Here is a 104,572-nt window from a genome sequence, read left to right on the forward strand (position 1 = left end):
GAGTGCTCTTGAGCCTGAATGACAGAAAATCCATCCCTGTATGGAGGGGCTCCGTGTGTTTCTGGAACAGGACACCGTGGAATAACAATTGCCTTAAACCCACTGCGTGCAGGGAGACTCGTGGAAAAGTAGGTGCCACCACCAGGTGGTGCGAGAGCCGTCTGTCTATTCGGGATAGTTGCTGCCACGTGACCCAGGGGAGCACAACCGCGAGCTCTGGCACGTGCCCTTGGGAGCCCTGCGGCACCACACGCAGATTGGTCCCGATGGAATGGCAACAAGACCCAATTCCCACTTGGGACTCGGGGGTACATCAACCTGATAGAGTTATCCGGGCTGGTCTAAGCTCTCCAAGAGCCTTTCTCTTACTCAGGCAATGGAAACAAGCAGTTTCCATGGAAACCGCGGTGGGGCCTTTGCCCCCAGGAGTAACCTGGCTGCAGAGACTGCCAGACAAGGGGAACGCGAGGCCAAGGGTGAGTTACCATTTGGGAGAGTTCTTGCTTCGGCAGCCGAGTTGCCCTACAAACCCGGAGAAGCCATTCAGGAACGTGCTTTGCCATCTCCCCTACTGTGTGGGTCATTGTGATTAGCCCGCCCTCTCCAACATGTACGCCCTCTCATTGGCTCAATCTCCGGAGCTTCTTGCAAGTGGGCCTCTCGAGAGCCATTTCTGATTGGTTAAATCAGGCTGATTCGTACTCTGGACAAACCGGATCCTGAAGGGGCGTACAAGAATAAGAATAGGGCCGCCGAGGCAGCTCAAGGGTAAAGGGGTCTGCTCCCAAGATTGGCTACTTAAGTTCGATTCCTAGGCGCCACATGTTGAAAGAAGAGACCAAAATCCTGAAAATTGTCCTCTGACCTACACACATGCACCATGGCGTGCACGCATGCACGCACACACGCGCGCGAGCACACATACATACATACATACACAAAATGTTAATTTTCAAAAAAAAAAAAAGATGAAGTTAGGCTAGGTAAGTTAGTAAATTAGACTCTGGCTGCTTTCAGCAGCGCTCTCCCACCTCGTCAGACCGCTGTCTGTGGTGCTGAAGCCTGGCGCAAGCCCCCATCCAGCAAAAGTTCTAAACATTAAAGGAAGTGTCACTCCAATCTGGGGGGGGGGGGGGGACGTGCTTTCACAGGACAACCAATCACACGCCCAGAAAGCCAAACATTAACCAGTAGACTCCCAAGTCCTGTTTATCTAAGTTTGGAGACCTATTTATTCTGACTCTAATGGGGATCAATCGCAAAAAAATCTTTAGCAAAATCTCTTCACATGCTTCAGAGTAGCCTGGTGTCCCCCTGACAGCGAGGGTGCCAGCACCCACATTCTGAACTCTAGAGTACTTGGCACACTTAAAACCAACACGGTGTAGTTTCCTTCCAAGGATGATAAAGTAAGACCACCCTAAATGCTCAATCACTTCCTCGCTGCCACTTTTCCTTACTTTCTTTTTTCTGTTGCTTTTCTTGTTTGGTTTTTGTTGTTCATTTTGCTACAAGGTCTATGTAGCTAAGGCTGACCTGGAATTCACTATATAACTGAGGATGACCTTGAACTTCTGACCCTTTTGCTTCAGCATCCCTAGTGCTGTAATTACAGCCTAGCAGCACCATACAAAGTTTATGTGGTGCTAGGGATCGAACCTGGGGCTTCATGTGTGCTAGTAACTGAACCAATCCTCAGCCTATTTTTTTAAAGTTATTATTACTATTTGTGTGTGTGTGTGTGTGTGTGTGTGTACCTCAGGTGTGTGTGAAAATTAGAGGACAATTATGTGGAGCTGGCTTTCTCCTTCCACCTTTACATGGATTGCAGGGACCACACTCAGTTGCCACCTAGCGTGGAGATACATATCTTTCATTCCAACACTTGGAAGAGGCAGATGGATACCTGAGTTGGAGGCCACCCTGGTCTAAACAAGAAAGTTCCATGGGCTGGAGAGATGGAGAGAAAGTCTAGGCTCACAACCAAAAATATAAGAAAGTTCCAGGACAGCCAGTGCTACACAGAGAAACTTTGTCTATAAAACAAAACAAACAAACAAACAAACAAAAAACTCAGATTTCCAGGCCTGAGTAGCAAGAACCTTTTCCTGCTGTGCTATGTTTTGTTTCGTTTTATTTTATTTTTGAGAAAGGGTCTTATGTAGTCCAGGCTGGCTTTGAACTTTCAATCATCCTGACTATCTTCTAAAATTGACCTTTCATCGTGCTCACCTTACTTTTGGTTTTTGTTTGTCTGTTTGTTTGTTTGGTTGATTGGTTTGGTTTGGGTTTTTAGTTTGGTTGGGTTTTCTTTTCTTTGTTCTTTACTTTTTTAAAAAAAGACGGGGTCTCCTAAGCAGCACACAACAGTCTGAGGTTTGCTATGTAGCCCAGGTCAGCTTAAAGTGCTATGTAGCCCATGCTAGACTCAAACTACCAATGACCTTCCTGGCTCCCACACCTAATATTATTTCTTATATCACCAGAGGTCATGTGGAGACAAAAACTATTCACCTCAGATCTAGCAGCACAGGTCTGGGTCTTTGCACCTTCCCAGAGCCACCCCCTCCTCCACCCCACCTCCACCCTCCACCCGCGGTTGTGTTTGGGTCACTGAAGGCTGGCTGTCTTTTACCCTTTTAGAGTTAGGTGCTGGACTGAAGAGGGAACTCAATTTGTCTGCAAAGCTAAAGTAATACTCAAAAAGGGTGTCAAGACTGGACTCAGGATCCGCAGGCAAGAGACAGGGCCAAGATCCTATTCTCTCTCGGCACCCAGAGTCCAGGCCTGTGCGCACTCGCTTCCACCTGCCGCGCCGTCGGGAGCCGGGAGGAGGCGGGGACCCGCTGTCCCAGCCAATGAGCGACGCCGGCGCTGCCAGCTGCCGCTATAAAGGGCTGGGGGCGGCGGCAGAGCGACCCAGAGCGCAGAGCGCGCAGCGCGGGCCGGTGGGAGGGAGGGAGGGCGGGCGAGAGGAGAAGACCCATTACCCGGCACGGGACAGGCCGGACAGAGGGCCGGCCGCAGAAGGCAAAGCTGCGGAGATCTCAGTCCAAAAGAGCGAAGAGCGACTTCTTCGGCCCCACGGGGCCGCGCTCCGGGCACCCTCCACTGCGCGCCCGCTCCCTCCATCCACCTGCCGCCGGGGTCTAGCCATCGAAGCGCGCATCCCCAGGCTCGGGTCAGTTCCCGGCCTTCGAGGTCGCCGCCGCCTCCATCTCCGCCTCTGCAGCGTCCGCAGCAGCAGACGCCCGGGCGGGACCCCGGCGTGAGCACCAGGCGCCCCCCTAGGAGTGCACGACCCCCGGAGCCGCCCTCGATACGGACCGCGCCCGCCGGGCACACAAGAATGGTCACTGTAGGTACTCCCTTGTCGCCTCGAGACGAACACGGGAGGGAGGGGCGGAGGCTGACTCCACGGAAACGCGGGGGGGGGGGTAGGACCAGGCCTAGCTAGGCCTGGGTGGGGGGGTAGGACCGCGCCTCGGGCCTGAGAGTGGCCAGAGCCGCATCCAGAGTTCTGGGGAGTGGAGCCTAGTCCAAGAGGCTTTGGAGAGCCAGGCTGTGTACAGGGTGCCCTCGGCCACCTGGTGGTCCTTGTGGCTCCTTACTGGAAGGCTGTGGGGGAGGGGCCAAGGCGGCGGAGGATGCTTCCAGCATCCCAGGCCCAGACCCACAGGCCGCCCAGGAGGACGAGGGCCACGATCGCCTACTGTTGGTCCGGGTAACGCCACACGGCATTCTCTGAGAGCTTTTTGGGGGGAGGGGGGATGGAGAGGCGGGGTGGCGTCGGATCGCGCTGCTCTAGGCCCCGGCCGCACCCGAGAGGCGGGCATCTTCGTCCTAGAGCCCCGTCGACCTTGCGGCAAGCGGGGAGGGGAAGAGGAGGGGGCGCCCTGAGGCCTGGCGGCTGCTGCCGTGGTCCCTTTGTCTCTCCACTGGGCCGTAGCCTCGCGCGGGGCCTTGGGGCTGCGGGTGGGGGGGTAGTGTGGGAGGGGGCTCCCCGTTCCCCTGCTGCTGCCTCCGGGTGAGGGCGTCCGGGGCTGCAGCAACACTCCATAGGGCCTCCTGCACGCGCCCTCCCCCGACCTGGGCTCCGGGCTGCGGGGTGACCTTGAACGCGCCCGCAACCCGGGCCTCCTGGCCGGCGCACGGTTGCTTTCAGCAGCCTCGGAGCTGGTCAGCTCCCGAACTCACGGCCCCGCCCGACATGCCACGCCCTGTCGTGCCACGCCCATCCAGGCCCCGCCCCTAGGCCCCCTGGACCTGGCCTCGAGCGAGCCCTCGGACCTCCACCCGGCAGCCCGGGCGTGTCCCGGGGCGGGGCTGGCCAGTGCTCACCGCACCCTGGCTCCACCCCCGCCTCCCTGAGCGACTAGCTCCCCGCGCCGCCGAGCGTCCTTTGTCTGGTCCCCGCGCCCAGCCTACCTTTTCCGCTCTTCGGAGATCTCTTCCTGTGTGTCTCTGAACACCTAGTGTTGTTCCGTCCTCTTTTTCCGAGTCGTGGTTTGCACAGTGGGGGTCGGGAAGCTCAGTAGTCCATCTTGGGTCTCCTCTCTCCTGGGTCCGGGCACCAGGCCACCTGGCTTTAAGAAAGGACCACCTCTTCCCCGTGCCTTTCCAAGGGCTCAGGCTCAGCTTGCTGTGTGACCTCAGGCTGTTTCCTTACCATCTCTGGGCCTCAAGGTGCTCATCCAGGTCTGAGAGCAAGAGTGTAGACTCCTGGAGACACTCAGAACCCCTACAACAATATTATACTTCCAAGACTTCCGTCATCTGTTGTTCTGTTTGAAAATAATTCGCAAAAGAGAAGAGGGTGTGGTCAGAGGTTACAGCAGGGCCTGGAGACCCTTGGAGGCCTGGAATTTCCACTAGTGGTGGTGGGGACACTCAAATAGAGATGCCTTGAGGATAGACCAGGAGGAAGTGAGGGGATGATGGATTCAGTGGGGGCCCCTCATAGAAGTAGAAGGAAAGGGGCTCAGAAATACGAGGCTCAGTCTGCACCACGTGGTGGCCCTGACTTGCTGTGCTTAGATAGCCACTCAAAGCCCTATTGTCACCAGTATCCCGGCATCTGTCATTGTGACTGGAGGCCAGAGGCCCAGCTGGAGGCCAAGGGGGTCTGAGGAGCAAGTAGCTTTAGGTGTGTTGTTGACAAATTCCTACCTCGGGTCTGTGTGATTGGGGGTAAAGGCAGTTACAAAGAGGGAGTCTACAGGGACGGGGTGCATGGGGGAGCAGCAGAAAAGAGAGAATGAGGAGGGACTTTAAAGCTAGAGTGAGAAACAGGCCCACAGGAGGAGAGGGAGGGGGAGAAGGTCCTCAGCAGTCAGCCTTGCCTTTCAGACTCCCCTCTTTTCTGCCCTGAACCAATTCTCAAGGTCCTTCTCTGATGCTTCAGTGCCTCCAACCCAGGCCACACAGTTACCGGAGGACCAGGGCACTGACGGGTGTGGCTTCTGCCAATCCGATCCGATCCCCATTATCGGCTTAGGCGGCTCAGTTGGTTCAGCTGTGAAATGACCAGGCCTTGCCCAGCTAAGCTCGAGCAGAAGCAGTGAGAGGAGCAGGCTGGGCCACAAACCCCTCGGAACTAACACATCCCGGTACCCCCCAGTGTCCTTAAAGTTGTGGGCATGATGGCTGCCAGGTGACTCCATAGACTCGGGTCAAGTCAGGTGTCCTGCTGACTCAAAGCTGACAGTATGGCTCAGCAGATGCGTGCAGCCAACTGGGCCAACCTGAGTTTCATCCCTGGAACACACAAGATGGAAGGAAAGAACCAACACCCCAAAGTTGTTCTTACGTCTCCACACAGGTGCAGGAACACACACATGCACACACAGGCCTGTCTGTATAGGCTCCAGAGCAAGCACTAAATTCCTTACTAAGAAACAGAGCAAATGGTCTCTATTTTTCTGTACAGTACTGAAAGTCTAAAAACACGTAGCTGGCAGTGGTGGCACATGGCCTTTGATCCCAGCACTTGGGAGGCAGAGGCAGGTGGATCTCTGTTACTTCAAGGCCAGCCTGGTCTATTTAGTGAGTTCCAAGACAGCCAGGGCTACATAATGAGACCCTGTCTCAAAATAAAACAAAAATCCAAACTCCACGTGCTCAGAGCCCGACACACCTACTGTGGTTTCAAAAACCAGGGTGTAAAGCTTCACTTCCGGAAGTGAGGCCTCGCATGTGCAATGTCTTATGTTCAACTCCCAGTGTCCTCCGCACAGCCAGCAATGCTGGGAGCCCAGTGAACAGCAGCTACACAGTACTACTTTGCTCTCCTGGGATGTCTGCCTATCTTCTTATTCAGTTTTGTTTGGAAGACAGATATTACTCGTTAGATCCCCAGGTCCTGGGAGTTACAGACAAGGACTACCATGCCAGTCTTGGTTTGCTGTTTTTTGTTGTTTTGTGGTGGTTTCCGTTTGTTTTGTAAACCCGGGGCTCCGTACGTGCTACGCCAGTGTTCTACCGCAGCTACGCCTCTGTGCCTGTTGTCACTGTTATTGGTCTTTTCTTTCTTTAATCCTAGATTTTTAACTTTTATTACACTTGTAAATTAGTTTATTTATGTGTGAAGATCAGAGGACGACTTGCAGGACTTGGCGCTCTCCTGGGTGGATTCCAGGTGTTGAACTCAAGTCCTCGGTGGCATGCAACTTTATCTGATGAGCCGTGGGTCTGAGTTTCTGCTCTGCCTCTTCACCCGGTGCAGTCCCTGTGTGTTCACTGGAGAAAAGGTTCTCATAATGTTTCGTGTTAGGAGGATTTCTGGAAGTTTCTCATGAAAAAAGCTGGGCGGAGGGCTCAGTGGTGGAGTGTTTGTCTGGTATGAGTGAAGCCTCAGGTTCAATTCCTGGTACTAAAGGAAACAATCAGACAAACAGAACAAATAGCAGACTCTCAGAACTCTCCTGTGGTAGCGATCTAATATTACCATCAGGGAAGCTGACTGCAGACTTTGCAGTGTTCACTGTCTGACAGCTATGCCTATGGCAGACATTACTAATAAGCCCCGGATTGAATCAATTCAGAACATGTTCCTTTAGAGACTGGAGGTGGCTTTTTGTATTTCTCTGAGAGGATCACAGTAGGCAGCCTCTCTCTGCTGACTTAGAGGTCAGAGTTGACTCCTGTGCCTTCACCCTGTTATACCCAGATGCCCAGGGCCTTGCATATGTGAGACAAGGGCTCCCACCACTGAACTACACCCAGCCTGTGTCAGCCTCTCTAGAAGACAGAAAGGCAGCTGGGCCTTACGGTGCACAACTATCACAACAGCTACATGAGAGGTTGACAGAAGACCCTTTTTAAAAGTGATTCATTAATTTATTTACATCCCAAGGGCCGCCCCTCTCCCTTCCAGGTCCAGACCTTTTAAGCCAAGAACCCAGGAGCCACCACAAGGGCAGGGTATGCAGCTCGGCTGGGAGACTGCTTCTTGGCCTATCACAAAGCCTGGAATGGATTCTCTGCTCCATTCAAACTAGGCATGCCTGTAAATCCCAGCTTGTGGAGGATGGAGAGAGGAGACTTAGAAATTCAAGGTCAGGGACCAGGAGAAGGCTCAGCAAGTAAAGGCTCTTGCCACCAAGCCTGACAAGCTGAATTCAGTACCAAGGCTTAGGAGAGAGTCAGCCCTCTTGAGTTGTATTGGAATCTGTGCTCACTGAGGCAGGGCGTTCTAAATCACACTTTGCTGAGTAAAGCAGAGGCTAAGAACCTTAGAAACCTGCTCACACTTCCACAGCTGAGCCCACAGCAGAGACTGCTGACTGCACTCAATGCTTTCCAGCTGCCCTAACTTGGGGCGCTAGACTCTTCCCCAGGCTGCTGCACCCCGTGATCTGAGCTTCGGCAGTGCGGATGAGAGAGTCTCAGAAACTTTAGGCGGCATCTGAGATGCACAGATGGGCAGTGTGAGCTAGTGCCAGTCCTGCATGGTTGGCAAGGATTAAGCAAATTATTTTATTAGTGTGTATGTGAATGTGATGGGTGTGTGTGTGTGTGTGTGTGTCTGTGTGCTATAGGAACCGTGTGAAGGTCAGAGCACGGTGGTCTGTTCTGTCCATCCCCCTTTACACAATGCCAAGGTGAAACTTGTCCTAAGACAAATGCCTTTACCCACTGAGCCATCTCACCGCCCCATCAAACATTTGTTTTCAAAGATTTATTTATAGCATGTGTGTGTGTGTGTTGACTGTATGCATGTTTATGTACACATATGTGCCTGGTGGTAGTACAGAGACTAGAAAAAGGCAGTGAGAACACTAAACTGGGGATACAGTTATGAGCTGTCTGGTGGAACAGAACCAAGCACTATTAACTGCTCTGCAGCCCATCAGCCCGCATTTCTGTGCTGCATGATAGGGGCTTTGTTTTTGGAGACGTGGTTTCATTTCATAGTTTTGCCTGGAATTTGGCGTGTAGACCAGGAAGGCTTCAAGCTCACAGAGATTCACTTGCTTCTGCCTGCCTAGTTGTAGAGTTAAAAGTATGTGCCACCATGCCCAGCACACTTTTTTTTTTCTTTTTGTGGAGTGGTAAGGTCTTGGTATGTCTACTGTGCTGGCTTTGAGTCAGACTTCCCATACTCCTGCCCCAGCTTCTCAAGCGCAAGGACTACGTGCTTGGGCAAACTTATTTCATTTCTATTTTTATCTATTGACTGTGAGGGGAGTTGGGGAATGTTTGCATGCACACCTAGGTAGGTACTTGCCACAGTATGTATGTGGAATTCAGAGAAGAGCTTGAAGCAGCTGGATCTTCCTCTATGTAGGTCCCAGGATCGGAACTCAGGTCTTCAGGCTCCATGGTAGGTGCCCTGACCTCAAACAAAAAGGAATCTCCAGTTTCCTCTATAACCTGATCATACTGGTGTGAGTAGCAAGTGTAGATGACACCAGGGACTGGATCTCTGCAGATTTGCCCATCTGGGACCAGCCTAAGCCCTGATGCCATTTCACAGGACTCTTGGGGATCGATGCTCTGGGGTGTCTTGTTGGTCCCGTTTTGTTTTTGTTTGCCTAGACCTTGCTATGTAGACCAGGTTGTCCTCTAACTCACAGAGATCTGCCTGTCTCTGCCTCCTGGGTGCTCGGATTAAAGGTACACACCACCACACCTGGCTCATTTTATTTTTTGAGACATACTCTCTTGAAGTCCAGGCTAGCCTTGAACTGGTAGATGCTGCTAAAAAACGACCTTGAACTTGTGACCATCCTGCCTCCAGCTGCCTAGTGCTATGGTAAGAGGCATGTGCCACCACCCTCCACTGGTTTTTGATACACAGCTCACTGTAACCCAGGCTGGCCTTGCGCTGTAGTAGTGATCTTCCTGAAAATCCTGTAGACCAGGCTGGCCTCAAACTCAGGAGTTCTGAACTCAGGCAGTTTCTGCTGCCTCTGCCTTATGAGTGCTGGGGTTAAAGACATAGAACGCCCTGCCTGCCACAGACCTTTCATCCTACTGCTTGGGAGACAGAGGCAGATGGAGCTCTGTGAGTCTGAGGCCAGCCTGGTCTACACAGTTACAAAATGATCCCTGATCAGGGATACACAGAGAGACCCTGTCTGGAAAAGAGACAGACAGACAGACAGACACACAGAGAGGTGAGGTGCCTGACTGGTGGCTTAGAAATGAAAAGCACATACTGCTCTTGCAGGGAACCCAAGTTCCCAGCACCCATGTCTCACACCTGCCTCTAACTCCAGCTCAGGGGATCTCTGACCTCGGCTGGCATCTGCACTCACACACCCACACACAAACATAATTTAAAAGAATAAAAATAAATCTAAACAGAATAAAAATAAATGTGTTAGCCCCATGCCTTTTAGGGCTACATAGTAAAGCCCTGTCTGAAAAAGCCACCTTCCCCCCCAAAATTACTTCATTAGATACAGAAAATGATTCAATAAAATGCAATGTGAGTCTTCAAAAACTTGGCAGAACAGGCACTGTAAATCATAGTTTCGATCCCAGCTACTTAGGAGTTTTGAGGTTTGCAAGTTTGAGGACAACCCAGACAGCTTAACAAGATCCATATCAGAACCTGGGGGAAGGCTGGGACCCAGCTCAGTTGATAGAGTGTTGGCCTAGTGTGCTGTGGTGGTGTCTGCCCCAAATCCCAACACTCAGGTTCAGGAGTTCAAGGTCAGCAAGGGCTACTTTGGAGTATAAGAGGCATTGGCTCAAAAAGAACATAAAATAGCCAGAGAAATAAGACTGTGCTGCTCTCATCCGGCATGTATGGGCGCTCAGACTCAAGCCCCGATGAAAGGGGAAATCTAGGGAAAACATTTCTTTGTTTTTAACTGCAAGGGCTCAAACAGAGCCTTGCTCATACTGGACAAGCACACTGCTCCCAAGTTACAGCTCCAGCCCCAGCAGAAAGTATTTCTTTTCTTTGTTTAAAACTTATTATTATTATTATTATTATTATTATTATTATTATTATTATTGTGTGTGTGTGTGTGTGTGTGTAAGGTATAGAGTGAAAGAGGGTCGTAGGACAACTTCAGAACCTGAGTCTCTCCCTCCAGTGTGGGACCTGGACCTGGGGAATCAAACTCAAAGCTGTCAGGTTTCTGAGGCAAGTGCCTTTACCCACTGAGACATCCTGCTGGCCCATTTTATATTCTCCCCCCCCCCCCTTTAGGGGAGGATTATACTGAACCTCTGGCCTGTGCCCCTCAAGTGATTTGGGGCTGTGTGTGCCACCACCACACCACCTCCAACTTAGAACCTTAACTGGGTAAAGCTCATCTCAGAAAAAAAAAATCTCTTAACTGCAATTTAAAATTGTTTAGTATTTATTCACTGCATGTGTGAGCGTGTTCGTTCCACGGCATGTCTGTGGAGGTAAGAAGACAGTGGCAAGAATGGATTCTCTCTTTCCACCGTGTGGGTCTGGCGGGGATCGAACTCAGGCTGCCAGGCTTGACGCCAGGCACATGTATCTGCTGAGCCATCATCAGCTGTCCCTCGGTGAAGAGTATCTGTAGCTAAGCTGATTATGGACTGTGAAATATCGGAAGCATTTATTTGTCTCTTTGTTTGTACTTTTTTTTTTTTTTTTTTTTTGGTTTTTCGAGACAGGGTTTCTCTGTGTAGCCTTGGAACTCACTCTGTAGACCAGGAACTCAGCCTGTAGACCAGGCTGGCCTCGAACTCAGAAATCCGCCTGCCTCTGCCTCCCAAGTGCTGGGATAAAAGGCGTGCGCCACCACTGCCCGGCGTATTTTGTAGTTATGTGTGTGTACTTATGTGAGTTTATGTGCACCCAAATGTGCGGGAGCCCACAGAAGCCAAAAGAGGGTGTCAGATTCCTTGGAGCCGCAGTTGCAAATGGCTGGAAGCAGGTGCTGAAAATTAGACCCAGGTCTCTGCAGAGCAACCACCACTCTCAACCCCTGAACCGTCCATCCCTCCAGCTTCCTATTTTGGGCTTTTGGATACATGGTCTGACTGTGTAGTTCCAACTGGCCTTGAACTCATGGGTCCTTTTGCCTCAGTCTCTTAAGTGCTGGAATCACACATACGTAAATGCCAGCATTCCCAGCTGTCTCCTCTTTTCCTTTTGGAACCAGAGTCTCACTATTTACCCCTGGCATCCAGAATGGCATTGAACTCACAGAGATCCACCACCTCTGCCTTCCTAGTGCTGGGATTAAAGGTCACCACCAAGCCAGGCGGTGATCTGAGGCCAGCCTGATCTACAGAGTGAGTTTTGGGACAGCCAGGCTACACAGAGAGACCCTGTCTGGAAAAAAAAACAAAACAAAAGGTGTGCACCACCACACCCCAGACAGCTTTTTGTTTTAAGCATTTCTTTAACACCAGGAATAAGATCCCTTGCAATGAGCACCCCATCTCCACAAAAAAGTGACAGATATAGTCTAGAAACTAAGAAATAAAACTGTTATTCTATGTAGGTGCTTTATGTTTTACAAAAAAAAAAAAAAGAAAGAAATTCAAACCAAAATCATGGGAAAATTGTAGAAGCAAAGAGTAGGAAAATTATGCAGGAAGGAATAATATTGACACACTCGAGATGGGAATTACCTCTAGTGAGAAAAGAAAAATAAATTACATTAGAGAAAGGCTTGGCTGTGGCGTTATCGCTACTGAAATTCTTCTCTCATTCTCTTTAAAACAGGGTCTCACTGTGTAGCTCTGGTTAACCTGGAAGTTGATATATAGACCAGGCTAACCTCCCAAGTGCTGGCATTAAAAGTGTGCCCCACCAGATAGGCTGTGATTACTTTTTGTGAAGAGAAGTGTTCCTTTATTATCTGAAAAGTCCCAGGCTGATTTTAGGAACTTGCTTGTGCAGGTAAAACACCAATGCACATAAAATAAGAAGAAAGGAAGGGAGGAAGGAAGGAAAGAAGGAAAGAAGGGAAACAGGGACTGTGAGTTGGTTTAGCAGGTAAAGGTGCTTGCTGCCAAGCATGACAACCTGGGTTGAGAAGAGAGAACACTCTCACAGGTTGTCTTCTGATCTCCAGATATGTGTCAGGGCACATACACAGTGCATACCATACAATAAACAAGCAAACAAATTTAAAGTCTTAAAACTTTAAAAGAGCCAGGCAGTGGTGGTGCATGCTTTTAATCCCAGCACTTGGGAGGCAGAGGCAGGTAGATTTCTGAGTTCGAGTCCAGCTTGGTCTACAGAGTGAGTTCCAGGACAGCCAGGGCTACACAGAGAAACCCTGCCTCAAAAAAAAAGAAAGAAAAAAAAAAAGAAAGAAAGAAAGAAAGAAAGAGGGATTTGGGGTGTTTGCTTCTGTTAGGGTTCACTGTGCAGTCTAGGCTAGCCCCAGAGCTGCTACAATGGTCCTGCCTCGGCTTCCCCAGGGCTAGAATTACAGACATGTGCTACTGTGTCAGGCAACAAAAACAGATTCTATTACCTTGGCTTTAGAGATTGAAAGTCCAAAAGCAGGTGAGCCTATGTGGTCATCCTCTGGAAAGCTTCTGGTTAGGTCACAATGTGGCAGAGAGGTAGGAAAGGAGACACGAGGGTTTCTCCCCTGGTCCAGGAGGCCACCATGCCATCCCTGGAAGCATGTGCTAACCCCCTACTCTGAAGCTTAGGAAAGCAAAGAAGGAAAAGAAACTGCTGAGTTCAAAAGGGCCAGATGGTCTATTCTGCACAAAACCTAAAAGGGGCTTGCAGCTTAGAGAGATGCTGTTCCAGCTCACCCAGCACTCTCTCCTCTGAAAGAACCTAGTCTTAGTCTCAGTCTCTCTTTCTCTCTCTTCCCCTCTATCCCTCCCTTTCTCGCTCTCTCTCCCCCCTTTCTCTAAGATTTTTTTTTTTTTTTTTTTTTTTTGGTTTTTTCAAGACAGGGTTTCTCTGTGTAGCCCTGGCTGTCCTGGAACTCACTCTGTAGACCAGGCTGGCCTCGAACTCAGAAATCTGCCTGCCTCTGCCTCCCAAGTGCTGGGATGAAAGGCGTGCGCCACCACTGCCCGGCTAAGATTTTTTAATTTATGTGTATGCACGTAAGAGTGCAGTACCTCTGGAGGCCAGAGGAGGGCATTAGATTCCCCTGAAGCTAGAGTTAGGTGGCTGTGAGGTGCCTGACAGAGTCTGGTTCTTCACAATACCTCAAACTCCCTTAACTGCCGCTTGATTCTCCACCCTCAAACAACCCACTCTTGAGAACTGGCCAGGGTCCCTGAAGGACATCAATCCCTTCCAAGGTAAACACTCCCTGCCAGTGACCTAATTACTTCCCACTAGATCCCATTTCTTAAAGGTTTTACGACCCAGCCACACTAGGCCCAGCACACACACTCCAGCTGAGCCAGACCATAGCTTACGATGTCTGTGGGCTAAGGAGCAGAATCCAGTCCTCACCCATCTTAGGCAACAGTCCTAGGCTGAGTCATAGCCTGTCCTTATATCATATTTTGGTTAGGTTTTGAGACAAGGTCTGAGGGCTGGTGGCATTACTCCTACATCCCAGCACCTGCATGGTACAAGCAGGAAAATCAAGAGTTCAAAGTTGACCTTGGTGACACAGCAATTTTTGAGACTTGCCTGGGTTACATAAAACCCTGCCCTCCACCCCCAAAAAAGGGACAAGGTCTCACTGGATACTTAGCCTTGTTTTTTTTTTTGTTTTGTTTTGTTTTTTTGTTGTTTTTTTTTGTTTTTTTTTTTGTTTTTTCGAGACAGGGTTTCTCTGTGTAGTCCTGGCTGTCCTGGAACTCACTTTGTAGACCAGGCTGGCCTCGAACTCAGAAATCCGCCTGCCTCTGCCTCCCAAGTGCTGGGATTAAAGGCTGTGCCACCACCACCCGGCTGATACTTAGCCTTATAAAGCATTTTTTTTTTTTAATGAAAAAATGTATTGCCTTTTAATTTTGTTTTGTGTACATGTGTGGTACACTTGTATCACGGTCTTCTTGTGGGGGATCATAGGACACTGTATGTAGTAGGTCAGCTCTCTTCCCCCCATTCTGGGTTATAGAGACAGAACTTGGGTCTTTAGGCTTGCATGAAACACCTTTACTCCTGAGCTGTCTCTCCAGCTCCATTAATAATTACAATAAAAGAAGACGAATATAAGCAGGCATGGTGGCATGCCTATAATCCTGGAACTTAGGAAGCAGAGGCAGGTAGATTTCTGTGAGTTTAAGCCCAGCCTGGGCTACCTCCAGTCAGAGCGGCAAGCAAACAAAACCTTGTGGAAACTATTAGCCCACCCCCATTGATTAAATTCATATTAGACATTTCTAATCCGTCTCCCACCCGGCTTTCCTGCTAGCCCAGTGATGGGGACTGGGCGGTGAGCGGGTACGACCTGTTTTCTCCAGCAGATACTGGGGGCCATGGAGTCTCAGGTTGGGGGGGGGCCGGCCGGCCCGGCCCTGCCCAACGGGCCACTCCTTGGAACAAACGGAGCCACTGATGACAGCAAGACCAACCTCATCGTCAACTACCTACCCCAGAACATGACACAGGATGAGTTCAAGAGTCTCTTCGGCAGCATTGGGGACATCGAATCCTGCAAGTTGGTTCGGGATAAGATAACAGGTGTGGCTCTTTCAGTGTGTGGCCCCAGGTAGGAAGCAGGGAGGGAGTGTGACCTGGGTGGAGTACCTCAAGATGAATGGAGCCAGGCAGCTCTCTGGGGAACACATTATCATTGGGAAGATAAATAAGAGTGGGACACTGTCCAGTGGCAGGGTTTGCTGGGGACACTGGGCAGACTAGGGAAGTCACTCTTCTGATCCTCCCACAGGGCAGAGCCTGGGCTATGGGTTTGTGAACTACTCTGACCCCAATGATGCAGACAAAGCCATCAATACCCTCAATGGCCTCAAACTGCAGACCAAGACCATCAAGGTGAGTGTCCCCACTCTCTATGACACCTGCCCCGCACTGCTGTCCCTGTCTTTCCCATCATCCCCCTCTGCTCTTGAAGCTTCAGCTCTCTCCTTCTTGTCAGTTGCCTGGCTTTATCTCTTGGAGCTGTCTCCTTACTTATTTATTTTTAATATTCTGTGTATGTGTGTGCATGGTCACACATGTGCCAATGTATGAGTGGAGATTAAAGCAAACTTGTCAGAACTGGTTTTCTCCTTTCACCATGTGGGTCCCAGGGATCAAAATCAGATGGTCACATTGGCACCAGTGCTTTTACCTGCTGAGCCATTCCCTCACTATCAACAGAATATCACACTTTCTTTGGAAGATAGGGAATCCGCCAGGCCCAGGAGGTAGGACAGAGTGACCAGGGCTCCATGGACAGACCCCTGCCCTGTCTTTGTCCTGGAAAAGGGGGTATGGCCCATCTGCCATCTGGAATCTAATCCGGGACTGGGGAAGGGGCAGGCTAGGATGGCCCCTCCCCCACCTTTGTGCAATGCCCCTCCCCCGTGGCCTCCCTTCTCAGCAGCAGCTGCAGCTGGGACCATGTAAGCCCAAGATCCCTTGGGAGAGATCACCATGGAAACCCCCCTCTCTAACTTGGCCTGGGGGTGTTTGGGCTCCTCCCTTTAAATCTGCTCCAGGACCCCTGGGGAGGCCAGGCGGAGGGTGCCCATCTGGCCCCCAATTTATCATGGGAACAGAAGTATAGGAATCTTTTCCTCTCCCGAATGTGAGAGGAGGAAGATGGTACCACTGGATGAGCCTTTCCGTGGGTCAGCTTGACCCAGAAGCCCTGGGGACAGAGGGTGGGTGGACCCTAGTGCCTGAAAGTGAATCCTCAGGTGTGCCTAAGAGTGGATCATGACTCTGGTTGTGGAACACAGTGTGTATGCAAGTGACTGTTGTCGGACAGATCTGAATAATTACGGTTTGGAGTAGATGGCAGGGAGTGTGGCTCATGGTAAAATGCTTATTACCCAGCCTGGAGAGGCTCTGACTTCCATCTACAACACAGAAATGAACAAATGAATGACTCTGGGTAGAGCCTGGGAGAGAACTCAGTTGTTTGGATTGCTTTGAAGACCTGAGTTTGATTTCCAGAACCCTAGTCAACAAACCAGATGTGTAAAGCCAGGCATAATGGCACGTAATCATAATGGCACAGAAACACAGGACTTAGGATGCAGAGGCAGGCAGATCTCTGTGAGGTGGGGCTACCCTGGTCTACATAGCAATCTCCAGGGCAGCCAGAGCTGTATGAAACTCTGTCAAAAAAAAAAAAAAAAAAAAAAAAAAAAGATTTGGCATCCTTTGCTTCTATCTTAGTACTGAAGGTGAAGCAGGTGGATCCCTGGCATTCTATCTCAAAGGTGGGAGCTCCTAGGCTCTTAAAGCCAACACAGGTACACATCCTCATACACAAGATTTGAGGACAGGGGCTCAGTTTCAGCACGTAACACTGACCTAGCATGCACAAAGCTCTGGGCTGGCTCTCTAGCACCACAAACCCTGGGCACAAGCCTGCGGTTCCAGCATTCTAGAAGCGGCAGCCAGAGCATCAGAAGTTTGAGAACACCTTTGGTCTCATAGCAAGTTTGAAGCCAACCTGGGCTACTGAGACCCTGCCTCAAAAGACAAAGAGCAACAATGACAGACAAAGTAACTTATGAGTGTGCAGACCCTGATGTTAATGTGACACTAAAATTCCTGTTGTGGCTTCCAGGATGTGCCAGGGGATGTGTCTGTTGGAATAAGGTATTTGTGTGGCTTGGCGTGGTTGTGTGTGTCTCCTGTGCTGGGTTTGTGGGCCCTGCGTGCTGTAGGGTCGGTGCAGGATAGCACTGATTGCTTTCTTACTGTAATTCTGGAGAACCAATATTACAAGCATGGCAGTGACTTTATGACATCCTCGAGCTAGTTTTCTCACCAAAGCTGGGCAGCGGCTGGGTTTGTGTCCAGTGACCTTGTCGATCAAGTCAAATTGTGCCCTGGAACAAAACAAGCCAAGTAATGGCTGAGGTGTTGTAGATGAAACTTTCCCTGGGGAGAAGAAGCATACACATCTACTCACCCCCAATAGAGATCCCACGACAGACAAAAGTACAGTACCACCAAAGTCCAACATGGTAAACCATGAGTTCTGTTGGGGTTCCTTACAGGAATATGGGGCAAAAGTGACTCAAAGACAGCTGCATCACCAAGGCCCACCCCAGCATGGGAACCTGGAGCACACTGCTTAGCTTATCTGAGTCTTCTTTACAGCTCTGTTCTGTTGCTCCCAGGGACTCTCAGCTTTTTCTGCTTACTCTGGCAGAAGACGCCTAGTGAATTTGATCAGTTTCAGGGACTTCCTTTTGAGTTGTTTACCTTCCTGCCTAGGATGGAATGTTTCACTGTTTGGCAGTACCCCCCACCACTTCCTCCCTGTCTTACATTCTTCCTGCCCCCTTTCCTTCAATGATCCCTGAACCTATAGTTCAGGTGACTATAGCTGTCCACCTGTGGCTGAAAACTAGGCCACCATGCCAGAGCATCTGTCACTTGTTCTCAGGAGCTCACCAGCCTTTGAGTTGAGGCTGGAGGTGATCCATGGGTGTAAACACAGGCTTAGAAAGCAGTTTGACAAGAACAGTGGTTCTTGACCTTCCTAACAAGTTTTAATACATTTCATGTTGTGGTGACCTCCAACCATATCATTATTTCCTTGCTATTCATAACTGTAACTTTACCAGTGAGTTGTAGTGTAAATATCTGATATGCAGGATATCTGATATTCAACCCCCAAAGAGGTCACAACCTACAGGTCAAGAAGCACTGATCTAGAAAAACCATACAAGTTGCTTCCCCAAAGGGACCTATGACCTCCTCAGCCACAGGTTTTTGCCCTTGCTTCTAGTATCTGTTAGGAACTCTCTTTTGGAGTGGGGTTCCTTAGTCCAATTGGAAGGCTGTTGGTTGGTCTCACCCTGGCAAAGCCAGGGCCACACAAGTGGACACAAGGAGGTGCTGTCAGTATTTGAGCGTCCACAGCCGTGCGGGAATGTCGGTGGCAGTTTTCACCACCAGCCTGCCTGTGGCTCCTTCTGGCACTACCAAAGCCAGGCAGCAGACAGGTGTTCCCATTCAGGCTCAGCTTCACTTTCCTGCGTCCTGCAGTCAAAGCACACACACGTGCGCACATGCACACGTGCACACGCGCACACTCGCACATGCGCTGTCCTCAGTAAGAGGGTGTGATCTTCAGGTTCAGGACTACAGCCAACAGCAGTATCATCATTTTATGTTTGTGGGGCCGCAGGGGGCTTCCCTGGCCAACAACTCACAGGAAGGTAGCCCACCCTGGCACTGGGGTTTTCATTCAATAAACTTAAGGCCTCTAAGAGTATTCTTTTTCACCCACGTAGTGTGCCTTTTGTTTTTTCTTTTTCCCTTTCAATGAACCCAGCTCCAGCCCTGGCTTTCTCTCTGACTTTTCTTATTTGGTTTTTTTTTTTTTTTTTCCAAGTTTTTTGTTTTTTGAGACAGGGTTTCTCTGTGTAACCTTGGCTATCCTAGAACTCACTCTGTAGACCAGGCTGCCCTTGAACTCACAGAGATCCTCTTGCCTCTGCCTCCTGAGTGCCAGGATTAAAAGTGTGCACCAGCACCTGACTATGATGGTTTTCTAAATCTGCAAAACACTCGGAGGTTGGCTTTATGTCATTTGTTTAATAAAACCTTTTTTCAGAGACTGGGCAGGAGGACAAGGTGACATCTCGAACCACTGTCCCATAACAAACGGTGGGTTACAAAGGTGACCTTGGGGAAGCTCTCTGAAAGTCTGCTGTTACTTGTGCTCGTCAAGTGTCAGGTGATACCAGAGGCTCACAACTAAGAAGATACTAAAGTCAAACGTAAGCAGGCTCTAGTACAGCACGGACCCTCCATCCATTTGTATCAGGTGCCCAGTGCACAGATCAAGGTCGGGTACAAAGGATGGACAGGAGGCGCTAACTTAATGACCTCCTGTAACTCACAGTCATTCTCTCTGAGACATTACCTTTCCATATCCCGGGGGTCTCCCCTGGAGCCTCCCCACATTTCTACTCCCCTGATAAGTGAGTCTGACCTGATCTCTGCAGCCCTACTCAGGGACAGAAGTGAATGTGGCCTGCCTTCACCCCTGTGCTCCCACTGGCTCCTGGTGTCAGACAGGCCCTGGGTTGGCACTATGGCTGTAGCCTCTCCACTCACACGCCTGGCTGTTCGGGGAGTTTGTGACTAGACACACCACCTCCACCTCTAACACAACCCTTGCTGGAGAAAAATGGACCCTCCTTGGTCTGGGGGATAATTACCAGCCCTGGGACAGGCTTGATCGGCTTCACTGTATCGTGCTAGCCCAGGTCTTCTGGGAACGGCTCAGGACTGGGTCCTCAGCACCCAGTCTGTCTCCTGTCAGGTTTCTTTAGGAGCTGTAGCTGGACACAAATCTGGAAACCTTTGTCTGGGAGGAACTGGAACAGACCTGCCTCACCTTTTACTGTCTTCAGGCTGTTCTTTCCCTTTATATGCAGGTCTAAGTCACTGAAACCTGCCAAAAACGTTCCTACTTTATGACACCAAAGGGCTCAGTGAAGCCACTAAAGCTCTGTATCAGCCTCAAGGTCCCTGCCAGATCCACTTTTTCTTTGAGTTTTTTAAGATTTACTTATTTTATATATAAGGTTTTATTTTATGTATTCCAGTGCTCTTAACCGCTAAGCCATCTCTCCAGCCTGATCCACTTTTTCTTAAGCCCTCCTCCATGAACATGGGTCTATCTGGCTCAGTGAGCAGGGTTCAAACACAGCTTTCCTTATTCCTAGAACCCACAAGAGTGCCTTTTTCCCCACTACCGCCCTCCATTCCCAGACATTTATTGGGACCTCAGGAGGAGATAACCATCTGCTCCTAGAGGTGCTGATGAGCCGGTCCGATCCAGTCTGATCCGGTCCGGTCCGGTCCAGTCCATCAAGGCTGATTACGCTCACTATCTCGGGTCCATGCTGCCTTGGCCTGAAGGAGGGATGGGAAGTTACACTTCTCGGTTTTCTGCCTCCACAGCAGTCATCATCGCATTTGTTCCCAAGTCCCACAGCCTCACACACCAGGCTGACACAGGCTCTTTCACTGCATGCTTAAGAGTTCTTCCCTAACCTCAGACTATTTCCTGGTCACTTTGTAAAGGGTCGGTCTGTATGTAGGTCACAGATTCCCCCCCACATACACTATTTTTCATACTAAAGGTCAGCCTTAAACGGTGTCTTCTATCGCTCTGGCCACCCCCTCGCGTTTTCTCCTTCATCTGACTTCCTGAATCCGAGGCTAACACAGAGGATGTCTCATCTTGCCTTTCTTGTTGCAATTGTTCCTTTATACAAACAATCTTCTTGGGGACCGTCTTACCTGCGGATGCATTTCTGATTACACACACAGTGGCCAGGCCACCTCTGCTGCACTAATCTTAAAGACTGCAAAATCTTTAAACTTTCTACTGTTTTCTGGGCATCTCTGTCTTCATGTGGTGCCCCCCACCTTTTCAAGCAGGCGCCACCTCATATCACATAGGCAAAGACTGCCATGCTAAGATTCCTCCCACAGATATCCCTCATCTCGATGGCTCAGCCTTGGTGGCATGTCTGCCACCCATGGCAAGAAGCACGCAACTGCTGTCACAGCACAGCAGCGGCACGCTACCACACGCCACGCAGGAAAAGACAGCTCCCAAGGACTTTCCTCCTCAGTTGCCCTTCTCAGCCTCCGCTGCACGCCATGCTCTCCCTCCTCCCCAACTCATCTCTGGTTCTGTGGAGTCCCCGATCAGGAGACAAATATATTATGTGACAAAACTTTTCTAGGGTGATGCGATATACACATCTACTAACTCCACATCAGGTCCCCACAACAGCCTAGAGTGTGGACGCCACCATAGTACAGCTTGTTGAGCCAATGCCTTTTATTGGGGTTACTTACAGGAGTTGCAGGAGCAGAAAAGACTCAGCTGCATCACCAAAGACTACTTCAGCATAGAGACAGCTCACAAAAGCTGGGAGCCTGGAGCACACTGCATAGCCTGTAGGGGCCCAACAGAGCAGAGATCGGCCTTTCCAGGTGCCTTGGGTGGCCTAAACCTCTTGCAAGCAGCTCAGCTGGTTTCTCCTCCTTCCAGTCCTTTGTAGCTTGGGCTTAGAGTCTTTGCAGCCGTTCTGCTAGTCTCAGAGGGACTCTTGGCTTTTACTGCTTACGTTTGTGAAAAGAGGCCTAGTGAATCTGGTCAGTTTCAGGGACTTCCTGAAGTTCTTTTGAGTTGTTTACCTTCCTGCTTAAGGAGCTTCCCTGCAGGATGCAATGTTTCCGTTTTGGAGGAACTGTGTAAGGTGCTTGCTGCAAAAGCCTGAGGACCTAAGTTCAAATCCCCAAGGACTCAGGCACAGACGGTCAGGGCTGTGGGCATCTGTAGTCTCCTGCAGGGAGACAGGAAATGGAAACAAGAGACTCTGGAAGCCTACAGGACAGGTGTGTGGGTGTCCACAGCAGCAAACAAGACCAAGGCGGGGAAGTGAGGGCTAACACTTGAAGCTGTCCTCTCTCACTCTCATTCTGTGGGACTGTGTACCTATCTCTATACAGACATGAGGTGATAGATTCAATGCCTCCCCTAGTTGCACTTGCCCATAATTTCATCATTCAAAGCTGCAGTTCTTCCAGGTTACATAGTGAGACCAAAACTCAGCATTCCAATCCAGGCGTGGTGGCACACACCTCTGATCCCAGAACTCTGGAGAAGGAGCAGGTGGATCTCTGAGATGGATGTCGGTCTGGTCTACACACTGTGCTCCAGATCACTGGAGGTTATATAGTGAGACCCTGTCTCAACAACAACAAAAACAATCAAAGCCTGCACAGTCCCGTGGTGGAGTTAGAAAACTCAAACACTGGGCTATAATATTTACTTAAGTATTTCTGTAAAAAGAAATTTTGTTTTGAGACGGGCTCTCCCCTGGCAGCCTGGAGCATGCTGTGTAGACCAAACAGGTCTGAAACTCACATGAGGATGTGTCTGCCTCCACCACCAGAGTAGAGACTCTAGATGGAGTCTGCCTCCATCATCACACTCGGCCTTTCTGGGGAAGATGGAGATGACTTCTCTCTTGCCAGTTGAGTCCTAACTAGTTTTAGCCCGAGTCCTAACTAGTTTTTTGGTTTTTATTCTTAATTTCAGTTTTATAACATTTACGCACGATGTGGGGGTGGGGGCGAGGGGAACTAGAGGACAGTTTTAGAGTCAGTTCTCTCCCACCCTGTGAGTCTGAAAGATCAAACCCAGGTCACCAGGCTTGGTGGCAAGCCCCTTTACCAGCTGCTGAGCCAACTCAGCAGCCCCTAATTAGTTACTTGTAACGAAGCAGTGCAGCCCCACAATGCCCCTCCCCAAACAAACGCCAGACCATAACAATGGTTCCTATCTACCCCAGGTTCAGAGGTTTGAATAGAAGCAGCAGAAAGCAGACTTCAGCAGAAAGGAGGGGGAGGGGCGCTCAGGACCCTCCCACCCCACAGCCGGTCACCCCATTGACACTTGTAGGCGGGGCCCCTGCACCGAGTCTCCAGGACATTGATAAAGACACAATGAGCTGGGGTTCCACAATACTCTGTAAACAGACTTTTCTTTTCCCCACTTCACAATACTCCCAGTGTCTCGTGCTGTGAATGTCTGAGCTGGCCGACTTGTGAGCAGCTGCGGGATTGGTGAGACGTGGCTTTAGTGATGGCACAAATGGAATGGCCGTATTGAAACGTACAGAGCTCACAAGCCAGAGAAATCACCTTGACGTAAGGTCAGCGGGGGCCAGTGAGACGGTCCAGTAGGTTGACGAGAGCTTGCTGCCCAACCTAATGACTTGATGTGATCACATGGATCCACATGATACAAGGGCAGAAGCGACACCCCAAGTTGTCCTGTGACCGCTACACGTAGGCCTTGGATAGCATACACATTCACACACATTAGAAATAACGTAAAAAAAACAAAGCTGAGAATCGGAGGGGGTGGGAAGGACATTTCAGATTGTGGACTGGGAAAAAATGAGGAAAGAGTGTCTCCATGGGGTAGGGTAGAGACAGGGCCTCTGACTCACTCTGCAGACCAGGCAAGGATTCCATCCAGTCCTGTGGAGTGTTAGTATTACAGACAGGAGGCTGGCACAAAGAGACTTTTAAGCATCAAAAACATCAAGTACAAAGGTCCTGAGGCTGGACTGCCTGGTCTATCTGGGGTAAAAGAAAAGAAGCAAGGTGGGGGCGGAGGATGAAAGCTGAGAGGTGACCTTACTGCATGCAAGCCTTGTGGACAGAGAGTTCAGAGGTTGGAGCTGTAGTGAACTGGTAGAGCGGTTTTCAAGCATGCAAGTCCCTGGGGTCGGGAGAGGGCGGTCCTCAAACTGCATACACACACGAACAGAAGCGTGTGGGCTCAGGGGAGGTGCCCACTGCCTAGCATGAAATCTGAGTTCAATTCCTGGGACCCATATGGTGGAACTGGAGAACCACCTTCCAAAGTTGTTCTCTGACTCTACAGTTAAGCATGGTGCGTGCACAGACTAAAATGTAATTTAAAGTTGATTTCATTTTGGGGGTGGGGGACACAGCTAGAGATATGGCTTAGCAGTTAAGAGCACTGGCTGCTCTGGCAGGAAACCCAGGTTCAATTCCCAGCACTCACAGAGCAGGTCACAATTGTCTATAACCAGTCCCAGGGAAACCGGTGCCCTCTTCTGGCCCCTGTGGATACTGTGTGAACACAGTGAACAAGCATACCTGAAGGCAAAACACTCATAAAACAAAACACATAAAACAAAAATAGAGTAAGACTTTTTATAAAAGTTAACATTTTTGAGCTGAGCACTGGTGATGTACACTTTTAATCCCAGCACTCAGGAAGCAGAAGCAGGCAGGTCTGTGAGTTGGAGGCCAGCCTGGTCTACATAGCAAGACTCTGTCTCAAACAAACAAACAAACAAATAAACAGCTTAACATGTTGGACAAGGCCTTTATGTAGCCCAAGCTGTCCTGGACTTACACAGGTCTGTCAGATCTGACTCTCACCCCGCTGCCACAGGCACAACCTTGTGTCTATAGCTGTTGCAAACAATTCTGTGTTCTAGGCTCCCGTCACACACGGGTCTTGAGCAGACACGGGTCATCCACTTCTTCAGAAAGGTCCTCTTCCTGCTGAGCTCTTGCCGTCCCAGACTTTCCTTGTTGGTTTAGGGTTGTGTTTTTGTGTTTGAGGCAAAGTCTCAACTATACCACCCTGGCTGTCCTGGAACTCACTAGATAGACAAAGCCGGTCTCATGCCCATAGAAGTTAGCTTGCCTCTGCCTCCCCAGAGCCAGAATTAAAGGTGTGTGACACCCTCCTGGCTCTCCAAACTTTTCCTTTTCTTGAGACAAACTCTCACCCAGAACTGTGCATGACCCACAAGTCACCGCTGGATGCCAGTGAAGCCAGGGACACCCGGTGTGCACAGGGACACCCACCAGTGTGCACAGGGACATCCACAGTGTGCACAGGGACACCCAGTGTGCACAGGGACATTTAGCTTTTTTTTTTTTTTTTAAGATAAAAAAAATTATTGGGCATGCTGGCACACACCTTTGATCCCAGCATTTGGGAGGCAGAGGCAGGCGGATTTCTGAGTTCAAGTGAAGTCAGCCTGGTCTACAGAGTGAGTTCTAGGACAGCCAGGCTATACAGAGAAACCCTGTCTCCAAAAAACAAAAAAAGAGGAAAAAAATCATTATTATTAATGTGTGTGTGTGTGTGTGTGTGTGTGTGTGTGTGTGTGTGTGTGTGTTTAGGTCAGTATGGCCTTTGGGAGCATGGTTTTCTCCTTCCACCATTGGTTCTGGGAAACAAACCCAGGCTGTCAGAGTTTCCTGTAGCACCATCTCCCCAAGCTCCTGCTTTGCCCTTTGAAACAGTAACATGTGGCCCAGGCCACACTTGAACTTAACATATAGTAGAGATGCCTTTTACTTTCTGATCCTCTTGCCTCTGTCTGCCTGGCACTGGAGTGATGGTGCGTATCACCCTGTTTCTGTGGTGCTGAGGATGGAGCCAGCCTGTCAGTAGACAAGCCATCCATTCACTGAGCCCCGGCACCAGCCCTAGGCCACTTGTTAAGAGAACTGGTGTGTGGGGGCGGGGGGGTGCGTTTCTGAGGCTTGTCGGTTTCTTTGCATCCCCACTGTCAGTTTCTATGACCCTCACTGTCCTTTGACCTTCGCCCAGGTGTCCTATGCACGCCCCAGTTCTGCCTCAATCCGGGATGCCAACCTGTACGTCAGTGGCCTCCCCAAAACCATGAGCCAGAAGGAGATGGAGCAGCTCTTCTCCCAGTATGGCCGGATCATCACTTCCAGGATCCTGCTGGACCAGGCCACGGGTCAGAATGCAGGAAGGGAGGGTGCACTGGGCAAGGGTGTGCCAGGGAGGGAGAGCCATATGAGAAGGTACAGAGTGCCTGAGACTGATGCCTTCACACCCCTGGCAGGTGTCTCTCGGGGTGTGGGATTCATCCGCTTTGACAAGAGGATCGAGGCAGAGGAGGCCATCAAGGGACTGAATGGGCAGAAACCACTGGGTGCTGCTGAGCCGATCACGGTGAAGTTTGCAAACAACCCAAGTCAGAAGACAGGCCAGGCCCTGCTCACCCACCTGTATCAGTCCTCTGCCAGGCGCTACGCTGGTCCCCTGCATCATCAGACACAGCGCTTCCGGTGAGCCAGAGTCCTCAGACCCCAGGCCAGGTGCCCCAAGCCTGCAGCTGCTCTCCCTGAGCCTGTTTCCTGCAGAGAGTGGGGACCCAGGGACACCCCACAGTCAGGAACATGGCCTAGTACATAGAGCAAAAGTTCAGTGTGTGCTGGCCGCTATGGTTGGCAACAAATTGAGGGCCAGCTGTGGCTTTCTGTCTCTGTCTGTCTGTCTGTCTGTCTCCCCCATCCCCACGCCAGCCCCCATGTCTTGGTTGTGGTTTATATTGCCGTGATAAAACACATCTGAAAGCAATATGAGGATAAAAAAGTCTATTTCATCTTAAAGCAAACAGTCCACCATGAGGGGCAATCAGGGCAGGAACCTGGAGGTGGTGGCTGAAGCAGAAACCATGGAACACTGCTTACTGACCTACTGTCCGTGCCTTGCTCAGCCCAGGCCCAGCTGCACAGAGGCAGCACAGCCCACAATGGGCTGGGACGTCCCACATTAATCAAGAAAAATGCCCTCAGACTTGCGCACAGGCCAATCTGATGGAGGCATCTTCTTGATTGAGGTTCATCAGCCTAGATGACCCTAGTTTGTGTCAAACTGACAAAAAACAAGACAGCAAAAACCTGAGAAAACAGCCTGGGTGCCCTGTGTCTCCTGTTCTCTCTCTCTCTCTCTCTCTCTCTTTCTCTCTCTTTCTCTCTTTCACTCATTCTCTCTCTGTCTTGTCCTTTTTCCTCTGTCTTTCTCTGTGTGCATCTGTCTTTTTAAGCACCTGTGTGTCTGTCTCTCCAGTTCTGCTTCTCTTTTGGTCTCTCTGCACCTGTTTCTTTCTCTCCATGTCTCTGTCTCTCTTTGCCTGTGTATTTATTTATTTATTTATTTGTCTCTCTTTTTCTCGTCTCTGTCTCTGCCTGCCCACTGCCATACATGGGTCCAGCTGTGCCTCGACCTCCTCATGGATAATGCCACCATCAAACCCGTCAAATGTTCCCTCTCATTGAGTCCCGGCCATGGTCAGATTCTCTGCATGGTAGTCAAGTAGAACGGCTTGTGCTGGGCCATTTTACTGAGAATTCTTCACCCCAGATAGAGACTGTACAAACCCAAAAGAAGACTTGAACCCAGGATCCAGACTAGTCATTCTCAGGCACTCCCAAGTAGGAGATGAATGGGAGGTACTGGTGGACCTGGGATGGCCCAAGCTGCCCATTCTCCTGTGGGTGCAGGAAATACCCCTGCCACCTTGTAAGCCCTTCTCTTAGCCCCTTCATCCTCCGGGCAGGACCTGAGGGGTAGCTTGACGTTCAGGACAAGGACATCCAGCCTGGTGGCAGCAGGGACACTGAGAAGCAGTCCCAAATGAGCGAGGTTCCGTGCCAGGCGGTGTCCAGCCGGGCTGGGAGCAGGCAGCGGGGGCAGGGCCCTGCTGAAGGCTGTGGGGGTGGGGAGGACTGGCTGTCACATCACAGGGGGTGGGTCACAGGCCACTCTGACAGCTGCTTCTGCCTCCACAGGCTGGACAATTTGCTCAACATGGCCTACGGAGTCAAGAGGTAACAGTGCCCTGCCGTACTGTCTCCATCCCTCAGAGCCCCCTTCCCTTGATGACCCTCCTCTAACCCCTGCATGTACCTTGTCTCTGGGACAGCTGGGCAGCCATTTCTGCCTGTGTCTAGATGATAGCTCCAAGACTATTAGCAGAGCAAATGTCCAGAGAGAGCAGCTACAGGAGGATTATTGAGGACTGTTTGTTACTTTCCACGTTTCTTTTTTTTTTTTTTTAAATAGTATTTTTTGAGTTTTTTTTTTAAACTTGTTTATTTTTTTATTTCCTATGCAATGATGTTTTGCCTGCATGTATGTCTGTGTAAGGTGTCAGAATCCCTGGAACGGGAGTTAAAGACAGGTGCTAGCTGTCATGGGAGGGCTGGGAATTGAACCCATGCCCTTTGGAAGAACAGCCAGTGTTCTTGATGGGCGGAGCCATCTCTCCAGCCCCTCACACATCTCTTTTTATCATCTCAACACAAGTAGGCATTTGTATCCCCTAGTTCCCACATTAACCCTCTGAGAGCCCCTGGCAACTAATTGTTTTTGGTGTTAGGAACAGGACCATGGGACTTCTGCATACTAGGCCTGCACTGAGCCATGGCCCCTGCCCCTCACTGGGGGATTCTAAGCAGGGGCTCCATAGCCATTTTCTGAGTCCCACACATCAGCTACCATTGCTAGTTTTCTCATTCCATGCAAGGCTCCCCGGCCTCCCCACAGTTGCTGTGAACCTTGAGCTTTTCCTGGCTTTGCCCACAGCCCTACTCTTTGAAAGGTTCGTGCTGACGCGTCACACGCTGCTGGGGACATGTTGGATATCAAAAGCTGGGCTTTAAGCCAAGGGTGGAGCACGGTCCAGGCAGATATGATCCGTCGTGAACATGAATTGAGACAGAACACAGTGCTTGGCACGTGATAAAAGATGGCCACACATCCTGCCGCTGAGGGAGTGGTGCTAAGGGCAGTGCAGGGGCAGCGTAAGGGATGACGGTGACCCAGGAGAGGCCTGGAGGTCACCTAGCAGCAGGAGAGGCTAAGTCCCCTGTGGTCAGGTCATGTGGGCTCCAGACTTTCAGAGTCATCTCCCCATGCTGAGTGACTTAGTTCTGAGGGTGAGGGAGTCGGGGGTGTAGCTTTCCACCCTTTAATTGAGTTAGACACAACTAACTAAGCGTTACCTGACATGGGACATGGGACAGCCAAGAGAACAGTGTCAGGGACATGTGGTGACGTGAACAGTTGTCCTCCTTACCCATCAGGGACACATCCCCAAGACTCCTTGTGGACACCTGACACAGAGCTTGGCATGGAAACCTGTATATGTCTTATTTACTTACATTTCTACTTGTTTGTTTATACAATTGTTTATGAGACAGGGTTTTACTGTGTAGCCTGGTGTCTTGGAACTCACTCCATAGACCAGGCTCTTTGTTTCCCAACACAGGGCCTCACATAGTGTGGCAGGCCAGCAGCCCTGAGCTGGGCATGTCCCTGAGCCCTGCTCCCTCTGCCTCTGCCTCCTGAACGTGAGGTTGCAGGTATGTTCAGTTTATCTTTTTACTTTGTATTTTGAGCTTGTGATTCTCCTGCCTCAGCCTTCTAATGACAGGCCTCTACCACCAGACCAGTTTCTTCTTCATGACGTCACAGACAGATGTGACCTTTCCTTAGGTATTAGTGACCTCAGCATATGATCTATTGTCACCTTTTTCCTTAAAGGAAACATTTTACTAATTTCCTCTAGGCATCTCTAAATCATCAGTATTAACCATTAACTAATTAAAGTAAGGATTTCTTAGCATAGAAACTATGATTTTAGACAGTCTGACAGTCAAATAACTAAGTGCTAATGGGAAGGTAGCATATACTGTATGAATACACTGCAGACAATGTGACTGAAACACTGAAACAATGTTTCATCACGCCACTAAAACAGTCCACTGTCTTCTCTCTGGTTCTTCTGAATTATCCTCTTTATTTTTCTTCCACTTCCTCCTCTTCCCTCTCTTCCCCTTCCCCTCCTTCCCTTCTTTTAGACAGTCTTACTGTGCAGCTCTGGCTGGACTTGAACTCACAGAAAACCCTGTCTCTGCCTCCTGAATGCTGGATGAAAGGCATGTGCTACCATACAAAGCCTTTTGTTACTGCTGCTTCTGCTTCTTCCTCTCCTCCTCCTCCTCTTCCTCCTCTTCTTTTTCTTCTTCTTGTTTGAGGTTTATTTTAATATGGGGTCTCATATATCCTGGGCTGACTTCAAACTTGAGGTATAGATGAAGATGAAATTGAACTCCTTATCCTCCTGTCTCTGCCTGCCAAGCACTAGAACGACACACATGAGCCATCCATCACCATGCTTGGCTTTCTGTGAAGTAGAGGCATGGACAGGGCTGGGGAGATGGCTCAGTGTGACACAAGAAGATCTCCAGCACCTGTACAAAACTCAGGATTGGTATCGAATTGCAGAGATAGGCAGATCAGAGAGCCAGAGACACAGACACAAAGACACAGACAGAGAGACAGACACAGAGAGACACAGAGACAGAGAGAAGAAGCTGGGACAAATCCAAGGGTTGAAAGTGTTCGTTTTGTAACTCGGCCTTCCAAGAGCTGGGATTATAATCCTGAGCCATGCCACCACATTCAGTATACAACTTTAAACTTATGAAAGGGGACCAGCAAGATGGCTCAGAGAGTAAAGGGCTTGCCACACAAACCTGGCCGCCTGAGTTCAATCCCTAGAAGCCACATAATCATGGAAGGAGAAAACCAACTCTACAGACTGTCCTCTGAGCTCCACATGTTTCAGGGTATGTGTACTCCCTCCCCAGCACACACACATTAATAATTACAACAAATTATATTATAAATCCCTGATGGCTGTATACCTTCTGATCTTCATAACTCCAAAGGCAGATTCAGGAAGGTCACAAGTTGGAGGCTATCCTAAGCTGTGTGGTGAGAGCCAATTTCAAAAAAGCCAAAACGTGAGCTGGAGAGATGGCTCAGAGGTTAGCCCTGGTTAGCCCTGGCTGCTCTTTCAGAGGATCCAGGTTCAGTTCCTAGCACCCCCCATGGTGACTCACGGCCATCTAACTTTAGTCCCAAGGGTCCTGCCACTGTCCTTTAGCCTCTGTAGACATCAAATGTGCATGTGTTTCACATACATACATGCAAGCAAGCACATAAAAATAATAAATCCAAACTGGGCATCCCACTCACATTTAATCTCAGTACTAGGGAGGATCTCAGAGTTCAAGGCCAGCCTGGTCTACATAGTCCCAGGACAGGCAGGGATACACAAAGGAGTATTGTCTGGAATAACCAAAATAAAAAATCCAAAAAATAATTTTTACAAAGCTTAAACAAGCAAACAAAACCAATTTGTGAACTGTTTATCTTTGGAAAATTTCATTTAATATGTTCAAACCATAGGCAACCCCAGGTAATTGAAACAGGAGAAAGAAAAGCTTTGAGTCAGGAGGGGCTTCTGTTTATGATCTGGATAGAAAAGACCAAAAAGGCAGACAGATAAGGAGGCCATTTTCTAGTATCAAAGCTGGACTGGCTGGACTCATGGAGGACGGACACCCTGCTCTGCTCTTGTAGGGCCAGTTTCTACTCACACGGGGTGTGTCAAAATGGAGTCAGAGTTGTCAGGGCAGGACTAGCATGTGCTAGGCTCCTTCCCCAGGACCACACCATGGAGGCTGTGGCAAGAACTGCAATTGAGTTTGAGGCCAGCATGTGTGACAGATTTAGACTCTCTGTCTCTCTCTCTCATCTCTGTTTCTCTCTCTCTCTCTCTCATCTCTGTCTGTCTTCTCTGTCCCCCCCCCCCCCACACACACACCATTGGTTTTGAAGGGGTGAGACTGGGGATGTAGCTCAATCAGAAGAGCATTTGCCTGGTATGCACAAAACTTTGGGTTTTATCCCAACACTGCATAAGCCAGGTATGCAGCGTCTTAGGCCAGGTGTGCAGTGTCTTAGGCCAGGTGTGCAGCATCTTAGGCCAGGTGTGCAGCGTCTTAGGCCGGGTGTGCAGCGTCTTAGGCCGGGTGTTCAGCGTCTTAGGCTGGGTGTGCAGTGTCAGCTTGTGAGAGGTATCATTAAGAGAAGCACAAGTTCAAGATCAGCAGGAAGAAAGAAAAAAACAAAACCAAGAAGCCATCCGTGGCTACATGGCAAGCAGCCCATACACACACACAGACACAGACACACACACACACACACACACACACACACACACACCTGTATATCTATCCAACTTGGCTATACAAAAAAGCTGAGTGAAAAGGTGTCCTTAGGGAAGGATCAAAGGTCATGAGATCAGGATAAAGATGGCACTTAAGATCATGGAGGATATTTGGAGAGCTTTGGAGGTTAAGAATGTTTGCAGGTCAGGGGCTGGTGTGTCAAAGACAGGTAACAGGCTCACAACCAGGGTAAGATGCTACAAGGATCTTACATATGTAGTACACAGGGTTGGGGTTCTCCCAGTGGGGAAGTCGGAAGCATGCTGGGGATCAGGGCAGAGCCCACGTGACCCCCAAAGTAGTCCCCTCTCGCTCATCGCCAGGTTCTCCCCAATCGCCATCGATGGCATGAGTGGCCTGGCAGGTGTGGGCTTGTCTGGAGGAGCTGCAGGCGCTGGCTGGTGCATCTTCGTGTACAACCTGTCCCCAGAAGCTGATGAGAGCGTGCTGTGGCAGCTTTTCGGACCCTTTGGGGCAGTCACCAATGTCAAGGTCATCCGAGATTTCACCACCAACAAGTGCAAGGGCTTCGGCTTTGTCACCATGACCAACTACGACGAGGCCGCCATGGCCATCGCCAGCCTCAACGGCTATCGCCTGGGCGAGCGTGTGCTGCAGGTGTCCTTCAAGACCAGCAAGCAGCACAAGGCCTGAGCACTTAACGCCCTCCCTCCCCGGGCAGCAGAGAGAGAGAGAGAGACAGAGAGAGAGAGAGAGAGAGAGAGAGAGAGAGAGAGAGAGAGAGAACGAACAATCGCAAGAGCAGGCAGACCCACACACCTGCAAAAACACCACAGGGTGAGCATCCGGACGGGATGGGTCTGCAGGGAGTTGAGGGGAGGGTGTCCCCCACCCTGTTCTCCTGGCTTTCCCCAACCCAGGCTGGGGCTTGCTCACTCTCTCGTCTTGGTTTGGTTCATGGTGATGGCTTTTGTTTCTTTTTTCGGCTAAAAACAAAAAGAAGAAAGCAGAGAAGAGACCCCCACCCCACCTCACCCTCACCACCCTGCACGGGATGGCTTAGGGGACACAGCGGTGCCCCACCCAGGCCTCCCTTGCCCACCAAGGCCTGTCCTAGACCGAGAAAAAGGGGAGGGAACAGGTTTAAAAATCCCCAAAACAGCAAAAAACATGAAAGAGGGGTGTGGGCATCCCCATCCCTGCCCCAGTCCCTGGGCAGAAAACAGGGAGCAGAGCTGGGGCCAAGCAGGAAGCAGAAAAAAAAAAAAGGGTGGGGTGGGGTGGGAGGGGAAGAAAAACTCTATTTTTGTAAAAAGGGAAAAAGACCTCGTGGAGAATTTTTACTGGGGATTCTTGAACTTGAAAAAAAATCACAAAAAAAAAAAAAAAAAAAAAAAAAAAAGAAAACTATTTTGGCAAGTTATGTTTACCAACTACTGGGGCAGGGGTGCAGGGAGCAGGGCTGAGGGCTGAGAGTCCATAGGGCCCGCAGCGCATGTACACACACACACACACACACACTGGCAAGCACACACGCACATAAGCAAACATGGCCACAAGACAGGAAGGAAGTACACTTGGACCGTGGGGACACAGATAAAGAATACATAGATACAGAAACATTTCAGGATACATTCAGGAAGGTTGACTACACCAGAGGACGAAGACACACAGAACATTGGCGCTGCATAAACATAAACACACTGGCTGCTTGTCCACAAAACCATGTGATGTGTGAGATCCACTGTGACAGATCCATTTGGATGTAAGAGTCTGGACTGCAGTGCCCAGTGAGAGCTGGGGATACAGCTCAGTTGGTAGAGCACCTGTATAGCTTTCATGAAACCTGGGTTCTTCCCCAGCACTGCATAAACCTGGTGTGGCACACAGACCTCATTCATTCTAGTGCTCAAAAGGTAGAGTTAGATTAAGACTAGCCTTGGCTACACAGTGAGTTTAAGGTCAGCCTGGGCTACATAAAGACCCTGTCTCAAAATGCAAAACCAAATAGGTCACCTAGAAACATACAACACCCAGGGACACACACCCATGTCCACAGCATCCTAAAGGCCCAGACAAGGCTTTCCTCCTACTTAAGACCCTGACCCAGTTACTTCCTCCAGCCAGGCTGGTCCAGCCACTTCTCCCTGGGCCCCCAACAAGCCCCAGCCCCAGTTCTCTGCACAGACTCCTTAGTCCACCAGGGGCCTCCCTGCTGCCCAACACACAGGGGTACACACATGGCGTCCATACATCCAAACACACGATACCTCGTTCTACTTTGGCATCATCGTGGGCTGGAGGGGGCTGTCACTCCCCACAACACTGAGGCCAAAGGACCCCTGTCCCTGGGGCTCAGCCTCCCTGGGTCCAGGGGGAGGTCTGTAGTCTCCTCCCTCAAGTAGGGCCAGAGTGCTCCCTACCCGCAAACAAGCACCCAGCACACTCCAGCAGACCCAGGGGTGGATGGGCCCAAAGTGTCCCCCCATCCCTTCCATTTGTCACCCTCTTTTGATTGTTGGTTTTTTTTTTTTTTTTTTTTTTTTTTTTTTGTCTTTTCTGGATTGTGAGGGAACCCTGGATGCAGCCTTCATAAGCCCCAGCCAGCCCTGGCTTCTGAATGGATTTTGCAGCCATACCCTCCCACACACCCTGACTTTTCATTCTTTTATGCAAGTTCCAACAGAAGCCACAGGCTGGAGCCCTGGGAGCCCCAAACCTTCATCCTACCCCACAGTGGGCCCAGTCACAACCAAGAATCGTGAAGCCCGCCCCCCTCCCCCCGCCCCCAGGTTCTAGTTGCTTTCTTCCGGTGTCCTCTGCGTTTGGTGTCTGGCCACGGCCCCATTTGAGCGTCCAACTCTCTCTCCCCACCCCTCCTGGTGTTGTTATTAACCGTCTGTGGAGTTTCTGCTGCAAGGAACAAAAATAAAAAAAAAAAAAAATTAAAAAAAGACCAAAAATTAAAAAATAAAAAAAAAAAAGAAGTGAGAAAACTCAAACAGAAGATGATATAGCAAAAGGAAAGAAAAAAAAGAGAAAAAAAAAAAAACACACAAAGACGATTTAAAAAAAAAAAAGGAAAAAAAAAACTGTCACCAGTTAACTTTCTTGTACTTTTTTGCTGAATTTAGCTTCATGTAGTTTTAACTTATTGCTATGTTAACTATTTATTATCCTTGTTGGCCTGTGAAGACCTTTGTGTATATTTCTGTTCCTTCATGAGTTTGCAAGTCGAAGGGAGCTGTTCCTTTTCTTTCAGTTTTGCTGAGATGTGGTTATGCCTAATTTATTTATACAAAGGGGAAGTGGAGTCATTAAAGTAATAATTATTAATAACAGTAATGGTAGCGGAGTGCCCCCCGGGGGTGCCGTGGGCTCCAAGGGGTGGGGTGGGGTCCCCACAGCTGGCGGTGCCCGGGGCTCTCAACGGGATTGTTTTGCTATTGTCTTGAGAAGTTTTTCTGTCTATTTAGCTGGTGAACTCTAGCTTGCTCACGATACACCGAACCTATTTATTCTGGTGGTTTCTAAGTCTGCCCTTACCCTCCCAACTCCCTCCCAGCAGGACAGGGACTCCTCACCTCCAGGAGGGTCCAACCCCTTCTTTCCCTGTTGTTTCTGGGGTCTCCCCTGCCCTCCGCACATGCTGGAGGCATCCGAGCAATAAGGGCTGGGTTTGTCCCCCACCCTGGGGGGAGGATGGGCTCTGAAGAGGGGGCACCTCCCCCCACCCCTCCCACCAAGGCCTAGGTCCCTGCTGCCTCCAAAACTGGGAGGAGGGAACTTTTTTTTCTAGGACACAAAGCTTAGCCCAGCCAGGCCCCCTCCCTGGAGGCCAGTACCCCAAGAGGGCCAGGCCAGGGGCTCCCAGGGAGAGGGGCCCTTGGGTCTTCCAAAGTCCCTGGGGGCTAGGGGCAGGGCCAGTGGGAAGAGGGCTCAGCCCCTCCAACCCTTCCTTCATCCTGTTTATTGGGAAAGCTTCAAACCATGACAGAGTCTATGTTGGTGATATAAAGAACTGTAGAAAAAAAAAAAAAAAAAAAAAAAAAAAAATAAAACAAAAACCAAACCACAACCCAAACCCAAGAACACATAAATTTGCGTTAGACATTTCTTACCGAGCCCCCAGGCCTGGCCGCGGTAACTGACTTTTACATGGGATTCTTTAACTATTTGTACTTTTCATGCCAGAAAATAAAAAGTTCAGAATCTTAAGCCTCAGGTGCTCTGTGTGCCACTGTGGGCAGGGTGGTGGGTCTGAGTGCTGGGACACCAGGGAAGGGTGCCATCTTTCCCTACGCCTCTAATAGTGGTCTCCACTCAGAAAGGGAGGTTAACAGGAGTCTACTGTCTACCATCAGTGGGTAGTGGGCATCCTCACTGCCAGCTGGCCTGCGTGCTCCAGCAGGATCTAAACACGGCTGCTTCCCAAGTGTTCATTTTGTAGATATGACAGAACAGATTTGGGCCTGACACAGTTCAAGAGTCCATCCATCTGGCAGGAGCCTGAGGCTGCGGCCACACTGCATCTGCAGTCGGAAGCAGGGATAGCTAGGGTTAGAGTGCTCACACCAAGCCTGACCTCAGCTTCATCCCTGAAATACAGCCAGAGGCTTGTCTCCTAGGCAACTGTAGATCCTGTCAGGCGAACAGCAGTAACCACAGCACTCCCCATCTGCTGTCTGCTCACTTGTCCAGTTCTCAGCCCCAGATGAAGGCAGGTCTAGCCTGGCTTACTAGCTCATGCCTTGGGAGACTAGAGCAGGAGACAATCTAAGGCTAGCCTGGACTACATAGTGAAATCAACAGAAAAAATGAAATTAAAAACGGCGACACAATGTGGACGAGTCGAGTCACATTTATTGTTTTGAGGTCACAGGTTAAGTCACCCACCAGCTGGGGAGACAGGGGTGAGGTGGGGTGTGGGGACTAATTCCCCCTCAGGAATCCAAGGTAGGTGAGCTCACTATCCATCTCTGGAGGCTGTTGGGGCCTCAGGAACATGGCGTGGCTAGCCTGGGCCAGAAGTGGAGCTTGGAGCCCCTTAGGGTTCCTGCTACCTGGAGGACTGTGGGGAACTCCAGGGTGGGCAGGCCGTGGTCCGTAGACTTCAAGATCAGTAGACTGGTTGCAAGCCTCGAGGTCCTAGGAGTGAAGACAGAGATCGGGGCTGGGATGGAGTGACTGCAAGAGCCTGAAGGAAGCCCCAGAGTCCCCCACAAAACTGGAAAACTACGGGGCTCGCTCAGCTGGCAGGCACACTGCCTAGCAGGCAAACAGGCCTGGGTTCAGAATCACGAACCTTGGGCATGATGCTACAGTAGAAGAAGGACAGACAACTGCAAGGCAAGCCTGGACTATGTAACAAAACTGTCTTAAGAAGCACTTAGAAGGGCTGGAGAGATGGCTTAGTGGTTAAGAGTACTGACTGCTCTTCCAGAGGTTTTGAGTCCAATTCTCAGCAACCACATGGTGGGTCACAACCATGTGTAATGGGATCCGACACCCTCTTCTGGTGTGTCTGAAGACAGCTACAGTGTGTGTGTGTGTGTTTCTGTTTGTTTAAAAAAGCAAGCAAGCCAAGCATGAGCTTGCCAAGATGACTCAGTGGGTAATGCAGAAGAGACCCATCAGGCACATGCCTTTTATCCTAGCACACAGGAGGCAGAGGCAGGTGGATATCTGGGAGTTTGAGGCCAGCCTGGTCTACATGACAAGAACCAGGGCAGCCCGGGCTACACAATAAGACCCTGTCTAAAATATAAATAAACAGTAAGACATAAGGTCAGGCCATGGTCAAGAGAGTAGCAACATCTGGACACTGGAGCGAGCAGAGGCCTGGCCTCCTCACCAAGCTACAGCTCATCATGGTCTCCTTCACTGGGTGTTTCTGGTGGTGGCTCTGGGCAAGCTGCTGGTGTCATTAGTTCCATGAGGTACTCGCAGCGACTGGGCTCTGTGGTACTGGTCACCACCGTCTCTTTGCCACACAGTAGGCGCACCTGGGGATCAGAACAGAGCAGAAGGCATGCTGGGCTGGGCTGGTCCAGGCCTGGATCCCCACAGCCCCAGCGCAGGTCGGCACTCACTGTAGTGGAGCGGTTGGGGCCCTGCCAGCAGCCCGTGCCCTGCTCGTACTTCATCGCACTGAACTTGTCATGCTCAGGGCCAGCCCAGGAGCCCCACGTGCTGCAGGAGAGAGCACCAGTGCTCAGTGCCCGCCGGCCAGTGGGTGGTTGGAGACAGAAGGGCAGTGTGTCTCAAGCCACTCACCCCAGGCTGGTCGGGGAGCCCCCATGTTTGGGTTTCTGGGAGACCAGTTTGAAGGGGCAAAGCCGGTAGACGTACCTAAGGGCAGGGAGGAGAGGGTGAGTGTCGGGTCAGGGCCCCTGCACCCCGCCTTGCAGCCCTTCTCTGCCTCCAAGTCCATGGGCACGTTAATGCCCACTGACCCTGGACTCTTCCTGTGTCCCCTTTTTGAGACAGAGTTCCATGTAGCCTAGGCTAGCCTCAAATATGCTGAAGTGTCTGAGATTGGCCTTGAACTTATCACCCTCCTTGTACCCACCTTATGTACGCACACTGTGCCCAGTTTAAAGAGGGGCTAGGGATGGAGCCCTCCTGCCTCTGCCCTTCAGTGATGAGACCACAGATAGAAGCCCAGTGGCCTCCCCTGCATATTCCTCCCTGCCTCCACCCCACCCCTCCAGTGCCAGGATGTACTCATTGGTGGTGAGCTCGTAGCACTGGCTGTAGAGGTATGCAAACTCTCCAGAGGGACCGAAATCAAAGGAGATCTCTTGTTCCAAACTCCTAGAAAAAGCAGGTCAAGTGGAGAGGACATCAGAGCCCAACACAGAAGGGCCCAGGTGAAGGGGAGTGGTGGGGAGGGCCCAACACAGAAGGGCCCAGGTGAAGGGGAGTGGTGGGGAGGGCCCAACTGCATGGTGAGCAGACAAGGTTGGGCTTTAGGCCCTGCAAGATCCAGGCTGGCTCCTCCTCCAAGGAGCTGGTGATAGACTATAACTGGGCAGGAGACAGCCTCAGTGCCCATACCTGATGGACTCTTCCATCTCTTTCAAGGACCGTTCAACTTCCTCAAACTTATTCCTGGCCTCCTGTGCAGCTGAGGGAAAGGATAGCAGAGTGGGCCCCAGTTCCAAGAGAGAAGAGACAAAATGGGGCCCCACAGAGATTGTGACAGCTGCCTCATACACCTGGGTTTGTCCCCAACAAGAAGGACCCTCTGGGCCCGGCCAGCTGCAGAGTGGGCCTCCTCTGCTCTCCGTCTCAGAGTACAGGCCAGGGCTCCTGGGGCCCAGCTGACTCCTGGTCTGTTATGGGTGTTACAAACAAGTGCAGCCCATGAGGAAGGAGGACTCTTGGGGATGGGAACCAGGGCATTGCAGGGGTCAGGGAGTGCACCCTTACGTACTGACAGACCTGCTTATGTTAGGAGGGACTGACTGCTGATTGGGAGACTGGATCCCTTCCCATCCAGATCCTCACTCACCATCGATGACAGCCTGTGTCTCCTCATCATAGGGTGGCATCTTTTCATCCTCAGTGGGGCTGGGAGGCTGTGGGGGCTGCAGTGGGGATGGGGCCTCCTGGGGAGGGGCAAGGCCCAGTCAGCAAGCAGCCCCACTTAGTCATCTGCCCACCATTCTCCCAACACACACCTTGGGCTGCTCCCCCTGCACCTCCTCTTCCTCCTCTTCCTCTTCCTCTTCTGGCTCCTCATCCTCCTCTTCCTCCTCCTCTGTGGGTGGCAACACTGGTGGCTTTTCCTCTTTGGGCTCAGTCACCTCCGGAACAGGTATGTCAGTGGGTGGGACCTGGCAGACCCAGGAGTGTGAAGACCAATGTTGAGGGCTTGAGGAACAAACTTATCTCAAGGATGGGGGACACTGGTTCATACATCTGGAAGAGGTGGCCTCCAGAGGGGACTGGGTACCACCACCAAAGGTGGTATTTTTGCAAGGGGATGGGGGCAGGACCACTTCCCCTCCCCTCTCCACAAACCTCAGAGCGGTACTTGTCCCTGATGGCAGCCCAGACACGGTCATAGAAGGAGGTAGTGTCAGTCTGTGTGTCTCCACTGAGAAGGGCCTGTATGTGTTGGGGTGAGGTCAGGGTCAGCACCTCCAGACACCTGTACACTCTGCCCCAGGCACCCACAAGGAGGGACCAGGCCACAGTAGAGGGGCCAGGTACTCTGACCAAGAAGGAGAGCACAGCCCTGAAGAAAGGAGGTATCAGGGGCTGGGAAGTACGGGGATATCAGGACAAGATACAGGCATATAGACACTGTGCACAAGTGCCCTAAGGTAAGGTCCAGAAGGGGCAGGGATGGGGAGAGGGGCAGAGCCAGGGACAGTAGCAGAGAGAAGACAGAGCTAGAGCCTAGGGACAGCAGGTATGGGACTCCCACTCTGAGGCACCACCCAGAAGGGCAGTGGGGAGGCCACGAACGGGAACAGGCTCCACACTGCCCTGGTACTGCTCCAGGGTCCCACCCACGGCCAGCCATCGTATGGTCTCACACTGATGTGAAGAGCGTCACTTCAGGACAGCAGGAGCTCTTCATCAACGCTGCCTGCCCTGGCCCCGCTCACCCTGAGTTCACTCTAGGCTAATGGTCTCTTAAGTCCCAGGACAAGGATAGGCTGGGTACCTGGGCCTCCTCCTCGGACAGCCCTCCATCTCCATCTGTGTCCAGCTCCGGGTGAGTCTGTAACTCAGCCAGCGAGACCCTGAATACAGACAAGGAAGCGTGAGGCTCCTCTGGGACCTCTACATGTGAGAGTGGGGGCTGCGCCAAGAGAGGCAGGGCCCAACCCCTCCCCACTCTCCCTCAGAAGAGACCTAACTCAAGGCAGACTTGGAGTGGCCTTGAAGACATCTAGACCCTGTATTCCTGAACCTACTCTTCCTGACCCACCCACTTCCACCTGCATCAACACCTCAAAATCACCCAGTGCTGACTGGCAGTGACAGATCTCACTTGCAGTCAGAGGCTCTGGAGACCAGGCAGGAATTCTGTAACTTGAGACCAGCCTGGCTACACGATGAGGTGGAGGCCAAGTTGGTTAGACCTCTGGCCCACCCTGGTTGGCGTGAGGAGCCCCACTGGGCAGTGCAGTCACACTTACAGCCCATCCATGTTGTCGTCCAGTTCCTGAAAGGCACTGGCTGCCAGCTCCTGTTCACGCCGGGCCTTGGCAGCAGCTTGCTGCTCTGTGGAGGGGTACTCTGTCACATGTGCCGCGTAAGCCACACCTCTCACCTCCAAACCCTGCCCTCATCAAACACAGAGCCCTGCCATGACACCAGCCTACTGGAGTGCTGGAACACAGCTCTGGATTTAACAAAGGTCTGTGCCCTCTGGGAGGAAGGATGGATTTAGGAACAAGATAAATAGTTGAAGGCCACTGAAATGGTTCAGCAGGTAGAGAAGCTTGCTGCCAAGCATGACAACCTGAGCTCAGTCCCTGAGCCCCACATGTGGAAGGCAGGCAGACTCCTGCACGTTGTCCTGACTTGTCCATGTGCATTGTGGCGCACACCTTCCCACCCTACCTACCCACAGACAGACAGATGTCAAACGAGGAGTGGGTAAAGCCTGGGAGGTGAGGAGCTATGAGCAGGCCTGGGCTGGGAAAGCTGAGGCAGCCGACGGATGTGTGTCAGCGACAGCGACACACACCTGGAAAAGCTCTATGCAGCTGACAGAACAGCAGTGTGTTTTGCCTCATAGTGGCCAGAGCACATCAGGGACATCTGAACCAGTACAGCCGCTCACTGCTCAGAGTTCGCAAGGCTCTGAGTGATTTGTCCCAGAAGGAGCCCGGCCCCAGCAGGAGTCTAGCCTCACCTTCCCTTCTGAACACCCCACCTAGGTACCTGGTCTTTTCAGGTTTGACTCAGGGTCTAATGTACCCCAGGCTAGTGCAGCAGAGGCTGGCTATGATTTTTTTTTTTCCATTTTTCATAGTGTCTCACTATGTAGCTCTGGCTGTCCTAGACTCTGTAGACCAGGCTGGCCTCGAACTCACAGTGCTGAATGTTGAGATTAAAGATGTGGGCCACTATACCTGGCTGACTCTGAATTCTTAATCCATCACGTAAGGGCTGGAACTGCAGTCCCCAAGGCCTGGCTCTCTCTATTTTGTTAGAGATAGGGTCTCGCTATGTAGGCCAAGTCAGTCTGGTATTTATAATCCTCCTGCCTTAACCTTTCCAGGAGCTGAAATGACAGATGCTGTGCCTGCTGGGATCAGCAGAACCAGAATCAAAGTTAGGGTGGGGGTACCAACAGGAGAGCCTCTAATCTCAGGAGCACAGCATCTCCTCAGACAGGCTAGATCAGAAAAACAAGCATATATCTACACTCATCCTCTGTGCAGGATGAAGGCTTAATGCAGTGATAGAACCCCCACCTAGAATCCCTCAGTGAGGGTGGGCGACACCTCAGGAGCATGGGCTGGCTGAGCATGGGGAAGACACTAGATTCACTCGCTGCAGACTGCTTGAGAGGGCAAAGATCTCAAACCCTCAACTTGTGCTTAGGATCCCCAAAGGGGAAGGTCCCCGGCACCAGACAGAAGGAAAACAATCTCTAGAAAAAGACCTGGCACCCATGGTCACAAGCACTTCCTATGGTCTCCACATCAGATGACCAACACAGAGAGAACTAGGCACACAGAGATGAGCCATGAGGACAATTAAAAAAAAAAAAAAAAAACAAAACAAAACTAACCGAACAAAAAACCAAAAACATCCCGCAGGATCAGAGTTCAAGGTCTTCCTCATCTGGATAGTACACTGAAGGCCAGCCTGGGCTACACAAGACCCTGCCTAAGGAAGTAAGCTGGAATGCAAGGGAACCTGGCTAGCTCCCACAGACAGGACCTGTCAGGGACAATGACTCAGGTCCCAGCCCTGAGCCTCCCCACAGCATACCTTCCCACAACTTCCGGTGCTGATCCTTGGCCTCCTTCTCCGGCCTCTCTGCTTCTTCTTTCGCTGTCCGCAGTGTTTCTACCTGGTCTTCCAGAGACTTCTTTCCAGCCTGAAGCTCAAGAAGCTTACTCTGCAGAAAAAGTGGCAGGCAAGATGTCAGCGCTACTTCTGCTCAGTCCTCTCTTCCAGCCCAGAGATCTTCTCAGACCGTCCGCATCCCAGGGTGATGCTCTGGTTCCCGGTGGCTCTCTGAAGAGCCCAGGCCACGAGGCAGGCTATGCCGCCTTGTGTGGTCAGGCCCACCTGCCCCATCCCCATCATTTAAACTTCACTTTCTTCCACAAGTCACTTTTTTTTTGAGGACAGACATTGTGACAGTCAGAGGACAGTGCATAGGACTCAATTCTTTCCTGTCCTGGGAATCAAACTGTCACTGGGCCCGCTGGCAAATGATTTTACCCTTGAGCCACCTCACACATCCCACTGCCCTTTCCTACCCTAAAACTCGAGGATGACATTCAGGCCCCTCCCCTCCCTCCTGTTTTCAGTCCTTCACCTGTGTCACTCTTTCCATCTGGAACACTTTCCATGGCCGACTTAAATTACCCTACAGATTTTAGCTAAGATAGCCCCTACTCCAGGAAATCTTTATTTCCTGTCTCCAAGATGGGTGAGGGTGACCCTGCAAGAAAGCTCTTGATACCCTACGGTTCCTGAGCTCCCCTCTCCGACACGGGATGTGACTTCCTAACCTGCATGGCAGCTGTCTTCCCACTACATCTGTATAAAACTGGGCTGTATGAGAGGCAGCCAGAGTGAGGAGTTGGGAGGAAAGGAAGAGGAGCGAGGAGGAAGGAGAGATGCAGGAGCCACGGAGAACCACGCAGAACCACGCAGGGGTCCAGGACGGTCCTGGGTAACGATTTATATCATAAGTTTACATATTGGGAAACAACTCAATTTTTGTGGGCAAATTGTTAATTGAGCATTTCTAAATATATAAAGCCTTTGGATAATAATTAAGCTTTAGAGTTTCATTTCTACTGGGTACCACATGGATGGCGAGATGCTCTGGGCTCAGCCAAGCATTGTGGAGACTGCATGGTAGATTGGCAAAGCCATCTCCCACGCTGGCATCTCATGGGTGCCAGGGCCGGTGCTTCTGGCCAACTTGAACCACAGCAACTGCAAGAACACGCCACTGCTCGTGGCCTCAGGCTTTGCCTAGTCGGGAACATGGCGCCCCCCCTAACAACAAGCCAGTTTGGGTGTCTCTGTTTTAGATTTTAGCTGTAACAGGTACCCAGTACACCTGGGTGTCTACTTACGTTCTGAGAAGCAACACGGCTGGGGGTTGAGAGCAGGGGTGGAGCACCTGCCTAGAACCCCAGAGTGCAGGCTAAGGTATAGCTCAGTGGGAGAGCCCAACCTAGAATTCTTCAGTGAGGGCTAGGGTGTGGCTCAGCAGTGACAGACTTTCTTTAACAGGCTGGGGTTGTTACTTACTACGCGAGTGCCTGCCTACCCTGTACAAAGACCTGGGTTCCATCTTTAACACAAAAATAAGAGAGTGATGTGGGCACAGTGGCGAAAGCTTTCAACCCAGAATCTAGGAGGCAGAGGCAGGACAATCTCTGTGAATTTGAGGCCAGCCAGAGCCACACAGAGACTATGTCTCAAAATAAGTAAATTTAAAAGGGGGGTGGGGCAGTAACAACAAAAAGTAGCCCAGGCAAGCTCTGGTCTAGGGATAAAGGTGGGCTACCACAAGGTGTGAGGTCTTAGCTGTCGCAACCCTTGTGTGATGCTATCCTGCCAGGATCTGTCAGAACCAGGACCTTCTCATCTCCCCTGGAAGATAAAGGTGACATGCAACTAACCTCATCAATAGGCTTCCCCAGATCCCCAGAATTTGAAAGGGCAATCACTGCCCACTTAACAGGGGCCTTCCAGCCTCCTCAATTCAGAGACAGTTTCCAACCACAGGGATGGGAGAGAAGAGCCTGCAATCTCTTTTGGACAGACACAGAGCTGGAGTCTGGTCTTAGCGCATTGGGCTTGCTACCACACTGAGTCAACGTAGCATTCTCTACTGAAATTAAGCCTGAGAGCTTTCCCCAGAACTCGAATATTGACAACTACCAGCCCAGATCACAGACAGTGGGGCTGGGGATACAGAGATCTTTCTGTGTCTAGGAGTTAACACATCTGCCTCATAAGCTGAAAGCTTCACACTCGGCCAACCACTCAACATGATAAGGCAGACGCAAGCTCAGCACAAGCCAGCACCAAGTGTACTCTCCACCTGCATTTGCCCGCCCGTCACTCAAGGACCCCAGGCTCAGGGAGCCGTAGCAACGGCTCTGGTCCTCACCTGCTTTTCTTCCCGGGCTACCTTCCACTCCTCAATGAGCATCTTCTTCAGGCGGAACCCTTCTCGGGTGACCTCGGCCAGCTGCTGCAGGGACTCTTTTTCCTTGCGACCCTTCTCTCTGAGGTTGACACACACAAGTACCACTAAAGACACTCAGGACCAGGCAGGTTTGCCTTTTCCTGAAGGGCCTGGGTCACCTGCCAGCTCCAGCCACCTCCTCCCATGAACAATGCTGAGAAAGAGAAGTCATACAGCACTTGGGAGGCAGAGGCAGGCGGATTTCTGAGTTCGAGGCCAGCCTGGTCTACAAAGTGAGTTCCAGGACAGCCAGGACTACACAGAGAAACCCTGTCTTGAAAAACAAAAAAAAACAAAAAAAAACAAAAACAAAAAAAAAAAAAAAAAAAAAGAGAAGTCATACAAAGAAGCCTCTGCAGCCTGCCCTTCCAGGTTCTTCTGACCACAAAGGCCTCAACTCTGCCCCTGAGAAGACAGAGAGCACGCAAAGCTTGCCTGTCCTTGGATTACAGGACTGTCTAGGAAGCGGTGAGGAACAGGTCTGAAGGTTAGCCCCCAAGCGACCAAGAGGAAGAAGAATAAGACCCACAGCCTCAGGCCGGTCACGCAGGCACACACTTTTAATCCCAGATCTTGGGAGACAGACATCTGTGAGTTTGACCAGCCTGGTCTAAGTAGTAAGTACCAAGCCAGCCAAGGACACAGAGTAAGACCCTGTCTCAGAACAAAACAAAAAGTCAAAACCAAAACCAAGAGCCAGAGGTCTGTTGGGTGTGGTAACAATTACACCTGTAATTCCAGCACTCAGAATAGACAAGCAAGAACAGCAATTCAAGATTATAATGGCCGGCCAGGCAAGTCTGAGGCTAGTCTGGGCTCCATAGGTTCCCCCCCACCCCCAATTAAAACAAAGTCTGGGCTCCATGAGTCCCCCCCCCATTAAAACAAAGCCCAATGGGGGGCAGCACACAGCTGTGTTCCCAGCAACTGGAAGAGGGGCGGGTGGAAGGGTCACCTAAGTTCCAGGACACAAGAGAAGCTTGAGACCCTGTCTTAAAAAGGAAAACAGGGGCTTGGGAGATGGCTCAGTGACTAAGAAAGCATCCCAACACCCGCCAAAAAAAGCTAGTTGTGACTATACACCTAGAACCCCAGCCTTGGGTGGAGTAGAGACAAGGGGATTGCTAGAGCTTGCTGGCGACCAGCCCAGCTTAAGCGTTAAGTGTAAGACTGTCTCAAGGAATACAGAGGAAAAGAGAGCAGCAGGAAACCCAACATGACCTGTCAACGTACACTTACACACATTCCGCCCAAACACGCAAAAAAGAAACTATAAAATAAAAAAAATATAAAGTAAAAACAAGCATTGAGACTATTAACCCAGCTAGAGCTCAGCTTCAATTCTGCCACAAACACGTCATCCGTCTTCCTGCACTTACTATCTGTTTTTTTCCAGGGGTTTTGTTTGTCTGTTCATTTTGAGGCCAGGCTTCAGACTCACTATGTAGCCAAGGACGCTCTTGAGCTTCTGACCCTCCTGCCTCCCCACCTCAAGGGCTGTGATTAAAAGCCTGCGCTCCCATCTCCCATTTCTAAACAGGTAAACAATTTCAACTACCTCAGACCTAGAGGGAATGCTGGTAATGTGGGGATCCCAAGGGGCATGACCATTGGACTCAGAAAAGAACAAAAGAAGCCACAGTGGTGTAAGATTACAATCTTAGCGCTCGGGAAGTTAAGGAAGGAGGTGCTGACTGGGCACCCAGAGGGAAAGCCTGTCTCTAAAGAAACAGAGGAGGAGCTGGAGAGACTTCACCCGCTGATCTTCCAGAGGACCAGAGTCTGACCTCTAACTTCAGCTCCAGGGGGGTCACACACCCTCCTCTGACCTCCGCAGACATGCATGTGGGTGGCATACACTCTCCCTCTCACATAACATAAAAATAAATCTGCCAAGAGAGTGCTGGGCCTGGAGACGTGTGCCACCACACTCAGTAAATGACAATTAATCTCTTTTAAGAAAGCTGAAAAACCGTAAGCAGACAAGAAAGCAGCCTGACTTCCGAACAGAGGTGTAGGGTGCCCTGGGTCCCCACCCACCTGCAGGTGTTCTCACACACGGTGCCACTGTTGTACTCGTCTGTCCCATCACAGCAGTCTGAAGCAGAGACGGGCCAAGATCAGAGTGGGCGGGGCCTCCTCTGGCTGGCCCCGCCTCCTTCCCCCAGATCCAGGGAGGATCCACACTTACCACACACCCCATCGTTGACGCGGCTGGAGAGGATGTACAAGGGCTTGTACCCAGTGTTGGTGCAGTGAAAGCTGCCATTGGGACAAGCAGCAGTGCCTGCAGAAAAAAAAAGAAAGCTTGTTGAGTGTCCTCCATGCCAGACATGTTGTTCCAGAAAAAGGTGAAACTCAGGTGTGGTGGTGCATGTCTGTAATCCCTGCACTTGGGAGGTGAACGCAGGATGATCTGTAGTCCAGGTCATCTCAGCTACACTGTGTGTTCAAGGCCAGCCTGGGCTACAGGAGTGTCTCCAAAATAAAAATAAACCAAAAAACAGCCAAGAAGAAACTGTATCTTCAGGAACCTACAACAGAATCCTCCAGTATTTCCCAGCTTCTCCTAAGGCCCTTCAAAAAGGCCTAGCAAACCCCTCCACTCCTCTTTGCCTTCATCAATCCCTAGAAAGCCATTCAGTTTCCCTCCTCCTCCTCCTCCCATCTCTGAGAGGGTCTTATGTTGGCTCTTCTTGAGTAAACACCTCACCTCCTCCTGGAAGCCATTCCTGGTTCCACCAATGGCATCTGCTCCTTTATTAGGGACTAGAAACCAGGGCTGGCACCTACAAATGCTACCCCTCAGCTAATCCAAGCCAACAGGGTTCTCGTCTCCGTGCCTGCTTCTGCTCACTGAGCAGGAAGCAACAGGAGGAGACCCTAGTTCTTATGGGGCATCTGCACTCAGCAGGCTCATTTAATGGGCAACGAGCAAATGCAAAAGCTCACCAGGCTCGTCTGAACCGTCCTTACAGTCGCAGTAATCATCGTTCACCTGATCGAATGGGATAGTGGCTGTGCCGTCCAAACACGTGAAAGGCTTAGATTCATCATAGAAGTGATGGTCTGGTGAGGAAAACAAGAGGCTCAGCTCAGATCTTAAATAAATACGACCTCTGTCCTACCCACTCACCCTCACTAGTAGAAATGCTACGGGAAACGGAGGAAAAAAGCTGAAAACGCCCCTCCTGACCACCTTCGCTATGCACAAAGACTCACTGCTGAGGGAAACGCCCCGGGGTCTCTTAACTTCTACTGCCCAACAGAGGGGTAGCAGCAGCAGCAGCAGCAGCAACATCCCGAACGGGCAGAGGCCGGAAGTGTGTTCTGCGGCAGGAAGATACGCGATGTCTTTTCTCACTGTAGAAAAGAATGAAGCATCTGATCATTAGGAAAGGGCAGCTTATCCAAAGCCGACCTCACCATTGCTTCCGGAAAAGGAGGGCTCAATCGAAGTCGGAGGTGCAAGCGCAGGGGGATCTCTCCACCCCGAGCCAGTGGAAGAGTCTCAAAGTGAACTCAAAACCTTAGGTCTCTAAAGGGGTGAAATGAACAACGCCCGCCAAAGGCTCAAAAGACTCACAATCCCTCCACACCCCCCATCGTGCTGCAACCTATAAGAAATTAGAGTGCCTTCCACCCTACTTCATCACCTACACGAGGCACAGGCAAAGGTCAAAGGCCACCACACAAGGTTGGCTCAGCAGCCGCGGTTCCTGCAGCAGAGAAAGACCGGAACGCTCTAGGATACGTCACTTCCGTTTTGCTCATCACGCTTAGCGAACGGCAACTCCGGGACGCCATGTTAGGAGTGGCAAGAGTGCGTGTGCTGGAGCTAAGGCAGCCATCTTGAGTAGGAACATGAAGACCTAGCCTTAGAGAGAACAGATCGGAAGTGCAGCGCTTAATGGCGGCGTAACGTGCCTTCATCTTGGGAGTGGCGGGTTTCTGGCCACTGCCCGCGAACGCGCAGGGCGTCACGTGACCTCTACGGTCGCGCCTCTCTTTTGCTGGGGCCTCCTTGTGGGACCGCCCCTCCGAACCAAGTCAGCCAGTGAGAGCTGTGGAGTGTAACGCGGGCGGTTTCCTTGGGAACGTGGGCGGGGAGGAAGTTACTTAGCAACCGGGAGATGCTTAGAGGCCCGCAGCCAAGCAGTTAGCAAAAGTGCATTCCCAGAGCCCAGGGAACCAGCGCTTAGGATCCTGGACTGAAGAGGCCAAATTGTAGTTACTCTCCAATCCCTTAGAGGCTTCTTAACCTTTACCCAATCACCATGACGTCTCCCCTGTGCTGGGCAGCCGCGACCAGCACGGTGACTAGCCAGGAGCAAGTTCCAGCGCCCTCTTCCAAAGCCAAGGGCGGTAAGGTTCACCGAGGCAAGGCTATGGGCCGGGCACAGGCCTGGCCTGCACATCATTCCAAGAAGGCAGCCTCCTTCCATTTGATGAAGTCTTCTGTGCACGCACAGGTGCTTGAGTTACAAAGAAAAATCCAACTGTTAGGTAAGATGGCTGCAGACGGCACAGAAGGATCAACTGTGCCCATCCGGTCTTCTGAGTAGGCACTATGTGACAGGTGTTTCTCCAACGCGACTCTAGGTGACCAACTTGATGCAAACACTCAAATTTGTTCGGACTTCTTGTCTTTCTTTCCCATTTCTTTGTAATCTTACCTCTTGTAATGTGCATTTGGATGGGTGAAAAGTACAGACTCTAAAGTTTGTTTTTCTTTTTTCTTTTCTTTATTTATTGTTTTATTTTGTGTTTTTGTGGACAGAGCACAGTACTCTCAGATGCCAGGAGAAGGCATTGGATCCCTTGGAGCTGGAGTTACAGGTGGTTATGAGCCGACTAATGTGGGTGCTTGAGACTAACCTAAGAGGTGTTCTGCAGGAGCAGGAAATGCCCATAACCACTGGGCTATCATCCCTCCAGCCCAACTTTTATTTATTTATTAAATTATTTTGGAGAGTTGGCTTCATGTGGCCCAGGCTAGCTTGAACTCTAAGGAGACCTAGCTCCACCTTTTGGATAATGCCAGCATTATAAGGTACTGAGGCTGGAACCCAGGGCTCTATGCATGTTTCTCAAGCACTTAGCTGAGTTATATCTTCAGTCCAAGAGAGTTTGTTACTCTGGAGTCTAAATCCTTGCTCTGAATAATAGTTGTTTGATTTGGGGAACTCAGAGTCATCTAATAATAGTCTTTCCATCTGTCAAATGGGCATAGTAACTTGACAAGTCATACTTGACATTCATAAAATGCTCAGATAGTGCATTGTTAAGTAGTAGAAAGTAAAAACTAGTGTCTTCAGTGGGGAGGAGACCACTTAGCAATGTCTGAAGACTTTTTTTGTTATCATTTTGTTGAGTACAGGAGGGTACTACTCAGGTTTATTAAGCATAGGCGAGGAGACCTGTTACTAGGTCTGATACAGCCTCTACAGCAAAGAATTATTGAGACCAAACATTGCTTATGGCAGAGTTTGGAAAACCCTAGTGTGATTTTGCTCTTATTAATAAAGAAGAAATCTTAACCCTGATGGTGGAGGCACATATCTTTAGCCCAGCACTCAGGAGGCAGAGGCAGAGGCAGACAGATCTCTGATTTCAGGGCCAGCCTGATCTACAGAGTGAGTTCCAGGACAGCCAGGGCTACACAGAGAACTCTGTCTCGAAAAAAAAAAAAAACTAAAATAAATAAATATGTAAATAATAAAAATCCTGTAAATTAGACATGCTGGCCCATGCCTGTGTTGAAGCACGTGGGAGGCCGAGGTTAGATGACTGCCATCAGGTTGAGGACAGTATTGGGTATGTAGTGAGTTAACAGCTAACCTGGGCTACAGAGTGAGACCCTGTCTGAAAAAGAAGAGAGAGAGAAAGACCAAGGAAATGTAGGTCAGCAAGATGTCTCAACAAATAAGGACTCTTTCTGCCAAGCCTGATGACCTGAGTTTGTTTTCTGGGACCTAGAATTTCTGATCCTCCTGCCTTCACCTTTCTCTTACTAAGAGAAAGCGGTATGCACAAGCACACTGCCTGATTTATAGGTTGCTAGAGGTTGATGTTTTCATCCCATAATAAAAGAAAGTAGAGGCTGAAGAGAAAAGTTTGTTGGTTTTCTTTGTTTAGAGACAAGGTCACTGAAGGTAGCCTTGGCTGCCCTGGAACTTCATCTGTAGACTTGGCTGGCCTTGAATTTAGAAACCTGCCTGCCAAAGTCTTCTGAGTGTTGAGGTTAAAGTCGTGCCTCCACACCAGCTTGCTTATTCATTTTGTGCTGCTCGTGATCAGACCCACAGCCTCATGCAGACTAGGCATGAGCTACAGACATCATTATATAAGTTTTGCTCTTTAATTTTTTTTTATGAATATGACTGTTTTGCCTAAGTTTATGTCTGTATACCATGTGTATTCCTGGTGCCTTTGAGGATAGGAAAAGAGCGTCAGATCCCCTGGAAATGAAGTTACAGACTGTTGTGAACTGCCTGGTGGATGCTGGGAATCAAAATCTCTGCTAAAGCTGTCCCCTTAACCACTGAGCCATCTCTCCGGCCTCTGATTTTTGCTCTTTGTTTATTTTGTTTTGTTTTTTGAGACAAGATCTTATTGTATAGCCCTGACTAGCCTCTAACTCATAGATGCCTGCCTTTGCCTGATAACCCTGGTCAGGGATAAACCTGACATATTTAGTTCATAAGGGTTTTGATTGATGTGGAATTCTTATACATGTTTATGGGGTACAGAGTGGTATTATAGTACACTATAGCATAACTAGATTGCAGTAATTGGCGTTGCCATCATCAGACATTGTGGATGTTATTGTGTGAGGCATACAATCTTTTGTATAGCTATTTGGAAACACATGAGATGTCTTCTACTGTTATTACTCTACCATGCCTTATGGTATCAGAATTCATCCCATGCACAAAGTAAAATATCTGCTTTCCACAATCAGGGACCAGTATACTGTTCACTGGCTTGGTGTTATATACCAGGAGGCTGAGGCTGAGGCAGGAGGATCCAGGCTAGCCTGAGCTACATGCTGAGACCCTATTTAAAGAAACCAAACAAAAGATGGATTGCAAAAAGGTCTTAGTGCCAGGAATGGTGGGACACATCTAGCATCTCAACACTTGGGACTTGGAGACAGGAAGATCAGGAGTTCAAGGCTAGCCTTGGCTACATAAGTGAGTTCCATACCAGCCTAGGCTATAAGAGACTTTCCCTGAGAAAAACAAGACCAAAGAGGGTGATGGTGGCAGAGAGATGTATACACAGTTGTGAGCACTTGCTTCAGAATGCTGTAGACCAGAACTTCAATGCCAGCACCCACATAAAAGGCTGAGTGTTCCTGTGAATGCCTATGAGTTCAGCTCCTAGTTGGGTAGAGAATAGAACTTTGCTGGGGCTTGTTGACTTCCAGCCCCCACAGTCACAGAGAGACCCTACCTCAAAAGGAATGGGTGGAGGACCAGAGAGATGAGTCAGCAGGGAAGATGCTGTTCTTGCAGAGGACCCAGGTTCAGTTCTCAGCACCCATGTCCAGTAGCTCACTACCACTTCTAACTGCAGCTCAGAGAACTCAATACCATCTTTTAGCCTCTGCAGACACCGTGTGTGTGTGTGTGTGTGTGTGTGTGTGTGTGTGTGTATGTGTGTGTTCACACATACACATGCACTTAAAAAATTTTAAGATCTTAATTTTAATAATGTATATTACTTTGTTTTAATAATGTATATAATGTTTGTCTGTGTGTGGGTCTATGCACATAAGTGCATGTGTCCAACGAGCTCAGGGAAGGAAGTCAGGTTCCCTAAAGATGGAGTATAGGTAGTTGTAAGCCTCCCAACTTGGGTGCTGGGAACTGAAGTTGGGTTGTCTCTGAGAAGAGTACTGAATCTTAACCTGCCAAGCCATCTCTCTCCAGAATGGGCTAGAACACCCAATGTCATTCTGGCCTCCAAGTGCATACATGTATGCATACACTCTCACAAACAGGCTCCTCTTCTTACACTTCTTCTCCTCCCCCACTCATCTTCCTCCTCATCTTCCTCCTCTTCTTCCTCCTCTTCCCCCTCCTCCTCTTCCCCCTCCTCCTCTTACCCCTCTTCTTCCTTCCCCTCTTCCTCTTCCTCCTCCTCTTCTTCCTCCTCTTCCTCCTCTTCTTCCTCCTCCCCTCCTTCCTTCTCTTCTGTAAGAGAGTTCTGGGACTACAGTTCAGCTAGTAGGGTGCTTGTCTGGCATCTTCCAATCCCATCTCTGCATAAACTGGATGTGATATGACAGGCACACATCTACAATCCCAGCTCTTGGGAGGTGGAGGGATCAGGAACAAGTGCTCAAGACCAGCCTTGGCTATATGATGAATCTGTGGCCAGCACAGGCTACATGGAACCCTATCTAAAAACAAAACTAAATTAAACAAACAAACAAAAAACCCCACCACCACTACCAAATAGGTCTTCTCTCTGGGAAGTGCCACCCACCTACCCAGTGACAGTGACCTCTGTCTGCCCCAGAGGGTGACCGGAAGGCCTTTTATGAGAGCTCCCAATGGAACATGAAGAAGAACCAAGATACCATCAACCAGCTTCAGGAGGAGACCAAGTCTCTCCACATGCAGCTGAAAGACCTGCTGCAGGTGAGGGTGCACAGGTGAGTGCAGGGTTTGGAGAGGCAAACAAGTGACCTGAGGAAGTGACTGGGTTCCTCTCCTTGGCAGGGAGACTCCAAAGTGGTCCAGGCAATCATTCAGGAATGGAAGTCAGAGAAGCCATACCTGAAGAACAGGACTTGCGAGGTTAGCCCGGCCATCACCATCCCTGTTAGTCACCTCCTACACACTGGACTTCCAGCTTCCCCGAGCTGCCTCTCTAGGCTTTCTCCTTACTGACTGCTGATCATTTATTCACTCAATGAAAAAAATTAACTTTTATTTTCGCTACATGTAGTCTCAGGTACCTCAGCACATGTGTGGAGGTCAAACAACTTTGGGGAATTGGTTCTCCCCTATCACGTGAGTTTTGGTGAGTGGACTCAGACCATCAGGCTTAGCTGCAAGCACTTTCATCTACCGAGCCACCTTGTTGGTCCATCAGTAAAATCTTTATTAGATGTAAACCTTCTGGTGTTAACATTGGTGACCTTGCGGTGATAAACCAGAGTGAGCCTTCCCAGAAAAGGTGTGTCCTAGTGGAAGACTGACGGGTATTCAGTGTAGGAGTGCATGCCTCTGTTCTCAGCAGGAATTCACTGTGTGGCCCAGGCTGCATAGGAAGACCTGAAGACCAGGGTTGTGGGGTCTCAGTCTGGAGAGACGGCTCAGTACTGAACAGGACATGTTGCTCTTGCAGAGGACCCAGGTTAGATTTCAAGCGCTCACTTGAGGCCGCTCACAACTATGACTCTAGCTCCTAATCTCATGCCTCTGTCCTCCGAGGACACTGCACACATTTGCACACAACATCATTCATACACATAATTAAATATGGAAAAACATTTTTGAAAAGACATTGGGGTTGGGTGGTGGTGGTACACACCTTTAATCCCAGCACTCAGGAGGCAGAGGCAGGTGGATCTCTGTGAGTCAACAGAGAGAGCTCCAAGACAGCCAGGGCTACACAGAGAAACCTTGTCTTGAGGAGGAGGAGGAGGAAGAAGAGGAGGAAGAGGAGGTATAAAAGCTCAGCACTGAGACCAAAAGCTAAAACTGGGAGATTGAAAAATATATAAACCACCAAGGCACTGTTTGCTTCTCCGGTTCTGATCAGCTCTTGTATCAGGGGTCTGATCAGGCCTGTGTCTGTCTCCCTCCTGAGAATACCAGAGACCCCACCTGGACAGCCTTCCACCTGGACGGCCTTCCACCTGGACGGCCTTCCACCTGGACGGCCTTCCATCTGGACAGCCTTCCTGATAGATGGCCTTCCACCTGGACAGCCTTCCACCTGGACAGCCTTCCACCTGGACAGCCTTCCACCTGGACAGCATTCCACCTGGACAGCCTTCCACCTGGACAGCATTCCACCTGGACAGCCTTCCACCTGGACAGCATTCCACCTGGACGGCCTTCCACCTGGACGGCCTTCCTGATAGATGGCCTTCCTGCAGCTAACTGCCCTCTCCAAGTGGCCAGACAGGAGCTGCAGACTACTATTGCCTCCTGGGACATTGACACAGCAGCCAAGTATATTTGTGTGGAGGCCACCACAGTTGGTGTGGCCAGATGAGGGCCTGGCATTGCAATGGTGTTTGGCAGCTTGATTATAGGTGATGCCAGGAACCCACCTCTCATGCAGTAGGTTTTCTCCTGTCCCATTCTGAATTTTGCCCAATCTGAGGCCATAGGGTTTTTCCTCTTTGCTAATCGTTATGGGGGGGTGGGGGGAGAAAAGAAAGGGAAAGGATGAGAGAGAGAGAGTGGGAGAGAGGGAGAGAGGACAGAAAGGGAAAGGAAAAGAAAACAAAAGAGGAAAAGGATCCCCCCCCCCAAAAAAAAGAAAGAAAAAAAGGAAAAAAATGGGCTGGAGCAATGGCTCAGTGGTCTAGTGGTTTACAGCACAGAGGACCTGGGTTTGATTGCCAGCACCCACGTGGCTGCTCACAACTGTCTGGAACTCCAGTTGCAGGGGATCCAAAGCCCTCTTTTTTTTTTTTTTTTTTTTTTTTTTTTTTTTTTTTTTTTTTTTTTTTTGGTTTTTTGAGACAGGGTTTCTCTGTGTAGCCCTGGCTGGAACTCACTCTGTAGACCAGGCTGGCCTCGAACTCAGAAATCTGCCTGCCTCTGTCTCCCAAGTGCTGGGATTAAAGGCGTGCGCCACCACCGCCCGGCTCAAAGCCCTCTTCTGACATCCTGCCATAGATACACATGCAGACTAAACACCATTACACATAAAATTAAAATGAAGTAAAATGTAAGTGATGTTATGGGAGATGAGCTGGGAACCTGGGGAGGGGCTCAGTCAGCGACGTGCTTGCTGTGCAAGTGTGAGACTCAGTCCTATTTCCAGAACCTATATAAATGTCTGAGTGTGGGGCTGGGGAGGGGCTCAGGGTTAAGAGCAACAGCTATTCTTCCAGAGGTGCTGAGTTCAATTTCCAGCAACCACATAGTAGCTCACAACCATCTTTAGTCAGATTTGATGCCCTCTTCTGACATAAAGGCATATATGCAGTCAGAGTACACACACAAATTAAATAAATAAATAAATAATTTAAAGTCAGGCACGGTGGGATTTGCCTTTAATCCCAGCACTCTGGAGGCAGATCTCTGTGAATTTGAGGCCATCCTGATCTACAGAGTGAATTCCAGGACAGCCAGGGCTACACAGAAAAACTCTGTTTTGAAAAACAAAAACCAAAGCAAACAAAAATCTGAGAGTGAACTGCAGAGGTGGCCAACAGGAAAAAGTGCTTCCTGCTGAATCTGCTGACTGCAGTCGATCCCTGAGACCCACACAGTGGAAGGAAAGAACCAATTCCCTTGCATAGGTTTTCCTCTGACTTCCACATGTGCACCCCAAAACATGGAAAAACAAATAAAAACAAAGAACATTGACCTCTGACCTCTGTGGACTCAGGTGCACATATCCTTGCACAGGCACACATGTACAAAGAGAGAGAGAGCGAGAGAGAGAGAGAGAGAGAGAGAGAGAGAGAAGCTGAAGGTGTAGCTGAGACAGTCAATGATTTCCTATCACACACAAGGTCTAAAACCCAGCTGATCCCCAGGGCCTCAGACAATGGGGGTTCGATGATACACTAATATGATCCCAGCAGGAGGTGGATGTAGAAAGATCAGAAGTTCAAGTTTATCTCTGGATGCATACAGAGTTCAAAGCCAGGATAGACTACATAAGACCATGTCTTGAGAGAGAGAGAGAGAGAGAGAGAGAGAGAGAGAGAGAGAGAGGAATAGCTCAGAGGTATAGCCTCTGCCCAGCTGCGCAGGCTTAAATTTTCCTATGGATGTTCACACACACAGACACACACACACAAGCATGAATGTTCACTCACGAGATAGGAAAAAGGAAAGCATTGGATACCAAGTTCTGGAAGTCAGGTAGGAGACCAGAGAGACAAGGGCTTCCAGGAAAACAACTCAAGGACTTGTCTGCTCTCCGTTTTCCCCTGCAGCAGGCCCTGGAGTACCTGGAGCACCAGTTGAGGGAGAAGATGAACCAGCTGAATGCCTTGCGACACCAGGTAATGCTACGGCAGAAACGGCTGGAGGACCTGAGGCTGCAGCACAGCCTGCGGCAGCTGGAGATGGCAGAGGTCCAAGACAGCAACACTGAGGCCGCCAAGGTGGGACTGCTGAGGGCTGCAGGGTCCTGGGGGAGGCACGAGAGTAGTGGCGGGAGGAACTTGACCTGGTCCTACCATTCCCTAGACGATGCGTAACCTGGAGAACCGGCTGGAGAAGGCCCGGATGAAGGCAGAGGAGGCAGAACACATCACCAATGTGTACCTGCAGCTCAAGTCCTACCTCCAGGTAAACACTTTGTAGAAAGAGGTAGGTGAAGAGGGTGGACCTGGCCAGGGACGGCAGTCACAAGCCTGCCCTCTCTCCACATGCCAGGAGGAGAGTCTCAACTTGGAGAACCGGCTAGACTCCATGGAGGCTGAGGTGATGAACACCAAACATGAGGTGCAAGAGCTGAAAGTGGTGAATCAAGAGGCTATAAATGCCCGGGACATTGCCAAGGTACTAGCCTGCCTGCCCCGGATGGGGTGGGGGTGGGGGCTTTCTCAGATACCAGGGTTTTTATATGACTTTTCCTGGGGAGATGGCACGTTCTATTCCCACATAAAACACCCACCACCAACAGGTGGGTTGATGCACACGTTTAATTTCAGTGTTTGGAGGTAGAGGCAGATCTCTGTGAATTCCAGGCCAGCCTAGTCTACATAGAGAGTTCAGGTCAGCCAGGGCTACAGAGTTAAAAAAAATAAAATAAAACCAAACACCAACCACTCCACCAAAGACCAACGTGGAGAGCACTGAGTGTGTTGGGCTTCCTTCTAGAACATGGTTGAGGGGTTTCTAACATGAAAGCCACATCTCTAGGGTTCCATTCATCAGAGTCTCCTCACCCATAGTCTTAGTTACGGTCTCCATTGTCATGAAGAGACATCATGACCAAGGCAACTCTTATAAAGGACAGGATTTAATCAAGGCTGGCTTACAGCTCAGAGCTTCAGTCCAGTATCATCAAGGTGGGAAGGGAAGCATGGCAGCATCCAGGCATGGTGTTGGGAAAGGGCTGAGAGCTCTACGTCTTGTTCTGATAGCAACCAGGAGAAGACTGGCTTCCTCAGGGATCTAGGAGGAGGGTCTCAAAGCCCACCCCCACAATGACACTTCCTCCAACAAGGCCACACCTATTCTAACAAAGCCACACCTCCTAATAGTGGCAAGCATTCAAACACATGAGTCTGTGGGGGCCAAACCTATTCAAACTACCACACCCATTCATGGGGAGGAGCCTCGTGAATCTTGTTTCTTTTTTGTTTCTTTTCTTTTCTTTTCTTTTTTTGAGACAGGGTTTCTCTGTGTAGCCCTGGCTGTCCTGGAACTCACTCTGTAGACCAGGCTGGCCTCGAACTCAGAAATCCGCCTGCCTCTGCCTCCCAAGTGCTGGGATTAAAGGTGTGCGCCACCACCGCCCAGCATGAATCTTGTTTCTTGAGCATTGTAAATTTCATGGACTTCCTGAGTCTTAAGCCTCCTCCTCCCTCTGGTGGGGAGTGTTTCAATTCAGAGAAAATACTTCTGGAACACAGGGAGGGGGTTGAGGAGAGCTCAGGGACCCTAGTCAGAATTCAATTGTCTTCAAGCCTTTCCTGGCAATCGTACTGCTGTCCTGTTGCCTGGTGCCCACTGCTCCATTTAAGCCTGGATAGATATCAGGTGCCCATCTGTCCTCTAGAACCAGCTGCAGTATCTGGAGGAGACTGCGATCAGAGACCGCAAGAAGCGCGAGCATTACATAACTGACTGCAAGAAGCGGGCGGAAGAGAAAAAACTTCAGACGGAGCGTATGGAGCGCAAGGTGTGCACGACTAAGGGTGTAAGGCACACACATCCTGACCAGGAGACTTTCCTATACCTGATGTTTGTCCTAACCCCACCCCTTCCTGACTCCTCCCTCATTTGATGTAATGGTTCCTCTCACAACCTCACCTTAGCCTCTTCCTGGGATAGACTATGGTCTCCAGTTCTGCTCTGGACTATCTGACCCTATATTAATCCTTTCCCTTAGGCCCCTTTGTGAGTGGGGGGTCTAGCCTACCCCCTCCAGAGACTACTCTCTTCTACGACCCTGCCTCCTTACCCTGGTTCTGAGACCACCTATCTGACTCCTACCTGGACGCCCAAGCCTCTGTCCTGTTCCCCACAATCTAAGCTAAGCCGGATCCTCTCCTGGCCTCTGCCCCAAGCCCCTATCTGGAGCCAATTTTGACGATGCCCTTGACTGTCCCCCACACTCAAGCAGACCCATCGAGACCATGTACTGCTGCAGTCCGAAGATACAATACAGGACCACCAGCGGCACAAGGAGGAGGAGCTGAGGCAGCGCTGGAGCATGTACCAGATGGAAGTGATGTTTGGCAAGGTCAAGGATGCCACTGGAGTAGCTGAATCACATGTAAGCGCCTCCGGCTTGCACTAGCCAAGCAAAGGCTCCTCTTTGCTTGAAAGTGTCCTCTCCTGTCTGCTCCAGCTCCAGCAGGTGTCCACATTAGCCTTCACTTCCTTCCACTTCCCGCTGAGCTGACTTCTTTGGTATGTCAGTTCTGGGAGTTTTATTTGTCAGGTTCTGTTTCTCAGACCATCTCTGTGTGGAATGGTCTAGGATTCAGTAGACTGCCCAGTACCCCCAGTACCGCCCCTGTGGTAGAATCAGGGCCCTGTTCTGTGCCCCACCCTTGGTAAGAGCAGCAGTGCCTTCCAAGACCTTGTGTGTCTCTGGTGCCTGGTCCTGCTTTAGAACAGCACCCACACACACACCCCAGTCAGTTTCTCCAGCTTAGGTTCTCTGCTACTCCTTAAAAGGGGTTAATCTCCAGGAGATCTGGGACTCTGACTGGTGAGATCAGCTGTCCAAGGCCCCTTTGCAGAAACGGGTCTAGAGCTGGCATGGCTTAATGGATAAACATGGTTGCCCCCAAGTCTGACAACCCGAGCTCCATCCCTGGGCCCCAAGTTGGAAAGTGAGAGCTTTTTGAAACCTACATGTGCACCTCGGCACATGCATATGCAAATGTCTGGGAGGGCTGATCTGGCCCCAGAGACACAATGTCTTTGCCCTGTTGGGCAAAATAGCCGATCTGAACTTGCTGGCACGGTAATTTTTGAGTGGAGAATCTTCACTGCTCTGCTGCCTCCCGCATGCCGATTTTAGCTGACTCACATGGAGGTAGGAAAGGGGATGGGGAAAAGTACAGCCTTGGAGCAGTCGAGAGATTGACTCACACTGTCCTCACACATTGTCGTGTGACACAGAGGACCGGTCCTTGAGCCTCCTTTGTTCCAGGCTCTGACCAGGCATGTGTGGCCCGCAGGCAGTGGTGCGAAGGTTCCTGGCCCAGGATGAGACCTTCACACAGTTGGAGACTCTGAAGAGGGACAATGAGCTGGCATTGGCGAAGTTGAAGGAGGAGAAGCAACGGCTCCAGAGGGAGCTGGAGAATCTCAAGTACTCAGGAGATGCCGCGCTGGTGAGGTGAGGCCTCAGTGGCTGAGGGAGGCTGCGGGGACCCTTGAGTCAGCCATTGGCAGCTGCTGAACCTCCCGGCTCCCGGCAGCCAGCGGAGGCTCCATGAAGAGATGCAGAAGTCGTTCAAGAAGGAGGAGCAGCGTCACAAAGAAGTCCACGAGCGACTGGATCGCACCTCGCGAATCCTCCAGTTCGTCAAAGACTGCCTAGAGCATTTGGCCAACAAACTGAATCACATAAAAGTGGTAGGCCCCGCCCATTTAAAATAACTCCTATCGATGCTCCGCCCCGGGGAGGCCCCACCCCAAGGAGCCCCGCCCCTAATGGACACTGTCCCTGGGAGGCCCCACTGCAGAAGCTCTTCCACATCGAAAGCCCTACTCCATCCCTGGCAGCCCCACCCACGTCCTCCCAGAGCATCAGCGCAGTTGGCATAAAGATGCCACACCCCAGCCCTGTCTCCTGCCCAGACTATAAAGTCCCACACCATGCATCACTGTCTTGGTCCCACATTCCTGGGGAAGTCGTCTTTTGCTCAGCCTCAAACTCTGACTCCGTGGGCAGGACCAATCATCCGCCCTACTCAGGACTTAGGTGTCCCAACTCTAAAGGGTGGTGCGGCCCTGGGTGAAGAAGACCCCACTTTGTCCACAAGAGCTCCATTTCTTCAGAAAACCGCCCTCACACTGGCCTAGGTCGTGTTATTATCTCAAAGAGGCCTCCCTGTTCTTCGAATTCTCAAGTTCAAAGATTCTGCCCTCAAGGCGAGGCTTTAATTTTAGAGGCCCTGCCCAGTGAAGGTAGACATCCACCTCAAAGCTCTCCCTCTCTGTGAAAGCCCTACTTGTGGGTGAAGCATGTCCCCTTCCAGGGGCACCGCATCTCTCAGCTAATTTGGCCCATCCCCTCTGCAGAGTGATACCGTATTGGCAGAAAAGAAGTTAGACCGGGACTCAGAGGACTACGTGTACAATCTGCTGGTAGTTGTCCAGGAAAAGCTGCTGAAACTGCAGGAGCAACTGGAGACCCAGGACGTGCCCGAGATGCTGCGACACATAGCAGACCGAGAGGTTCACACAAATCACTCCAGGGCCTGTGGGGATCAAGACTGGGGGGGGGGGGGAAGGGTCGAAAACCAGAGAGTAGACTGAGATAGGAAAAAGAGGTGCTGAATGAAGTGTGAGCTTCATAACCAAAGTAGAGAAGCGGGGACTGAGTGGGTCCCCGGTGGCAGCGCTGGAGAACTAGGGACAGCCTATGGGCAGGGCCTCAGAAACCAGGCAGTAGGCTTGAGTGACAAGGTAAATCTGCTGGGAAGAGGATACAGCAATGATCTCCACCTAGAATCCGGTAGAATCTTAACGTAAGGTGAGAGGGGGTGGAACAGGGCTTCACTGCGGTCCTGCACCTCTCTCTTGCCTCCTCCACAGTTCCTGGCCACGTTAGAAGGAAAGCTGCCTCTGTACAACACCCGCATCCTTCTGCCCGTTGCCAGTGTCAAGGACAAGTTCTTTGGTCAGTGTGGGCCAAAAGGAGATGAATGGGAGGGGCACGAGGCGGCCTTAAGTCAAGGCCAAGGAGGAGGTGCATGGTGTGGTGAAGGCTGGGAAGGGAAGAAGAAACGGTCTCTTACCCTCCCCCTTCCCACCCCTGCCTCTCTCTGTAGACGAAGAGGAGAGTGAGGATGACGACCGTGATGTGGTGACCCGCGCTGCCTTCAAGCTCCGTTCCCAGAAGTTAATCGAAGCCCGCAGCAAGAAGCGCAATAGGTCGCGCAGATCTTAGACTCGCGGTCAAGTCCCATCGGATGCCTCCGGGACTCTAGGGAGCCCTCCGACCCTCTGGGTCCACCTACGGGTGTGTGTGTTTGGGAGCCCCCGAGGCTCCTTCAAGGGCTGGAGGAAGCTCAAGCAGGGAGCATCGCAGGCCAGCAGCGCCCGGAGGAGAGAAAAGGCCGAGCCAGAAGTTCCCACAGTAAATCTCTCGAGGCGGGTTGGTACCCGCCTCAGAATCGCGCAATAAAGGTCACTGACCAACCCCCTGGGTATTTACCTCTTTTTGACCCTGCACCGCCCCCAAACGGCTGCCCCCACAAAATGCAGGGCCACGGACACTTCTAGCCTGAGGCGATATGGCTTCCATCAACTGTGGTACATATTGAGTATGCCCTCTTTCCCCTCCAGACAGAGGAGACACCCTCTACACCCGGGGCTGATCAACCCTAACGGAGCATAAAGCACTTCCCTCCCGGAGACACAGACCTGTTGTCGTGTCCCCTGCACCCATATCTGGGGTCTAGAAAGACTCATGTCTGGGTGACAGATTGACACGCACCTCTGCAAAGAAATGGGAGTTCTAGGTTGGCCTGGGTGCGGGGGTGGGGTCCGGCTGGGGACCTCTGGAGCCGTGGGACCGCCTTGCCCAGCCCCGCCCCACGACTGGACGCTCGGCCGCCCCGCCCCACTGCCCGCTGGCCCTTCCGCTTCACTCAGCGGCGCCAGGGAGCAGGACGGGCACCGGGGCCATGGAGAGGACAGCGGGCAAAGAGCTGGCCCTGGTAAGAGGGAGCTGGGGATCCTCGAGGGGACCCCACGTCCCTAGTGTACCCCCCAGACTCAGAAACTCCAGGCATCCGCCCCTCGTTTTCTAACCTTTCTGCAAAATGGATGTGCCCTGGAGTCCCCATTTGGGGGTTCAGAGTTCCTGACCTCGTGAAGCCGCTAGTTTGGGGGATGGAGACAGGGGTCTGAGGAATCTCAGAAGGAGGCGACTAAAAGGTTCTTTATGACATTGGACTCTGGGGTGACCCCAAATGATACTCCATCCACTCAAGACCTAGGAGAAGGGTACCCGGGGCGAAGAGGGATCCACCTGGGATCCCACCCCGAGTCTCGCATACTCTATTCGGGAAAGTGGGCCAAACGTAAAGGCAGGGGGCTGAGGCCGGGGGGTTGGGGGGACTTCCCTGAGCCCGCCTCCATGTCCAGGCGCCGCTGCAGGACTGGGGCGAGGAGACCGAGGATGGCGCCGTGTACAGCGTCTCCCTGCGGCGGCAGCGCAGCCAGCGCTCGACCCCAGAGGGGCCTGGAGACGGACAGGTGAGGAGGGGGCTGAGGCGAGCAAGTGAGTGTAGATTCAGCTCAGGGGCCTGGGAGTTGGGAGGAGAGGGAGAAGCTGGAGACTGAGGGTTAGCTAAGAACAACGGGGCCAGGAGGAAGGGCGGAGCTTAGAGGCGGCCAGGTGAGTGGAAAGGGCCTGGGGGCGGCCAGGTGACTGGATTTAAATCCAGGAAACGGGGTGGGGCCAGGTGATAGCGCTTCCCCCAAAGGCGAAACTGACCGGCAGGGTGCAGGAAAGCAGAAAGAAGGAGCGGCCAGGTGGTGATGGGTGGGACTCAGGCCTGGCCAGTGAAGCTTGGCAGCAAAGCTGGCTGAAGCCTGGGGTGGCCGAGTGAGGAGGGCACCAAGGAAGTGCTTAGAGTAGTGGGGTGTCCTACGGGGGTTGATGTGAGCATTTGATGATTTGTATATATTTAGGAAGTCTAGGATTTTCAGAAAAAGACACGGTGCAAATTTTTAAAAAAGTTCCAGAGGCGGGTATAATTGGAAACAAGGTGCTTGGAACGTTCCTCACCTTATTTCATCCACGGCCCCACTTCCCCGCAGACCCCCATCCGGGCTACCGACACCTTCCTTCATTACCGAACCAGCAAGGTGCGGGCGCTGAGGGCTGCCCAACTGGAGCGGCTGGTGCACGAGTTAGTGTCTGGAGACCCGGAGCAGGATCCTGGCTTCGTGCCTGCCTTCCTGGCCACCCACCGGGCCTTTGTGCCCACAGACCGCGTTCTGGCCTTTCTGCTACCCCCGCCCCCACCACCACCTCCTGCTGGGTCAGTCATTTTCAGGAGACCCCCATATCCCCATCCCCAGAGCCCCATCTGCCTGGCCCCCCTCCTCAGATTTAGAACCCCAGGGCACAGGTCCTAAAGCCCATAGCTCTGTCCCCATCTGATAGAGACTTCCTTCCTAGGGCAGAGAGCAAGAGGACAGAGGGGCAGGATCTGAACTTCAGCAAGAACCTGAGGTTGGTTTCCACTCCCGCCCCAACCCCCGACCCAGGGGAACGTGGGGGAGGGGATCTCAAGGTCAGGTCTGACCGCTGCAAGGTTGGGACGGACTTAGTTTTGAGCCACACACCGGCCTCTATCCAGGGCGGTAGTTTCGGTATTGGGTTCTTGGCTGCGAGATCATCCTCAGGACTTCCGGGATCCCCCTGATTATCAGAACCTGGGCAATGTCCGAATCTTTCTGGGCTGGGCAGCCCCAGGAGGGGCAGAAGCCAGGGAAGCAGAGAAACTTCTAGAAGATTTCTTGAAGGAGGCTGAGGGAGAGCAGACAGAGGAGGAACAGCGACTGGCTCGGGCAGGTAAGGGATGGTCAATGCCGGTGATGTTCCAGGCAATACTACCTACGCAGCTCCAAATGACAGACCCTGGATACATTTTATTTATTTATTTTATTGTTTGGGAATAAACTCAGACCATTGTGCATGCTAGGCAAACGTTATACCCCTGAACCACACCCCTCAGCTCTTGGACAAAACTCTCTTCCCTTCCTTCCTTCCTTCCTTCCTTCCTTCCTTCCTTCCTTCCTTCCTTCCTTCCTGTGTGTGGTCTATACATGTGTTCATGTGTGTGGGTGGACACGCACATGTGTGCAGATGAATGTGGAAGTCAGAGAGCAATGCTAGGTGCTGTCCTCTATTGGTGTCTCTTATGTTGGGAGACAAGGTCTCTTCTTGAACCTGGAGCTAGACTGGCTGGTGGTTGAGCCCCAAGGGCCTTCCTGCTTCACAGGGTTTGCCTTGCAGTTGTTAAACTGTGCTCAGCTGTTGGTGGGTGCCGGGGATCTGAACTCAGGTCCTCACACTTGCATGGCAAACACATAACCCACTGAGTCATTTCTCTAGCCCCGTGAGCAAGGCTTTTAATTTTAAACTAAATGAACCTTATTTCTCCACTGGATCACACCTCTAGCCAAAGGATTAGCAGTTGCCTAGTGTCCTCCTGCATGTAGAGATCCTCTGTCCTCTGATTTGGGATGTCACTTAGTGGCTGAGTGCTTGCCCAGCCAAGAACAGCAACCTGGGTTCAAATCCCAGGCCTGCCATTTGCTGATCATGTGACATTAGCTCTGGCCTCAGAACTGTGGGCTAGGGTTCCCGCCCTCCTGAGAAGACATTCATCAAAATCAATAAGCAGTAAGGACTGGCCAAAGGTCTTGGCATTTTGTTTAATTTATATTTATTGTTATTGTGTATGTGACACAGGTATGTGGATTCTTACATGCCATAGAAGGCATGAGTCCTTGGAATCTGTTCTCTCTCCTCTCCTGCCTTTGTATGGTTCCCATGTTTTCAGTAGCTAGATCACCATCTGACCAACCATATTAAGTGTTTTTATTTTTTTAAGACAGGCTCTCATGTAGCCTAGGATGGCCTCCATATGTAGCCAGAGATAACCTTGAACTTCTGATCTCCCTGCCTTCATCTCCCCAGTGCTGGGGTTACAAACACCACCATACCTGGTGTTACTTTTGCTACTATTGTAGTTTTTGTTGTTGTTACTTTGTTTTTAGTTGATTTGTTTATATTTCGTGTGTTTGAGAGTTTCTCCTGCTTTAAGTGCACCATGTGCATGCAGTGCCAGCCAGTGAGGGACAGCAGAAGACATCAGAGCCCCTGGAACTGGAGTTACACACAGTTGTAGCCATTTTTTTGTATTATTTATTTACTTATTTTTTCTCAATAATATATTTTTATTCACTTTACATGCTGATTACAGCCCCTCTCCTTCTTCTCCTAGTCTGGCCCTTACAAATCCCTCCCCCATAAGCTCCTCCCCTTCTCCTTAGAGAAGGAGATAGCCCCACTATCCTACCGCTGTCTTGCTGTAGACCTCATGCTGACCACATCTCTATGTAGTAGAGGATGACCTTGAACAGATTTGTGGTTTATGCAGTGCGAGGGACTGATCTCAGGGCCTCCTACCTGCCAGGCAAATACTCTACCCTCTGAGCCTTAGCTTCTGGGTTCTGGGATTAAAGGTGTGTGCCACCACCCACCTGTCTGTTTCCTGTTTGTTTGTTTGTTTGTTTGTTTATGATGCTAGGGAATGCCTAGCCATGTACAACCAAGGCAAATTTCCCCCTAAACCTAACTTTTTAGGTAACTACAAGGTGTAGTGGGGCATATGCCAAAGTGTTATATTAACACCGTATTATAGGTACTAAGGTACCAGCAAACACTACAGAAAAAATTGATTGTGAGCTAGAGGCTAGCCTGTTCTCCACAGTGAGCTCCAGACCACCTGGGCTACATGAGACCCTGTCTGAAAATAAACAAAGTTGAGGATAGAGAAAAATATTTACAAACGCCACTCGGGTCTCGTTGAAGCAACACTCCTGGGGCTAGTGAGAGAGATGACAGTGCTGACAGTCTGAGTTTGATCCCTGGGACGCATAATGAAAGGAGAGAACAGACCCCTGAAATTTGCATACACACAATAAATGAGTGTAGTTTTATCCATTCAGGTATTTATTTATTTATTTATTTATTTATGGGTGGGGGGAGCACACTATAGTGCCATGTGCCAATAAGCCATCTCAATAAACCTAAATAAAGTTTTAGGTTTTTTTTTTTTTTGAGGGAGGGTTGTTTTGTTTATTTTGAGACAGTGGCTCACTGTGGAGTTCTAGCTGGCTTGGCACTTGGTATGTAGAGAACTGCCTGCCTCTGCTTCCTGCGTACTGGGATTAAAGGCACCAACCTGAGAGAGAGAGAGAGAGAGAGAGAGAGAGAGAGAGAGAGAGAGAAGAAAGAGACGAGTGACTGACTCATACCCTGGGCCTCTGAGGCTGCTTTATTTCTCTGCACATCATTCATGGTTGATTCCCAGCTTCCATGCGTTCTGTGAGCTCAGGAGCAAAGGCTGCTATTGGCTTTGTCCCCAGAAGTAGTGACAATCCGGATTAGCTAACTGGATAGTTACACTCTGCTTTTACAGTCACACCCCAACCCTGTGTTGATCTCATCCTGATCTGAATCTGTGTCCCCAAATCCTCATGGTTTAATCCTTTAATCCTGAGCTCAAGTGGCCCAAGTGGCTGCACTCTGCCCTGTGGCCCAGCCACTTAAGCTACGTCTACTGACAAAGTCTTTTCTCTCTTTACTTGATTGCCAAGAAGTTTCCTTTTCCTGCCATCATTTTTAAATCTTTTGTTTTGTTTATTTTATTTATTGTGTGGTGGTGGAGTGGGTGTGGGAATGGAAGTCAGTTCTCTCCCTTCATCGTGTGGGTCGTGGGAACTGAACTCTCTTTGTCAGGCCTTCCTGGCGAGTGTCTTTACTAGGTGAGCCATGTCTCCAGCCCCAATAAGAACTTTTCTCTGCAAAGCTAGAGACCGAACCTCTGGCCTCACGCCTGTGTTCTGCCATTGAACCACATCTCCAGACAAACAAGGGTTTAGGGTTGGTTTTGTGGGCTTTCTTTTCTTTTGTTCAAACTGTATCAGAACTCACTGTGGAGTTTCTGCTGACCTCAGATTCCCAATTCTTGCTCCCCTGGGATAATAGGTACTCACCACAACACTTAGCCAGAATTAATGGCTATGTTTTTATTTTGTTTTTTTTTAATATTTATTTTTAATTATATGTATGTGGAGGGTGGTATACATGAGTTCAGGTGCCTACAGAGGCCTTGGTTGGAGTTACAAGTAGTTGTGAGCTGTCTGACTTAGGTGCCTGGGACTGAACTCAAGTCTTCTGGAATAACAGTATATGTGTTTAACCTCTGTGCTATCTCTCCAGCCATTTTTTAGTTTTATTTTTTTTTAACACTTATTCATTTATTTTCATGTATGGGCCCCCTTACCTCACAGTGTGTGGGGCATGGTGTGTGTGTGTGTGCGCACACACGTGGGTCCGGAGACATCTCTCTGGATTTTTTTCCCTCCCCTCCCATTACACAGAACAGACTGAGCTATTCAGCTTTGGCAGTAATCTCCTTTAACCACTGAGTCATCTCACCAGCACCATCCCAGTACCGCCTCACTCTAAGACAGGGTCTTTCTCTGTAGCTCAGGCTAGCCCGAAACTCACAGTGTAGCTGAGGCTGGCTTCAAACTCATGGCAATCCTTCTGCCAAATGTCCTCCCCATCAATGCCACCATCAAATCAAAGGCATGGAAGGAGGGACATTGTAGAATAAAGTTAACTTAAGAACATGGCCAGGTGTGGTGGCTTATTCTTGTAATCTCAGCTGAGGATGGACAGCCTAGAGTTCAAGGCCAACCCGGGTGTAGAAAGCATTCCCCCGCCCCTTTTAAGATTTATTTACTTATTTTATGTAGATGACTACACTGTGGCTGACTAAAGACACACCAGAGGGGGGCATCAAATCTCATTGTATAGATGGTTGTGGTTGCTGGGAGTTGAACTCAGGACCTCTGGAAGAACAGCCAGTGTTCTTAACTGTTGAACCCAAAAGTCTTTCTCAAAGCAAAACAAAACAGCAGACACCAGCCAGAGTGGGCTGTTGATATGGCTCCATCAGGCAAAACACTTGCTGATCACTTGAGTTCGATTCTTGGAACCCACACAGTGGGAGAACCACCTCCCATTGCCCTCTGACTTCCATTCACAAACCATGGCTCTTAAGACCCTCAAGCGCACACAAAATTAAATATATAAATAAACGCTTAAAAAAAAAAAAAAAACCACTCAGGATGTTCACACACCTGCCTACAGTCACACAGTCTAGACTGTGGGATTAACAGGGTCAGGCACACTGGGCAAGCGCCACACAGCCAGGAGCCCCAGGCCAAATTTGAGTCTTTTCTTTTGTGTGTGTGTGTGTGGGGGGGGGGAGGGTGTCATTGTTTGTTTCAGACAATGCTTCACTTTGTAGCCCTAATGGACCTAGAGTTCACAAGAACTCCACTGCCTCTGCCTCCCAAGTGCTGGCTGGGATCAAAGGCTGGCTGGCCTCAGCACACTTGGTCAAATTTGGAAGTTTTTTCTTCTCCTTCTTTCCTTCCTTCTATATTTTCTTTCTCTCCATTTACTTTGTATATGTGTATGGGTGCTTTGCCTGAGTGTATGTCAGCGGATCACACGTGTGCATGATGCCCACAGAGACCAGAAGAGAGCATTGGATTCCCTGAGACAGGAGGCACAGATGGTGGTTGGCTGCCATGTGTGTGCTGACACTCCAAACCGGGATCTTTGGAAGAGCAGGACGTGTTCTAAACTGCCATCCTTTCAGCCCCAAAGTGAGTTTTAAACAATTGTCTCTATTTCTCAGCCCCTCCCAGGGCTGCCCAGTCCCCCAGATCAGAGTTTGCAGAGGACTTCGCGGAAGAGGAGGGCCCCAGTTCAGAAGGCCCAGAGCTCCTGGACTTCAGCGTGGATGAAGTGGCGGAGCAGCTGACCCTTATGGACGTGGTGGGGAACCCCGCCAGCGGCTGGGTGGGAGAGCAGGGGGAAGCCTGGATGATGAGCACACATCTCACCCGCAATCTACCCTACCCAGGAGCTCTTCTTGCGCGTGCGGTCCTGCGAATGCCTGGGTTCCATGTGGTCTCAGCGCGACCGGCCAGGAGCTGCAGGCATCTCTCCCACAGTGCGTGCCACCGTGGCCCAGTTCAATGCCGTGACCGGCTGCGTGCTGGGCTCGGTGCTCGCTGCACCCGGCTTGGCAGCCTCGCAGAGGGCGCAACGCATCGAAAAATGGATTCGCATCGCCCAGGTGTGCGTCGGAGATGGGGCTTGGGTGGGGTCCAGCAGCCAGTCTGGGGAGAGACTGAGAGAGTAACCTGGTACTGGTGAGACTGAGGATCGGAGACCGGAAGAGGGCGTAGAGAGAGAACGGAATAGGAGTAGATGGAAGAAGCCAGGTTAAGCTGACCAGGTGGGGGTGGGGGTTGGGGTGGTGGATGGAGGCTCCTGAAAAGCAAGGGAAACATCTCAGTTTACATGTTTAGTTATTTGACAGGTGAGACCTGGAGTCTAACCTGGTATCAGAAAACCCAACCACAAGCAGGGTGTAGTGACACATACCTGTAAATCACAGCACTGAGAAGTGGAGAGGTGGAGGCAGGAGAATGGAGAGTTTGAGATCAGCCTCGGCTGTGTAACCAGACCTTGTCTTTAAAAACAAAACAAAACCACGAAGTCACTGTATCAAAGGAGCTGTGCCTGGGAGACTGACAGCCTTGGAGTGTGGCTGCTGACCAGAGCTGCCCTCTTCTTCCTAGCGGTGCAGGGAACTGCGAAATTTCTCTTCATTGCGAGCGATCCTGTCCGCGCTGCAATCTAACCCCGTCTACAGGCTCAAGCGCAGCTGGGGAGCTGTGAGCCGGTGAGTCGGGTGCCATACACAGTACACCCCATTCCTGGTTGTCCCCTCTGCTGACCCCCGATCGCGCCTCTCGCACCCCCACAGGGAACTGCTGTCCGTTTTCAGGAAACTGTCACAGATTTTTTCTGATGAGGATAACCATCTCAGCAGCCGAGCGATTCTTTCCCAGGTATTGGGAACCCCAAATTCAAAGGAGTCATGCTTGTAACCCCAACACTTGGGAGACTGAGCCAGGAGGATCTCTGAATTCGAGGTCTGCCTGGTCTACACAGCAAGCTGCAGGCGAGCCAGGGTGATATAACAAGACCAGCATGGAATTGTGTGAGACTGTCTCAAAATATCCCAAGAGTGTGGAGATGGGGAGAGGGCTCAGTTGGTATAAGCTGGGTAGGAGACCTCTGAAATCCCAGCAGCGAGGGAGGCAGACACAGGTGGACTCAGGCTCAGTTGATAGGAAATCTGCCAAAAGCATCAAGCTCCAGTTTAAGCGAGGGACCCTGGCTCAAAAGTACAAAGATCAATATAGGAAATGCTTGGTATTTGTTACCAATACTTACCTATGTATTTATTATTTAATGTATATGACTGTTTGCCTCCATGTATATGTGTGTACCATGTACAGTCATGATACCTACAGAGATCAAAGGAGGGCATCAGATCCCCTAGAACTGGAGCTGTCAATGATCATGAATGTGGGTGCTTGACGTCAAACCCAGGCCATCTTCAAGAATAGCAAATGCTCTTAACCACTGAGCCATCACTCCAGCCTCAGGATACTTGATATTGACCTGTGGCCGAACACACACACACACACACACACACACACACACACACACACACATACACACACACACAGGGGCTGCAAATGTGGCTTAGTCATAGGCGTGAAGCCACTGTGTAATTCAGGGATGGTGTGTAGCCTCTACTCCCTGCCTTTGGGAGGTGGAGGATCAGTTGTTCAAGGATAGTTTTGGTTACATAGTGAGTTCAAGGGATCTTGTCTCAAAAACAAAACAAACATTTTTAAAAAGCAGGGCCTGGTGGCACATACTTTAATCTCAGCACTCGGGAGGCTGAGGCAGGTGGATCTCTGTGAGTTCAAGACCAGCTTGATCTACATTGCAAGTTCCAGGCAAGCCATGGCTTAGGAGACTCAAAACCAGGCTAGGGGAAGTTTCTTATTCTCCAGGCACCCTTCCTTTGGTGGGTTTGTTCCCAGTGGGCTCTCTCTACTCACAGTCAGCATCGGCCTTATCTTCACTCAGCAAAACGCAAGACACTCAAGAGGAAATGGCTATCCTAAGGCGACAGTTATAGCCAAGGGGGAAAAGGGAACCATGTTTTGGGAATTACCTTGATAAGCAGGATTTTGAATGTCTGACTTACTGTAGCAGGAGTCAGGTGCTTGTCCTCAGTGTGACTTCTGAGCACATGAGCATGGAGCCTGATCTCTGGAACATTCTGTATCTCTCAAGATAGCTGTGTGTTTTACCCACTCGCCTCCTGTAGGTCTCTTCCAAATGTCTCCAACTTCAAGAATCCCTCCCCCCCCCCCACTTCATCATCTTCACTGTCCCAGTGTGTACCCAGTGTCCCTTGTTTCTGCTTTCCCTGTCATGACTTATCTTGGCTGTCCCATCTTTCCCTCACTAATGGTTTGTTTCGTTTGGTCACCCTTGGCTAGTCAGCACTCAGAACAGCGCATGACAGCACAGTAGGTATTCAGTAAGTACCAAGTGGGGTGGGAACTGGGGCTCCGTCAGCAGAGACTTAGGTAACATGATGAAGCCCTGGGCTCCATCTCCAGCACTGTATACAATTGGTGAGGTTGGAGCTCCGTGGTGGCGCACTCCTTTAATCCCAGCACTTGGGAGGCAGAGGCAGGTGGATCTCTGAATTCCAGGACAGCCTGGTCTACAGGCCAAGTTGCAGGACAGAGAAATCCTGTCTTGAACAAACAAACAAGACAAAACCAAACCAAAAAAAAAAAAAAAAATATGGGTGAGACTGTTCACACCTGTCACCATAGCACTCAGGGGGCAGAGGCAGGAAGGTCAAGAGTTCAAAGTCATTCTGGGCTACATGAGACACTGTCTCAAAAACAAAACAGAGAGAGAGAGAGAGACAGACAGACAGACAGACAGACAGACACAGAGAGAGAATCTTGTTAACGGATAGAAAGGAAGAAGGTAAGTAGCCCTCCTCTGTAAACATAGCACTCAGGAACAGAGGTAGGAGGGTCCCACACTTGCAACCAGCCTGGGCTACAGTGAGACCTTGTCTCAAAACAAAATTAGGGGAAAACAAAAATATAGGGGAACCAGAGAGATGGTCAGTGGTCAAGAATACTTGGAGCCTTTGAGAGGACCCGAGTTTGTTTCCAGTGTTCACAACCACCTGTGACTAAGCACCTGGGATCTGATGCCCTCTTCTGGCCTCATGAGGTACTGCATATACACCACCACTACCACCCACCCACCCCCCACCCCCCCAAAAAAAACCAAACAACCCAAAACCTAGTGAAAGTGTATCTCAAGTGAGAAGGCTTCAAGGGACAGAAAGCAAAGCTCCTGTATACCAGCCATTACTTCTGACCCACCAAGAACCAAACACACCCTGCTCTCATCCAGACCAGATGGAGACAGAACAGACCTTGCTGTCCGAACAGCACACAGAAGTGAGCTTGGGGTCCTTCCAGAGATCCCCAATTGGCCAGTTTTAAGTAGACTAGGGACAAGCATTTCTTCCCATCCACTCTGGTCTCGCCCTGACTTCTGGCTTTATCTGTTCATAGGATAACTCCATGCCCTATTTGACATTAACAACCTATTTGTGACGTTCTTTTGTTTTAAGACAGGGTCTCCTGTAGGATAAGGATGGCCTTGAGCGCCTGATCGTCCTGCCTCTCTGTGGAGCACTGGGATGACAGGAATACGCTGACACAGGCAGTTTATGCACTGCTTGGGATGGGACCCAGCATTCCTGACTATAGCCCCAGCCCCTGACTTGTGACTTTAAGAACAAGCATTAAATCACACTTATTTCTGTGTGTGTGTGTGTGTGCGTGTGTAAGGATGCTCACACCACAGTATGCTTCTGGAAGTCAAACTGGTTCTCTCATGGTGGGTCCTGGAAATTCCACTCAGGTTGCCAGCCTTGGCAACAGCTCCCCCCCACAACTGAGCCAGCTTGCCTGCCCCCAGCGTGTGACTTTTGAAGGCGCCATGGGTATATGTGCCTCTATGAGAAGTGTCAAAGTGGGCCTCAGATTCATTTAGTCTTTCCCTTTCTCTCAGGAGGAGACCACTGAGGGACCCCAAGATGACGACTGCCCACCAGGAAGTCTATCCGTAAGCAATCTGTTCAGGAAGGGGAAGGGGGAAGAAGGGAGACTCTTGGGGAGAGGAATGGGGTCAGTGGTACCCATTAGTAACTGAAGCTTTGGGGATTGCAGAAACTGCCCCCAGGTCCTGTCCCCTACCTTGGCACCTTTCTCACAGACTTGGTTATGCTGGATACAGCCTTACCGGATATGTTGAAGGTTTGACCTGCTACCCTTGACTCTTGACCCCTGTTGTATTACCCCCAACCCAACAATCCTCCCAAGCTCTGATCTAGCTTGAACCCATACTCCCCTCAACCCCCACATACCATGGTGGCTTGTGCCATTCTAGCTCTTGAACTTGACTTTTGACCCTTGACCCTGGATACTATAACTCAGGCCAGCTTTGCCCCCTCAGGGAAATCTCATCAACTTTGAGAAGAGGAGGAAGGTAAGTGGGTGGGTACTGGGGTTGGGTGAGGTGCACAAGGGTGGGAGGGAGGGTGGGGAAGGGTCTCAGTAGACACCCCCTCAGGAGTGGGACATCCTGGCCCGGATCCAGCAGCTACAGCAACGCTGCCAGCGCTACAGCCTGAGTCCCCGCCCGCCAATCCTGGCTGCCCTTCGAGCCCAGCGCCAGCTCAGCGAGGAGCAGAGGTGACCGCTCAACCAAGTCTATCACACATCCAATCCACCCTTCCTTCCCTTCCAGAACATTCCAGACCCCATCCTGAAGACAGCTCCGCCCTGTAACTTATTTTCTCCTGCCTGAAGGCTATCGCCCTCCTCCAACCCAAAATGTAACCCGTCCTATACTCTGGTTTTAGCCCTTAATGTTCAGTTAGCCATTTGGCTTGAATGTCCCATCTGTTGGATCCCGTCATCCAAATCTGCAGCCTTGATCACTAAGTCCGAGTCTGAGGAACTGATGCTAGCTTTATCCTCTCTCGGCATCCAGCTCAGCCCGTTGCTTCCGTTCCCTCTGCCCAGTCCACGACCTTTACTGTTGATCCCCTGAATTACCTGGTCCTGAACCTTAGAGTTGGCCCAGGTATTCTCTGGAGTCTCTGCTTTGTTTATCGCTTACAGAGCCACACAAACGCTGGGTCTGTGCTATACTCCTAAACTTTAGGCAGGGCTACACCCAGAAGCCACGCCCCCAGCCCTTCACTGGGGCACCCTAGCCAAGCACTCTAAGTATGAGCTACACCCCTAGCTAATCTCACCCTGTGAGTGCTGTGTATCCCACTAACCAAACAGTTCCCCGCGTCTGTAATGCACCCTGATACCCCAGTGATTCCCATTTCTATCCTGACCTTGACCTAGGACTCTAACCCCTCTTCCCTCCCCACCCCAGACGTGGTTCAAAACCCATTCTAACTGTTACCTCTTCTGCTTCCTGCTCCACACCCCTCGCATGCTGAACCTCTCTAGCTACCGAGTCTCCCGTGTCATTGAGCCGCCAGCTGCCTCCTGTCCCAGCTCCCCTCGGATCCGGCGACGCATCAGCCTCACAAAGCGTCTCAGTGCGTGAGTGTCGGGATGTGTACCGGAAGCTGTATAGGTAGAGTCTGGGGATATCCACTCCTGGAGGTAAGACATCCCTTGTCCTTACCCTAGGAAGCTGTCCCGGGAGAAGAACTCATCTCCTGCAGGGAGTCCTGGGGATCCATCCTCACCTACCTCCAGGTGAGTATCCAGGGTGGAGGGGACTGGAGACACCAGGACAAAAGACAGGCCAGTCCTCTCAGTCTGAGGTCTGTGTTTTTACCAGTGTGTCTCCAGGATCCCCTCCATCCAGTCCTAGAAACCGAGACCCTCCTCCTGGCAGTCCTCCAGCTTCCCCAGGGCCTCAGAGCCCCAGCACCAAGGTACCAAGATTGTGTTAAGGACTGGGTCACCAAGGCTCAGTGTGCATGCGTGTGTGTGTGTGTGTGTGTGTGTGTGTGTGTGTGTGTGTGTGCTTGTGTGTGTCACAGTGACTGGCTGCTCTCTGCTTCTTTATCTGGAGACTCGGCACCTCCATGGCCAGTGGGCAGTCAGTCACCTACCGCTCTGGCTTCCCCCGCAGTCTGACGTGGCTTCCCACCTGTCTGCAGGCATACCAGATGGGATTCCCTACGACTTCTTTTCCCTAATAAGTACTGCTCCACCTACATGTAGTACAGGCCTGTGATCCTAGTAACTGGGAGATGGAGGCAAGAGGGTCAGGAGTTCAAAGCCATCCTTGGTTACACTATGAGTTTAGGCTCTATGATATTATGTCTCAGCAACAATGACACAAACAAACAAAAAGTACTGGCCTTGAATCTAGGACCTCATAAGGGCAGTACCACTGAGCAGTGCCCCAGGCCCTCACTGTCTTGAGACAGGGTCATACTAAGTTGCTCAGGCTAGCCTTGAACCTGTGATCCTCCTACCTCAGCCTCTTCAGTAGCTGAGATGACAGTTCTGTGCCACCAGCTCCAACTGTCACTTCCTCAAAGACGTACAAGTCCCTAGATTTGCCTGCCTGCACGCATGACAAGGAAACACTGCATGAGGCTGCTCAGCTGCTCTCTGATGGGGGATTGTAGGTTTCTAAATGTGAGCACACCTATGTATGCACACTGTGTGCTGTCTGCCTATTCTAACTGTGAGCACACCTATGTATGCACACTGTGTGCTGTCTGCCTGTTCTAACTGTGAGCACACCTATGTCTGCACACTGTGTGTTGTCTGCCTGTTCTAACTGTGAGCACACCTATGTATACACACTGTGTGCTGTCTGTCTGCTCTAACTGTGAGCACACCTATGTATACACACTGTGTGCGGTCTGCCTAGGATCCTGTTGGGTCGTGTGTCCATTTGTTTCTATGAAAGGAACGGTCATTTGTGTGTGAGGGATGCCATGTACCCAGCCTTGTGTGTTGTACCCTAACTGTGTGGTCCCCAAGCTCTCGAGTGTGAAGACTCGGGGTGGGTGCTCTATGTTCAACAGTTGATTGTATACAGTGGGGTGGGAGCCTCGAGGTTCTCATCACACAGCTGAGCAAGGCTGAAGCCTCCACCACCCCATGCTGCCTACAGCTGTCCCTGAACATGGACCCACCAGGGCCCAGGCCCATGACCTTGACCCCGAGCAGCTCTCGAATCCCCCTCCTCAGGCAGCAGACTTCAGAGGCCCGTGTCATCCGAGTCAGCATCGACAATAACCATGGGAACCTGTACCGGAGCATCCTGGTGAGGGCAGGGAGGGGATAGCCTTGTCCTTAGGTCCGAGACCCTGTCCCTTTAGCACCCCTCCCTCCCTCTTTAATTTGTTTTTAAATTACATTCATGTCCTGTGTATGCGTGTGCGTCAGATGACAACTTACAGGAGCCCGATCGATCTCTTCACGTCATGCTGGTGTCAGGGACTGAACTCAGGTTGTCAGGCTTAGAGCAGCCTCCTACTACTGAGTGGCTGCCTCTCAGGTCCTTTCCTGTTCTTCTTTTCCAGCTTACTTGTCAAGACAAAGCCCCCAGCGTGGTGCAAAGAGCCCTGGAGAAGCACAATGTGCCCCAGCCCTGGGCCGGAGACTACCAGCTCTTCCAGGTTCTGCCTGGGGACAGAGGTAAGCACAGGCAGCCTGAGCTGGGCTTGGGGCCGAAGGGCTCTGACTAAAGCAGCTGAAGAGAGGAAGGGTTTATCTCGGTTCCTGGTTCCAGAGCTCCGGCCCATCCTGGCAGGAGCAGGGAGGCGGAATCTTGAGGCCCCTGTTCAGTCCGCAGCCAGGACGCAGAGGGAGCGGAAGCTGAGGCTCATCTTGCTTTCTCCTTCAAAAAACTCTAAAAAAAAATACATTTTATATATTTCATTTTTGAGCGAAGCCAGGTGGTGGCGGCACACACCTTTAATCCTAGCACTCGGGAGGCAGAGGCAGGCCAGTTGCTGCGTTGGAGGCCAGCCTGGTCTATAGGGCAAGTTCCAGGACAGCCAGGGCTACATAGAAAAACTCTGTCTTGAAAAACAAACAAACAAACAAACAACAAAAACACTACAAGCAAACAAGAAAAAAGAACCCTCATTTTTAAGTGGAGAATATTCATGCCACAGTGCACACGTGGAGGTCAGACACCTTGAGGGGGTTTATTTTCTCTCTGTTTTCTCCTTCTACCGTGTGGGTCCCAGAAATTGTTTGTTGGGCATGCAGCCGGTACCCTTGCCCACTCGGCCATCCCGTGGGTCGGGACTGTGTTGGTTTTTTGCTGGATTGTTTTTTTTTTTCTTTTTGGTTTTTCAAGACAGGGTTTCTCTGTGCAGCTCTTGCTGTCCTGGAACTCTCTGTAGACCAGGCTAGCCTGGAACTCAGAGATCCACCTGCCTCTGCCTCTTGAGTGCTGGGATTAAAGGTGAGCGCCACCACTGCCTCCTTCTTACTGTGTTAAGCAGCATAGAACTTCAGCCCATTGGGCAACGCCACCATATTCAGGCAGGTCCTCTGCCTTAGTTAGCCTAATCCAGGTAATGGACCCAAGCTTGTCTCTGAGGTCATTCTAGTATTCCGTTACAACCTGCGCCAACCATCACTGCCTGGCTTGAGCAGAACTAGCAAGACCACAAGTCAATTCGGGGAGAGTGTTGAAGCACTTTGGAGTGTGTAAAATGTCTGTACCTTCACTCTGTGAGGTCAGGAGGGTGTTCTGGCTCAGGATGGTCTTTCTGGGGTTGTGAGGCAGCGATATTATCCAGGATCCGATGGGAAAAAAATGTAGAAAGCTTGTAGGTTTTGTTGTTCAGGCCCAGCCTGACACAGCAGAAGACTGATGGGGTTAGGAGACGGAATGAGTCTGTTTGGCTCATCATGAGGTCCCGGGGGTCTCCTGAACTTGGATGGGGACAGGGCCAAATAAATGATCTTGGATTCAGAAGTACAGAGCTGTCCGGGCTTGGTCAGCTGGCAAGAGGTAGTGCTATAAAGCATGGTGTAGAGTGAGCTGGACACCAGCCAAGACTGTATGAGCCTGGTGGGATGGCAGGATGGCTCAGTGGTCAGAACACACACTACTCTAGCAGAGGACCCAGGTCTGGTTCCCAGCCCCTTTATCAGATAACTCTAGCTCCAGGGGCCTGACCCCTCCAACCTCTGTGGGCATCTGCAGTCATACACATACACATACACATACACATACACATACACATACACACACACACAATTAAAATAACAAAAATCAGAACTGGAAAGATGGTTCATTGTTAAAAGCACTGCCTGCTCTTTCAGAGGACCCAGGTTTGATTCCCAGCCCCCACATGGCAGCTCACAACCATTTATAACTCCAGTTCCTGGGGATTCAACACCCTCTTCCGGCCTCTGTGGGCACTGCATACACACTGCATACATACATACATACATACATACACACATACATACATACACACACACACAGGCAAAACACTCGTATAAATAATAATAACAACTTAAACAACGACTGTATGCCGGCTGGGGTGACAGCTCCCTTGGTAGAGTGTTTGCTGTGCAGGCATGGGGGCCTGAGCTGGAGCTCCCAGACCCTATGTAACAAAGCTGGGTGTAGTGTCGTGCATCCATAATCCCAGTGCTGGAGAGAGACAGGAGAACCTCTGAGCCTCACTGGCCAGCCAGTCTACTTAATGAGTTCCAGGCCAGCAAAGAGGCCCTGTTTTTAAAACAAAACAAACCAAAAATAAAACAAAAACAACAACAACAAAAAAACACCAGAGAGATGATGGCTCAGTGGTTAAGAGCACTAACTGCTCCTCCAGAGGTCCTGAGTTCAATTCCCAGCAACCACAAGGTGGCTCACAACCACCTGTAATGGGATCTGATGCCCTCTTCTGGTGTGTCTGAAGACAGAAAATAAATTTTTCTTAAAAAATGAAACAACCAAAAAAAAAAAACAAAACAAAACAAAACAAAAAAGCCTAAAACAGGAAAATGGTCACAGGATCCTGAGGAACAACATTTAAGACTTACATACACAGATTGAACATGGAGGTATAGACCTGTAATCCCAGCATTTAGGAGGCCAGGGCCAGCCTGGGCTACAGAGTGAATTTAAGGCTAGTCTGAACAGTTTAGTATGACCTGGTCTTAAAGAGGAAAAAAAGAGCTGGGATCAATTGGGAGTAGTGACGGGGCTGTGGTTCTAACCACTCGAGGCTGAGCACGAGGATCCAAGTTCAAAGCCTAGAACAGATATGGTGACTCACACCTGTAGTCCCAGCAATTGGAAGAGTGAGGCAGGAGAATTGCCATGAGTCACAGGCCATCTTGCTCTACAGAGTAAGTTCTAGGTTGGCCTAGACAACTTAGTGAGACTCTGTTTTAAAAGAAAACAAAGAGGTCCAGAGTGTGGTGCAGTTGCTTGCGAGCCCGGCTAACACCTGTGGAAACCTAACTCTGTCCCATCATATCAACCAGGTCTGGTGGTGACATCGTGTAATTCCAGTACTCAGGAGGTGGAGGCAGGAGAATCAGGAGTTTGAGGTCAACCTCACCTACATAGAGAGTAGGAAGCCAGCCTAAGTTACATAAGACCTTTTTTACAGAAAAGTCACAAGAAAAAGGGGGGCTGCGGATGTATCTGAGTAACAGGCTGCTCACCTGACACATCCAAGGCCAGTCCTCAGAGAGACAGCTGTGGATGACGCCTGCCTCGCGTGTGTAAAGCTGGATTCAGCGTCCACTGCCAGTTTCCTCTGTGTGTGTGTGTGTGTGTGTGTGTGTGTGTGTGTGTGTGTGTATGTGTGTGATATTACGCATACATTCATACATATAAACCTACACACATTATATGAGTTGCTTTTCTGTTGCTGTGATAAACACCATGAGCAAGGCAGCCTACAGAAGGGAGTTTATTTGGGCTCCTGGTTCCAGGGGGTGAGAAGAGCCCATGACACTGATAGTTCACATCTCAAACAGCAAGCACAAAGCAGAGTGTTCTTACTTGAGATGGTGCCTGTCTTTAAATTCTCCAAAGCCTGCCTTCAGTGATGTACTTCTTCCAGCAAAGCCACACTGCCTAAGCCTCCCCAAACAATGCCACCAACTGGGGACCAAGTATTCAAATGCCCAAGAACGAGGGACGTCTCGATTCAAACCCACACCCCTACTCATGTGCACAAAGAGCCCTTCAGGTACTGAGTGGGAAAGACCTTACTTAGCTTCTCAGGCTAGAGATGGAAGGGCTGGTGGAAGTCACCTGGAATAATTGTCACAGCAGCCTGAGCTTGCCTGGGAAGTGATCCGGGAGAGGCTGGGGTGCAGGAGAAGCCATTTGAATGGTAGAAGGTTGCCCAAGGAACCACCGGAATTTGCAGGTCGTCAGTGTAGTACCTCTCTCCTTGCAGTGCTCCTGATTCCAGACAGTGCCAACGTCTTCTATGCTATGAGCCCAGCTGCCCCTGGTGACTTCTTGCTTCGTCGGAAAGAGAGGACAGGACATACACCCTTGGCCTCCCCAACCTGAGGTGGTGCTCTCCTTGTTCTGGGCCAGAGGCACAGCTGACAGCTTGGAACCTGGGTTCTACTTACCATCAAAATAGGGGCCTATTTCCTGGAGAGCCTCCATCCCTCAGTGGAAGCTGTACCCTGGGGATCCCCCAGCATTAGGCCATTGAAACCCATCTCTCTGTCTCCCTGCGCCCTTGACCATCATTCTAAAAACATGGATGTGTGAGAAGAGTGTAAAACTTGGACAAATCAAGAGCCCTTAGAGCTGGGAGTTTAGCTTAGGTAGGCGAGCACTTGCCCAGCAGGCCCCCGACCCTGGATGGTTTCTCAGCACTTCCAAAAATAAAAGTCCTAAGGGGTTTTGGACTCTAAGATGTAGTTCAGTCACATCCTAACATTTAGGACTTTGAGACCCAGCACTGATCATAACCAATGTGGTGACACACACTCATCATGCCAACACTTGGGAGAGGGATCAGGAGAATCATCCTTGGCTGCATAGTGAGTGCAAGGCAAACCCGGGCTACGTCATGAAATCCTGAGGAGAGGTTGCAGAAATCACAAGGGAAGTTCAGGTCTCCTCCTCCACAGACTCGGGAGGAACTGCTTTTCTGTCACATATGTGGATAAATGAGAAGAGGGAAGAGGATATTCATCCCTTGCAAATACAGATAGTGAGAAACTGGGCCTGTCACCCCAGCACTGGGGAGGTGGAGGCAGGGGGATCTTAAGTTCAAGGTCATTTTCATCTGTAATGTGGGTTCCAGACCAGCCTGGGCTACTATTCCTGGAGTGGGGGAGGGGACGGCTCAGAGGCAGTCCTGGAATAGTAACAGTAGCAGCAGCATGCTGGCTTCTGTGCTTTGGTTTTGGACTGGGCTCTGATGGGGTGCTGTGTCTCACTGAGTTCCTTCTGTCTAAGGGGCCTGTGCAGTCGCTCAGTAGAGAGTGAACCTCAATTCAGATCCCTGGCACCCACATAAAGGGCAAGGAATAGTGGGGTATATCTGTCATCCCAACTCCAGGAGGTAGAGAGAAACAGATCCTAGGGGTTCACTAGCCAGGCAGTTCAGAGTGAGACCCTGTCTCAAAAAATAATGTTGAGGGGCCATCAGGCTGGCTCCGTGGGGCTTGCCAGGCAAGCCTGGTGACCTGAGTTCAATTTCCAGGATCCATGTAAGGGTAGAAGGCGAAACTAACTTCACGAAAGTGTCCTCTGCACCAAGAGATGTGCATGCAACACATCATATCTATACATAAAAACTAGAAATAAGCAGATACTTGTAAAACTAAGATGGAGAACGATAGGCACCTGGTGTCAACCTCTGGCCTCCATGTGAGTCTGCAAGAGTGTGCATACACATGCCCTGCACACAATGCATACACAAGCACGGTACACAATTCCTATCGGAATAAGCAGTGCCAAAAAGAAACTGATGTCTCCTTTACTGAAAAGTCCAGTAAGGGGCTGGGGAGTATGACTCAGTGGTTAAGAGCATTTGTTCTTTTTATGAAGGTCCAGGTTCTATTCCCAGCACCTGCATGGAGGCTTACTACTTCCTTGGCACTAGGCACAGATGTGGTGCACATACATACATACATACATACAAACAAACAAAATAATAAATCTGTTTAAAACAGAAAAGTCCAATAGGGCCTACAGCCAAACGCTTCCTCTCATCTGAAAAGTCCAGTAGGTCTGGCTTTAGGTACAGCAGGATCCAGGAACTGAAACGACATCATCAGGATTTTGTTTATCTTTTGACTCTGGTTTGTTCTGAGAATAAGATTGTTCTCCCTCAAATTCACTTGCCTCCTATGGGAATAGAGCCACCGATCCTCAGCCACTCAAAGTAGAAGCTACAGATGGGTTGGTCACTGCAGTGCTCAAGAGGCTAGCACTGAAGCATGGTGGGTTTGAGGCCAACCTAAGTTACATAAGGGACTGTGTGTCAAAACAGCATGAACACATGCCCTATGTTAGGGATCAAACTCAGGGCTTTGTGCATGAGTGCCCTACCAGTGGCTACCATAAAAAGAAAAACAGCTTTGCCTCACTCCACTGTAGTGAGTATGGTCACATGACTAATTCTTGGCCAAGTTGGCCAATTCCAAGAACTACTCTGTTCTGTCTTGTTTGAGACAAGATTTCTCTGTGTGTAGCCTTGGCTGTCCTGGAGCTCACTCGGTAGACCAGACTGGCCTTGAACTCAGAGACCCACCTGCTCTGCCTCCCCAGTGCTGGGATTAAAGGTGTGCACCACCGACCACCCAGCTCCAAGGGCTGCTCTTAAAGGGGAGTGGTGAGTCTATCCTTTCCACAATTCCTGCTTTCTACTGGTTAGAATGAAGACATGAGGTGACCAGGTGGTCGGGTAGTCATAGCCTCTGAATAACTGAGCAGCAAGAGGGAAGGTGCCTGGGCCCCTGGAGCCAAACAGCTGCCATGTAGATGACTGTTGTGTAGACAGTAACGGTTTAGAGAGTAATGGCTATCTCGTAGACAGTAATGTCAGAAATAAATTGCTACTACTTCCTGCTATTCTTTGGATTTGCCCTAGTACCAAAAGAACACACCCTTGACCCCAGCACTCAGGAGGCAGACGCAACTTCCAGGGTAGCCAGGGCTATACAAAGAAAACCAAAACAGGGGCTGAAGAGATGGCTCAGTGGTTAAGAGCACTGGCTGCTCTTCCAAAGGTTCTGAGTTCAATTCCCAGCAACCACATGGTGACTCGTAACCATCTGTGATGGAATCTGGTGCCCCCTTCTGGTGTGTTTGAAGACAGCTACAGTGTACTCATAAATAAAATAAATAAAATAATTCAAAGTAAGAAAACCAAACCAACCAAAAAACAACAAAAGAACATTCTTGGTTCTTGGGTGTCTTGATTTGTTTCTATCACTCTGTGTGTGTGTGTGTGTGTGTGTGTGTGTGTGTGTGTGTGTGTGTGAGAGAGAGAGAGAGAGAGAGAGAGAGAGAGAGAGAGAGAGAGAGAGAAGAGAGAGAGATGTTCTCCACCTTATTTTTGAGACAGGGTCTCTCACTGAGCCTGGCACTCACATTCAACTAGGCTGGCTAGCCAGTGAGCTTCAGGGACCCCTGTCTTCAGCTCGCTGCAATGAGGTTCTGTGCAAGAACTTTTCATCCTGCCTTTTCCACGGGTGCTGAGGATTTGAACCCGGGTCCTCATGCTTGCACAGCAACTACTTTACCCAGTGAGTCCTCTCCTCAGCTACTGTTTCCTATTTGTTTGCTTTTGTTGTTTTTAGTCAAAATCTCATTTAGGCCAAGGTGGCCCCAAACCTGCTGTGTATGGTAGGGTGCCTTCCTGTTCCATCTCTCAAGTCTGGGGTTACAAGCACATGCACCTCCTGCAGGCTTCAAGGGTTCACTCCCCATGGGGCAGCAGGAGCAGCCTTTCAGCTCACAGGCTCCACACACAGCAGGAAATAGTGCCCTCTCTCCTGTTTGCTCCAGCTAACATCCCAGAGCAGGCTCCATTGGGTGGATATGGTCAAGCCTGATACCCGTGACTTCCAGCTGATTGGCCAGGTCCAGGTTCTACCCCCATCTCTGGAACTGGCAGAGAAACTTCAGATCCAAGGCCAGAGTTTTGGAGGGAACATGCTTTCAGGGTAAATTTGAGAGCTGTTAGGAGGAAGAGAGAATGCTGGTGAGTGAGGAGAAAAGCCATTTCTCTTGTTCTATATGTTGTCTTAATGGCAGATATGGGAGCCCCATGTGTTGGGTGGAGGGCCCGTTAGAGTCTGCACCATGCTTTTTAATATATTTTAATCTTATAGTTTATTAAGTGGGGGGAAGGAGGAAGTGCATGCCCTGACAGGACACATGGAAGTCAGAGGACCAGTCAAGAGTTCACTTGCTTCTTCCAACATGTGGGTCCTAAGAATAGAACTCAGGTTGTCAGGCTGGGCTACAGGAGCTTGGACCTGCTGGCTGGAAACCCATAATGTTGATTGAGAAGGTTTCCTTTCTTTTTTTTTTTTTTTTTTTTTTTTTTTTTTTTTTTTTTCTTTTTTTCTTTTTTGTTGTTGTTTTTGTTTTTGTTTTTTTCGAGACAGGGTTTCTCTGTGTAGTCCTGGCTGTCCTGGAACTCACTCTGTAGACCAGGCTGGCCTCGAACTCAGAAATCCGCCTGCCTCTGCCTCCCAAGTGCTGGGATTAAAGGCGTGTGCCACCACTGCCTGGTGATTGAGAAGGTTTTCTTTCTGTTTCTTTTTGCTTTTGTTTTTTTGTTTATTTGTTTTTGTCTTTGGAATCAGGGTTTCTCCGTGTATTTTTGGCTGTCCTGGAACTCACTCTGTAGATCAGGCTGGCCTCAAACTCACAGAGTTCTTCTGCCTCCCAAGTGCTGGAACTAAAGGTGTGTGCCACAATGCCCAGCTATGCTTTAAATTACTTATTTATTTTTTATCTATTTTATGTGTGAGGGTTGAACTGGAGTTACAGTTGTGGGTCCTCAAACCTGGGTCCTCTACAAAAGCAGTAAGTGCACTTAACTGCTGCGCCATCTCTCCAGCCCAGGTTTCTTTCATGAACGTTACTTCCTGAAGACCGTTTGGATGTGTAGTGTCTCATCTGAACTAGCTTGAGAGTCCTCTCCCCCAGTACCCACCCATTTTCCATTTCCAGGCCAGGCATGGTTGCACATGGCTGCAGTCACATAGGCGGGAAGAGGAGCAGAGATACAAAGATCCCTGTGGGTTTGACCCTTTGATACATAGCCTGACTGTCAAGAAACTTTAAGGCACATACATACACTCCAAAAACCCATTTTCTGAGGAAGAGTTGCACCGATATCTGATTTTGTTGTTGCTTTACGTTGTGTGAGCGTTTTGCCTGTGTGTATATCCGTGCACCACATGTGTTCAGTGCCCATGGTTGGTGGAAGAGGGAGCTGGGTCTCTGGATCTGGAGTTTCAGACAGTCGTGAGGCACCTTGTGGGTGCTGCGAATGCAACCCAGGCCCTCTGAAAGATTTAACCACTGAGCCATCTTCCCAGCCTCAGACATCTGCCTTTCAATTTGATTGACTTTGAGGCAGGATCTTGAGATGTGTTCCAGACTGTTGCTGAATTTGTGGCAGTCCTCCTGCCTCAGCCTCCTAAGCAATAGGATTACGGATGGATGTTACTACGTCCAGCTTCTTACCTGTATGTGCCTTGTATTGCCTTTTTAAATAAAAATTGTGTGTATGAGTGCCTGTGCTTGTATGTGTGGGCACATACGTCATGTGCACATGCGGAGGTCAGAGGACAACTTGCGGTGAGTCTGTCCTCCTACCATACGGGTTTCTGAAGAGAGTCACACTGACCTCTGCCTTTGTTGCTGCTGTTTTATGTGTTTTATATTTTATGTGTTTTATGTGTGCAACATGAGTCACTCAAGTCATCTGGCTTAAAGATGAGCTGCCCCTGAGCCATCTCCCTGGCTCTCTATCCATATGTGTGTGTGTGTGTGTGTGTGTGTGTGTGTGTGTGTATGTATGTATGTATCCATATATCTATACATGGGTCTTAGTTACTGTTCTATTGCTGTGAAGAGACTCCACAATCAAGGCAGCTCATAAAATAAAGCACTTGATTGGGAACTTGCTTACAGTTTCGGAGAGTGAGTCCGTTATCACTGTGGTGGGAAGCACAATGGCAGGCAGGCATGGCGCTGCAGCAGTAGCCAAGAGCTCACATCTGATCCCAGGGCTTAGCACAAGGGAGACTGAGCGTGTCATTGGCTTTCAAAACCTCAAAGCCGACCTCCCAGTGACACACCTCATCCAACAAGGCTGCAGCTTTTTAAAACAATGATTTATTTTTATTTTATGTGCACTGGTGTTTTGCCTGCATGTATGTCTGTGTGAGGGAGTCAAATCCCCTGAAACTTGAGTTACAGATGGTTGTGAGCTGCCATGTGGGTTCTGGGAATTGAACCCAGGTCCTCTGGAAGAGCAGCTACTGCTCTTTACCCCTGAGCCATCTCTCCAGCCCTCAGGGCCACACATCTTAATGCTTCCTAAACAGTCCACCAACTGAGAACCAAGCATTCAAATATATGAGCCTCTAGAAGCCATTCTCATTTAAACCACTGTATCATACACATATATATGTATATATGTATGTATGTATGTATGTATCTGCCTACCTATCTATGTGTGTATCTATGCATGTATGCATATATGAACATATCCATACATGTACCTTTGTGTGTATGTTTATATCCATATATATGTCTATTCATGTATGTATGTATCCATACATGTATCTACTCATGTATGTATGTATGTATGTATGTATGTATGTATTATATATGTATGCATCCACCTTTCTCTGTATTTTGGTGGTTTTTGGAATAAACCCAGGGCTTTCCACCTGCTAGGCAAGTGCTGTACCACTGAGCATACCCGGTTCAACTTTTTTTTTTTTTTTTTAAGTATAGGAAGCACAGGTCTGTGATCTCAGCACTTAGGAGCCTGAGACAGGAGGATTGCCATAGTTCTGAGACAGTCTGGGCTATTTAGTGACACCCAGCATCAAAGAAAGCAAAACAATCCTGGAGCTGGAGAGTTGGCAGTGCACCTGCCCAGCAAAGTTGAGGTTCTGGGGTCCATCCCAGCACCACATAGGTGGTGCACGCCTGTCACCCCCACACCCAGGAAGTGGAGGCAGGAGGACCAGAAGTCTAAGATCATCTTTATTTATATGGGGAGTTTGAGGTCAGCTTGGGGTACAATGAGACCCTGTCTCAAAAAAAAAAAAAAAAAAAAATCAGGTGTGGTGAGATGGCTCAGGTGAGATGGCTCAGCAGGTAAAGGACTTTTCTGCCAATACTGAAGACCAAAGCTCAATACCGGAAACACACCTGCTAGGAGAGAGCTGACTCCCAAAGTTGTTCTGTGCTGCTCACATGGGCCCTGCTGCATTTGTGCAGGCATACACACTCACACACAAATATATGTACCTTTTAAAATCATAAGTGATACATCATATTCCCAAATCCGTGTAATTCATAAACAGAAAACACCATAGCACGTGTCTGTCACACTGCACGGCCTGATCCCACTCACACACTCAGTTGCTAGTTGTCTTTAGGGTACTTATTTCGAACTGGGCTGGGAAGAGATACCGGCTGGAGTGACAGCCTCGCTTCCGTCTGTGGCCGGCCGGCTGCACGGCACGCTAGATTCACAGACGCCCTGACTAGACGCTGACGCAAGGTAAGTCACCTGTCCTTGAACACGTTAGCAAACCCACTCGAAACAAAACCCGGCTGTCTGCCCCACCCCTACACTTGGTTTAGGCAGCGGCTGTGCCCAAGAGGGCCCCTGTTCCCGTGGAGGCCCTGTAGCTTATCTGTCCCTGGACTGCTAGCTGGGCCCGCCCCCTGGAGGGAGCTGCCACTTAGAAGCTCCTGGTCAGCTGTGTCCGGCAGCTGCTGCTGACCCAGCTGTGGACTAGGGGAAAGGGGAAAGAGGAAAGGAAGGGGAGGTGGGGGGCGAAACAGGGGGGCTGGAGCCCTGAGCTTCCTGAAGCTGGGGCTGCATCATGAACCAACTCAGGGTGCCCCTCTGGCATCGGGTTGGCACCCTCTGTCTCCTACTTGCTGGGGCAGCCTGGGCACCTTCACCCAGCCTCCCGGACCCCCAGTTTGAGAGTAAAGGTAAGAGCTGTACATGGGCACCTCCTCATTAAATCCCAGAAGGGCAATGCTATGGCCTGAATTCTCAGTCTGAGTCCCAGGGGCTAAATGTCCCCTGAGCCTCCAGATGGGGTCCTAAAGGCCAAACTGGTGTCTGAACTTGATGAGGGATCACAGTATCTCTCTGGAACGATGCTCAGGGCAGAAGGCTTAAGACTGTTTTGGCTGTTTGTTTGTTTGTTTGTTTGAAACAGGATCTCACTAGGTATTCTAGGATGGCTTTGAACTACTAGGATTAAAGGCATGTGTCACTCTGCCTGTACTGTTTTTGGTTTTGAGGCAGGGTCTGTATAGCCAAAGCTGCCCTCAGACTCATTATGTAACTGAGGTTGAGCTTGAATTTCTGATCCTCCTGCCTCCACCTCCAGTTGCTGGCATGACCTGCAAGAGCCAACACATTCGGCTCTGTTTTGCGTTTTGAGGGAGTCTGGGATATGGTAGAAATCGCAGGGGTAAGGTAGTACTAGGTCCGATCTCCTGGGGGAGGAGATCAAGCTCACAAAGATGGAAACAGATCAGGTAGAAGCAGAAAAGCCCCGCTGCAGATGACTGTAAACACAGTTTGGCGGGCGGACGGTGCTAGATCCTTTGGACTGCTTGCTAAGAGGAGGAAGGGGGCGGGGGTCACGGTTGGCGCTATCAGGAGGCAGCCGGGTGCCTGCGGGAACCGATAGGAGGCCGAGTCCTCTGCGCTCACACACACCCGCTAGGGCGGGGCAAGCACCGCTCAACTAGCAGGGAGAGTGGGCGTGCGCACGGAGGAAGAACAAGGCAGGCGGGGTCGCTACTCTTGGGAGTTCTGAAGGCGCCACTTTTGGCAAGACCCCTAGAAGGCCCTTTTGGAGAAGAGGGTGGGGCACTAAAATTATCGGATCTGCACAGGCGACCGGAGGGTAGGGGACTGTGGAAGACAGACCTGGACTTCCCTGATCCCCTTCCCTCCACGCCCCCGCCATGGCTACCCGCTTTTCTAGCGGCCCTGCTGGCATCCCGAGGTTCCGAAGAACTTCTGTGCTTCACCCAACGCTTGGAAGACTTGGTGTGTTTCTGGGAGGAAGCGGCGAGCTCCGGGATGGGGTTCAACTACAGCTTCTCTTACCAGCTCGAGTGAGTCCCCCAGGACTGGGTGGCCTTAGGAGGGGGTGGGTAAAGCAGAGCTTCCTGGATGTCATAGCCTGGAATGGTTCTCTCGGCCTGGAAACGAGGTTAAGGGTGGGAAACTCCGGGAACGGAGGCTGGGATGGAGGTGGTGTGGAGGTCGCCCCCGGTGGCCGGAGATGGAATAATTCTTCTCCATCAATGGGCTCAGGTGTTACGTTGGAATTAGGACACTACCTGGTCGTGGTAGTCAAAATGGTCCCCACGACGTGGACCAAAGAAATCCGAAATTCTCCAATCACCTCCTGCCCTCCCTGCTTGTTCAACCTTTTCTTCCCGCTTCCCCGGATCGCACAGGGGTGAGTCACGAAAGTCATGTCGCCTGCACCAGGCCCCCACCGTCCGCGGCTCCGTGCGTTTCTGGTGTTCACTGCCGACTGCGGACACGTCGAGTTTTGTGCCGCTGGAGCTGCGGGTGACGGAGGCCTCAGGATCTCCTCGCTACCACCGCATCATCCATGTCAATGAAGTAGGTAGGTGAGAGGAAATGGGAGCGACATTGGTCGGGGTGGGGACGGGACATGGGACACGACCCACTTCACTTTCTGCAGTGCTCCTGGACGCCCCCGCGGGGCTGCTGGCGCGCCGAGCAGAAGAGGGCAGCCACGTGGTGCTGCGCTGGCTGCCACCTCCTGGGGCACCTATGACCACTCACATCCGCTACGAGGTGGACGTGTCGGCAGGCAACCGGGCAGGGGGGACACAAAGGGTGAGAGCCAAGAGAACAGCCCCACCCAACCTTCCAGAGTCCTGCCCAAAGTCCCACTCCCTCAAGTCCCTCTCCCAGTGCCCAACATCCCAACGCTATTTTTAAACCGCTCTCTTGCCTGACATTTAGACATTTAAAAAAATTACATTTATAGGGCTGGACAGATGGCTCAGAGGTTAAGAGCACCGACTGCTCTTCCAGAGGTACTAAGTTTAATTTCCAGCAAGGGCATGGTGGCTCAAAACCATCTGTAGTGGGATCTTTTGGTGTGGCTGAAGACAGCTACAGTGTACTCATGTACATAAAACAAATAAACAAAAAAATACATTTATGTATTTGTGGGCGGGGGAGGTGCACGCTTGCCTCTCCCGCCCACAAATACATAGAGGTCAAAGGACAACTTTTGCGAGCTTTCTTTTCCCATCACTTGGGTCCACTGAGCCATATCGTCGGCCCATACCATTGGCGCTCACAATAGGTCACTGTCCCTCCACCCTCCACTTTGCTCATGCCTCTTGGGCAACCCATCAGAGCCTCAGCTCCTTGCACAACCTGGTACAGTTTCTCAGATATCAAGGAGGCCATCTCTGTCAGCTGTCTGCCTCTGCCTTTATATGGCCCAGGGCCAGTTCCTGACTTTGGGGTCCTCTCTCTGATTGGCTGAGCCAAGAACAGGACTTAACAGTTGATACTATTACTTGAGCACCCAACCCCAAGTACCCTTCCCATAATTAGGGTGCTGACTAGATGCCTCCGGGCAAGCCCCCAGACCCCCTTCTCACTGGGTGTGCTGGTTAGCTGTCTCCTGGCTCCGTCCACCCCTAGGTGGAGGTCCTGGAAGGCCGCACTGAGTGTGTGCTGAGCAACCTGCGGGGCGGGACGCGCTACACCTTCGCTGTCCGAGCGCGCATGGCCGAGCCGAGCTTCAGCGGATTCTGGAGCGCCTGGTCGGAGCCCGCGTCGCTACTGACCGCTAGCGGTGAGGCCCCGGTTCCTCGGGGTGAAGGAGGAGCTGGGGCCAAACACCAGGCAAACCTCCCTGACCTTCTTGCCTCCCAGACCTAGACCCTCTCATCTTGACGCTGTCTCTCATTCTCGTCCTCATCTCGCTGTTGCTGACCGTGCTGGCCCTGATGGCCCACCGTCGGTGAGCCCCTTACCCGACCTCTAACTTAGATTGTCCCCTGGGATCCCACTCTCTAGAGAAAGCGAAGCTCAGACTGGGGTGAGCACTTGCCCAGGATAACACAGCTTGTCAGTGCTAGGACCCAAGTGAGACCACACCCACTCTTGAGCTTCACTCTTGGGCAGCTGCTGGAGTTCCCTTGACCTTAGTGATGACTCCTTCCTGCATTCCTTTGCGGGTTCCATTTCCCAATGTCGTCAACTTTGTCAAATCAACCAGAAAGTTTAATGGAAAAGATTTAAGCCAGTCGCTTTAATGATCTGACCAGTCATGCTGAGGTATTTATACTTCCCACTGCACTCAAAGCTTTGCCCTTCTGGCTTTCCCGTAAGTACACATGCTGTTTGCCTTTCATGGCCTTGTTGATTTACTTCGTTGGAAAACACTCGCACAATTTTCGTGGTTCTGGAGATCCCATCCCCAGCCCATGGAAAGGAATGATGAAGAGTGTGAGGCAAACTCCTATGCATCCTTCAAAACTAGCAGTTACCCTTTGGTAGGGCCTTCTAATGCCTCCCCGTAGGCGGTTGCTCATTCCTAAAGGAATGCTGGAAGTCACTGGTGTTGGGGTTGAGAGGGCACAGGTGAGTGTCCAGTGTCCCAGGTCCATGGACTGGTTCCTAACGATTTCAACAGGACCCTGCAGCAGAAGATCTGGCCTGGCATCCCAAGCCCAGAGAGTGAGTTTGAGGGTCTCTTCACCACCCACAAGGGTAACTTCCAGGTAGGTGACCTGCTTGTTTTCTCTGTTCCTGGGGCTGCCTGCTGCCACACACTGGAGCCCATGCCTCTGAGCCCGTAGGTGTTCTCGTTCCAGCTATGGCTGCTGCAGCGTGATGGTTGTCTGTGGTGGAGCACAAGCAGCTCCTTCTCTGAGGACCCACCTGCCCACCTAGAGGTCCTCTCAGAGCGACGCTGGGGAGTGACTCAGACTGGGGATCCAGGGGGGGATGACAAGGGGCCCTTGCTGGAGCCAGTGGCCAGTGAGCATGCCCAGGACACCTACCTGGTATTGGATGAGTGGCTACTGCCCCGGAGCCCATGCAGTGAGAACCTCTCAGGGCCTGGGGACAGTGTGGACCCTGTGACTATGGATGAAGGCTCAGAAACATCTTCCTGCCCCTCTGACTTGGCCTCAAAGCCCACGCCAGAGGGCACCTCGCCTTCCAGCTTCGAGTACACCATCCTGGACCCCAGTTCTCAGCTCCTGTGTCCTCGGGCTCTGCCTCCTGAGCTACCTCCCACTCCACCTCACCTGAAGTACCTGTACCTTGTGGTGTCTGATTCCGGCATCTCAACAGATTACAGTTCAGGGGGATCCCAGGGAGTCCACGGGGACTCATCTGATGTCCCCTACTCCCACCCCTATGAGAACAGCCTTGTCCCAGACCCAGAGCCTCTGCATCCCAGCTATGTGGCCTGCTCCTAGGACTCCAGCCTACAACTTCTTGAACGGGATTGGTAAGGCCATACTTAAGTCAAGGCTGATTTTGGCCCTCTGCCCAGAAAGGGATGGCCTTGCAATGTTAAGATGGAGAATTATCTGTCTGTATATAGAAATATATATATATCAATTTTTCTACTATGACTTTGTCTTCTTCGTGTATGTATGTATGATATGAGTGTGGGTGCATGTATGCCTCAGTTCATGTAGGGAAGTTGATCCTCTCACCTTGAGGCCGAGCGCCTTGTTCCTGCCTTATTTCCTGTTCCAGGCTAGCTGTGTGCTTCTGTTTCTCTCTCCCGTCTGCCTTCCATCTTGCCTCTGGGTTGCTGCAAAGACTGTAGACTGCACTACAACCCTCAGAGTTCTTTTGCTGGCCCATATTTTAGTTGTTTGAGACATGGTAGCCGAAGGTGACCTTGACCTCCTGATGCTCCTGTCTCTAACTCCCAAGTGCTGGGACTCCAGGCAGGCTCCATCACACCCAGAGCCCGTGGTGCTGGGCATTGAACTTGAGCTTCATGCATGTTAGGCAGGCATTCTGCCTGCTAAGCTATAACCTGTCCTCTGCCATGGCCTCAGACCCCATCTTTGCCTGGACTGGCCCATGGACGCGAACAGCTAGCACTGAATTTTTGGATCCGTTGTCATGAAGACAGAGTATAATGTCAGTGTACTTTTCACTAGCTGCCAATACATGCTGCTCCAAAACCTGGTGCCTCATCCACTGCTGGTGGCACTACTCCTGCAGGACACGAACAGACATCTACCTACCCAGATAGAAAACCCAAGTACGCGCAGGGCAGTGGTGGCGTACCCCTTTAATCCCAGCACTTGGGAGGCAGAGGCAGGCGGATTTCTGAGTTTGAGGCCAGCCTGGTCTACAGAGTGAGTTCCAGGACAGCCAGGGCTACACAGAGAAGCCCTGTCTCGAAAAAAAAAAAAAAAAAAAAGAAAAGAAGAAGAAAACCCAAGTACAAATATGTTCCGGACTATGGGTAAGGGGTTCCTCATGAGAGTAGAAATGACTCAGACAGATGTATAACCGAAGCCCACCCTAGCTGGGTGACAAGTCACAAATGCTGTCACAGTGGGAGAATTCCTAACCACTGAGCCCTCTCTCCAACTCCTAGTCTTTGTTTGTCTTTGAGACAGAGTCTTACTATGTGGCCCTGGTTGGCCTGGAACTTGCCATGTAGACCAGGCTAGCCTTAAACACATACATACAAGCCCACCCATCTCTGTGCTAGGATTAAAGACCTGTGCCACCATATCTGGCTCATTTTGGTTTTTCAAAACAGGGTCTAGTATAAGCCAGCATGGCTTCCAACTCCTTATGTAGCCAAGGATAGCCCTGCACTTGGGACCTCCCACCTCTACCTCCCAAAGCTGGCACACCCTCATGCTCAGCTTCAATCCGATGACTTAAAAACTGTTTTTTTTTTTTTTTTTTTTTTTTTTGAGGGGGGGTGTTTCAAGACAGGGTTTCTCTGTGTAGCCCTGGCTGTCCTGGAACTCACTTTGTAGACCAGGCTGGCCTCAAACTCAGAAATCTGCCTGCCTCTGCCTCCCAAGTGCTGGGATTAAAGGCGTGTGCCACCATTGCCTGGCCTAAAAACTGTTTTTCCTAAGAAAGCTAGACGTATACATCCTCTATATGCAGTGAATCCACTCCACTGTACACCTACACACGTGCGAGCTCACGTGACACACGTGCGAGCTCACGTGACACACGTGCGAGCTCACGTGACACACGTGCGAGCTCACGTGACACACATGCAAGCTCATGCGTACAACTGGACTCTAACATGGGAAGTCAGCACACAGAGGTAACTGGGATACAGGCACCATGGAGTGTGCAAGGGAAGCCAAGAATAGACGCTGGTCCCATCGGCTCCACCCTCAGGAGGTGAGACTGGAGGATCAATAGTTCAAGGGAAGCCTCAGCTAAGTATCTAGTTTGAGGCTAGTTTGGCTTACAAGAGAGCCTGTCTGGGAAAATAAATGCAGCAGATAAAAAGAACTGAAGTAGGAAATGTGGCTGAATCCCATTCACAACGGTGAGTGGCCAGAGGGAGGCTCCAGTGATCTGATTTATCTTAAAGGTTTCATTATTAATTTATTATTAGTGTGGAGGTCATATGTGTGCCTCTGCCCAAATGTGGAGGCCCAAGGACAACGTGCAAGGGTCAGTTCTGTCTTTCTATCATGTGGGTCCTGGGATCAGTCAAGGTCTCATGCTTGTTGCCAAGGACACTGACTCCTGAGCCATCTTGCCAGCCCACAACGACAATAATGCTAGTTTATAAACAGAAAACCTACATTTTTTTCAGGTCTTTGAATCTGTACCTGTCCTTGATGTAAGTACCCCATCCAAGGGAAGCCCAGGACCAGGGAGGCCGTCACACCCCAAAGTTAAGAACTGGCTTCCAGCACTTGAACCTTTTTTATCTGGGCTGAGCAAAGAAGCCTGGGCAGGCCACGGGGTGGTCTTCATCTCTCCACTGGGTAAGAAAGTCACTGACCACTCTGTCCTGGGGCTCAACTTGCCCAACTCTAGGCTGGCTCGAAGGCAGCAATGCTGTCCCAAGTCTAGGGCATCTGGCTGCAGGCGGCATTGTGCAGGAAAATACCGATGAAGTAATGCCAGATGTGGGGTATCGCCATCTGCTTCTTTTTGGGTTTCAAGGGCCACCACAAGCCCACAGCTGCCATTGGCTCCAAGACGGTGGCTAAAGTAGGCAGCAGTATCCAGAAGCAATGCAGCCAAGTAGGCGGCTTCCTGGGCACCTGGATCCTCTGCTAGATACTCTTCCAGGCCGTCCAGGAGTAGAAGGGATGGGGCAGGTGCTGGGGCCTCATGGGCAGAGGCTAGCAGCTGGAGAAGCTCTTGAATTGAGGATGGGTACTGGAATCGAACCTTCTAGAAGATAGGAAAAGGATAGATTTAATATATAAGGTCAAAACACCGTATTATAGCTACCTCATTTCTATACTTTCCGGTCGCGGCTCTCATGGTCCATATGGAAAGTTCCAGGAGGAAGCACCAGCTCCCCTTCTCCAGCACTTTGCCCAAGATTATTTAAGGAAAAAAAAAATTTTTTTTTCTTTGATACAGGGTCTCATGTAGCCCAGGATGATTGCAAACTCGTTTTGTAACCAAAGATGGTCTGACAATTTTGACCTCCTGAGAACGGAATCCCAGGTATATTATTATCAAGTCTGATTAAAGGGATAGGAAAAAAAACCAAAAAACCCAGGGCTTCGCGCATGTTAGGGAAGTTCTCTATTGAGTGAGCCCCTGAATCTTTGTTGTTGTTGTTTTTTGTGGTTTGGCTTGGCTTGGCATCCATGCCCATGCTCGCCAACGCCGCCCGACCACAGAACGGTCTTTCATTTCATCTTAACCAAGCCCGCACAGTCCCGTCCCTCGTGCCTACTCCGCCTCTTCCACCCATCACTTCCACACAGGCTTTATGACGAATTAGGTGTGAATCTACGATCCACGCTGCCATTTGCCTATCGAACTGTCACTCATATAGAACCTAGCCTGCCATTGGGTAACGCATTGTTAGGTCCAGCCCTCCAGTTACCTGGAGCCGCCAATGGTCTCGCGCTGCGGGTGTACTCAGCGGCAGGCTCTGAAGGGGCCTTCGTGTCAGGAAGAGGACGGGCCCGCGGCCTTCCCCTGCCGCCTCAAGAGCGGCTGCAAACAACAGCGACGTCTGCGCAGAGCGCGGAGCGCCGAGCAACAGCAGTGGCGGCCCAGCAGCACCATCCTCTCCGGGGCCTGCCGCGCGGCCGGCATTCAGCACCCGCCTCAGCGTCTCCGCCATTTGCTAAGTACCTCTAGCCAATCGGAAGCGAGATCTCATCTTGGGCCCGCCCACACCGAGGCCTCATTGGCTATCGTTCACAGTATCGGTTAGTGGCAGGAGCTGTTAGCAAATAGAGTGGAGAAAATGAGTTCTTGAGGGAATCTGCTGCAAGAAGCCGCGTGACTGATGAAAAGGAAGGGCGAGGCTCTAAACGCGCTTCCCAGAGACGCCCAGCCTCTAGGTCGGAGCTGAAGAGAATGGCTCAGCCCTTACGAGCGAGCACTGGCTGCTCCTCCGAAAGACCCGGGTTCAGTTCCCACACTCACAGCCATCCATAACTTACAGTTTGAGGGAGTCCGACCCCCTCTTCTGGCCTCCGCGGGCACGTGGCACACATGTAAAGATCTAAAAATAAAAAAGCAGAAGCGGGTTGGTGGTGTCACACACCTTTAATTCCAGCATATGAGTGGCCGAGGCAGATGGATCTCTGAGTTCGAGGCCAGGCTAGAGAAACCGTCTCAAAAAAAAAAAAAAAAAAAAAAAAAAAAGGAGGAGGAGGTGGAGGAGAAGGTCCCCTTAGCTATATACTGAATTTTGCAACCAGTCTGAGCTACATGAGCACCTATGTTTAAAAAATAATAAAACCAGAATCTTGCCCACCTGCAAAATGAGTATTGTGATTCTGTGTGATCATTGCAATGTGTTGGTATGAATATTTGCTGTTACCGAAGTAAAGTTCACAGTTGGAAAGGGATACCTGCTTGCTTGTCACTGTTTATTGAAATATGGGGATGGTTTTTATGGGCTACAGACTCATAGATTTGGCTTTTTTTTTTTTTTTTTTTTTTGTAGGGTACCAGACATTTTAGCCTGTGCCAGCATGATAAGTTAATGCAAGGCTGGAGATGAAATTCAGGGTTTCATACATGCTGAGCAAACCCTCGGCAAATTACCACACCCAGCCCTCGATGGGGGGTGGTGGGGGGTTCTTGCATTCATTTAGTTGGTGTGCGTGTTCTCTGAGAACAGCTTCTGGGATGGGGTGCAGTTCTTTCTCCCTCACCATGTGTGTTCCCTAGATGACAGATCTTCAGGGCTGGTGGCATGACTCCTCTAAGCCATCTCACTGGCCCTAATTTCTGTTTTTGTTTTTGTTTTAATCTGTGTGTGTGTGTGTGTGTGTGTGCAGGATCGCCTGTGCCACCCAGAGCGTATGGAGGTCAGTCCTTGCCTTCTACCTCATTTGCAGTAATGTGTCTTGTTCACTGCTATGTATGCCAGAGTGAATGGCCATCGCAGCCCCACCACGAGACCGATGCTCCCTCTCAGGCTTCCTATATGAGGGCTCTTGACGAGGCCTGTCATCTAACTTTCTCTTTGGCTTGGGGTTTTCTTAATGCTTGCTTATATTGAAGGAAGAGAGAACATTGTTTGGAGAGAGAGAGAGAGAGAGAGAGAGAGAGAGAGAGAGAGAGAGAGAGAGAGAATATGAGAATAAGAAAATGAGGGCTTTGGTTGCTTCATTCACAAGAGTCTATGACCACATTGGAGAAGTGCAATTCTTGTTAAATCACTGAATGAAGGAGGAAGAACTGAACCAAGGTGAGTGATCCTGATTGCTCAGCCAGTCTCTTCACCCAAACTTGGCTCTAGAGCTGTCACTCAAACCTGTGTTTCCCTGGAAACCTTGTCTCCTAGTAACTTCAAAGTGGTATGGTTGCCAGGAGACCCAGGAACAGGGCGGAACTGTGATTTCCTGAGCTTACTCTCTCCCTCTGGGGACAGAAAACAGCTCTGCAACATCCCCCAGTACACCCACACACACAGCTGGGCACCCCTCACCCTGCACACACAAACATACCATGCACCCACACACTGCACACACACACAAACACCCTGCACACACACACACCCTGCCACACACACATACCATTCACACACACCCTGCATGCTGCATACACACATAAACCGCTCAACCCTGACACAAAGCATTCCATAGAATATCCCCGCTTCACACTCCATGCCCTGCCCCTTGCACGCACTCACACACACACACACACACACTCGAGGACACACGTTGCAATGACTATGTGATTGGGATTCTGCATACATCCTCAGCAGCTATTCTGCTCCAGGAAGTCTGATGCTTCAGCCTCCAGCCCCCACCCCAGACACAGCCTGGCAGGACAAAGCTTAAAGTGCACAAGCCCCAGATCACAGGAGCACACTTTTCACATCTTCCTCCTTGCCTGGAAGAGTTAGCTCTAAGGGCTCTGTCTAGCTCTGGGTTGGTTGGTTGGTTGGTTGGTTGGGTCTCTTCCCTCTCTTCCCCTCAGCACACAGGGCCCCACATGTACTAACTGAACATTTCTTTCTTTCTTTCTTTCTTTCTTTCTTTCTTTCTTTCTTTCTTTCTTTTTTTGTCCCCACTCAATTTTTTTGGTTTATTTTTGTTTTACAGCTGTAAAGGTTTGCTCGTATGCATTATGTGGCATTATGTCCACCATATGAGCCTGGTGCCCTTAGAAGTCAAAACTGGGCCACCATATGAGTACTGGGGACTGCATCCAGGTTCTCTTAAGCAGGGTTTCTCTATGTAGCCCTGGGTGTCCTGGCACTTACTCTGTCAGCCAGGCCTCAAACCCAGAGATGCACCTACCTCTGCCTCTTGAGTGCTAGGATTAAAGGTGTGCACCACCACTGTCTGTCTTTTTTTTTCCAAATGTATATGAGTATACATACTGTAGACACACCAGAAGAGGGCATCAGAGCCCATTATAGATGGTCATGAGCCACCATGTGGTTGCTGGGATTGAACTCAGGACCCCTCTGGAATAGTGGTCAGTACTCTTAACCACTGAGCCATCTCTCCATCTCCAGCCCTTTGTTCTCTTTCTAAATTGAGACTTTCATTTCCTTAAGTTGCCTAGTCTGGTCTTGAACTTATTGTGTAGTCCAGGCAATCCTTGAACTCATGACCTTTCTGTCTCAATCTCATAAATAGCTGAGATTGCAGGCTGCAGCACTAGGTCTGGCTTCCATTTGCGCTCTCTCTCTCTCTCTCTCTCTCTCTCTGTGAACTGGTATGTGTATGGGTATTTTGTCTGTGTGTAGGTATGTGTAGCATTAATGTACAGTGCCCATGGAGGCCAGAAGAGGGCACTAGATCTCCTGGAATTATAGTTACAGATGATTGTGAGCCACCATGTGAGTGCTGGCAATCAAACCCAGGTCCTCTAGAAGAGCAACAAGTGCTATTAACTTCTGGGGGGCATCTATCCAGGCATCAACATTTTATCATCATCATCATTAATTTTCCTCCTCCTCTTTTTCTTTTTTGTTCTTTTCTTCTTTTCCTTATAGTTGTTTATCCATATTTTATGCATGTGGCAGTTTTTCCTGTAAGCAAGTCTGTGCATAAATGTGTGTCTGATGCCTGCAGAGGCTGGGAGAGTGAGAGTCCCTGGAAGTCGAATTGTGGACAGCTGCAGGTGCTTGGAGTGAAGCTGGCTGGGTCCACTGGAAATGCAGCAAGTGAGCCAACTCTCCAGCATTTAAACATTTTAAAATTTACTCATTTTTTATGTGCTTATGTGTAACTGTGGGCGTTGTAATGCTGCACAAGAAGCAGAGGATGATCTGTGGGGGTGGGGTCAGTTCTCTCCTTCCACTGTGTGAACCCTGAGATTTGAACTCAGGTTGTCAGGCCTGGTGGCAGGCCTTTTTATCTACTGAGCTATATTGTTGGCCCCCAGTTTTTTTTTTTTTTTAAACTTCATTGAGTCTCTGACTGAACATTGCCTGCTTGTAGAGGTTTTGCTTGAAAAGTGTCCAAAACTGCCAGGCAGTGGTGGCGCATGCCTGTAATCCCAGCACTTGGGAGGCAGAGGCAGGCAGATTTCTGAGTTCGAGGCCAGCCTGGTCTACAGAGTGAGTTCCAGGACAGCCAGTACACAGAGAAACCCCGTCTCGAAAAAACCAAAAAAAAAAAAATGTCCAAAACTAATGTGTCCCTTTATTTGTTTTTTAAAAGCTTCATTTCCTTTAATAATTTAAGTGTGCTTGTGTGTGTGTTTTGCTCACATGTATGTGCACCATCTGTGTACCTTGTACCCCCAGAGGCCAGAAGAGGGCGTCAGACCCCATGAAACAGAGTTATGGATAGTTGTGAGCTGCCATGTAGGTGCTTTGGATCAAACCCAGGTCTTCTGGGAAAAAAGCAGCCTCTTTAGTACTTTACATTTTTTCAGCAGCATCGTCGTCTTTTTTATTATTAGTGTGTGTGTGTATGTCTTTGTGTGTTTGTGTGTGTTTGTGTGTCTGTGTGTACATGCACATGGTTGGGGAGCTATCCCATGGTAAGCATGGGGAGGTCAGAGAACAACCTTATGTATCTGGTTCTCTCCTTCCACCTTTACCTTGGTTCTGGAGACTAAACTCCGGTCAACAGGTTCTGCAATAAGCATCCATAGTTCCTGAGCTAGCTCCCCTGCTCAGTTTTGTCTTTTTATCTCAGGCATCTCCAGGCTGGCCTCCGACTCACTATATTGCTGAGAACAACCTTCAGTTTTGAATACTATTGCTTTTATCTCCCAGGTGCTTGGGTTACAAGCATACATCATCACATCTGACCACAAAAATTGTTACATATCGAGGATGAAACATAGACAAATGATCTACCACTGAGCTTAAATCCCAGCCCTAGAGAAATTTAGGAGTTAATCTGTACCATCTACCCATTCGTGGTATGCATCTAAACAAGAGTATGCCTCAGCAGGCCAGTTTTCTTCCAAGCCTTTAAGGACTTCTGTTGCTCTTCCCCAGAGTCAGCACCAAGGACAGAGGCATCCTAGCGCTGTCCGTGGTTCTGAAACTCGAATCCCTCCCCGACAGACTAATAAGTTTTAAGGCCCCCACTGCCCTCACGTATGTGCTTTGCAAGCAGCCCTGGTCGGTCAAGATGGAGGCCCTATGATCAAGTGAATCTTCTCGTGGCTCATCTCCCCGTGGCCAGTTACCAGTCCCTCCACCTCCTGGATCACCTCCTCTTTCTCTGTTTGCTCTGTCATTCACAGAGTCCCAACCACACGAAGATCCTAGTTCTTTCCTGGAGACATCAGACATGGGGCTTAGGCCTTAGGACCTTTGCACTTGCTGTCTTGTGTACCTGGGATTCTTACTGCCACACACGATTTCCAGACATTCTTGTGATTCCTTTTCTCCCCTCTTTTCTCACCAATGCTGTTTTCTTCTCAGTGGACTTGCAGGAAAACTCTTTAAATATAAGATTCTGTTTCCATCTCAGAATTCTTGCACACACTTTCTCCTTCCCTGCTGATGTAGCCCAGGCTGGCTTCTAACTCACTGCTTAGCCAAGGACCACCGTGGACTGCTTGTCTTCTTGCTCCTCCCCCTCCCAAGTACTGAGATCGCACGCATGAGCCACCGCGTGGATTGGTTCTCTCTTCCCGCCCAGTGGTTCTGGGGCAAGAAGCTCAGGTTTGGCAGCAAAGCACAGTGAGCCATCTCTCCAGCACCCTAATTGTTTTTAACTTAAAAAGAAACATTTAAATATATTGTTCTTTTGTGTGTGCATGCCATGTGAGTGTAGGTGCCCCAGAGGCAGAGGAGAGCATTAGATCTCTTGAACTTATATCCAGTTGTGAGACATCCTACATGAGTGCTGGGGTCAGACCCTAGCTCAGCCACGTCTCCAGGCTCTCTTTAAAATAACTATCATCATCATCATCACCACCACCACCCTCGTCATCATCATCATCGTTGTCATTAGGGAGGGAGACACAGAGGATTGCCACGGTGTACATGTGGAGCTCCCGGCAGTCTGTCCCTTCCTCTGACCCTGGGATCTGGGGCTGGAACTCAGGTTGTCAAGACTCTGAGAAAACTGTGTTCACCTGCTGAGCCATGTCCCTGGCTCCTGCCCCACAGCTCTTACATCATCTTACATCCCTGGCTTGAGTTTTCTACTGCTCGAATATCAAAACCTAACATTTCAGAGATCTTAAACCCAGGTATTGGGTGTACGTCTATAATCCCAGCACTCAGGAAGCCAAGGGAGGATGGTCATGGGCTACATAGTGAGACCCTTCTCCAAATCAAACAAATAGAAATCTCAAGCCCTTACCTAAATAATTGAACATAGAGTTTTCAGCTTCACTGAGTTTCAGATTTGAGGCTTTTGTGAGAGGTGGTAACTAACAGGGCCTCAGG

The 104,572-nt window shown here is 50.4% G+C and overlaps 6 protein-coding genes across 19 annotated transcripts; 4 read left to right on the top strand and 2 right to left on the bottom strand.

Moving 5' to 3' along the window:
• Nucleotides 1-2,926: 2,926 nt before the first annotated feature.
• Elavl3 (ELAV like RNA binding protein 3) lies at nucleotides 2,927-36,181 on the top strand. 3 transcript variants are annotated; one of them, XM_034509961.2, is made up of 7 exons: nucleotides 2,927-3,358; nucleotides 14,842-15,061; nucleotides 15,270-15,373; nucleotides 25,716-25,869; nucleotides 25,978-26,203; nucleotides 27,710-27,748; nucleotides 32,305-36,181. In XM_034509961.2, exons 1-7 carry the CDS (start codon nucleotides 3,350-3,352, stop codon nucleotides 32,654-32,656), a joined length of 1,104 nt encoding a protein of 367 aa, XP_034365852.1. In that variant the 5' UTR covers nucleotides 2,927-3,349; the 3' UTR covers nucleotides 32,657-36,181. The 3 variants fall into 3 exon arrangements, with proteins under 3 accessions (XP_034365852.1, XP_034365854.1, XP_034365853.1); XM_034509963.2 differs by having other exon boundaries at nucleotides 32,326-36,181; XM_034509962.2 differs by having other exon boundaries at nucleotides 2,941-3,358; nucleotides 14,845-15,061.
• A 627-nt stretch (nucleotides 36,182-36,808) lies between these two features.
• Nucleotides 36,809-49,200, bottom strand: Prkcsh (PRKCSH beta subunit of glucosidase II). Of its 3 annotated transcripts, none has more exons than XM_034510772.2 (18): nucleotides 49,044-49,200; nucleotides 48,606-48,746; nucleotides 48,336-48,452; nucleotides 47,575-47,670; nucleotides 47,424-47,481; nucleotides 45,306-45,423; nucleotides 42,932-43,061; nucleotides 41,122-41,206; nucleotides 40,644-40,722; nucleotides 39,992-40,078; nucleotides 39,670-39,804; nucleotides 39,480-39,576; nucleotides 39,023-39,092; nucleotides 38,690-38,779; nucleotides 38,240-38,314; nucleotides 38,056-38,155; nucleotides 37,818-37,968; nucleotides 36,809-37,111 (listed from the first exon to the last, which is right to left on the bottom strand). In XM_034510772.2, exons 2-17 carry the CDS (start codon nucleotides 48,682-48,684, stop codon nucleotides 37,822-37,824), a joined length of 1,563 nt encoding a protein of 520 aa, XP_034366663.1. In that variant the 5' UTR covers nucleotides 48,685-48,746; nucleotides 49,044-49,200; the 3' UTR covers nucleotides 36,809-37,111; nucleotides 37,818-37,821. The 3 variants fall into 3 exon arrangements, with proteins under 3 accessions (XP_034366663.1, XP_034366661.1, XP_034366662.1); XM_034510770.2 differs by having other exon boundaries at nucleotides 39,649-39,804; XM_034510771.2 differs by having other exon boundaries at nucleotides 39,649-39,804; nucleotides 49,040-49,144.
• Odad3 (outer dynein arm docking complex subunit 3) lies at nucleotides 49,189-63,152 on the top strand. Of its 4 annotated transcripts, none has more exons than XM_034510481.2 (13): nucleotides 49,189-49,889; nucleotides 53,913-54,034; nucleotides 54,116-54,193; nucleotides 57,529-57,699; nucleotides 57,785-57,886; nucleotides 57,974-58,099; nucleotides 59,325-59,447; nucleotides 59,892-60,044; nucleotides 60,961-61,121; nucleotides 61,204-61,360; nucleotides 62,030-62,185; nucleotides 62,546-62,630; nucleotides 62,782-63,152. In XM_034510481.2, exons 1-13 carry the CDS (start codon nucleotides 49,661-49,663, stop codon nucleotides 62,898-62,900), a joined length of 1,782 nt encoding a protein of 593 aa, XP_034366372.1. In that variant the 5' UTR covers nucleotides 49,189-49,660; the 3' UTR covers nucleotides 62,901-63,152. The 4 variants fall into 4 exon arrangements, with proteins under 4 accessions (XP_034366372.1, XP_076795869.1, XP_034366371.1 ...); XM_076939754.1 differs by having other exon boundaries at nucleotides 49,501-49,889; nucleotides 59,889-60,044; nucleotides 61,204-61,357; XM_034510480.2 differs by having other exon boundaries at nucleotides 49,502-49,889; nucleotides 59,889-60,044.
• A 151-nt stretch (nucleotides 63,153-63,303) lies between these two features.
• On the top strand, nucleotides 63,304-82,681 carry Rgl3 (ral guanine nucleotide dissociation stimulator like 3). 4 transcript variants are annotated; one of them, XM_076939750.1, is made up of 19 exons: nucleotides 63,304-63,672; nucleotides 64,103-64,213; nucleotides 64,781-65,004; nucleotides 65,145-65,198; nucleotides 65,399-65,540; nucleotides 70,477-70,616; nucleotides 70,705-70,920; nucleotides 71,429-71,532; nucleotides 71,617-71,701; nucleotides 74,829-74,882; nucleotides 74,987-75,073; nucleotides 75,273-75,305; nucleotides 75,390-75,511; nucleotides 76,289-76,384; nucleotides 76,475-76,543; nucleotides 76,629-76,725; nucleotides 77,925-78,077; nucleotides 78,337-78,451; nucleotides 82,207-82,681. In XM_076939750.1, exons 1-19 carry the CDS (start codon nucleotides 63,462-63,464, stop codon nucleotides 82,323-82,325), a joined length of 2,232 nt encoding a protein of 743 aa, XP_076795865.1. In that variant the 5' UTR covers nucleotides 63,304-63,461; the 3' UTR covers nucleotides 82,326-82,681. The 4 variants fall into 4 exon arrangements, with proteins under 4 accessions (XP_076795865.1, XP_076795867.1, XP_034365515.1 ...); XM_034509624.2 differs by having other exon boundaries at nucleotides 63,514-63,672; nucleotides 65,326-65,540; XM_076939751.1 differs by having other exon boundaries at nucleotides 63,514-63,672; nucleotides 65,150-65,198.
• Nucleotides 82,682-89,832: 7,151 nt separating this feature from the next.
• On the top strand, nucleotides 89,833-94,664 carry Epor (erythropoietin receptor). 4 transcript variants are annotated; one of them, XM_076939756.1, is made up of 8 exons: nucleotides 89,833-89,987; nucleotides 91,001-91,133; nucleotides 91,482-91,657; nucleotides 91,736-91,893; nucleotides 92,719-92,872; nucleotides 92,953-93,040; nucleotides 93,716-93,803; nucleotides 93,897-94,664. In XM_076939756.1, exons 1-8 carry the CDS (start codon nucleotides 89,873-89,875, stop codon nucleotides 94,506-94,508), a joined length of 1,524 nt encoding a protein of 507 aa, XP_076795871.1. In that variant the 5' UTR covers nucleotides 89,833-89,872; the 3' UTR covers nucleotides 94,509-94,664. The 4 variants fall into 4 exon arrangements, with proteins under 4 accessions (XP_076795871.1, XP_034365548.1, XP_076795872.1 ...); XM_034509657.2 differs by lacking the exon at nucleotides 89,833-89,987 and adding an exon at nucleotides 90,020-90,919; XM_076939757.1 differs by lacking the exon at nucleotides 89,833-89,987 and having other exon boundaries at nucleotides 90,020-91,133; nucleotides 91,516-91,657.
• A 1,949-nt stretch (nucleotides 94,665-96,613) lies between these two features.
• Swsap1 (SWIM-type zinc finger 7 associated protein 1) lies at nucleotides 96,614-98,359 on the bottom strand. The gene is made up of 2 exons (XM_034510322.2): nucleotides 98,117-98,359; nucleotides 96,614-97,446 (listed from the first exon to the last, which is right to left on the bottom strand). The coding sequence occupies exons 1-2, from the start codon at nucleotides 98,357-98,359 to the stop codon at nucleotides 96,853-96,855; spliced, it is 837 nt and encodes a 278-aa protein (XP_034366213.1). The 3' UTR covers nucleotides 96,614-96,852.
• Between the last annotated feature and the right edge of the window lie 6,213 nt (nucleotides 98,360-104,572).

Source organism: Arvicanthis niloticus, chromosome 8 (assembly GCF_011762505.2).
Source record: "Arvicanthis niloticus isolate mArvNil1 chromosome 8, mArvNil1.pat.X, whole genome shotgun sequence".
NCBI lineage: Eukaryota > Metazoa > Chordata > Mammalia > Rodentia > Muridae > Arvicanthis > Arvicanthis niloticus.

Bases quoted from the DNA above. Each gene is read 5' to 3' on its own strand.
- Epor (XM_076939756.1), top strand. From the start codon at position 89,873: ATGAACCAACTCAGGGTGCCCCTCTGGCATCGGGTTGGCACCCTCTGT. The intron at 89,988-91,000 runs GTAAGAGCTGTA...CCGCTTTTCTAG, and splicing joins CCCCCAGTTTGAGAGTAAAG to CGGCCCTGCTGGCATCCCGA. The intron at 93,041-93,715 runs GTGAGCCCCTTA...CGATTTCAACAG, and splicing joins GCCCTGATGGCCCACCGTCG to GACCCTGCAGCAGAAGATCT.
- Rgl3 (XM_076939750.1), top strand. From the start codon at position 63,462: ATGGGAGTTCTAGGTTGGCCTGGGTGCGGGGGTGGGGTCCGGCTGGGG. The intron at 74,883-74,986 runs GTAAGCAATCTG...TGGGGATTGCAG, and splicing joins GCCCACCAGGAAGTCTATCC to AAACTGCCCCCAGGTCCTGT. The intron at 75,074-75,272 runs GTTTGACCTGCT...TTGCCCCCTCAG, and splicing joins CCTTACCGGATATGTTGAAG to GGAAATCTCATCAACTTTGA.
- Elavl3 (XM_034509961.2), top strand. The intron at 15,062-15,269 runs GTGTGGCTCTTT...ATCCTCCCACAG, and splicing joins GGTTCGGGATAAGATAACAG to GGCAGAGCCTGGGCTATGGG. The intron at 25,870-25,977 runs GTCAGAATGCAG...CACCCCTGGCAG, and splicing joins CCTGCTGGACCAGGCCACGG to GTGTCTCTCGGGGTGTGGGA.
- Odad3 (XM_034510480.2), top strand. From the start codon at position 49,661: ATGACGTCTCCCCTGTGCTGGGCAGCCGCGACCAGCACGGTGACTAGC. The intron at 54,035-54,115 runs GTGAGGGTGCAC...TCTCCTTGGCAG, and splicing joins AGCTGAAAGACCTGCTGCAG to GGAGACTCCAAAGTGGTCCA. The intron at 60,045-60,960 runs GTAAGCGCCTCC...TGTGGCCCGCAG, and splicing joins CTGGAGTAGCTGAATCACAT to GCAGTGGTGCGAAGGTTCCT.
- Prkcsh (XM_034510770.2), bottom strand. From the start codon at position 48,684: ATGTTGCTGCTGCTGCTGCTGCTGCTACCCCTCTGTTGGGCAGTAGAA. The intron at 47,482-47,574 runs GTAAGTGTGGAT...TCTCTGCTTCAG, and splicing joins CGTCAACGATGGGGTGTGTG to ACTGCTGTGATGGGACAGAC. The intron at 38,780-39,022 runs GTATGGGCACTG...TGCTTTTTCTAG, and splicing joins GAGATGGAAGAGTCCATCAG to GAGTTTGGAACAAGAGATCT.
- Swsap1 (XM_034510322.2), bottom strand. From the start codon at position 98,359: ATGGCGGAGACGCTGAGGCGGGTGCTGAATGCCGGCCGCGCGGCAGGC. The intron at 97,447-98,116 runs GTAACTGGAGGG...CCTATCTTCTAG, and splicing joins GAGACCATTGGCGGCTCCAG to AAGGTTCGATTCCAGTACCC.